The sequence below is a fragment of the Colias croceus genome, chromosome 12 (genome assembly GCF_905220415.1).
Source record: "Colias croceus chromosome 12, ilColCroc2.1".
In the NCBI taxonomy this organism is placed as follows: Eukaryota; Metazoa; Arthropoda; class Insecta; order Lepidoptera; family Pieridae; genus Colias; species Colias croceus.
The window spans coordinates 4,466,708-4,602,297 of record NC_059548.1 but is presented as its reverse complement, the minus strand read 5'-3'; the positions used below and the strand labels follow the sequence as shown (position 1 = coordinate 4,602,297).

The 135,590-nt window shown below is 31.1% G+C and overlaps 4 protein-coding genes across 9 annotated transcripts in view; 1 reads left to right on the top strand and 3 right to left on the bottom strand.

The window, feature by feature from the left end:
- The first annotated feature begins 22,676 nt into the window (after positions 1–22,676).
- LOC123696164 lies at positions 22,677–27,784 on the top strand. 2 transcript variants are annotated; one of them, XM_045642218.1, is made up of 3 exons: positions 22,677–25,036; positions 25,547–26,185; positions 26,219–27,784. In XM_045642218.1, exons 1-3 carry the CDS (start codon positions 22,994–22,996, stop codon positions 27,566–27,568), a joined length of 4,032 nt encoding a protein of 1,343 aa, XP_045498174.1. In that variant the 5' UTR covers positions 22,677–22,993; the 3' UTR covers positions 27,569–27,784. The 2 variants fall into 2 exon arrangements, with proteins under 2 accessions (XP_045498174.1, XP_045498173.1); XM_045642217.1 differs by having other exon boundaries at positions 25,547–27,784.
- Positions 27,785–39,337: 11,553 nt separating this feature from the next.
- Positions 39,338–110,609, bottom strand: LOC123696165. 3 transcript variants are annotated; one of them, XM_045642219.1, is made up of 10 exons: positions 110,361–110,609; positions 78,859–78,969; positions 75,520–75,652; positions 73,206–73,351; positions 59,423–59,514; positions 59,075–59,212; positions 58,253–58,330; positions 58,039–58,059; positions 41,651–41,838; positions 39,338–41,455 (listed from the first exon to the last, which is right to left on the bottom strand). In XM_045642219.1, exons 2-10 carry the CDS (start codon positions 78,932–78,934, stop codon positions 41,242–41,244), a joined length of 1,086 nt encoding a protein of 361 aa, XP_045498175.1. In that variant the 5' UTR covers positions 78,935–78,969; positions 110,361–110,609; the 3' UTR covers positions 39,338–41,241. The 3 variants fall into 3 exon arrangements, with proteins under 3 accessions (XP_045498175.1, XP_045498176.1, XP_045498177.1); XM_045642220.1 differs by having other exon boundaries at positions 73,206–73,345; XM_045642221.1 differs by lacking the exon at positions 58,039–58,059.
- A 3,990-nt stretch (positions 110,610–114,599) lies between these two features.
- Positions 114,600–128,150, bottom strand: LOC123696420 (alpha-amylase 1-like). 3 transcript variants are annotated; one of them, XM_045642577.1, is made up of 10 exons: positions 127,867–128,150; positions 125,518–125,696; positions 122,934–123,085; positions 121,925–122,105; positions 120,923–121,038; positions 119,518–119,754; positions 118,280–118,550; positions 116,881–117,081; positions 114,996–115,157; positions 114,600–114,698 (listed from the first exon to the last, which is right to left on the bottom strand). In XM_045642577.1, the coding sequence occupies exons 1-10, from the start codon at positions 127,868–127,870 to the stop codon at positions 114,687–114,689; spliced, it is 1,515 nt and encodes a 504-aa protein (XP_045498533.1). In that variant the 5' UTR covers positions 127,871–128,150; the 3' UTR covers positions 114,600–114,686. The 3 variants fall into 3 exon arrangements, with proteins under 3 accessions (XP_045498533.1, XP_045498535.1, XP_045498534.1); XM_045642579.1 differs by lacking the exon at positions 127,867–128,150 and adding an exon at positions 127,216–127,231; XM_045642578.1 differs by lacking the exon at positions 127,867–128,150 and adding an exon at positions 126,670–126,688.
- A 5,386-nt stretch (positions 128,151–133,536) lies between these two features.
- LOC123696443 (F-box/LRR-repeat protein 4) overlaps positions 133,537–135,590 on the bottom strand; it is a 16,967-nt gene continuing 14,913 nt past the window's right edge. Inside the window, exons 12-13 of the mRNA XM_045642600.1 lie at positions 134,950–135,019; positions 133,537–134,293 (exon numbers count right to left, since the gene is read on the bottom strand). Of these exons, the coding sequence (XP_045498556.1) occupies positions 134,183–134,293; positions 134,950–135,019 (181 nt within the window). The 3' untranslated portion in view covers positions 133,537–134,182. The remainder of the gene's footprint in view (positions 134,294–134,949; positions 135,020–135,590) is intronic.

Genomic DNA, 135,590 nt, shown 5'->3' with positions numbered 1-135,590 from the left:
CTCGATACAATATCCGTGGACGCTACAAATATGAAAGGATATGGTGTAGGTATTAAGTAATTTAAGAATGTCTAGTGGATATGTCCTTTATGTATATATAAATGATGGGAAAATATTTATATTCATGTGACGATGTTGTATGTAATGTATTCTGAACTTCTTTTCATCCTTTTGTTAAAAACTTACATCCCTAAATCATTATGCAAAACACATAATACATAATATGTATTCCGATTTAACGATGTATTTACAATGCTATTTTCAGAACACGTTATGCCATGATCAATACGAGTAGTATTTTATAATAGATTATATTTAATTTTATTCTTAATACTGTATTTGGCATGATAACATTTAACACTTTAATAGAAACAAAAGGGATTTATTGATGAGCGAAGGATGAGCGTAACCCAAGACAGAACGCGATGGCGTCGCACTGTAGTTGACATAATGTCCTGTGGCCCCCTCTGCCCCACATAGGGGGCCACAGGACATTAAGTCAAGTATTGATATGAAAATTTCTGGCTTGAAGGTAGTTTCAGCTCGATATAATTTCCGAACTGCATTGTTGTACTTAACATTGCTTTTTATGTATATAATGTGTGAAATGTGCCTGTATGAATAAACATAATATGACTATCACTAAGACTTTCAACCCATTTCTTCACAAATAATTATGGAGTGATTGAATAATCTAAATGTATTTTCGATGTTATACAATTAATAATGTTAAAGTATTTTTATAAAAGTGTATATAATGTAAGACGTTATACGGTTATTCTTCGATAAGAGTTTACTTATTATCATCTTAAACTTGCATCATTGCACATGAAATAAGTATTTTATTTCTGAAGAATAAGTCTCATATTAAAATTAGGAAATACTCCACAGTATATTTAAATATATTGGAATAATACAGACGAACAGGAATAAAATAATCAAAATATTATAATACTAGGTGCCTAGTATGGACATTTGCTCTAAATAATTTGAGATTATTAATATGAACTTTTGTATCATTATTTTAGTCCCAAAAGTAAACTTTTATCGAAATCAAATAACGACACCAGCCAATCTAGTCAATAAGAAACTGTAATATTTGTTACTTACTAATAGTCAAATGTTGTTCATTTAATTAATGCAATCTTCTTTTAACAGCACATTTTAATAATATTTTACGACTACACTTACTGTGCGATACATATAAGACTAGGAATAATATGTTTTTATTCTATACGCAAAAGGTTGTTTACAAGCATATGCATTCAATTCAGTTTGTTTTTAAAGGAATGTCTAATACCAAATTTAAGTGAGAATGGTTGTAGAAATGTGATATTCATTATTTTATGATCACCGAAGATATCTAGAATATTCCAAACAATATACTGTTATATTCTCGTTTCCATGGTAACGATATAATTAGGTATATTATAAGTCTTGTTATAAGTTCATAAAACCAAATCGTCATATTATCACAATTGTTAAGCTAACTATTGTTTAACGTTAACAAAACATTTATTCCTAGTCTGTTTAATAAATAAACCTCTATATTAAGTTAAGTAAATTCGTGGTATTTCTCAAGCTCAATATTAATTAATGTAACTTGTTTATTATATCTGAATGTGTAAATGTTATGTGTACTGGATGTATTGGTGTTTTTACTGGTACGTATCACTTTGCTATTTGTTGTAATTTAATTACGTGTTTTATAAATATATTGTGTAAATAAAATGTGACGAAAAATATAATTTGTTTTTCTTTCACCTAGTCCTTGATTACTATAATAGTACTACCACAGTTATACTGCGTCGGTATACAGGGTTAGTTTTCAATGACCGGCCAAATTTTTAGAAATGGTTCAGAATCGATAACATTTTAGATCTGATGAAAAAAAAGCGTTTTTTTTTAATTAGATTTCATTCCTGTCCGTCACTAAAAAGCGAACGTGTGGACATTACAAAAGCACAATTCAGTTCAACAACCTAGATAGGTAGAAGTTAGCACACACATAAGATACGCGCACGCACATAACAACACGTGCATTGATTCTGGCGGTGTTTACGATTTAGGAAATTTTTAAGATATTTTCGAATGAATACTATTATTTTTATTTTATTCGACAATAATTTTTCAAATGTACCTTTGGTTTAATATCTAATTCTTAATTTTAAATTTTGGGTGGTCATTGAAAACTAACCCTGTATAGGTAAGTTAGGGTGCTTTTCCACCAATATTGTGCAAGGGAAATTCATCACATTCCTCGCTACATAATATTATCCTCGCACATTATTGGTGGAAAATCACCCTTATTATTGGCACATTATTGGGCTGTTCACCAATTTCCAACAGGTATTTGTAACTATTATAAAACTACTACCTATTAAACAATATAGAACTATTTATACAGAGAACCATTAACTAATAAAATAGATATTATTAGTCTATAATATTATATTCTTCGTTCGTATTTGCAGGACTTCATACTTACTAAAATTTGTATCACACTAATTTACCTTCTAATATTGCACTTTGCGGATAAACATAAAATTGCTCTTTTTTAAATTTGCTGTAGTTGTACAAGAAGATACAGGATGACTTCATAAACAGCCCCAGGAAGGTTGAAAAGTTTCTTTCTTTTGGTACGAATCAGTACTGAAATTCAGCGAATTAAATTAAAGATACGAACGCTTCTACGGCTATGAAGTTGAAAGAAAATACTCGAAGAGATATAAAAATTAATTCAATTCGTCTGAAGCATTTTATATTGAGGCGGTCTTTCATGATTGAATAACTTATTTATGTATCTTTTTCTTTGCAATGCTTCAGGCTTAGTTGGATAGTATTAATATAGGTTATAATTTTAATTTGATTCCATTAATACTTGATCGATGGATTAATAATTGTATATTCAAAATAGATACAAGTTTTTCTTCCAGGACTCTATAATTATCAAATAGGGGTTTTAAAAATAATTGACCACGATTTCTCGATTACGGAGGAGTTTGTTTGAAAATACTGCGAAATAATAATTTTAAATTAAAATAAGTAAATTACAATATATAACAAGAGACTAATTACGATATAGTACGATAGTTACGGGATATAGATACATGGTTTAATGCATTGTAATTCATACAGAACAAATGTAGTTTGGCAAGAAATCCCATCACATTTGAGCTTTCACTACAATTGGAATATATAATGTTAATTACATACAGTTTACCCGACAATAACTCAGACGACAAAGGACTGGGTTCCAGGGATTATCTTAGATACGTTATAAATGTGTCTGTCTGTACCCTGATACCATCTGTCTGGATTTGTTGGAATTGACACCCATTTCTGGATATTTTATGATTTTGACTAAAGAGGTCTTTTAAATTTTATCATGTTTAGTAAGTCCGTATTCTATAGAATGTGTAGATTGAAGAAGACTGCTGCATATTTATTAGACGACTGTACTCAAAGGACTTATAGTATTATATGTAATAGCTTTCCGTCCGCGGCTTCGCCCGTTTTGTCTCAAACCTTATAAATTATATATCTACCTACTAAAACCTTCCTCTTAGATCTATCAAATAAAAACTGCATCAAATCCGTTGTGTAGTTTTAAAGATCTTAGCATACATACAAACAGACGCGAGAAGCGACTTTGTTTTATACTATGTAGTGATGTTTTTTAGCTTTGTTCAATTTATATTCACGACCTGAAACGTAAACGGTTTAAAGTAATAGGTTTTAGCTCGGCTTCATTGGATTTGTTGTCATTACAAGACTGACACACAAAATTATATTGTATTCTTTGGCCTAAATTATCTTTTTCTATACATATATCCTACTTATAAAGGTTGTGCATGTGCATATAGAATGTGCAAAACTAGATGTAAATGTGTTTGATTGTAATTTTATTGAGCTTTTGTCATTTTAAAACTAGAATACTTTTCCAATTCCAATATCTACATAGAAATCCATATGTAACTACTAGCTTACCGCCCGCGGCTTCGCCCGCTTTCTCTAAAACGATTTGAGATTTAATCTATCCTATCTCTCAAGTTGGATCGAACTGCACATGGTGTGCGAATTTTATTATAATAGGTTAAGTGGTTTAGGAGTCCATTGAGGACAAACATTGTGACACGAGATTTATATATATTAAGATATACAAACATATTATAGACAAATACACATGAGAATATACATACGCGAATAAAGTAATTCTATTAATAGGTACAGATATAGGTTCATAATCTAAATAGATACTTATTAGCCATACATAGGTACTGCATACGAATGCACAATACCATGACAAGTGATAACTGCGTTAAAAACAACCGACTTCAAACTTGCACTTGCAAAATTTACAAATACCTACAGACAAAAATGCTCATAAAATAAAAACTACTGGGCCTATCCGAATAAAATTTTTATGGGACCAATTCGACACTATCCCGCATCGAACAAAACAAGAATCACGTAAATCGGTGTAGAAACCTCGGAGTAATCGGTGTACATACATAAAAAAAAAAAACATACCGGCCGAATTGATAACCTCCTCCTTTTTTTTGAAGTCGGTTAAAAAGGTGCTAAAGATAAAAAATAACATCTATACTAATATTATAAAGCTGAAGAGTTTGTTTGTTTGTTTGTTTCAACGCGTTAATCTTAGGACCTACTGGTCCGATTTGAAAATTCTTCCGGCGTTAGATAGCCCATTTATAGAGGAAGGCTATAGGTTATATACCATCACGCTAAGACCAACAGGAGCGGAGCAATGCGGATGAAACCGCGGGAAACAGCTAGTGTAAAATATATTATAACATCAATGTAGGTACATGAATATAAAGATAAAAGCACACTTACGGCTGCACGCAAAGATGCATTGAATGGTCGTTAAATTCGCAGTCATAAAGCTATTGAAACTACATCATTTTCTACTCTAGGATAGTTCATAGGTTTAGAGGAGAATAAAATTCATTCGCGAAGTTGAAACTAAAAGAATCTGTGATATAATATTTGATAAGAACATTCGAGAGGTTTAATTTACTTCATAAAGTGTTTTATTATTTCATTTATTTATATTATTCTTTAAATATATGATAGAAATTGAATATAAAATATTTTCATCGTTTTGCAAAGTAAATATGAATATCAATTTAATTATAAAAAATATGCATTGCTTAATAATTGTTTTATAAAAAACGTACGTTACTAATACTTTTTTCATTTCCTTTTGATATATGAATAAAATAATTAATATCTCAATCTTCATAGATGTTTATTAAATATTCTATCTTGAAATTCTCTAACCATCAGCACCCCTGTCCCCTGTATGTACTTTCAAATTATTGAGACAGCGTGGAAATCTTTATAAATTTGGAGAAAATCTGTGCGATGTTAGTGATTTATCTACGTCAGAGTGTTTTCAGTGTGATTGATATAGCTTTAGAAAATTGTTTTGCTTGAAATTTGTTTCAATATTAGATTAAATGTGATATAAAAATATGTGGCTCAGTGTCTACGCCATCTAGAGGGGAGTCAAAAATTGGTCCTTGAATAAATCCGTCGGTTTTAAGTGGGTAAAAATCAAGTCGAAAGGAGACGGTTACATACAAACATACAGGTGAACCGTGAAGCTAATAAAAGCGTGATAATTAATTAAAAAGACTATTTTGTGAAAGATATATGAATAATTTATCAAATCAACCAGGCTGTGTTTCTAGACAATCAAAGTGTTTGATCTGATATTTAAAAAATCCAATAAATATTATTTTATAGCATTCCGAGATTTACTTATACTAGGCATGTGAAATGAAGGACTCTATGCGTAATAAAGTGGTACGAATTACTTCCAATTTCATTGAGACTGTTACTCACTATGTGAAAATTATTTCAACATACAAAAGAAAGAGTTGATAATTCATGTATTTTCTATTGAAAATTTTTACACAGATATCAATCCCAGGATGGAAATGGGGAGGATGGGAGTTTGGAGGATGAGTATGGGGAGGATTGGAATGGGGAGGATGGGAGTTTATATTTATCTACCTATCATTAAATGATTTAAAAATCATTTTACAAGTAATGCCACAGTAATTCCAAGAAGTACGTGTAATTTCTGGTATTTTCATTTGTAATTTCTGTGTAACAATAATAACAACACAGTTGGGTTCCTTTAAAATATAAGTATGTTTCTTTAGCATTAACACCTAATAACGGATGCGATATGATCCGATTTGATTCTGCACCCGTGTTGGAACAGAAGTTAAGATAATATAGGATACGCAATGCAATCAAATGCATGTGCCGGCATTTTTTTTATCGTTGATAGGGAAGCGCTTGACCACAATCTCGCCTGATGTTAAGCTGAGATGTGGTCTAAGATGGTACGCGCTTCCCTAGAAAGTAATTGTTCATTCTATGCTTGATTTTTTCTCGGCCAAGCCACGCCTACACTTCCAAAGCTGCCTTGCGAGGCTGCTCGCTCTGTGTGGACCTAGGTCCTAGTAGGCATTTAGTAGGCATTGTACATGCTATTTTGAGGTATTGAAATTCAAAATAGCATGTACAATGTACAGTGGGTAACGATGATAATAGGATACCCTGTTTATAGCACGATTTATTGTATGCACCATAAGGGCCAGTTATAAAAGTTATTGCGCTCAATGATTTGATGAGATCCCTCAGTTTTAATAGACGAAGCGGTAAAATATTTTATCGCCTATATCCTTTTGAAACAAATTCTTTCTAGGATTTATTATCTTTGAAGACTTCATATTGTATTTACCTTCATCAAAAATGTTTTTTTAAAGCATAAAGAATCTCTATTTGTAAATTTAATGAACAACATAATATTATCAATGCTTATATAACCATAGAAACCTATGTACGTTATGTACCTATGAATAATGTTTTGAAGAATCAATTTTAATAAATAAGGATTGATGATCATCATAGTTATATTTGACGAAATTATTATTTTAATTTCCATGATCATTATGATTTTTAGGTCAAGAACTGAGGTCATGCTCTCTTGTCTTCAAAGCGGTTCCTTGTATCGTTTTATTGATATTTTCACAAGATTTTTTAGCTTCATTATCTGCTTAAATTTATATAAAGTAAAACGGTTGAGGTTGACAAAACGTCTACATTAATATTGTATTAAAAACTTATGTTAGTGTATTTACTTATGTAATCTTCTAAAAAAAGACATAAACTTTGTTTTGCTTTACATTCTTAAAACTTCAGAAAAATTAATAATTGTACCAATTTTTGAACATAATATTATGTAGTAAAGATTTGTAAAGATATTATCTAGGTATTAAAGATAATCATCTAATCAGGTTAACTTATTTACAAGACGCCAAGGCGTACGACGTAACTTTAATTTAATAACAAATTGAACTAGATCAAAGATTACTTGGGTTAAAACTTTGAAAATTTGCTTTGACAAATATTCGCCTTGTCTTCTATACTGCGAGTTTTAGTATGATGACAAGCGAATACAGTTTACATAATATAAACCTCATTAGGCTGAATTTCAGGAATGGACATTAACCCAGAAAGTAAAAGTACTTCGGTGCCCATAAAATGATTAAAGATGTTTATTATTTGCTTTTTTAATGTAATTAAATATAACCAAGTTTACATTTTCAATAATTATAAAGTGAGAATTTTGAAAAAATAGGCCATGATTCATGCGAGCAAGGCAAGCAAACGCCTCGCATGAGTCATTTTATATGTTTGCAATAAAACACAAGAGAACTATTACCAGATCAAATTAAAACAATACGAGGATTATATCTTCAATATATTATTGAAATTCAATATTTTAAATTCATATTAAGGTTGTATTCCTTCAGCTTTCAGTTTAATGACATAGTAATGATTAAGTACGTTTTCAAGTTACTCGTATATACCTAGCATCAAAACAAGAATTTGTTTTGTGGGAATATGAAGATTAGTTGCCCATTAGTTTGCCCGAAATATACAATAGGGAAAATGTATGTAAAATATACAAACATTGTTTGTTTACACATTTTAAACAAGACTTAGCGAATTTTTAAAACTTCACGTTATCCACGAGTGCAGTCTAGAAACTAGTCTCAAGTCTCAGTGTTAACTTTAAACTCTATAGACGTAGTTATGCCTTTGTATCCCAGGAAATAAATCATACAACCCGGCTGCTCATTAAGATTCTTATTTCAAGGAGCTTTTTAATCCAACGAGTGAAGACTTTTCACACCTATTTTTCTTCCTAATTGAATTTCCCACGAGGGCTACAGATAAAAACGTCTTTGTTTTCTTTCACCTTCTTAACTTGCTCGTAAAGTATATAGGTTTACTAATTTGAAGTAACTCCGAGATATTCCAAGTGAAGTGCGTGTTTCGTTTACGTTAATTATGTCTGTTTTGGTCAGATATGTTTTTTATGATGCAGTTACGAGTTACGACGGTTTAATTATGTTGGTGTTTTATGCTGTATTTAAATAAAGGAAATCAAGGTTACATATTAACAGATAAATGTTTTTGTGGAAAATGGTGATTAAGTAACACCGAAACAATATCATTGTCTACAGATTCTGTTTTAGAATAATCCTGCATTTCTGTGTTGTTATTGTATTTATTTATTCCTTTCCAAATAATAAATACGTATTTTTACTAAAGTCAAACGTGGAGCTCAATTGTCAATTATCTTTTTCATATTATAAAACACATAATCATTTAATCTTACTTTAAATAATTTAAAGACGAACGATACTTACGTGTAGCTTAATTAGACGTAAAACGTTACCTCTTCAAAACATGTTTTTCCTTTATACGGTTGCCATAAAGCCACTTACGGTACAAATCCCTAAATTCCTTCAAAGGGCGCCCTTATCTCAACGTAATTACATATTTCTGAGTTTACAATCATACATTAGTTACGTTGCTGGAATAGCTACGTCGCTAACATTGCGGAACAAAACATTTATGTAATCGACTCCGAGTATTTTCATAATAGGGGTAGACTAATAAAGCTATGGAGTGTTTGTATGACGTACAAAATGGGGTATGTTGTTGTATAATTTTAAAAGAGACAGCTACTGCTATCATTATTTTTTAATAGAGTCGGTAATGTGATCAAAAGTCAACCTTATCTATATTAAAAAATTACTTGTATTAATTGGTCATGTAGCGAGGTCTACATTCAATGTAATTTAAATTAAAATTTATACTACCTACGAAAAACGACATAATCTTTATTCTTTATCCATACTAATATTATAAATGCGAAAGTAACTCTGTCTGTCTGTCTGTTACTCAATCACGCCTAAACTACTGAACCAATTTGCATGAAATTTGGTATGAAGATATTTTATATACCCGAGAAAGGACATAGGCTACTTTTTATCCCGGGAAAATGACGCAATCCCGGAAATCCCACGGGAACGGGAACTATGCGGGTTTTTCTTTGACTGTGCAGGCGAAGCCGCGGGCGGAAATCTAGTAAGTATATTATAATATGAGGAGACGAACCACGTGTATAAGTGAACAATCTATTATTCACGAAATATTATTTCACTCATTTAATACAACAACTGAATTAATCGCAATAATGCATTTGCCAATTTTTATGGAACTTTATTTCATAAAAATTGATTTTATTCTATTCATAGGAAAGTGTAACAGCAATATTTGTAAATGTCACACGTGGTATTTTCTTATATTGCGGAATAATATAATGCAAAATATGAAACAAAGGTGTTACACTACGTTTTGTGTAGGAAATGAGTACGCTCTTCCAAGATACGTTATAAGTAGGCCAAGATCTTTCGCATATCCGTTTTCTAGCGGTTTCTATGAAACAACCTCCAAGTAAAAACAGTCTTTTACTTTTATTTAACACTTTTTTACCATATTTCTGAAGAATTATTTTTATTTCTTAGACGATGTTACAAATGGAGGATAAAAATATTAAATGATACACACTTTTAATTACATTAATTCTCACACACAATTACATTAATTCTTATTGAATCTGTATCCCGCCATGGACAGAAAAGCCCGAGAAGATACACCAATAATCGACTGAAATTATTATAAATCTACAGGTTAAGTTTTCAATCAACAATGTAAAATTTAGTACCCTCTATTGTTTCAGTACTCTGTATGTCATATTAACCTTCACCTGCTTACACGATTCGTATATAACACTTTCCATATTTTTTGTCGCGAATTTCTTGAACTTATCAAATGAAATCTCATTATAATACTAAACTCATACATTTATTTGAATACGACCTAAGAATTACGTTTATGTTTGTTTTGACAATTTCATTACTGCTTTTTTTAATCTGCTATGTCGGCTTATTTATGGCTTGTTTGTATAATATTGGTATAATATTATAGAGCTTATAAAATCTAGTAGATAACTCTTTAAAATTAAAACTCATCCTTAAACCGACCGAAACGGCTTGATGTTTTTACATGTCATTAAAAAAATTCAGTGATGAGTCAATTTTTTCGCCTTCGATAATAACGAGAATCTTATGAAGATATCTAACAGCATAATTATTTTACTTCTTATCTTTATTTCGGAAATTAGATCCAAAATGAAGTTTAATCCCCAAATAATCCAACCCATAAATATATATTATATACAGCATAAAATAATTTATTTTCCACTTTAGCTCATTTCATAACAAAATATTAATTAAGCCCTACGTCAATCTTTTATGTTCGGAATGGTTTTGAAGTTCAATTATGTTTATTGAAATATCATAAATCGCGAATGAGATTCTAATGGTCGATACATTTACCAACTGTTTTGTTTTATTGGTTTTTTATTACAGGCTTTATCGAAAAGTAGTATTAATGTCGTTAAAAAGCCTGCGGAGAGCTCAATGAAGTTTTCTTATTCCGCAGTTATGAAACACGTGAAGGAAGTATTGTTATTACCAATAATAATTAAAATCTGTACTTTAATTAGTAATATCATATAGATGGTAATTAAGTACACCCTTGTATAGCTCTAAGTATTTACAATGCTCATTGTAACTTTCACTTTAAGGCTGAAACAGAACTTTCTTGCAGACTCGGCCTTAGCCGGTAGCCGGTAGTAAAGCCTTATTTCACATTTATTCTGATTTTTTAACCGACTTCAAAAAAAGGAGTAGGTTATCAATTCGGCCGGTATGTTTTTTTTATGTATGTACACCGATTAGGGGAGACCGGGGTTCGACGTTCCGATTTTAGAGTCGGAGGCAATTTAAAATATGTAATAGAAATGTTTATAATCAACGATTCCTATATAAAATGGTGCATAATTTATCCTTGTTTCAAATTGTAAACTTAAGTTCTTTGAAATAAGCATATATTATTGCTCAGGATATTTTTTTCTGAAAAAAGTCGACAAGGAACAACTCGCCCCAGAAAGGGGCGGGTTGTTCCTCAGCTGAGGTAAGTTGTTCCGCTTATCAACTCCAGTCCCTAATAATGTAGTATTAGTTGGAAAGGTATTATATAAACGAAATTAGGTATATGTAATTGAATATTTATTAGTTTTATTTAGAAAAGTACGAAATCTTAATGTTTTTTACAAACTTTTCAACAAAATTAAAAAATGTAATGAACATAACTGCAAACATAAAATAATAACAAGCATTAACTACCAGTTAATGGTGTATTACAACCTAATTAACAGATTTAAGAATAATAAACATTTTTAATATTACTCAATCAACTTTGACAACCGTTTGCTTGTCAAAAAAAAAAACAAAATTATTTATTTTAATGAAAACACAAAAATAACAAATTTTAACATTTCGAGTTATAGTTTCTTAATTCAGTCTTATAGCAATGACTTTACTGAGATCAATAATCTAAACTTATAACCTACTAAAAACAGATCCATATCAGTAACTTAAAAAAAATATTTAGAGTCGTCGTCAGAATTACAATTTTGACAAACATAAGAATGAACATCTTCGGATTTCAGACATTTTGTATGAGCCCAATTCTTACACATGACGCATTCAATCCATTGTTCACCTGGTCGTGAGTTGGAATATAAATCGCACCATATTAGACAATACCATTCCATGGTCTTTTCTTAACTATCACTTCCATGATTCTTCTTACAGTAGTTTCCTTTTCACATTTTCTTTACCATTTGCGGATTTTCTTGCCACTTTATAGTTTCGCTTGTTTTTACCAGTTACTTTATTCTTTCTGACTCTTTTTTCAACTTCATTCGTCTTTATTTTACTATCGCTCTTTACTTTTCTTGCTTTTTCTTCAGCCAAAGCATTATTTTCAGGCGTATCTATCAGTATACCGAGCTACCGTCTTAAGTTTACGATCGTCTTTAATAACGGCATCATCAGCCCGCTCAATTGAAACCTTTCCCCGTTCGGTTTTTCGTTTATAGTTTCTCATCCTTTAACAAAGTTTTAATTTTATTATTTACGTGTTCGTTACGGGGCAGGTTGTTCTGCGGAACAACTAGCCCCCCACCAGAGGAACTTGGAACCCCAAATTCCATTTTCTAAAGTAACATCCAATTATTATAGAACACGTTTGAAAAAGCCAAAAACGATATTAAAAAGTTAATCAGTATAGTTTGCTCGACAGATAATAGCAAATAACACACAAATAGCTAGAAAATTGATTGAAATAGACCAAAAAGTATGATGACGAAAAAATTTACTTACGTGATGTTTGAGTGTCACCAATCGACTACCACGCTAAAACGCGGGCAGACCGTCACTAAAATGACTGACGCAATAGCGCGATGATATGACGTTTCGCGATGCACTTCACACTTACTGCTACCTCTTTTCTTCGCGGAGCTATTTCAATCGGAACAACCTACCCCCGGCACTTTGAAGCCCGGCCTCCCCTACTCCGAGGTTTCTGAACCGATTTACGTGATTCTTTTTTTGTTCGATGCGGGATGGTGTCAAATTGGTCCCATAAAAATTGTATTCGGATAGGCCCAGTAGTTTTTATTTTATGGGCATTTTTGCAAGTGCAAGTTTGAAGTTGGTTGTTTTTAACGCAGTTAACACTTGTAATATCTTTATTCATCAGTGAAATGATTCTATATGAGTAAACGTTTGATTTCGAACTTTTAAATGGATAGGTACTTATAATAAAATATTGTATCTATTGTAATGTTATTGGTCAAATAAATTCTTGCTTCGATAAATCCGAGATGTAAATCTTAATATTGTAGTTTCAAATCCTTTGTCTTCATAATTCTTCCCTTTAACCTTTATTTGAATTACAATCGTTTATGAACGCGATTTTCCATACAACTTGTACACAATTTTGTTATTTATTTTATTGTTTTTATTGAGTCAATAAATTGCACTTAGGAAATGTATCTTGTATGATAAACCACTCCAGTTATCAACACAAATGAAAAACTGATCTCGCCAGTAACATGATTAAGCTTAAGAAAAATTGCAGCTGCGTTTTTCATCAGCAAAATCCAATTTGTCACCACGACAAAAACTTTCAGCTTTTTGTGGAGTGCAAAAATTTAATTTAATCGCGTCCAGTTTTACAATTTTCAACGGTACAGTGCTAACTATTCACAAAGTAATAACAGGGAAACGAAACTTTTAATTATTTCCTCCATTTGGTGTACACAATGAAATTCCTTTTAAATTGACTTCATGTTAGTGGTAAATGAACAATGAACATGAACTATGAATAAATAGGCAGGAAAAGTATTATGAAATGTATTGCTAGTAAGTATAATAATTGATTCATTTTGACTTAAATATAGATATTGATTGACTCTAATGGTTTAAGAAAAATATAAGGATTGATTTTGGGAATCTAATATTTTATAAAAATAACGTATATATGGTAGAGCTATGGTACCAATATTTATAAAAATATTGGTTAAATAAAGCAAATCATTTTTATATTGATAGAGATCAATGAATAAAATGTCATTATGAAACTAGATTTGACCTATTTTATTGTCTAGAAATATTTATATTTTAATTGAAAATATAATATTTGAAATAAGAGCGAAACATGATTTAATTATAATAATATTATACATTCATAGCTTACGCTTCAAGCAACACGCTGAATCTCGATGCTGAAACGAATTTCATTTAGAAGCAAATCCAATAATAGATAAATAAAATCATGTATATTTTTATTGCTTGTTTGATGTTTTTAATATTTGAAAAATATTATTTTGTATCTAGGCAGTCGAAAATATAAATAAATACTTTCATAAGAGGAAGACTTTTATTTATCTCTATACGATGTTAACATAATGATTCTTTATTTTCGATATTATCTAGAAGAGTAACTTTTACCTACCAATACTATTTTATTAGTCCCTGAATTTTCGTCACAGATAAATGTTTGAATCGAGGTTTAAACCCTATTAAAAGACCTTTAATATCAACATTATTTTTCCTACAATACTTCCACTAACCCTGTTAATATTTTTAACCATAAAATCCAACCAAATGCAAAAACTAGAAGTATTCTATTCTCATGAATGACATTAATTAACTATTCTAACGAGTCACTCGTCATAATTAAGCTCGTTATGGCCATTACTCGGCTATCCATGTTAAGAATTCATCAGTGTGACATAACGTACAGCTTTCTCTATTCATATCTGCTGGCGTCTGGCCAACAAAAGCCGTTAAGGGCCCATATCTAAAAAAGGGTGTATTATTAAACCACTATTTATTTTATAGAAAAATAATGAACAATTTTAGTGAAATAAGTACTTCATACATACAGAGTTAATATTTTTTTTAAGTAAAGTATTAACTCTGTATGTAACATACATTATTACTGCTACATATTTTATAGGTTCATAATTATACAAACATAGTAATAAGAAAGTAGGCGTCAAATTATTATTCGCTTAAGCACCGATTTTTCAATCCTTAGTTAAAACTTATTCATCGAATATCGTATTAAACAATCATTTTCAAAATGTGTTATTTGCCCACTTTTTGACAGTTTTTAGGTGACATCTGTATATTATTGTGTAATACTTTATTGGACGGATAAGATTTAACTTAACCAAGGATTGAAAAATCAGCCCTAAATAAAATATCTAAAAATTGTTAATCGGAAAAGGTCAGTTCACAAAATACTCGTTTTTAGAAACGTTTAAGTGAAGTTTCTAAAATTATGCACGAAATATTTATAGCTACGGTAAAGAGCATAGGTGAACAATTATTTCGTCATCAGTATGTAAGTAAATAAAAATATGTAAAAACAATGGCAATAATTTTAAGGATAAAATAGACAGATTTTTATTTAAAATCGGGGTCTCGTCAAGCTCTTGTTTCTATGTCAAGAGTAACCAAAGCATCCCTAACCTTCGGTATGGTTTGTATTGTACATTAAAACAAACGAAAAACTATGTTTTGCTTAAAATAACTGAATTTACATTAGAAAATGAACTGTAGAAAATAACCGGAGAACAATATTATAAAACGGTCTGACAGCATTGTAAGGTTGTGTATTAAAAACACTGGCAGGATTACCGATTACAATATGAATGTTATTGCGCTACTTAAATAAAACTAACTTTACCACTTTTTGTGAAAAGGTTTCTTTATCAACAAGTAAATAAAAAAATACCTAAAGAATTAATGTCTATATTTTATTAAATGGAAAAAATTCTGTATAAAACTCTTCCCGATCTGAACAACTTCATAAAATACGAACTCTTGATTTTTATCCCAGCCTGATACATTGTTTTGAGTTGGAAGCTTGTTTTATAAACAATTTTTCGAATGGACACGCCCCCATATATGCTTCTCTTTCCGATCCTATATCCCTTTCAACTTAAAGCCTCTCACACTAGCGCAACTAATCGAACGCACACATTCAGAAAACCATCCCTATGGAAGTTTCAGGAATTCGTATCGAATATCTTTGAGCCTCATGTTCTCCTGGTATTGAATGTTTTGGTTTAACAGATCATTCCCGTTCACAAATCTCTTTTTACCGACTCTATAAATTACCGTTCTTTTTGATTTTAATCTTACGGGGAATTGGCGCATTATTTAATATTTTAATACGTTTCGAAATGTACTAAACATGTGCGTTTTAAATGTACCAATACAGTTGTTTAGTTTTTAAACTCAATATATTTGCAGTATATTATTATTTTGTATGAAAATTATAAATTAAAAATATGTAAGTTCCAGTCTGTAGAATCTAAAATACTTCCCAACCGGTGGAATTTAAACAATGTGTTATAAAGAATCAAAAGCACTTTTTTTACAACTGCTTCTTAACGGAGTAGTAGGTATTTCTTACTCAGATTAGTTTTATTTATTAGCATAATATTGTGTGATTTGTTAAACGTTAAGAAATTCATTTTACTTATCGACGATACATCATTTAACTACCCCTTTGAGCGTCATGTTCGCCTGGTATCGAATGTTTTGGTTTAACAGGTCGTTCCTGTTCACAATGGTACCTTAGTACCACGAATGCTGATGGGTGTTCACTGTTCCTATCTACTGAGGTATTCTAAAAGTTTAAATGTTAAATAAGGTTCAAAGTGTATAGATTGAAACAAAAAGGTCAAAGTTAATTAAGAACCAAAATTATTCAAATACCTACAGTTATGACATTTATTTATTTTCCATGTTTTTATTTATTTTTTATTAGAAATGAGTTAAACAGAGAGCTGCAATTAATATTAGCAGTCAATAAAATAATTGCGAGATGGAGTAAGAATTCCTTCACCTTGAAAATCAATATTGTATAAATTTAATAATACAAAAAACCTCTAGTTTGGTGCAAGATTGCGTTGTGTAGATATTTTATATTATTTATGACATAATATGAACGATATTGTAGTACATAACTTACCTGTTAGAGAACAAATTGCTTATTCGAAGGCAAATACATTGACAGTTTACGGTAATATTGAATAAGTATTCTAGCGGTAAAGATTGTACAGAATATTATAATATGATTCATTTTGAATAAATTATAGTATATGGTAATAAATATTTTAGTTAAATTGGTCTAGCAACTTTATACACATTGTATTCAAAATTAAGTAGATTTAAATCTGCGTTGTCCGAATGTTTCATGAAACTGGGTATATTATTTACGACATTTAATAATCCATACTAATATTATAAATGCGAAAGTAACTCTGTCTGTCTGTCTGTCTGTTACTCAATCACGCCTAAACTACTGAGCTAATTTGCATGAAATTTGGTATGGAGATATTTTGATACCCGAGAAAGGACATAGGCTACTTTTTATTGCGAAATATGTACCACAGGCGAAGCCGGGGCGGACCGCTAGTAAATAATATGTACTACAGATTATTTGATTTAATATATTGTGTATTTACAAAAAATGATGAAAGTCGTGATATAGCACACACAAGTGCTTATAAAAAATAGGTTTATTAACTGTAATTATATACCTATCTACTGAAACAAAAATAATGAAAATACACACACTGAAATAAAACAAAAATCCAAATCAAAATTGAATATCAAAACTATAATAAAGAAAATTACTTTCTTTCCATTTTCTACCAGACTTGCGTTGATTTTTAAGTTTGCAAACGAAATCTCAACAAAACGAAATCAGCTGAAAAATACAATATTACATTAAAGCAATGCCCTGAGCGATAAAAACTAAACTAAAACAATTTTAAAAATCGTCGAAACAAACTTGGGTACGAAACGACTTTGTGCATAATGACATTGTTATCCCGAACACCGTCGTGGTTGCATTCTATTTGTGGATTTTCGAAAGATATGCAAATACTAAAATAATTCAAATAGTAAAATAGTTAAGATATAAATATGTACATGTAAGTTTTAATTATATTCATAAAATACTCTATTACTACTACAAGTTTATAATTTACTAGCTTTCCGACCGTGGCTTCACCCGCGTTTTCAAAGAAAAACCCGCAAAGTTCCCGTTTCCGTGAGATTTTCAGGATAAAATCTATTATTCTATGTGTCAATCTAAGTTACCCTCTATATGTGTGCTAAATTTCATTGTAATCGGTTCAGTAGTATTTGCGTGAAAGAGTCACAAACATACATACCTACACATGCACATACATCCATCCTCACAAACTTTCGCATGTATAATATTAGTAGGACAGGATGGGATAGGATATTCCATTGAGTCGTAAATTAAGCAACTTTTGTACTGAATGATATTATGAACGTTTTTATACACATGATTCCCGTTATAATAGTTGTAGCACAAAGAAACGTAATCTTTACATAGTTTCCAGTGTTTCCAGTAGAGCCGAATTCACACTCTTTGGCGTCAATTTCACTAACAGATATCAATTCGTATAAAAGTATGATATAAATAAAACATTATTCATTGAAATTATTTTGTATGTGACATAAAAAACGAAACACATTTTTCCTGACACGTCAGAAAGTTTCATCTCGTATATTGTAATGAAATACAATATGAATGATTCGTGCGAATTTTCCGCATTGACGCAGGTTTTTCTAAACAAACCCATGGGAAATTATACAAATTCCAACTGTTTATTTATATTATCTAATACATTTATATAGGTAAATAAATAAAATGTCTGTTAATAAAACAGATTTTTATTGAGTAGGTACCTACTTGAAAATATAGCTTAGTCGTAGAAGATAATATAATAATTATTAATCAACAAACTAAGACGAAAATCCGTAGGAAGTAGGAGGCTAAAAGCCTTCTTCATGCGTTCTTTATGCATCAAAATAAAATTCAACAAAATGTATCAATAGCAAGAATAAAATCCGGTGTGAGTTTTAAACAGTGTCTTTTATATTTGTTCAAAAACCTTAATAAATAAGAGTCACAAAAGTACGTTTATATTTTATATAAACAAAGAAATATTTCAAGCGTTTAGTACTCCTCAGTTAAGAGTGAAGATTGGACGTTTAGCTGCAAAGTGTCCTCTTTATCACTCTAGACGGAACTCACACAACAAGGATTACGGCAAACTAGTTTTGAACCACGGCTTTGTTTACTTAACAGTCCGTTTGTATAGGGTCGATGAGATCTTTAGCCAACTTGATTAAGATTAAGGCAATTATTTCAATTGAAAAGTATATAAAATTAAGATGTGATTAGTGTTTCACATTCAAACTTATGTTTTCTTTGATCTTTTAAATACATAATAAAACACAATATAAAAATAAGTATTTTACAAATGAGTATGTGTAAGTTTTACGTTTCAGAACTTAATGTAATATCGTATGAATAACTTTTATGGATATATTTTAAGTATATATAGTCTGTGAGAGGTAATGTAGTTAGTTTTCAACTTCATAAAGATGTTCAGGAATATGTTATACTTATAAAGCTTTGGATTAAACTCAATATGCTGTAAAGAAAAATAGCTGAGTCTTACAACAATGTTACTTAATATTATACTTTATTAAATTTTTCAATATTCCAAAGAAAAAAATGTAAGAATAGGTTAGATAATAACTAGATACCTAGTAAAATACGCCCTTTTTATATTTTATAAAGATTTGTATATTGTGATTTTTAGATGTAGGTATTGTTCAACGCAATAATGGCCAACCATTTTTGCGGACAGCGGGCAGTTTTATACTATGTAGCTGTTATTCTACAGCTACTAAATTAGGTATACGTCTATCTACCCTATCAGCATGATCAACAAACACCGCCTAAACAGCTCACCAGCGGGCGGTATTCAAAAGTCTCTTACGTTATCTATAGTCGAAAGCCTGGATATTATGTCACATGTCGCTATAGACAATGGCACCAGACGACAATGAGCGGGAGATCACGCCTCACGGTCAGGTTTCTAACATGCCATTGTAAGGAAAGTCTATTGTAGGTACTGTGTACTACACTACCCCGTTTGTAGGTGTAATGTTTGTAGGTTTTATATATGGACTATAATAAACACTCTCTGTTAGTCCAAATATGGCTATTTAGTCTCTTTTGAGTTAGAATGTAAATTTGAAATGCTTTTATTCGTATAGGTATTTGTTTGTACATATTCGGAGTATAAAAGAGATGTTTAAATATGCGCTGACCCTGAATACTGTTGTGTTTTAGTGTATTTTTAACAATACACAATTTTATATTCCATTCAATTATCAGTTCGTGTATGAAATAATAAAAACGACAAACTGTTTAAATTATCATTTAATAAGTTGATGACATAATATTTGATGGTAGGAATAGGAAATGAACATATTAATGTGGTTACAAACTAAGCTGAGGCGTTTAGTGCAATAATTTGAACCGTAGATTTCCAATTAAATAAATTGTATGGTAGCTAGGATAAATGTGTTACCAAATCAGACTCATCGCGTTTAAAATACACCTAGAATTTACTGGTTATAGTGGGTAATACTTGTGCCATTAATTAAAGTTATCGACTCCAATGTAACAATACTTTCTCCTATATAAAATGTAATTTCTAAAATGTAATACAAAAGAACTTCAGGAAATATATTAAATATTTAAATAAAAGGGAAAAAAGTAAGGCAAAGCGCTATAAATAATTGAAACAACTTGGCTAATTTATTATTCGCAGATAATATTCGAGTCGCGAATTTCTCTCAATGAATGGCAAAAACGTTTTACACTTACAATAGAACTATTTTAATGGTGGTATCATATTATAAATACTATAAGGACGTATTTGTGTGATGTGACTTAAACATTGTGCCTTAAAGTCTAAAGATGGTATTGTTCTACGTTTAAGGAAGACAAAACAAATCTTTAGAATACAATAATGCATCTCTAACTTAGGAACTGCTCGAAACAAACTGCTTTGTTTGTTCCTTCTATACGTTATAAATTGAATGGGAAATAAATAAAAAGACAAAATTCATAATTTAATAGATAGGGCCAAAAGGAAATAAAACATTTTTATGTAGTGAATACGTTAGAAGTAAAATGGATGTTATCACACTAATGTTTGTATATGATATAGTGATTTCAAATCGTGAGTTTCATTTAGGGCCGATGTTGACGCCTTGTGTGCAAATTATTAATTATACACACACACACAGGCTCGCGTGGGCTCATCGGCCGATCGCCCCTCCCGCCCCGCGCGCCTTATCCAGCGACCGGCACTCTCAGCTTCGCGGCTCGTGCGAACAGTCGAACACACGCATTAATAATTACAATTTGTTTGGACTTGTCTTTATGTAAATTGCCGAGCACAAATATAAACCTTGAACTACCATTACGCCTTCTTATTTCACCGGCGACGAAGCCACCAAAGCCGCAACCAGCCTCTTCATTTTGGAACTTACGAGACGGATATCAAATCAGCACCTATACAGAGGAAGGAATCGCGCACGTGGCAGCCGTTTCGCCGGTGAAGACATACCTACCTGCGGAGCTGAGAGTCACCATTGGAAGCATCGAACTCGCACCTACTTCAATGGGAAATTTGTGAGAACCGGGGAGGTGGCGTTATTGTGAGTTCGTTCCAATTTTTTCCATTAGGAATTTAATATTGAATCTTTCCGATTCATTTCAATTGAAACTCATTAAATATATCTCATTTTGCTTTTTACTTTCGCCTTTAGTGCGTATCTAAAAGCCTTACCAATTATTATTTGTTTCGTGCATTGATATATGCCGAAACTTCATTAAATCATTATCTACCAATTACATCGAGATTTAACTGCGGTTAATCTCATTTAGTTGTTTAGCCGTTGCGGTTAAACTCATTAAATATATCTCATTTTGCTTTTTACTTTCGCCTTTAGTGCGTATCTAAAAGCCTTACCAATTATTATTTGTTTCGTGCATTGATATATGCCGAAACTTCATTAAATCATTATCTACCAATTACATCGAGATTTAACTGCGGTTAATCTCATTTAAATAACATTAAATTAAAAACATTACCTAAAGATTATTTCTTTTCTTTCTCATTAATTTATAAAATTAATTGCAGCATTTTATTGCTATAAAATCTCATAAAATCATTTTCTAGTTCTCAGATTGTGTCATCTGTACATTAACTGTTAAAAACATAATTCATTAGAAACTAATTATAATTTATTGCTTTCGTCTTACAGTTGATCCATTGTGAATCACGCGCAGCGCAACGTGACTTGCATTCAGGTGGTTACGCGGCGGTAACCGATCCCTATTATACCGAATCACCCTCACTTCATATTCACAAATATAAGTATTCTCGTTTATTCATTTCATAATTATTTTACTGTTCTGTGTTTTTTGTGATTGATTAGTGTCAGAGTTGTGTGCTTTAGCTAAACTAATAGTTCAGGTAAATTAATATTTCTATCGTAAGTAGGTCAACTATTAAATTAAATACGAAATGGATATTTCAGCTTTAAAAAAACAACGTGGTACATGTAAACAGAAATTAACAAATTTTAAAAAGTTTTTAGATCCTCTCGATGAGTGTAAATCATTAACTAGACTTCAAGCAAGTGAACTTAGTGTTCGTTTGTCAAGATTCGAAGAACTTTATACCGAATTTGATAATATTCAAACTAATATAGAACAATTATGTGATTCTTCAGACGATGAACGCGAGGAGTTCGAGAGCAAGTATTTTAGCACTTTCGCGGTTGCCAAGGAGGCGCTGGCGCGGAGCGGCGACAGCGCCCCAAGGGACGTCGACTTATCGGTCTCAGGTTCTAGTTCTGTGCACGGAGGTAGGCCAAACCTTAAACTTCCTACTATCCACTTACCTAGCTTTTCGGGTCGGTATCAGGACTGGCTTGAATTTCATGACACATTTAGTTCACTCATACACTCAGATGAATCAATTAACGAAATTACAAAATTTCATTACCTACGCGCATCTCTAAAAGATAGTGCAGCTTTGATTATTCGAGCGCTAGATTTTTCAGCTGATAATTATAGTATTGCTTGGGATCTACTCTGTGATCGCTACAACAATAAGCGACTTCTTGTCAATAATCACATTCAGTCAATTTTTAATATCGAAACATTAACTAAGGAATCATCCAAGGGTATGCGTAATATTATCGATAATGTAAATAGAAATCTTAGAGCACTAAAGACACTGAATTTACCTACTGAACACTGGGATGCACTTATCATCCACATTTTGTCGAATAAATTAGATTCAGTTACAAGTCGGGAATGGGAAACGTACCGCAACACATTTAAAGACTTACCTACGCTTGAAAATCTTCTTACATTTCTTAAAAACCGGTCTGATTTACTAGAAACAATGGAGGAAGCCAGCGCTAAACGCCGGCACAGCGACGTCACGCATAATCGTCAGAAATCATTAGTTGTCAATTCTTTATCTCCTCCTACTACGAATAATAAACCACAATATGCTTGTCCGTTATGCAAGCAGAATCATCCAATATACCGTTGTCAGAAATTCAAGTCACTTTCATTAGAACACAGAATGCAAAAAGCTAAAGGCTTAAAATTATGTTTAAATTGTTTGCGTCAAGGGCACAATGCCAACGCATGTAAATTCGAATCTTGCCGTTTTTGTAACAATAGACTGAACAGCTTATTACATAAACACTTACCTTCGGATGCGACGTCCTCAGCTCCCGATCAAAATGTTGTTCTATGCGCGGCGCCGCCGCTGGCGCAGCCCACGCAGATGCAACCTGAAACAGAAAAACCTAAAAATTATAATACAGAAGACAATATCGTCTTATCAGCAATTCATAATAATTGTGTCTTACTGTCCACTGCTTTAATCCAAGTGCAGGATAGGCATGGCCACAAACACACAGTGCGAGCCTTATTAGACAATGGTAGCACATCAAGCTTCATTACCGAGAATTTATTAACTAAACTTGACTTACCGACCGTTTCGACTTCGTCATTAGTTGAAGGGTTGAATTCCCAATCATCACAATTAACTAAACGATGTGAAGTTGTCATATCGTCGCTTATCAACTCATACACGCAGAATATTAATTGTTTTGTAGTGCCGCGAATTACTCAAAACTTACCCACTGCGTATATTAACTATAAATTATTAAATATACCAGAAAACATTACTTTAGCTGATCCTACATTCAATGTGCCGTCTCAAGTAGACATGCTGCTTGGAGCGGACATATTTTGGAGTGTTTTATGCTCAAAAAATATATATTTAGGTAAAAATATGCCCACATTAAGCCAGACCACGCTTGGTTGGTTAATATCAGGTCTAGTTCAGATACCTAATAATTTAAATACAGTCCACTGCAATCATATTACTTTGTCTCATGATAATCAACTTCACGATCTTGTTTCACAATTTTTTGAGCATGAAACTGTACCTACTCATAAACAAATATCAAAAGAAGAAAAAGAATGTGAAGAACATTTTTCGAAAAATACATCACGGCTGCCTGACGGGCGGTTTGTTGTGACCATACCTTTGAAAGAATCTCCCATCAAACTGGGTGAATCATACGAGCGAGCTTTGTCTAGATTTTTATCATTAGAGCGTAGATTTAGTAAAGACCCGGTATTCAAGGAACAATATTGTAAATTTATTAAAGAATATATCACCTTAAATCACATGTACGAAAATAAAAATCCTGAAAAAGATATATACACTTACCTGTTGCCGCATCACGGTGTTTGTCGTGAAACCAGTTTATCTACCAAATTACGCGTCGTATTTGATGCCTCTGCAGTCACGACCTCTGGTCTGTCATTTAACAATATACAAAATATCGGTCCAACTGTACAAGATGACCTCTATAGTATTTTAGTTAGAATGCGCCAACATAAATTCATTGCCACTGCAGACGTGGAAAAAATGTACCGCATGATCTATGTTCACGAAGATCAGCATCAGTTGCAACAAATATTATGGCGGTTTGAGCCTTATGAACAAATAAAACAATATAAGTTAAAAACAGTAACATACGGTACGGCATCCGCGCCTTACCTTGCGACTAGATGTTTAAAACAACTCGGTTTAGAATGTCCCGATAAAGTTATTTCTGAAATTATTCAACGCGATTTTTATGTTGATGACCTCATAACTGGAGCATCATCCGAAAAAGAATTACTACAAATCTGTAAGGGAGTCATAAAGCAGTTACAATCAGGTCAATTTCATTTAAGAAAGTGGTATTCAAACTGTCCTCATATCATTAACGAAATCGTTAATGAAAGTGTAAATGACGAATTACTTAACTTGAGTAACAACGAATATTCAAAAACATTGGGTCTCCTTTGGTCGTGCAAAGAAGACAAGTTAATGTTCGCAGTAAATATAAAAGAAAACAAACTCGTTAGTAAGCGTACTATTTTATCGATCATGTCACAAATCTTTGACCCATTAGGCATAATTAACCCATGCATACTTAACGCAAAAACTATCTTGCAAAAACTGTGGTCTTTAAAAATTACATGGGATGAGAACGTTCCTGCAGATATTGCAAGCTGTTGGCAAAAATTCATTGATTCTTTACTATATATCAACCATATACGCGTTCCGAGATGCATTGTTTGCGATGACTCAGCGATCATTGAGCTCCATTCATTCAGTGACGCATCGAGTTATGCGTATTCGGCTTGTGTTTACGTTAAATCCGTTTCTTACAATAATAACGTTTCTGTTCACTTATTGACAGCGAAAAGTCGAGTCGCTCCATTGAAACAGACAACTGTACCGCGGCTGGAATTGTGCGGAGCACTTCTCGCTGCAAAATTAGTAGATAAAGTAAAATCATCGCTTAGATTACACATAAATAATTGTATTTATTGGTGTGATTCAACTATTGTGCTTGGTTGGATAAAATCTTCAAAAACTCATTTATTAAAGCCGTTTGTTTTTAATAGAATTCAAGAGATTCTTGACAGAAGCGAGTCATCTGCCTGGCGTTACGTACCCACCAGCGTTAACCCCGCCGATATAGGCTCACGAGGGCTAGACGCTAAACAATTAGAAACTTGTGCATTATGGTGGACTGGGCCAGCATTCCTGGCGCAAGATGACTCATCATGGCCAACCCAACCAACAAGCTATAAGCAATCTGAATTACCAGAATTTAAGGTTCAATGTAACTTGTCGACTACTCAATTAGATCATATCACATATTATTCAAATTTATTTAAACAATTCTCTAGTTTCAACCGATTACAACGTATTGTGGCTTACGTTCAAAGGTTCATTCATAATTATTGTAATAGGAAAAATAAGCGTAGTGGTCACCTAACAATCCATGAACTCAATTCTGCTCTAAGCGCACTTTGCAGATTCGCACAGCGTGAACATTTTTCACAAGAATATACGTTATTGAAAAATAATAAAAATTTACCTATTAAAAATTCATTATGCAATTTAAATCCATTCTTTAACAAAGCTGACGAACTTATGCGAGTGGGAGGTAGACTTAATAACTCTTTTTATGATTTTGACACAAAACACCCCATATTGCTTTCATCAAAGCATCACCTCGCAGAACTCATATTCAGACAATATCACATTTGGCTTATGCACGCTGGTCCACAGTTGCTTTTGGCTACCTTGCGTCACAAATTTTGGGTTATTGGGGGCAGAAACTTGGCTCGCAAAACAGTTCAAAGATGTATTAAATGTTGCCGTTTCTCGGGAAGGATTATACAACCAATCATGGGCAATCTTCCCGAACAGCGCTTGCATGCTGAGTTTCCGTTCACCAACACTGCTGTTGACTACGCCGGGCCGGTCATGATACTGAACCGTAAGGGAAGAGGAAGTAGAACTATGAAATCTTATCTTTGCATATTTGTGTGTTTAGCCGTCAAGGCCGTGCACATAGAACTTGTGACCGATCTGAGCAGTGAGTCATATTTAGCTGCATTAAATAGATTTATTGCTCGTAGGGGCAAACCAACAAACATTTTTTCTGATAATGGAACAAATTTTGTAGGCGCATGTAACGAATTATCTAAATTCCTTAAACAGAATTCTGATACTATTAAATCACAAACATCGAACATGTCAATTAACTTTAGATTTTCACCAGCTTATAGTCCACATTTTAACGGATTAGCTGAGGGTTCGGTTAAATCATTTAAACACCACTTGAAGCGAGTAGTAGGTTGTACTAATTTAACTTATGAAGAAATGAATACGGTTCTTGTACAGATTGAGGCGATCTTGAACTCAAGACCCCTCACCCCTATTTCTTCAGATCCATCGGATCTTACAGCTCTCACACCATCGCATTTTTTAATTGGACGAACAATAACATTTCTGCCTACTCCTCAGGTCAAGGAAACTACTGCTGTGCACACTCTTTCCCGATATATGAGAACACAGCAACTGAAAACCCATTTCTGGAATAGATTTCATAAAGAATACATTACAGAACTTCAAAAACGACAGAAATGGCGCAAAGATGGAGGACAGCTCAAACTTGGAGAAATGGTCGTAGTAAAAGATGAGCGACTGCATCCCAACCAGTGGCTTCTGGGACGAGTGACTCGCCTCCACCCCGGCTCCGACGGCGTGACCCGCGTGGCTGACGTCCTCACCTCTTCAGGGATACAACGACGGGCCTTTAACCGACTGTGTCCCCTACCCATCGAAGATCAGAACTCCGTTCCTGGGCCGGCAACATGTTGACGCCTTGTGTGCAAATTATTAATTATACACACACACACAGGCTCGCGTGGGCTCATCGGCCGATCGCCCCTCCCGCCCCGCGCGCCTTATCCAGCGACCGGCACTCTCAGCTTCGCGGCTCGTGCGAACAGTCGAACACACGCATTAATAATTACAATTTGTTTGGACTTGTCTTTATGTAAATTGCCGAGCACAAATATAAACCTTGAACTACCATTACGCCTTCTTATTTCACCGGCGACGAAGCCACCAAAGCCGCAACCAGCCTCTTCAGCCGACTTTTCAATCCTTGGTTAAAATTTATCCGTCCAATAAAGTGGTACACACACATTTTAAAATGTCACCTGTAAACTGACCTACGTATCCGAATACAGACAATTAGAATACATTTTGAAATGGTAGTTTAATACGTTTTTCTATGAATAAGTTTTAACCAAGGATTGAAAAATCAACCCTTATTAAACAAAATAATAATCTACGATTTTACAAACAATATAACTCCGTATAAATCATACTGAAGAGGTTCGATTTCACATTGAGAGGTGTACCTAAGCTGTATAGTAAAAAAAATCCAATTTTAAACATAGCAATTAATATGTCAATATTAACAAATGTTCAATAGAACTGTAACCACAAACATTACCAAGAAATAATTATTTTGAACTTAAAAATATGAACACATTATTTTATATGCATAGCTTTTAAATGACTTTGCTTAACAAAAAGCAATTTTGACTATTATTAAGTTTTGATGACTTTGGCTGTAGTTAGAGTTAAAATGTCACATACCAAATATCAAAGCTATTAGTTAATTATAACCCACTACCATGACGTCATATTACATCATAATTTTACAAACAATACTTTTTAATAACAGAGAAGTTCTTCGAAGTCTTTTTTTTTTTCTTAATTATACTATCAATTATTAGGGTTACTTCTATGCACTTCTATGCAAACAATTATTAGGTTTTTCTTAAAATTCCAACATTCATTTCAATTAATTAAATTACTATAGAAACAGGAGAAAACATTTCTCTTATTTTTAGAAATACGGATTACCATTTTGTGATTAATTTCCAATATAATCAACTACTTATAGGACAACAATATCCTAATTACTATTTGACCCAAGAGGCCTATTAGTTGGGTTATACATCCTGTCATTATAAATAACTGTGACCCGCGTCTCCTGTATTCAGTATCCACAACTATGTTCTGAATCAAGTAATCACTAAATATCTCAAGCCATTTATAATAAAAACTAGCTTATGCCCGCAGCTTTAGCTGCGTAGAAAAGATTAATTTTCATGGTACAAACTTTCGTCACCTATTTTATCCCCTTGGTGGTAGAATTGATCAAAGTTCTTTCTTAGCGGATGCCTACGTCCTACTGTAGCCCTAACATCTAACTCTATCTAACTGCTTGCCAAATTTCAGCCCGATCCGTCGAGTTTGGGCTTAGCGTTGATAGCTCAATATGTCAGTCAGTCACTACCTTTGAGTTATATATTAAGATGACTCTATTAAAAACTTGATAAATAAATATGTAGAATAAAAAACTAATCAAATCCTTTTTAATTAAGTATGTTAGAGTAGATCATCTTCATCTTCAGACATAACAATAAAAAGGCTATTAATCTCACAGCATATAAAATAGTCAATGGATACAGAAATAGTTCTTGACATGTCGTTCCACGCTCCATATGTGTTGGGCAAATGGATTTTGAGTTGTTTGTCCTTCTATTGTAGAATGGTATTAAATGTCAAGACTAGGGGTGAACTTTAAACTAAGATCTGTATATTTGAAATAATAATATGCAGAATAATTATTTGTGCATAAACATTATTGCCATTCCATAGTATAATTTGTAATAACAAGGAATAAAAGTAATTTTAATAGATTGTTTAATAATATGGGTACTCAAGACAACACTTATATATTCAAACTCAAGATTTATGTAACTAGTGTGGGCGTCAAATGAATGTAACTAAGAGTGGCCGTTGAACATAACAAAAAATCCGAGTTCAGCCGTTATTCGAGTTTCAGTAAAAATAACAAGTGATAACTGCGTTAAAAACGACCGACTTCAAACTTGCACTTGCAAAATTTACAAATACCTACAGACACCTACAGTTAAAAATAATTTTATAACAAAATAAAATATGAATTACAGGTGAATAAATCATACTTTTAATACATAATATTTAATTTTACTGTATCAAACCAATCTAAACATGAGTGTTCAGACATCTCAAAAAAAAAAATAACACATACATGAAATAAAAACCAAAACAATATCTTAAACCAAAAGAACACATACTGACACGAAATAAAAAGGTCGCTTTATATTTCATGAGGTTGCGTGTAAATAGATAAAACTTCACATAAAGGGAACAGCAAAGATTGTATGAAATGATACTCGTAATGTGGCAGCCCTGACACATGAATAATTCAAACGCCTCAGTCCGGTGATCTAGTGACGTGCTCAGCATCCGTATGACGCCATGTTTGCATCTATCGCGTTTCAATCATTTAAATAAAGCCAATAAATATCGCAAGTAACTTGACCATTGTAAAGGTAAGACAAGGTTTATAAAATTTGGGCAGAGTATACAAGGCGAGAGATAGGCGTTTGTTTAAAATACAATATTCTATTTTCATTATATTATGACCTGCTTATTTTCAATAAGTTACAATAGAATAAATAAAAAGCCAGCCAAAGGGTAAAATGGGACCGTGTTTTTGCTCATTGTGTCGCCAGTCTGACTCACACTTGACCGATTTTATTTTTATATTATTGTATACAATGAAGGCATAAAAACTCACATAACATATATAATATAACAAAATAAGGAAACAGTATATTATATCCACAACATTTTATTGCATCGGGTGTTAAATGAATTGCCTTGGTAATTTACTAATCTATACATATAATAAATCTGTAGAAGGGTCAATTCTGTACATTGAAAATATTGAAAAAATAACTAGCAGGGGGTGTTACTGGATCGATACCAAACCCAAATATGTGATTAAAAAAATTTTTGTCTGTCTGTCTGTCTGTCTGTCTGTCTGTATGTGAAGACATCACGTGAAAACCACCGGTTCGATTTCGATGAAACTTGGTATAATTATACCTTATTATCCTGGGCGTAAAATAGGATACTTTTTATCCTGGAAAAATACGTAGAAAAAAAATTAATCTCAATTTTTCAGTTATCCATAGACGTTGTTCTGTAGTAGGTACCGCGAACACACGTTGCGTATTATTATAGACCTAGCCGTATTTGGGTCCAATAGATATTTATAAGATGTCATTGTCCGAGTTACTCAAAATGGAGAAATAAACCATCCACGCAAAGACCGACATCCGCGCGGACGGAGTCGCGGGCGGAAGCTAGTCTATAATATAAAAATGAATCCCAAAATGTGTTGGTATTTGGTAAGCGCATAACTTGAGAACGGCTTAACCGATTTCGTTAATTCTTTTTTTTATAATATTCCTTGAAGTACGAGGATTGTTTTTATGTAGAGAAAACGTGAATATGTACCACGGGCGAAGCCGGGGCGGACCGCTAGTAATAATTAAAAGTTAGGACAGAAATAGCTGATAATAATTTTAATACATCCTTTAAAATAGTACTAATATATCTATACCACTAATCAACTATACTACTAATCAACATTTATAAAATCCCGTTTTAGAAATAATAAATTGAAGGCAATAAACTGATTATAGAAAATGAAACCTCATAAATTAAATGGTGTGTTAAGCGCAAAGCATTTTCTGGTATTAGCTATGCAAATTCAAGCAAACACGTGCAAGGAAGTAATAATTTAAGACAGTGAACACAAAGATTAATCGATAGTGTAAATGATTTCATAGTAAACTGTGCTGAGAATGGTTTATATTAGTTCTTGTATTGTTTTATAACTTTCTCAATATCTCTTTGATAACAATACATATTCGTATTGCGTTGGTTAAACCATGATTTATTTAATTTTATTTTTACAAGGTACCTTACAGCTAATCATACTATATCAGCTAAATAATAGAACATTACACAATCATATACGCCAATTACAAGGTACAACAACAACAATTATTTTAAATATAATTAGAAAGTCTCAGAATGGGTGAATGTTTGAGATAATTATTCGATTTTCATTAGCAATATTAATTATTATACCACACCAAAGAATATCGCTATAATATAAATCTCAATATCTTGTTTTCACCTTGACTGTATATAGAGTCATTTCAATTTTAAAAGTATTTCTTTATAGCGTCTCTACATAACATGTCGTAGCATAATTCGTAGCAACGTAGACTGCATTAAGCTACGACGCTACGAGATGAATTCTATAATATTAACAACGTAGGTGAGAAAGTACTTCATTATTATTCGTACTCATACTTCGCAACGTTTTATGAGAGCGTATATTTTGTGTTTTTATTATGTAGGTAGTTGTTGCTTATATAAATGATCGTGTACGTAAAGGCATAAATATAATTTCATTACAGATGAAAGTGAGTTTCTTATAACATTTTACGAGTATTATTGTGAAAAAAATATTATACTTTGCATTGTATTTCCTAAGTAGATAGATAATCCTTAATACAATGAGAAAAAAAATATTTTTGAAGTGAAACTTCTTTATCAGGGTTGGAAAAAAATTTCGTGTAACATTTTTTCGTCACGCGTGACATTTTTCCGGTACGCGCCATCTTTTTCTTATCCCTACCACCCGTGATTTGACGTATTTCTGTAAAGTTGCATATAGTAAATTATTTTTTTGAAAAATAAGGTCATAAAGAAGTTTCACTTCTTACGTGTGTACACGCACACATTTTTTTATTATTACTTCAAAAAATACATTACTTACTTTAATTTATTTATTTAAACATACCTTAAATTATATATTGCACTCCTTACATAATCCGAGTTTAATAAAAATCTCAAGTGGTATAGGGTAATAAAGGTAGAACCAAAGTGCTAGGTCCAGAAAGCGGTTAATTGCCTCCAGTAAAATGTACTATAACTGCTTTATGTGTCATTTTGGTAACGATCCTTAAGTATTGCCATAAAAATATTTTTAGATATTTATTGTGCTTGATAACGAGTGCTTGGAGTAATGTAATAAAGATTGGGAAATTATCGAGAGCTGAATTTTAAAGAATATTTAAGAATAAATTCTTACAATAATGTTTTATGTACCTACTATTGGAGTACTCTAGGAGTGTTTTTATTATACAAAGAATGTTAATATTATATTGACTATAAAATAAAATTAATAAAAATTAACTCAAAATGTCTGTTTAAATAATATGATTATTACGAAACGATTCCTCTTTGTGCATGCATGTACATAAATTTTTACATTTATATAATACTAGAGGTCCGACCCGGCTTCGCCCGTGATACATATTTCGCAATAAAAGGTAGCCTATGTCCTTTCTCGGGTATCAAAATATCTCCACATCAAATTTCATGCAAATTGGTTCAGTAGTTTAGGCGTGATTGAGTAACAGACAGACAGACAGAGTTACTTTCGCATTTATAATATTAGTATGGATGTATCGCACACCACGCTAATAAAATTATTTGACATTTACTCTGTTAAATAAAAAGTATTATTTGCAGATTTTTTATTTTAATTAAAGTAGATTAACTACTTACTAGTAAGCTAGTTTTATTCTGGAAATTTTCAGACTTGCTTCAATATGAAATACGTATATTGTATCTCGATATTTACAGCATAAAGTTCAAATTTTTGCTCACAAAATCCAAGTTTTATGTTGTCGAAAATATCCTTTCCTAAATATAAAAGTGAATTTCACTTCACTCCGAAACATTCGACTTTTTATGCACTACATGAAAGTTGATTTATTTACGAAATTCAAACAACACGTAAAATATAGTGTTGTAAAAATTGGCTAATTCTTTTCTAGAGACAATTTATTTATTATTCTATACCGTTAACCCTGAGCTTTAGGTTAAAAGGGGATGTTATATGGATCGAACACATTCAATTGCAGGTATTGTGTTTAATGTTTTCCATTATCCTTTAATTTCCTTGCCAATGTTAGCCTTTATGGCCTATAATATATCCTTGGAATGGTTTGTACGATCCTCTATTTGTAATTACTTGTAGAATATAATATTAGATTGTTCCATGTTTACTATACAGGGTGTCCCACTGTTGGTATACTAAGCTCAAAGGAGGTTATAGTTCTGCATACGCTGAGTACGTAAAAAATACTTATAAAATTCCAGACGCATTTTTTTTTCTTTCTTAGTTTAGCCTGGACATAGACACAAACAAAGCCAAAAATACTAAAAACTATATTTTAGGCTTCGATATCGATTGTAGATCATGCCTCAAGTATTCTTTAAAAAAATGTTCTATGTCTAGTTTTGACTTTCCTACGATTTTATTCTATAGGTAAAGATTAATTTAGATCAATTTTATAAAAAGGCAAAGGGCATTACTCTATGACATTTCCAATAGTTAATGATGCGTTGTTATTGTTATGGTCGAGCAAAAGGTCTTAATTCGTTTATTTATTTACATAGAATAGAAAGATACTATCATTAAGGGCCAAGTACAAAGTTCAGTAATTTTTTATCGATGTGACATTTACACTGAACTAACGTTGAAAATATTGAAATTTTATAGTTATTAGAAATAAATTTTTATAGTGTTGTACTATTATTATAGTAGTATTATTGCGTTGCCTGTAAGAGATTGCCTCCATTGATAGGACTATATCATACGCTTTGTCATTAAAAATTGAATTTATTTTTTTCACTCAATCAATTTTCAACAATATCTTGAAAGTATTTGATTTTACGCAACTATGATTATACATCAATAAATTAAAGATTTTTATATTATAAAGCGAGCCACACAAAGTGTGCGAAACATCGAGATACTAATATTATGAATAAATCGCGTTTAAAATCCGTTAAAATCTTTAATTTCCCAATTACTTGGAGTTAAAATTGAAAAATATATAGATGTTACTTTTACATATTATATTGTTACATTGATACAAACACAACTAGCGTGGTCGAGCGTACATTTTAAATTGCTATCGTGTAATTTCTAAAGGTAAAAGGGTGATCATTATAGTCATATTTCTATAAAAAATGGAATTTTAAATGAAGGGAAAGGTATCGCTTGTAAATAAAATGAACACGATTAATATTTGTACAATTAATGACGTTGAAGGCTTGTGCAAGAAAACGGGTTCGATTCTCGCCTCATGATCGAATTTTATATTATTTTCCAAATTGTTCTGACAAATAATTAAATAAAGATTAAAATAATTTTAATTATAAAATTACGTTTTTGTCTACAGGTTGTTCGTTCGTCGTTCAGATTAATTATTAATGATTTTGTACATACCTTTTGTAAGCCTTTTACGAGAATTGGAGATTAGTATGGGTTAAATTACTGGTATGAATTTTATCATATTTCATACTGATTATTATACCCAATATTAATTATAATTATACCATTGAATAGCAGAGGTGGCTCAGTGGTGAGACCTTAGACTTCGAATCGATAAGTCCGTGGTTCGAGAACAGGCGAGCGCGCAGGAAATAAATTGATTTTTCAATTTATCTGCGCATATTGTAACATCACCACTGCTTAAACGGTGAAGGAAAACATCGTGAGGAAACCGACATGTCGAAGAATTAAAAAGTTCGACGACATGTGTCATCCGCCAACACGCACTTGGCCAGCGTGGTGGATCATGGCCTGTACCCTCATAGGAGGCCCGTGTCCCAGCAGTGGGAACGTATATGGGCTGATGATGATGATGATTATACCCAAAACATTATGTACGGTGTTTCCAATTTTTTTATTAACTACGCAAAAAGGAAAAAAATATATTTTTTTATAGTAACCTCAAGCATCTATAATAAACTTCTGTATCTCTACAACGGCTGACTTGATTTTAATAGCACATATTTTAATCGAAGTAAGAAGAACGAAGACTACATTTATTTGTGAATGATATGTATTATTATGTTTCCAAGTTGTCATATTGTTAGTTCGTAGATTTTTAATATATTGAACACGGGATTTCTATGTAGTATTTGAAGCATTAATAATCTTTATCTTTTAGTTTACTTTACCAACAACTTATGGAGTCATATTCGTTTAAGTGAATTTATACTCTACATTATACAGAACACCTACATCGCGTAAACGTCTTAAACACTACAAATAAATTACAAAACCAAGACAAGATTGATTTACCACTCCTTTTTCGGCTGTAAGATTTAAGTCTACGAAGATGTCAAACTAAATCGAACTAAACCACCCACAAGTATACTCTATCTTGATTTTACAGAATATTTACAATGTTATATTGTGTTTATCTACCATCGCGAGTATGCTAATGAACTATTGTAATTTCAAACATTTATAGTGGAATATCAAAGGCCAAGGCTTCGTGCCTTGTTGGTTAAACTACGATTTGATTTAATATTACAACGAAGCGATATAATACGTCTATCTTCATTTTTAGGGTTCCGTAGCCAAAATGGCAAAAACGGAACCCTTATAGTTTCGTCATGTCCGTCTGTCCGTCTGTCCGTCTGTCCGTCTGTCACAGCCGATTTACTCGGAAACTATAAGTACTACAGTGATGAAATTTGATGGGAATATGTGTTGTATGAACCGCTACAAAAATATGACACTAAATAGTAAAAAAAAGAATTGGGGGTGGGGCCCCCCATACATGTAACTGAGGGATGAAATTTTTTTTTTCGATGTACATACCCGTGTGGGGTATCAATGGAAAGGTCTTTTAAAATGATATAAAGTTTTCTAAAAAACATTTTTCTTAAAGTGAACTGTTTTTGAGATATCAGCTCTCAAAGTCGTAAAAAGTATGTCCCCCCCCCTCTATTTTTATAACTACGGGGTATAAAATTCTAAAAAAAATAGAGGTGATGCATGCTAATTAACTCTTTCAACGATTTTTGGTTTGATCAAAGTATCTCTTATAGTTTTTGAGATAGGTTGATTTAACTGTAATTTATTATATTTGCTGCTACGGAACCCTTTGTGCGCGAGCCCGACTCGCACTTGGCCGGTTTTTCATGTTTAAATAAGGTTTTTTTTTACCGTAAAATTTGCTTCTTTATATTCATTACAACAGCTACACCAATCAAAAAGTTTTGGCAGAAATTTGTACCAATTTTAAACAAACATGAAATAGGATAGTTCGTTTTGGTGTCTATAATATTCAAGGCTATGATTTGGCTTGTTTACAAGAGACTTTTCCGATAAAACTCTTGATATTACTTTATTTAAGAAAAAATATCAATAAAGGATTTATGCTTTATACAGTGAACCGAATATAATATTGATCGGAAACCCTAAAAGCTCTGAACAGTCATTAAAACTAAAATTATTTTTAAACTTTCTCTTGTATTATGATATCCTAAGGCTGATAAATGCAGGTACCTAACTGATTGAATTTATGCATCGTTATATAATCACAAAATGTACTTAATTATCGTCGTTGTATTAAGATCAAAAAGAAATGTGAATGTAATAATGTTTATAGACATTAATCACAATTTAACTAACATATTGTGTACTTACCAAGCTCATAATATGAAAACAATCGAACGTTTAGCAAAATTTATAGGTATCTCAAAAGCCAATAATTTCACAGGCAATAAATACGAACATAAATATTTATTGAGGATTTATAGGCACGTAGATATGCGGCACCTCTCCGGCGAGCTATGATTTATGATGCAGCATAAAATCTCTGCTTTTTGAAGACACAATATAGGTGACAGTTTGGTTAAACATTTTTGTGTATATTTAATTGAAACATTTATTATTATAAGTCTGAAGCTTTGAAGTAATATATAAAACGAGTTATGGCTATTTACTTGTCCTCTGAATATCTGAATGTATTTTATGACATTTGAGTTTCAGTCAAGAGATATCATTGTTTCTATGAATATGTGAAATTACTAAAAAAATACACTTTTATTTAGTACGGTTTGAAAGCAGCATATATTTTTAGTATCACTGCATAATATAAGTGTTATTAAATTAAAAGCGCTTTTATAAGAAGTCTAAAAGGCTTAAGAAATTAATAAAGAGAATTTAAGTTTTACGGCAAATATTACGGAAAACATTACATATTAATGAACTAGCTTCCGCCCGCGACTCCGTCCGCGCGGATTTCGGTCTTCGCGTGGATGGTTTATTTCTCCATTTTGAGTAACTCTGACAATGCCATGCATGCCATGCCTTTTAAATATCTATTGGACCCAAATACGGCTAGACCTATAATCATACGCAACGTGTGTTCGCGGTTCTACAGAACAACGTCTATGGATAAAGCTGAAAAATTAAGATAAATTTTTTTCTACGCATTTTTCCAGGATAAAAAGTATCCTATTTTACGCCCAGGATAATACCAAGTTTCATCGAACCAAATAATTATACCAAGTTTCATCGAAATCGAACCGTTAGTTTTCACGTGATGCCTTCACATACAGACAGACAGACAGACAGACAAAAATTTTTTTAATCACATATTTGGGTTTGGTATCGATCCAGTAACATCCCCTGGTATTTATTTTTTCAATATTTTCAATGTACAGAATTGACCCTTCTACAGATTTATTATATGTATAGATTAAAATATCCATAAACCATTTAACTGCAAAACTTTACACGTAACATCTTTTATTCATACAAAACGTCCATATTCTGAGCAATATTGTATTCACCAAAACCACACTGTAATATTGACTCGGTTTACCATACGATATCGAAAATGAGTTGTATTATAGGAACATTCCGTTATGACCGACTTTATTTCCGAACAGGAAATTTGTGGTCTGTCCATTCTATAGGCGGTTGGACGTCGTCATTTGCACGTAGATTAGTAAAATATGAAGATGATAATCGCCTTTTGATCGAATAAAATAGCTTCATGGAAATATTTTTATCTTTTTAATATGAATTTAGGTTTGTAACATATATTTCAATTAATAAAGAATGCTGAATTGGTAGAGCCCGTAGAGCCATTCTCGAGTTTTACGCTTAGCAACATTTGGTATTTCATTTTTTTTATTCATGTCTGAAGTAAAATGAATAATATTCTTTATTTAATATAATATTTACTTTCTAATGTTAATTTTAACGTGCACATTAAATAATTATGTACGTTGATTGCTCTATTTCATTATTTCTTTCTCATACCTACTATCTTACACAAACCAAACACTGTCTAACTCATTTTCATTTCATTATAATACTTTTATACCGAAAAAAGCTACAATATATTTTCACAATAACCGTCCCCAATTACTCATACTACGTAGTAGCTGTTCACACATTCGTCACAATAGAAAACATTTCGAATCGAAGGCTGAAAAACAATCAATACCGATAAACTATTAACGGACTAATAAAACATACGTACAGGAAAGCCTATTGGCTACAAATAGTCGAACAAATACGTTAAAAGGCCAAACTTGAATGTTTAACTATGTTATAATGGAAAACTCTTTCTGCCGTTTCAAATTTTAACGATTACAACGTTTTACGAATATTTGTATGTAGAGGTTGTTTGTTGTATGTAGGGCTTACATTTATTTATTGATATATGTCTTAAATTTTAATTTCTGGTATGTGCCAAACTAAAGAGATCAATGTAGTGTAAAAGTTTTACATATTATTATAGGGATTAGGGAGTAAATAAAATGCAATAATAATTTTCGAATATTTTATTTCATCGTGATAGTAAATAGACGTCGTATGTAAATAATAATATTACAATTAATTTCGAATTAGGTATTTTACAATAGCTATGAGCATAAGTGTAGATATGTACACTAGATACCTATAGATACGAAATAAACGCACAATCTATGTTGTAAAAGCTACGTACACTCTTTTCTTAACCTAAAATAAATGTATGGAGTTGTTAATTATAACAGACATCCTCAAAGATCTTTAGTAAGTACCAAAATTAAGGTAAGTACTTACATTATACCAATCCAGTCAAATATTAGAAACCCTCACATTTATGACACGGAGATAGTAATGTTAAGATTGGCACAAGATAACATCTACTATACATCGAGAAATCTAGTTGTATATTAATTGATTAAATAAACGATACATTAATATATTGTTACAATAGAGTTTATTACAATTTAGGTTTCCAATTTGTAGCCTACATAAGACACACTTTATACACATTACGCCAATATAAACCAAACTATGATCTAAAAGTAAAAAATATTATAGTTAGAGCTTTAAACAAAACATAATATCTATTGCTAAGTTTACTACAGACATATACAAACTATATATATTTATAGATAAATATAATAGCCACACTAAAAATGCCATTAGACCGAACTATTCACACGATTCTCCAATAATACGAGATATTCAATTAATTTTATGAATTCAAGATAAAAAGAAATCTAGAATATTAAATAGTACCAGATAATAAAAGTCCAGTAAATAAAAAAGACGTCTCAACACAACTTCTAAATTGAAGTGATCGAAACAAAGGAAGTATGACTGAAGTATAAATGTGCAAGTACACGAATTACTAAATTCGCGTTGTCTAAAAATAGTGGAGGGAATAATAAGTCTTAAATTTAAAAAGTGGTACCTATTGTTTAATATATTATCAGGTAAATTTCGTTCCATTTTGGTTAAACGTTACCTTTCCTACCCATCCATCTGGTCCCTAAACACCAGTACCGATTCATTGATTTGAAATATTTATAATTATGCTACTTAAAATTATACATACAGTATTGTTAGAGCCATAGTCTCACCTTCAGAGAAGTATACTACAAGACTTTAATTGACTTTATAATAATTTATTCCAAATGGATATTTACTTATGCTTCTCGCTAGAAAAAAGGATATTTCGATGGTTATTTCCTAACGCCTGTAAACCTTACGATCTAAAACACCTTGTGTGCAGATAATACATAATACATTGGACCAAAGTTCAACCTTCAAATCATCAATCCTATTCTACTAAGGTATATGACTTTATATTGATAGACAGATAAATTCTTAAAGACGAGTGATATAATCTTGGATTACAGCATATAAAATATCTTATCTAATGTCTAAGTAATCAAATTAAATGCATATAATATTTCTAAATTGGTAAAAAACCCTACACAGCAAATTCAAATTATACACATTAAGTAATAAAATTATGTTTTAATTTTACAAGAATGACGATATTTATTAGTGGCACTGTGAAATATTTATTAAATGAATTTATTGTGCACTTCTTACATCCTAATAAAGTGAATTTAAAACTTTGATTATCCATTCTTATAATCTAAATTGTATGTAGAGTAATAAAAGTTACAGATACTTGAAAAAACACACTGCTTAACTATGGTCCCGTAGCAAGACACACATTTTAGTCCACAAGCGAAAGTTCATTTTGCAAACAAAATGTTCTAGAACACCGTTCAAATATTAATAAGAAACCACTGCATAGTCTTATATAGCCGTCGTTCAGTGCCATGACGATGTCCTATTCAAACGGAATAGGGCTTTGTGCGGGACTAGGCCATGTCGGCCTCATTTTCTCCAGCACATATTTAAGCTGGAAGTTTGTTTGGAAATGCTACAGATACTCATCTATCTGATCGTAGTCTTCATCTGGAGGGGACGGGCCTGACACTGACAGAATAGGTAGGCCAAAATGCTTTACGGTTTCAACACTACCGCTGTCGTCCGACTTTCCTTCTTCGCTTATCGTTTCTTCTCTAGGTGCTTTCGCTTTGCACAGTCTTTCTGATGAATCACTCATACTTGTAAGAGGTATATTGTCGGCAGATCTATAACAAAGTAAATTATGTGATTATTTAAACATTTCGCCCTAAAATTAAAATTAAGAGGAAGCTTATACTAGATATATTTCATCATCAGAGGTGCTTTCTAAAAATCATTAATTGCTTTATTTTCAAAGCAACAATCTAGAGTCTAGACCACGTATTAATACATAATATAGGTAGTTTTATTATAACATATACCTTGCTTTCCTACACAGCTTCGATTGCGAGCCGTGTCGGCGCAGAAACTCGCCGGGATCAAAGGCGCCAAAGCCGGATGGTTCCGCGGAAAAGAAGATGGCGGAATTCACACGTGGCCGGTTGCAGCGCGCCAACAGACGCTCTTCACACTCCAGGCTTTGTGTGTGCGTGTGTGACCACCGCATGTGCTAGGGAGAGAAAGGAATGAGATGAGAATGACGTCACAAGACTATGGAACTATTTTTACGTTAGTTTAATGTTTGCGTCAAATCAAGTGAGTGAACTAATACAATATTTAGCATTTCTATTCTCTTAACGACTCACATTGCTTTAATTGTTACAGAGTTAATACGTTTTTTTAACTACAAAGATTAAGCCATAAGGTATATTTTTTTGTATATGTGTATAAATAATACATTCAAAAATGCTTGAATTTATGGAACAATGAGTTTTGTGTGATTTTCAAAATAAAATACGTGTTCAGTTTTCAATACAAACTGATATATAACACCAAATTATCTACATAAAAGAATGACTTACTGACTTACGGATTTTCATAATATGATAATGTTTGAACCATGAAGATGGTAGTGCACATTTATGAGGATGCAATAAAACCCAAACCAGTGACTTCAGATTCTGTGTAAACAAACATTGTGCAAAAATCGTATTAGCCAAATAAAGCCAAACTTTGTTATAATTATCTTGTAATATACACAATATAGTCGAATGAATATTATTGTTCCTTAAGCTTTCGTAAATAAGCCTTGGGTTAGATAGAATTGTTCACACAATATATAAGTTTGGAACAAGTTGCAAAATTATCACCAAAACTTTACAATATGGCGGTCATGCATCGTTAACATCGTAATCGTTAAGGATTTAAGTTTGTGTCTTATGCGCTATAAATTTTATTTATAGTTTAAGCACTTAGGGAGTATTTCTTATATTTAAGATATTTTTAAAAGTAAATTCAACGTTGTCCAACATACAAATATACTGAAAATATATTATTTTTCTTGACGTAAATAAAGCTAGATATTTTAAAACAGAGAAATGTATAGAATTTATTAGGTACTTAGTTTTTAATTTACCTATGTTCTTAGTGTTTAGAAGATATTACAAGCTATGATATAACTCAGCTGTATTACGAATTCAATTTCCTTCACATTAAGATATAATTTACAATACAAGTTTGAATCAACACGTTTAATAATTGAAATAATTACGCTCGACAGATGTTTTAAGGTCTTTGTAATCACACGACATTTGATGAATAAATTATTAGTATATTTGGCTTCGTACCTTCGTACTACGCAGTCAAATGATAGGAAAACAACCTCCAAATTTAATCTTGAATAATACCTATTGTTTGAAGGTAATTGAAATACGAAATTACTCAAATAAATGAAATGGCTGGATTAATGATTAATTAAGACAATTTTGGCAATTTGGATTTCATTCATATCCTGTATTGGAAACAATAATATTATTTTGTCGCAAAAATGATTGAGGGTTAATGAAGTAAATAAAAATACAGGTGTTATTGACAGATATTTTCTTCTTCTTCCTGTGTTAATAATTATAGTAAACTTTATTAAATTTACCTACAATCTACATACCCTCATGAAAATTGACTTTAATTTTACATGCATTAAATATTTATACAAGGAATTTACTTTGAGTAAATAAGGATAAGTAGTCATAAAAATTGTGCCCAAACAGGACATGTGTACATTTACTAATCTCAGCTGAAAACTCCTAATATCCAACGTTTTATGGCTAATATTAGACCTTGGACGGTGCTATTAGCCAAATAGGCTAGGCTTTGACCCATAGAACATTAAATTCACATATAATCCACTAACAGCTGTCTACAAATTACAACATGACGTAATATTTCATTTACAAATAGTTTTATATGGAAAACGTTGATGAAGGTGACATTCTACAATTATTTAAAAGTTATATAACGTTTTATTTTATGCTACAGAAGTTATGAGCTTTATTTTTCACGTCTGTTACTAAAACTGCTACTATTTTTTATAGATACAATTTAAAGCTGATATCCAATATTAGACAATTTTTAAAGTCGTATTGTGCAACAAGGAAGTGTTCAAACTAGCTTTAATCTCTTTAAATTGCGTCATAAATACTTAGAAAAAACTAACGAAGGTCTTGCATGTAAATTTAATTTACTGCGACAAAAGTATGATACATAGCGCTAAATGCATTTTCCACTTAACGCTAACTACGATGCATAATTACGTTTTGCACGCCACACTTTTAACATACCTACTTTTAAAAGTCAGCGATTAATTTTAAACCATCTGTGTAGTCAATAAAGTTTTCTATTTGCTCATACGGATCGGAATTCGGAACTAATAGTTATTCCAAATTGAACTGTGGTTTCTTTTTTTAATATTATGCTTTTCTATAATTAACCCTTTTCGTTCTGTTTTAATACGGATATATGAATGAAAATTATTTATAACCACTCTCAAAAACAAAGAAATATACTTTAATTATACTTTCTGTGAGATCATTGGTAACAAAAGAAAAACATGGATTTCACGATTGTTAATGGATTGAAGGTAATAATCGACGACATAAAAGAAATAGATTGAATCAATTCATTATAGTCTCATGGTCGGTAATCATAGGTATACGTCTGATAAAGTTAAAAAACTTTCCAATGAGACTTACAAAATATGTTCCTATAACACCTTACCACAACACATAAAAGTAAATATCGCATTTAAAACGTGCCAAAAAGTTCGATGTGCTACAAAACTTCCATTAGTGAGTATCATAAATAACAATCACAGTTCCAAACTTTCAAAGGTGCGTGCCGGAGATCACGCGATGCCGCGTCTCAGTCTATCAACCGCAGATACAACCCTGTGCAAAAAACGTGTTTGAGCGTGCGTGATAGCATTGGCACAGTCACTAGTAAGCGAGTTTGAGCTTACTTGGTGATCGCAACCGGCGCACCGGCATTTGCAGAGGGGACAAGCCCGCGGCCTAGCGCGGGCAGGGCTCCGCTAGCTGCCCTGGTTATGGTCATCGGGCGCCGCGTGTAGCAGTGCAAACTGGCAGCCGCAGTCGCGCGCGCTCCGACGAGGGTATTGGAAGCAACGGTCCAGGAGACAGCACACGTCCTGCGCACCACACCACTTGAGCAACGCATTAATTTAGAATCTGCACCAATTTTTTTGAACAGCCGCGTTTGCACTGCATTATTTTTATTCAGATAACGATGGTGATTTATGATTGATGTGATCTGGTTGCGTCAATGTACGATATATGAGTTTTATGAGCGTAATGGATAAGTGACCCAATAATAATAAGTGCCTGATAATTTGGATCATCTGGATAGTAAATCAGACCTTCCATCGGTATATCAATTTGGTTTAGATAGCCCGTGTGTCATAACAGTAAATATCAAAATACGGGACGTAAATTTATGTGTTTGTTTTGTTTTGTATTTTAGTAACTGAAATACGAATCTGAAATCTGTCAGATTTTGATCAAATTAATGTCCCTGCAATTCCATAATAATTTACAATTTATTAATCAAATCTTTTATGAACCTGAGAAATGTGATGACCTTAACAATGACTAAGATGATGACGTGTATGTTTATCATGAAAAACGATAAATATAGGATCGTTGAAAATTACGGTGTTTATCTACCTAATTTAGAGCTTAGAGTACACTTCCAAACCAATAGACAGGTTTCTTATCCTACTATAATAGCCTCAATTAATTGCTTAATCTTATTTATATATTTTAATCCAGTCACGACGGATTAAGTATGGGTACGTACCTACCTAATTAACGACTTATAAAAATCTGCACACGATAATAACAAAGATCGATACCATAATAAAAAATAACTTCAAAATAACTATAGCAGTAATAATAAAAATTTTCAAATTATTATATAAACTAGCTAACATATTCAAAGCTGTAATAATACATCAATAAAATATATATTGACGTCAGAAGTACCTGAGTTAATCACAATGTATAATAATCACATTTTATCTAATACTATAGATAACAGCCACTTATGGCATGACATGTCGCTAAAAGCTTTTCGATATTACAATTTCCTATAGTTGACAGTTTATACGTACAAACTAACGAAACTTAATAATTATATAGACATGATAAATAAAGACAAGCGACTAAAAGGTAAGCCTAAGTAAGCCCTTGTTATCCGGGACTACGAAATTCTCAATTGAATAAATCCATACTTAGAGACTGTACTGTACCTATAATATTATAGTACTATAGTATGGTATCAGGTTAAGTGTTTACGTATAGTTTTTTTGTATGTTACTATTTTTAATGATTTTCGATCATTATTTTTCCGTCATTATTCCAGTCGTTATTTTTAATGAGCCAACTTCATTTTCGCGCATAACGTTATAGAAATAGTAAAAAGCTTATTTATTATTCCACGTGTAATGAAGTACACTTGCACATCACTAAATTAAGAATGTCGTCGTTCTTACAACTTATAAGCATCCCAAAGTAGCAAACATACTTTCTATTATAGTATCAATAAATATTTAACCAATAAAATAAATCGCTAACATCACAAAGACGCAATACTCAATACCATATTACTTAATATTAAATCAACATTAACAGCAAAGTAAACAATGGATATATCGAGCGAAATGTTCATAATTTCGGTAAAGCCTTGATTGAAAATACTACAAATGAATATGTGATGCTTAACTATAGATTACACTGATAATGAATGGATGGCGTGTGGATGCACATACACGTAATCATTTAATAATTTACTCATATTTTAGTTATAGATGTGCCTACATACTCGATTCTTATATACATAAAGTATTTGTTCTATATGTATCTCTTCACATGGGCAGAACTGGACAAAATTTAAATGAAACCAATCGGTAAAACCTTTCTAAAGAAAAAGAATCATCAAAATAGGTATACCCAGTCGAATGTTTTGAGGTAACAAACAAAAATACAGTTGACTTTAGAACCTCCTTTTTTGAAGTCGTTTGAAAAGTATAACGAATAAGAATAGTATAACGTAATTTTAGAGGATTGAATAAGTTACAATTTAATCAACGAAAGGAAATTTACCATAAAAAATTGCGAATGGAGAGATAACTCTGTTCATTAGAACGCTAAATTAGATTTATCGTTCCAACCCTCGCGACATGAGAAATGTTTTAGTTTTTTACATTCGTTTGTATGGATTTTAAAAGTTACTTATAAAAATAAAGAAACAAATTTTTCCGCTCATTAAGCTTATTTTTACGTTCCTTTTAATAAATAAATTAAATAAAAAAGATGTCTAGATTATGTACTCATAATCATCTAATATTTATAAAATTAGCCAACTTCTACCTTCCATATTAAATGTTTTAAGCGAGATCCATTTTAAACGTAAAAGTTAAAATAGCAACGAGTGAATAAAGGAAGTAATCTGTCTATTATATTTAATGAACGTAAATGAGAGCTCAAGCAGAGGAACAATTTTTGGTAAGATATTATGTTACTTTATTAGAGGAAATGCGTCTGTACGTTATGACTTATGATAGAGAAAATGTTATTATGTTGTTACACTTCATAGAAAGTGTGCTCGCGTTTTAAGGTAGGTTTGAATGTATTGAAAATGTGCAATTATCATCAACCAACGTTAAATTAATCTTGATAATAGAATATAATTACATACAATCAATATTAAAGACAAATGCTAATCGAATACCGATTATATGTCTTAGTTAAAATTTATCCGTCCAATAAAGTATTACACGAAAATTTTAAAATGTTACCTGTAACTGTCATTTACGGACGATTAGAATACATTTTTGAAATGGTAGTTTAATACGTTATTCGATGAATAAGTTTTAACCAAGGATTGAAAAATCAGCCCTTAATATCGTAATGTATGCGCCTTTAGTATAAAAATCATAACATTAGTTGACATTTTGTTGGTTAAAGGTACAAGTCCGAGATGGGCCGCAGACCGCAAACTGCAACAGCAAACTGCAAGCGACACCACTTGTTTCTATGAACATCTATGAAATTGATTCTAAGCGCGGCGACACTGCTGCCTGCAGACGCAACGCGCAGCGATTCATAGATGTTCATAGAAACAAGTGTTGTCGCTTGCAGTTTGCTGTTGCAGTTTGCGGTCTGCGGCCCGTCTCGGACTTGTACCTTGAAGCTGCTCTATGAAACAGGATTACCTGTCATTTAACGTAAAGATTACCTACTAAAGGTTAGAAAAGCCTTGTAAATTAGTTAATTTTATTGTGGAGCAGCAATAAAATAAATTTAAGAAAATATTTTTAGCTGTCTATTGAAATAACAGTCACGCAATAAAAGGTACCGACGTACTTCATCACAAAAAAGTTCTTCGTATAATTCCTTCGAACTTTAATTTGCAATGTTATTTGTTATCCACAGACGAACAAATACATGGGGATTTGAATTGTAAGTTAATAAGAATACAATTTTTTATAAATAGCAGTTTATGTCGTTATCGTAATCATAATAGTCTAAAAACCCGGGTTGGTATCTAGTTAACTTTTAAGACGCACGAAACTTACTTAAAAATTAGGTTTTTCCATAAGAATCTATCTTCCTTCATGTACTGTAAACAACAATGAAATTTCCAAGACTAGTGCACTAGCAACACAATTGAATTTAAAAAATATTTATCTTTCACTTCCCCTTAACAATACACGTTGTATTACGTTGCAAGAGAATTAACAGACCATCTATAGCGTCTCCCTCAGCCAGACCGTTGATAATAATCTTGATAGTGAAAGCCTGAGACATAATCTAGTTAGCTTGACATAATCAAAGAGACGCAGTCCGATTGAATCTTGTGATAATCGAGGTAAAATGATTACATGATAATGGAGCGTGCAACCAACTTATCTTGAGCGGGAAAAATGTTTCCTGATTATATTATGGGTTGGTGGCGTTATATTACGAGTAAGTTTAGAAGTGACAAAGACAATTAAACAAAACAGTTATGTAGCAAGAGTAAGAGTAAAACCAAATCCAAAATAAATCAGATAGATATGAAAAAACTACTGAAATTATGACTGAAATGAACTTAATAATAAGCCATATTTATCTTCATATGATTGTTTTCTTTGTAAACGCTATAATAACCGTGTGGTCATGGCTTCGACCTTTATATATAGAGCCAAAGAAAAACGTAGGATTTTAAAAGCAAATTTATCTCAGAAATCGCAGTTAACCTGTAACAGGTGCTTTTTTCAAGTAAAAAGCTCGGTCTGCAAAAAAGGTTGAACACCTACTTGACATGAAATTGATCAGTGAAATGATATGAAATTATAATATTATATCTATTCTGTATACCTATTACCTATGTGAATGTATAACTAATATTGATATTTAACTTCTCATAATCATGTTGACTTTAAACTCGCTCTACCTCTAAACTATAATTTGATGTTAGAAAGCAAATTATTCCTACGGATTTAATATACATAAGGACGAACGTTGGAATAATGGTTATAGATTGAAATGAATAAAATGTAAGAAATCATAAGTTTCAGAATCGTATTTTTATTAAGCTCAGTTTGTAAAAAAATATATACTTACTAGTTTACCGCCCGCGGCTTCGCCCGCTTTCTCTAAAACGATTTGACATTTAAAGTACCTATCCTATCTCTCAAGTTGGATCGAACTGCACATGGTGTGCGAATTTTATTGTGGTTTAGAAGTCCATTGAGGACAAACATTGTGTCACAGATTTATATATATTAAGATTTCTATTCGATTATATTTGATTAGGCGATTCATTTGAATTCCACGATAATTATTGTGGATGTAGAATAGAGTGGAAGAAATTTTAAGATATTATCTAGTATTTATTTTATAGCTTGAATGTATTATGACTATGCCTACAGATTATAATAAATCAGCTTTATAAAAGGTAAAAGCTTGTGCCAACCCACGCTCTTGAAAATACATTTTTTCATAGCTATTCCTTAAAGTTCTATGTGATCTTAACTTTCATAGATTATTTATATAGACAAATAGCAAACAAATGAATTATAGTGTACTTTGTATTTAACAATTCAGAACGACTTATACCATCTTATAGTATTCCTGTCTTTGACGTTAGATTTTTAACATAAAATATTACGGAATATTCAAAAGCCTTTATACTTCAATAATACATAAAATTTCAACATTCCGTTTTGTTTGTTGTGTAGTTTTCATTCTCAATAAAACGTTGTTCAAATATTATTTTAAAAGCGAGTGCTTTGCTGATATCATGAAACCCATTATCTGTATTACACAATATTTATTTAATAGAAAATATAACGTGTTTTTGTAACTTCAAGTACACAAAAGTTAATGATATCATTGTATAATTAAGATATTAAGGTTAGTCATTTCAAATATTAAATAACACTGAAATACGTTAATAATATGTTATCCGTAGACTTTATGTTTCAATGCATGGTTGAAATTAACTTTTATCAACAACCTTGTGAAAGTGTATTTATAAAAATAGATATTACAGATAGAAGAATGATAAAACCGTGTAGCGGGAGGTAAAAAGTAGTTTTTAGGTCAATTGATGTCACGCCTGATTACTAATCGAGACCATAAAAAAACTTATAAAACCGTCATCTTATTGGATGGAAATGGGGACAAATTAGCACTAAACATAGTTCATAGTATCACTACATATACTTTTATTATAAAGCTGAAGAATTTGTTTATTTGAACGCGTGAATATCAGGAATTACTGGTTCGATTTGAAAAATTATTGCGGTGTTAGATAGCCCATTCATCGAGGAAGGCTATAGGCTATTATATGGTCACGCTAAGAGCAATTAGCGGAGCAATGCGGATGAAACCGCGGGGCACAGCTAGTACAAACATAGCAAAACAGATTTACAGCTTATAACTTTACTTGAATATTTCAAAACCGACCCTCTTCGTGCCATCACTCGCTCGCGACTTCATTTTTATTTCACGTTTTATTTTCACTTTTTTACTTTTTTTTCTTTTGGTATAGGTAGTATAATGTTACATATTCTAAAACCTTACTTAGACACCCTTTTACGCTAAAAATGTCTAACTCAACGGAGACTATCGGACTTTATATTTGTATAAAAAATACCCAAAAATGTAGTGTATAAAGGTTTTTATGTATAAATTATCAACACAACATTAATATGTAAGCTCTATTATAGTGTTCGACGTCACGTGATCTAAACATCTGTTAATTGCTTGCAAAATGATGAGTCAATTTGCATCTCATTTGATGAGAGAGTACGTGTTTTGAATTTTATTATATACTAGCTGTGCCCCGCGATTTTACCCACAGTGCTCCGCTCCTGTCGGTCTTAGCGTGATGATATAATATAGCTTATAGCCTTCCTCGATAAATGGGCTATCTAATACCGAAATAATTTTTAACCCTTAATAGGGCAAAGGCCAATTGGTTACCACCTCAGTTTATTGACCATAAACCAAGGATCGTTTTATGCATGATTTCATAAATTCATCTTTTGGAAGGTGTAAATAGCGTATAAACTTTAATTAGACCTGGCAATAACGTAACTGAAAAAGTTTACAAACTACCAACAATTAAAAAAAAAAGTATCGAAAAAATTTGAAAATTGGAGGTATGTGGTTGCGTTAGTTATAATTTTGTTCTAATAAGATTCCGGTAAGTGGTTTTGTGATATTTGGTAGCATTATTGAATATGTTTAGCTGCATGACTGTTATAGTAATTTTTGAAATGAAGTTTGTACTATTCAGAAAATCATTGTAAACTCGGTGGTAAAACTTATACCATTGCCTGGTTACACCGACATAATATAGTATTTGGTGGTTATATAGTTACCATTACCCTTCTCGCAATTGCTATTTCAGAAAATGTCGAATACTAACATCAAGAAAAAGAAGCTTTCGGACACTGCAATCGAGAGAATTTTAGAAGGAAATCTCTCCGATATTGAAAGCAGTGACGAAAGTATCTCGGAAGAACCACTTTGGGGCACTAACAAAATTGGTCAGATAAGATTCCAAGGCATAGCATACCAAAGTGCTAACTGTAAATATACGCGTGTGGCTCGGAGTCTAATAGATGGATTCACATGCAAAAAAAGAACAACAAGTATTATTTTCAAGAATAAACAAGGTGGGAATTTCGGAGTACCCGCTGAAATCAGACGCTCTTCTGTACCACACTACCCAGAAAACCAGGAAAAATTTACTAGATGTCGATTATGTAGCACGAAAAGCATTCAAAAACGATCGTGAATTATTTGTTACATCTGCAAAGTAGCTTTATGTGCTACAGCATGCTTCAAAAGCTTTCATATTGCTCCAGAAGAAGAAGAAGCTAGGGACTGTAGCAGCTCTAGTTCTTGTACCTTGACGGGCTAAGGTCAAATAATTACCACCCAATTTTCGCGTACTTATGATTATATATTCTTAGATTTTCTTGAATACGATTAAAATAGGTCCTAATATACGAATAAATAATAACACAAAAGTTGTTTTTTTAATATTTTTTACCTCTGCCCTATTAAGGGTTAAAATAGGACCAGTAGTTTCTGAGATTAGCGCGTTCAAAGAAACATACTCTTAGGTAAACTTTATAATATTAGTACCTATAGATAACTGACTTGATACTATAGAACTAGTAGAATAAGTTTATTCCCTACTGGATAAACCCCTGTACATACAAACTAAATTTCACTATATTTTCTAATATAAATGCAAAGAGATAAAATGTAAACATCTTCGAATATTTCACTTTACATTGCCAATCCTTCACAACTACGAAACAGATGCGAAGAAATGAAATAAACCGAAATATTGGGTTAAAAGATAAAAAAAATATTTGGGTCTTAGTCAATACGCTGTAATAAAACATTCGCAGGCATGTTTAGGTGAAATCCTTTGGAAAATTTACGAAGTCCAACAAAAAATACGATACCATAAAATCCTCACTAATGGGTGTTGGGAACACGCTTGAATAGGCTTTCAGGTGGTAAAACGTACGTGTTTCTTTGATATAATATTATTGCTTTGTAACTCAGCTTAATAACGAGCTTGTTTTTTGAACTCAGTAAATTTGATACCTTTTTATAACAACAGAATTTAATATCAATATACGATGGAAATACAACGATAATAATGTCGATTTTGTTGTATCGTGTGTGATATATTGTAATTTACATTGAACATTCAACAATTAGCAACTAAGTATATTCTGTATCGATTCACTGTCAAAGGCGAAAGTCGTATATGACAAAGTTGGTCTATTAGAACATGCTCGCGCTCGGAATAACTAAAGCTGTCGATCTCTTGTAGGAATTTCCTTCAAAGTGACGGATCTCCCGTTCCATCCGACTTAACACACGTATAACTACTGCATAACTGTGTACCTATGTATCTTTGAAGTGATCACTCTTCTTATTCATTAAAATATTCAGATTTAAACAATTATCTCTATTTAGAGGATACTCTCCTTCTGAAAACTTATATGCCGATATGAACTTACCTACCACGTTTTATTTACTACATTATTTAAATTAAATCTTTTTTCAACTTTTAAAAAGCTATTATAGATTATTATATTTCATACAAAATGTGTGAATGAAAACAAATTAAATCGCGACTCTATCTTTCCAGTTTTTAAATTAAATGATTATTGTCAATAGACTGTCTTGCTCTCGTATAAAAATCTCTCTCTCTCGTTTCATTAAATACGCGCTTGCAATAACATTGATAGTCTTTAAGATTACAAGCAAGATAACATGATGCCATTTAGATAAATGTCATAGTTCGATCCGCTGGCCATATCCAATCAATGCTTTTCACTGCGGGCGAAATTGGGCCAATTTCGTTTCTAGTATCGTGACGATTGACATCGAGGGACGAATGAAACGAATGGAATTCTTTGTTAAACACAGTTATTCCCGGTTCATATAAACGGGCTATAGTATACATATGAAATCACATACCATAGTATAAAACAAAGTCGCTTTACGCCGTTTGTATAAAATAATAAATTTCACAATAGATTTTGATAGAGTTTTTTTAATAGATATAGTCATCAAAGAGGAAGGTTTAAGTAAATAATGTTAATCAAAGCAAGCGAAGCTGCGGGTGGAAAGCTAGTTATTAATAATACGAAAGTTTAATGAGTAGGTACGAGTTAAGATGCAAATAGTCGATACAAATAGAAGTGCTTTTTGTCGTAGCTCATGGTTGATAGGGAGGATCTAACTAAAGAATTGAAAAGTTTTCATATTAGAACCGATTATACTTTCCTACTATTCAACATTATTCTCGAACTTTTAATAGCCAATCAGGGGCCGTATTATGGGTCAATTTACGCCGTGAATTGACTGGAAAATTTATATAATACCATAATTAACCGTGGCTGGTTATTACGAGCATAGTATTATGAATTTGCCAGTCAGTTTAATTCACGGCGTAATCTGTCTGGAAATAAGACGGCTCCTGCTCAAGAAAATTTATTATTTTATTTTCATCACTTGACATCAATTTCATATAATGTTAGTGTCTGAAATTTTTCGCTACTATGAATATTAATTACTATCCTCAATAACCGCTCTTAAAAATAAGTCTTTTATATTGCTTACATTCTAAAATGCAATCCTTATGCGTATATTTTCTATGTAAGAAAGTCCTATCACCTACCCATAAAGGTAAGCGTCATTAATCAGAATAAGAGACTTTTAGACAGTCACCTTTTTAATTAAATCTCCTATAGTAAAAGCCCTTTTATAAAGCTTTATATTTGAGTGAAATGCCATAAATTACGACTACAAATTGATTTAGATAGACCATTATTTTTCTCATCATAGTTAATTTCGTTTATATGATCAGCTCAATTTATTTTTACCGTTTCATAGCTTAATGCTAAACTACATAGATTTATTATATATTCTACTATAACAGATGTTTCATGAGATGATGCATGTACATAAGAATGTGTTATTGTTTTAAAATTTGAATTAATAAGGAAAGCAGTCTGTGGAGCATGAAAAATGAGTTTTGTATGTTGAGGACAGATTATCTATTCATTATGTACTATGAAACTGATGAAAATCAAACAGTGAACTGTTGCTAAAAGGTCTAACGCAAATAGGATAAAAACATTATGAATGTCAAATTCACTTTGGGAAGACCTTAAAAATACAGTTTGTTTTATGATTTAATGTGTACTGTGATGTGTACATTAATTTAAATATGAAATGATGAAACTTGAAATTGACAGAAACGAGTTCAGTTGTTTTACATAATAGGTCCAAAGAAAATCACATCAGATCCCCACGTGACTAGAGTATAAAACTACGGGATACACTAACAATTTGAACTTAACACAATTTTTATATTTTAGTATTCATTGTACGCATCAGAGTGGTTACCGTGAAAATGGATTTTCGTTTTATGTTTTCGATCTCTGTTTTAGTGCCCCATAAGATTATGTAGAATATTGCCAGTTAACGTTCATTGCTTTTCATACGGACAGTTACTTTGAATCTGCTTTATGTATAGCCGTAAAGTGCATAAAAATAAGTGTTCGAGTCACATAAATTTAACAGCTTCGAACTTTATGGGGGCGTACTCTTTACGAAAAATCTCGTTTGAATTAACTGATTCGTAATATGTTAGTTTCTTATGTGTATTCTAAAATACTCATGACATAGAGCACAATTTGAGAAGTGATTTTGAAGTAATTTAAATTTTGAATTATTGAAGTGAAACTTCTTTATCGGGGTTGGAAAAAAATTTAGTGTAACATTTTTTCGTTACGCGTGACATTTTTCCGTTTCGCGCCATCTTTTTCTTATCCCTACCACGCGTGATTCGACGTATTTCTGTAAAGTTGCATATTATATCAATTTTTTTTAAAGTAAGGTCATAAAGAAGCTTCACTTCTTACGTGTGTAAACTAGTACACGCACACATTTTTATTATTAAGTTTATACTTACGTACATAAATAAGAACGGAATAAAGAGCTTATGAGAATAAAAATCAAGGCTATATTATTGCAATTAGAATAAACAAAAGGTACTTACTAGATATTATGAAAATGAGTCAGTTACTTCTTATCTCTATCAAATTTCAAAATACAGTTTATATAAAGACTAGTTTTCCACCCGTGGTTTCGCCCGCGCAGTCAAATAAAAACCCGCATAGTTCCCGTTCCCGTGGGATTTCCGGGATAAAACCTATCCTATGTCCCGGGGTAAAAAGTAGCCTATGTCCTTTCTCGGGTATCAAAATATCTCTATACCACATTTCATTCAAATTGGTTCGGTAGTTAAGGCGTGATTGAGATAGACAGACAGAGTTACTTTCACATTTATAATATTAGTATGGGTTTTAGGCAATAAGTAAAAACACGAATTTACTCTTGAAACGCTAAACATATAATTGGAAAATTTATGCACATTTTGATGAATTCCACGGATTTGAAGTTCTAAAGTTTTAAATATCATTATTTTGATTATTTGCATTTTAACATGTAAATGAAAAGTATTCGTCGAAAATTCTGAGAAATTCTCAGAATTTATTTCGTATCATATAATGAAGAAAATTATTAATGAACGCCCGTAACTTCCTTTGCGTTAAATGATAATTATTATTCATGATTAAAGTGTATTTTCTCCTATATTGCATAGTCATATTATAAAAGGTAAGGCAATTTATAGCGAATTCAAAAATTAGCTTTACCAAATACGCAAAAATTTTAAAACGATCTACCTACTAAAGAAGTGTGTGAGTTTTTGAACGTTCTTCTATAAACGAGGATATGTTTTGGCCTATAAACAAAAGTACATTATCTATCTCTACTTTCGATATTGAAATTAAACAATTATAAAAATTGTATACACAAGCCAATTCAAAGTATACCAATCCAAACATAGCATATTTGTTAATGAAACAGCATATTTGTTTAACAACACAAACTGTTGGCAACCTCTTAAAAGTTTTATAGATAGATTAATTACCGAAAAATGGGATTCACGTGACAAATTCCAATAATTAATGATCAGACATTGGCAGCCTTTGAGAACTTCTAACTACCAACTTGAAGTAACTTATAATTAATGGAGTCATCGATTTTGCCGTTCATTAGCAAGTTTTATTTCACTTGATTATAATATGTGTGTGAAAATATGAGAACACAACTTTAAAGATCAAAGCTAAATTGTAATCCTATTAAATTTCATATAAATTTATGTCGTAAAAGGGTTGGTAAAATAACAACATAATTTTGTCAATTTCAGATTAATTGGATTCTATTTCAATTAAAACAGTATGTCTGTTTTTGACATTTGTTGATCACGCATTAATGGAACTAATTTGAAACTAGTAAAGTTAAATCTCAAAAAGTCGATAAACCGTTTTAAAGTGAAAACCGAATTTAACTTCGTTTTAGGTACTTAAAATATTATGTGTATCTATTATTTTCTATTATTAATAATAGAATGAAATCAAAACTTTTATATCACTTAACAATACATTTTGGAACGTAGCAATAATGTCTTCAGTTCAAATATATACGGCAAACAATAAAACCATCATCCGTACGTTGAAACGTATTAAGTTTTACTGCCCTAGAACAACTTTGTGGTAGTGCAATATGGTATGAAATAAAATGCGGTTAAGAGCTCACTTTATCACGACGTTAAAATGCTGACACAGGGCTCTTAGGAGTGCAATTGAAGATCATGTATTATGTCTCGTAAAACTTAGTGGTAACATTCTGTTTTAATAGCTCCTCATTTCGTTAATAAAATTTAATTTGTAAATATTAATTTAAAATTCAACAAAACAACACACCGTATCCGGAATAAACCACACCTATTTATTAAAATAACAGCGCATTTATTAAACGGGCTCAACCACAAACAGACCTGTGAAATTAATTTCAGGTGGTCAGTTCACGAGAATTCGTTCCTACTGTAGATTAAAGACCGATAACTGCACGAACAAAGGTCAGATAAACACGAGGCAAACATCTCTACAATACCGGCTATTGTTTGGTTAATAGCGAAAACGAAAACAGTTCTAAATATACAATCGTGAGCTGCAGGATTTTCATGACCTTCATAACATAGCAGTGCTGCAATGCGGTTAGCTGGAATCACGCTAGCTTTGTCTTACACTGCAATCTGAGAGTCACTGCCTTGGAACGTCACGACGGTAAAAGAAAAGGAAATACATAATTCGACTGACGGTTGTTTAAATGTTTGTGACAGGTACTATCTAGACTAAAGCGAGTGAATAATGAGCATGTTTTATTTGGTGATAAGCAATTGTAAAATATCTTACATCTGTATGATTCCTAAGCTCCTAACGCATAGAAAGAAAAAAAGATAGCTTAGTAATCTTAAAATACAGAACGAGGAACGAGCAAGTTTAGTGGAAGAATAAGCTGTTATCACTAAAATAGCACTTAAGATTAAAGGAATAAAATAGATTGATTTAAAATATAATAATATAGATAAAAATGAAATCACTGATGTGAATACGATGGTGCATTTACCGAACAGGCAGATGTAGCCGAATGAGCTCCACACGTGCCGCCTGCAGTAGCCGCAGCCAAAGCACTGCTTCCTGGTACCTATTTAAAGAAATCATAGCATCAACATAAACATTCCTTGAAAATGTAACTAATCATTGAAGTATCGAATATCAACTAATTCAATATGGAATTACTAATCTCATGTAGTTTGTTGAACATACACTACATTCGTAGACTACAAATATTGTCTACATCGAATTACATGTTATGGATATAGCAAATGTAAATATTGAGCCTACGATTATAATGGAATGTTAGTTCGAGCAGGAAATCTAAATTTAAGCCGTGGAAGGGCCTAATAGATATTTACGTACCTACATAGTTTTATAGATTAGTCATACTACATCTAAGGCTAGATAACAATGTTAGTTCCAGGTCTATTAGTTCATTCAATACGTTACAAGAAGAAAATTATTTGTCGCTAAAGATCAAGTATTTCATACATGTTATTGTATTTGTTATTGGATTGAAGGCGTTAAGGGATGAACAACGGAGAGAGGCAAAGCAATTTTGAAAAATAAACACACACCATATCTTTATCCTATGGCGTAGAATTGGAAGAACATTCTTGAACCTGTCAAAACGTTAGGACTATGGAATATGTTATCTGTAATTCCTTCGCTGCATGTTTTAAGAATTTTATTTAATTTGTAAACAAATTTAAGCAAACTATGGCTATTTGCTTGAGCTAGAATCTAAATGGGATTATATTTAAGATTTCTGTATAACATTTAATTCACAATGAGCTTAAACATTTATCTATATATTAAGACTACGGCGTACCTTCAACTGTTCTTGTTTGTAGTCTGGCTGGTACGGGAGTAGCATTCGTATTTTTCCCCAGCGATTGAAGAAAAGTGTAATAGCGCCAATCCATATGATTAGCACTAATACTACTAACCCGATCTCCACGCCTCTGATCTAAATTCAAATGAATATTCACATTAATTCAATCCGTTATATCATTTTTCGCTATCACACCCTTTCACGCTCCAGAAATCTTACCGTAATTAATCCAACCCCATTAAATTGCAAATCGTGACATGCAAATTAAATCTTTTACTGAAATATTAGCGTAGAATTTTTTTCTAGTGTAGACTGTTTTGTGTATAAAAATCAGGGTATATTTACCGTAGGGAATGTGGGCGATGGTTCGGGTGGAGACACGGAGGAGCGGGGTAGCTCGAGCCCCCCGTCCTGCTGAGGCGACGTACGCGGGGGCTCTGTACAGACACGATATCGGCATTAGTTGCTAATGCTCCACTATTTTCTTAGTAATTGTGACAATTTTGCAAGGTGTCGAATTGAAGCGGTCGGAACATTGCCACGTGGCAATTCGTGTGATATTTATTATAGCGTACGTTATCATAAGGGTCGTAGTGACATGATGATAATATTAATGCTGCACTATCTATAAAATGTTTGTCGTGATATGAATAATTTGTTTTTGAACTATCTATACACTGGACTTTTGCATTACCCAGACTTTTAAAATAATAAACCGTCAAGCGCATTATGTGAATATGTAGGTAAGTATTATATTAACATTAAAAAACTTTTACACACAAATATAATAATATACAGTAGATTAAGTAAATTTGTACGAAATTAGCTTTTACTTTACCTCATGCTATTTTAGTTTGAGTTTAAATGGACTAAGAATGAATATTTAATTTTCCGTAACGTAGACCGTAGATATTAATTTCACAAAATTCCTAATTTATATATAGGATATAAAAATGTATATTTCAGATAATTTTGTCCCAACTTAATACATTCGATATACTTATCGTGTTGATGTTTTACATTTTTTAAATGATGTCGTCATGTAACCATGTACGTTTAGGAAACATGTTGCAAATAATTACTATGTTAATATTATCGACATTTTGCGAGTTGTAATGTGCGAAATGGAATAGTGTCACATTGTTATTAGTATGTAAATTACTCTCATGATAGTATTTGTGTTCAATTACTCGTAACGTTTAGATATAACTCAATAATTCCCTTATGCATTTAGTTGCAAATCAAGGAAACTACAACGAGACTAAAATGATCTAGAGTATCCTTTCTACATAAAAACGTAGTAATCTATATCTATATAATAATAAAGGTGTTGCTAAGCTAAGCTAGTTTTAAGGTTTTTTTAAGGAGGTTCTTTTGGAGTGAAAACCCAAAAGGGAGTAATAGGGCAAAACAATTTCGTTTGGGCCAACAAAATTTTAATAGATTAAGATAAAAACTAGTTTTCCGATATAATTATATCTACAAAAAGAACCAAGACCATAGAAATCTAAATAGTTTGGAAAATCCAAAAGTGCACGCCTCATAATCTCATCCTTTACAATAAAATTGATTATTTATAAAGAGTACGTGACTATAAATATAAAAATGAAATAAAATAAAACATTTGGAAAAGTAAAGAAAGCGGTACCGTAATAATTGAGCTATTTTTCTTGTGGCCCCACCTAGATGTGAAACTGCGCAGGTTTAAGGGACTGACTACCAACTTATTTTTTTAAACCTTGGCTTATAGTATAAAGAATCGAGTTTATAATGGTGAATTTTGAGTACACTATAAAAAAAAAAAAGTCGATATTTTTTTTGTTTATTTAATAACAATTAAACCACATCGAATCAGACCCTGAAAAATGAAAGGGTTCTATTCCTGAGCATACTCAAGCGTAAGAGAGACTCGAAAAAGACTCGATTAGTAAAGTATTTCGGTCGCTATCGTGTTAACAAGAAAAAGGATCCGCACATACAGACACACGGACGTCCAAGACAGAACTTTTTTAAACTGTTTTTTAACTAGTTTAAATAACAAAAATGACATCAAAAATATCATGAACGTTAAAAATAGTGTTTTTTCTTAATATGTGTGTGTATGTATTATCTTACAAGTGCAATGTATGATACATAAAGACATTTTAAGTTTGAAAAATCAGATGTTTTGCGCGAAGTGACAGTAGTACCCACCTCAACGCTTCGCTTATGAGGCGTGCAATAATATTATTTAGAGTTGTATAAGTACGAACAACCAAGACTTTCACTCTTTTGATAGAATACCGTTATTAAGTTATTTCCTTGAATTAATTTTGAGATGCAAGATCAATTTTATAAATTCCTAAACAACAATAGCGGGAAAGCTCAAGAATGCAATTTAAGTGCGGTATTAATGACTTTAGTAATAGCATCGTTGTTGCTAATGGGCGTATATTAAGGGACTTACCGATACTCACAGACTGTAAGAGATAAAACATTGTTACTGTACTAGGTACCTATTATGTGGATTGTGGATATTTAGGTACTTCGTTTATATAACAAGAATTAATCCATATATACCTATTTAAAACCAAGTCTGCATTTTTCTGATTTATTCGAAACCCTAATAACACAAAGTTATTTATATATATTCATATTTATATATTATATTCACCGTTAAAAATCCTATTTTCGTGTACCCACTATCACTCTCACGACTGAGATGTTTAGGCATTCAGGCATGCCAATGGAATATACATACATACTACATACGTCATACATACGCTCTTAAAACATAACCCTCCTGTTGTTGCCATCGGGTAAAAACTGTATTAATTTAATGGATCATAATATAATGAAATATTTAATTAATAACTGAAAATTATATTCAGTTCAGTTGTTTTACGAATATTTAACGTTCCACAAATTAAATTTTGCTTTAATAAATTTATTTGTACGCTTTAACAGGAAACGTTACAAATTGAATTATAAATACATTTGCTAGCAATTTTGTTTTTAGGATTGCGTACCGAAAGGGTAAAAAAACTCTATTACTGAGAATTCGTTGTCTGTCTGTTTGTATCCAAGCTGTATCTCATAAAGCGTGATAGCTAGAAAGCTGAAATTTTCACAAATGATGTAAGTAATTCTGTTGCCGCTTTAACAACAAATAATTAAAAATAATATAATTATAATATTAAGGGGGTCCCCATAGTACGGAACCCTTCGTGCGCGAGTCTGACTCTTGGTCGGTTTTATTAATCTTTTTAGTCACTTTGAGCATTACGAACGGACGAGGCGAAGTCAACCCATTTAAATATAAACAACAAAATAAAATTTAATTTAAAAATTTCCCCGTCAACCGTATTCGAGGAAAGAGCGCTAATTAGCGAGTACTTTCTGTGGCCAGACACAATCACAACTTTGTAATATTAAATTACGTACGTTTTTGTTTATAAAATGCGAATCACTTTTATCCTATTTTTATTTAACTATTCTACAAGTAGTCGTAAGTGAGTATTCTGTGATAATGTAAATTGGATCAAATCAAACATTTGTTAGAAATATTAGTTACCTATATTATAACAATACAATAGATAGTTTCTATCAAACACGTGGTAAATGCGCAACTAAACTATTGCAATAATAGTTGGGATAATTTTAGACATAGACTTATATAATATTAATTACTATTATTTGCTATGCCTATGACAATCGGTAAATATTATACACATCCACCTGCTCATTGAACCGGAATAATTTGTCGATAACAAACAATTTTGTACCTCGAATCGGCATAGCTGTTCATGACATTCCAATTATCTTGCAAAGGGACTATTACATTTTGTATTCGAAGTCGAAACACGCTTGTAAGTACCTTGTTAACGATTATGAGTATTCTTCAAATTTCTGTCTAAAATTTAAGAAGTACGTACGTTAACTTCAAAACTGAAATATATAATGGGTATAATTAGGAGGTTGCATATCCCTTTAAGTGGTGTATTTTGTTCTAAAATTCTCGTTGCTTTATATTTTCATAAGCAGGATTTATTATTCGTCATTTTGCCGAAGGAGTGTGTTTAGCAAATATCCTAGTTATACGATATAAGATATAAAATTATTGTAAGCAAGATTATAATTATTTTAATAAGTAACTACCTACTTATATGTACTAATTTTTAATTTTTCATCTAAAATCAATAACCTTCAATCAAACTCTTTGGTGACACAGACTGCGTAAGAAAAAAAAACAACGGCGTGAATTTCAAATTTGGAATTTGTTAAATGCGTCGAAAATTGTACCGCGTTTCAATCAAACTCTTTGGTGACACAGACTGCTTAAGAAAAAAATAATAATAGCGCGAATTTCAAATTTGGAATTTGTTAAATGCGTCGAAAATTGTACCGCGCTGAGTAACCGCAGATAAAAACGATTTTGTTTTTCGTATAGTGTTCCCAGTGATTATTGAATTTATGCTGCAACATTTATAGTGCATGAATAACGTGTATTTTCAGAGAATTCCTTAATCCGTGCATTCCTTACAATTCATAAAATCTAAAAGAGAGAACTTTTGATACGTGAAATAAAATATATTTTATGTTACTGCGTTTCAAAAGCTGGTTTCTTCACCATCCCGTTTTCCAGGTAGGTATGTAATTTTATTTATATTTTTATAAATAGAGCAGACTGTTAATTAATGTTTAAAACAATTTCAACATTTTTATATTTTGCTAGCTTTATCTTGCTTAAAAATGTAAATTAACATGAAAACTTAAGGCCTGAATCGGGTAGAATCCCCTTTTGATACCGAAAATTAACTCTAGTTATAACCGTTTTTCTTCTTAGATTCTTTATGTACATATCTAAAAAAAAATGTATACTATAGTTTCGAATATGATAAAGGGCATGGTTGTTTTAATTTGTTTATTTTACAATCAGGTTTTTTGGAAAAAAATCATGAACTGAGGTCGATTTTTGTACTTTAAACCAAAACGCTAAGTCAATATAATGTCAATTATTGTAGTGTTTTTACAGTGTGTTTATGAAATTAAAACACAGGGCATGGTTGTTTTAAATTTTGATTCAATATCCAAATATCTTTTTAAATAATTTTTATACGTACTTTTACTACGATAGATTCGCGCCGGTCCCCCGATTCCGCCTAGTAAATCGTCGCCAAGGTCGCTAGCCCCTATTAACGCCTTAAGCTAAGCATAATTTAAAAATGCAAGAATACAAGCAATTTTCCAGATCCATGATTTCCAGCAATTTTTCCCGACAAAATGATAAATTTACATTATTATGACTGCTGCTTATTCATTATGAATTTTAAGTTCTTTTACAGTGTTCCATGGCTTAACCGCAAAATTATAAAGTAAAATATTTTATAAGAGCGTTAAAAATGTAAGTTAACAAATATTTTCGAGAAAACAATTTTATACAATGCCTGCAATTTTATGTTTACATATATTTTTATTAACAACATACCTACCTATTGTAAACAAAACATAGTTTGCAATATCAAAAATGAATATATTATTATGTAAACGATCGTTTTATCGAAGATCTTATATCGAATATTATATGAGCATTTCTCTCTAGCACAAATACGTACAATTCCTTTAGCAACACGTAATTAAATCCGATGTACTCGCTAATACAGGAATAACACACCAAAAGTGCATCAGGAAGATCAGCCGCGGTAAATGAACTATCTGGCTGAGTGCCAGCTTTGTGAAATTTTAACACCGCAACGAGTAATTCTCGTATTACAAAGGGCATGATGAAGATAAACAGCTTTGTCTCGTGCCAAAGTATTCATTGTAGTCGATATGACCTGAATTTGTAGACCTTATTGTACTGGGTTTATTGCAATGCATTAAATTATTTATCGGTTCCTGATGAAAGCGGTTTATATTAACTTTATATGACTGAATGGTAGATATTAAATAATCATAAACGTATTTTATTTGACTAAGAGACTATATTAACAGGAAATAGCTGCGATTTGCATCTCATTTAGAACGCGGCTTCACAGTTGATTAATTGGGATAAAAAGGTTTTATCATGCAGTAACTAGGCTTTCATCTGACTGGTTAAACACGTATAGATTAGAATTTAGAGACATATGACTTTATATTTTGATTAGAATAATTTTTTAACACCTACTATTTTATTGAATAATGTGTAGATAATTTTGTATTAGTTGAACAATTTTTTTATTTAACTTTATTCGATAGATAGGTAAATTTGCCTACGTTAAAGGTAAGGTATATACAAATCTGACGTAAATCGTTCTCCCACAAACGCTACTTTGAACATTACTGCGCAATAACTAACAAATTCCTAGACCTTCCCATTAACAAAGGATACGCACTTGCAAACAGTTGTTCGTTAAAATAAACAGTCTAAACAGGGGAATTAGACTTGCCCCGTTTCGTGAATGTCTCCAAGGACTCAACACACGCACGGGTATCACGCAACAGGTGCATGGAATTATCATTACGACCTGTACAAGTGTCATTGACCTAGTTTTACTAATAAATTAAATACGTCATCATGCAAAGAACATTGAATGTGTAATGATGGGAATGGATGATCTTGAAATGCAATGTTAATAACTTGAGTATCAATGGGACTTAGCAGCGTAAGAAATTTAATCTCATGTCCCAGTGATATTAATAAACTTGAAAGTTACTAAGATACAACAGAATAACACACAGGACCATCACATATTATGCATTTAGCGGATGTACCTACCACCTACACAAGCCACAGGGGAAGCCGAGGGCTATTCATTTAACGAACATTAAGTTCGTTTCTAGTAATTAAAGTCCTATTATGTACTATTAATAAAACAGACGTACAATGTGACACATTCCTTAAAACATTAACTGTTTAATATTTGTTGTACAAAGTTTATATTGCGAACATTTCTTAGACGAAAACAGTCGTGAAAGTGATGTTTAGAAATGATTAATGACGGGGCTGTCGGGCTAAAATGTTTCATGTTGCTAAGTATAAAATATGTACAGAAGTCATATAAAATTGTTTGTGGAACTGCGAAAACAGTTTATAAATGTTGGGAATGAGATTTAAGTGTGTGTACCTATACTGTATATGATTTTTGGACTTATTAAATTTTAAAATGAATTAGTGCTCATTTTAAATTTATTTTTCGTATTTATGGGGATATAAACATTTGCATTGTGATGTTTGGATTCTTACCTAATAAAATCTGAAGTGGCTGGGTGTGGAAAAGTCTTATATGGATTGATATTTTAATATAATGAAAAACATTCATCTGTCATAAACTAAAAAAAATCCTGCTTTACAATTTTTCCAACATTTTTGTCACTGAAAATGATTTAATATTTAAGGTACTCTGAGAATTTCTAATGAGGCATAAGCCTTCAGTAATAAAAAAGAAAAAGCACTTTTATTGCCTAAGCGATTATTTTAACAAAACAATGAACGTTTGAAACCTTTTTTTGTCATAACTTTACTACCCTTATTACTAAAGATTGGATTACTAAAATTTCAGCAACAGAAATTAACGCTGATCCCTAAAAAGCCTACACCTAAAACTTTTGTATGGAGGAAAATCTGAAACTTCACGAGTATTTAATGTACCAGGAAAATAAGCTTAGACATTCAAGATAAATTACTGCTTCCGTTATAGAAAAATACCAACTGTGTAAAATTAACACAAATTAAACCCTCGTCTGTCGGAACACAGATCTGTGCCAAAAATTTTGTACCCGTAGTCTGTCGGGGCACAGATCTGTGCCAAATCACCGCCGGTTGGAAATTGGCTCATTGTAACGCAAATATAGTTCAAATCTGCATAAACGACTATTTAGTTGATAGCTTATGAATTACTGAATATTTAAAGTCCATCCAATAATAATTTGACCGATAAATATTCGAAATATAACAGTAATTAAGTCATACTTTAGTCGAGTAACTTTTAACTTTTAAAGTTTTACAAAATGTAAAATTTTGCGGAAAGTTGAAAAACAGTAATTATTTATTGGTCTTTTTATTATTATTGACTATATAACCTAATGTTTATGTGCCGAAATAATGAAAATTACCAACAATTATACCATAAATAATGGTTTCAAATATGTATCTATCACTTAACTGTACGTTGCTTAGTTTTTGACCCCTGTTAAATCATATTTTTTTTACATATTGTATTTGTTCTTTACATCATTTTACGAGAAATTTTATGAAGATTTTAATGATATAATTCAAAATTTGATACTGTGTTCCATTTTAGAGATATTTCGTTTTCAAATCAAAACCGACAATAATTTCCCCGTAAAATCCGCATACAGGATGTTCACAAATTCAACGTCACTATTTTTTAAATTTCGTCTTCAATTAAATTTTTCATTTTCATACAAAATAAAATGTACATGATAATATGTTTTGTTTATATTGAAAGGTATCGTTTTTGTGGTATTTATAATTGTCCTCAGGTTAAAAACGATATACATAATCAACTACAAAAATTATAGTCCGTAACCTGCTTACGAAAAAATTCCAGAGACACATTTTCTTTCTTAATTCTTTTAGTTTTAGTATATTATGGTTAAAAGTGTATATATGCTGGAAAAATAGTAAAAACACCTACAAACAACAATGAACAAGGGAACAATGGTTTTCACTATGACCTATATATAGGACAAAGTGATACCATGTAATTTGTGTAGGACAAACTCAAAAAGAAATTTAACACTTTAATTGTACAACATATTCTTACCTTCATACAAATACAACATATTATTATTTATTGGGGAACCTTAAGTTTCAGAAAAAATAAAAAGCCGGCCAAGTGCGAGTCGGACTCGCGCACCGAGGGCTTCGTACAAACTTATTTTTTTTATTATGCTGTAGGTATCTTTTAAATTGTAAATCTGAGTTTTAAATGTGAATATCAAGTTAATACACGTAGGCGTTCATATTAGTTGAAAGTTGAAATTATTAAGTACTTTTTTATTTGTAAATGGCAATTAAAAAATCATGTTCTTTGCAATTATTCTTATATCTGTTTTTATAAAACATTGCTTTTTACCAAATTTAAAGATTTTATGTACTTGGGAAGTACCCTGTCGGTTTTGATTGCCTTGCAAATGTCAAAATTTGCTAAAAATTGCAGTATTAACGGCTGCATCCCAAAGGGTTTGGTTTTTAAGGGTCCAGAACCCTAATAAGATTACGTCTGTCCATCCCATCTGCCCATCTGTCTGTCTGTCTGTCAAGAACCATTTTATAAGGAGCGCGTAATGTGACATTTAACTGAAATTTATATTGATTACTTGAGTCGATTGAAGCTGCGAAAAAATCAAACTTATAAACCAACGCAATCAAAAGATACAGCCGTTTATGCTGCAAATTTTCGCAAATTTCGACATTAGCAAGGGAATCGACACCTACAGGGTACTTCCCGTGTACGTAGAGTTTTGAAATTGGGGTAAAATAAGCTCTTATAGCGCAGGTTGAGGAATAATTTCGAAAATCATAAAATTTTAGAGTTACAACATAATAAAAAATTGGTTTGTTCGGAGCCCTCGGTGTGCGAGTTTTTTATTCTTATGTACTATATGTAGTACATTCGTAGGCAGAACGTTATAGATGTAGATCGCTGTCTGAAGACGATTATTTTTTTGCATTCATGACTTTAAATAGCCTTGGAACATTACAGATTTAATAAAACGAATTAAATGCATCATTTGCAGTACGCCTGAAAATATAAATCTATCCTCTCATTTTGTAAATGACTAGCGATAACAATTATTGTATTTTTGGTGTCAAAACTGCTTCTATTACCCAGAAGAAGAAAGCAATTTTTTTATTTGAAGATATCACATTGCTGTCTAAAACTACATAATCAATAATTACTTATTTGTTAGGTAACCCTAAATAAACTTCCACCTTGATATTTTAATTTTCATTTGAAGATAAAAATATCTAAGTAACTATTTGATAGGATTACCTTTTTCCGATTCGTAAGCATTTGAGTATCAATAAAAGAGAATTCAAATGGAACAACGATCCTTGTGGCAATGGAAGACAAGACACTCCAAGGCTTACTTTAACAATAGGACGTAACAGTATTTGAAATCAAGAAAATATAACTCTGTATACTTTGTCAAATGAACAGATAATAATACTTACACGATCAGTGGAAGGAATTTACAGCTTTTAATTCCTGATACCAGGATTCTTCATGAAATTCTACACATTACGTTTTATTTTATTCCAATCAAAATATTTTTAAGTTCCATGCCGTTTGTGTACTACGGACTTAGTAGTTAGGACTAAACTACTGAACCGATTTTAATACAATTTTACCGATTAGTTTATATCTTAATTACAATATGCTTGGAAATACTGCATGTATTGAAGTAAAATAAAAACTAGATTGGATAGCTTTCATCACTTTCCTGATCAAATTCAAGTGGAACCTCGTGGTAATAAATCGTCGTCTCAAGGCGGTCGTTGTGTTCGATATATTACAAGAAATAATGAACAGAAGTTCGTTCTGTTCGACGTTATTTGTGCTAAGTTGCAAATATTCCTATTAATTGGCCAATGTTGGCGTCAACATCACACATTACAACCACATGAGTATATAAATAGTACAGACACAAAGCTTCATAACAATTTTTTATAGTGCTATCAGTTAAATAAAATTTATTTAAGTACTTACCTATTATTTCAATCCGTTAGATGATTGATATTTTTTTAAGAATCTCTGTACTATTTATTTACTCATAAGCTAATTTAGCCCACGGACAAAATTATTTGAGTAACGCGTGGCTAAGTTATATGCATAAATAGGATTGGGAGCGTTAATTTTATTAAGGCATAACGTTCATTTTTTTAATAAAACAATAATATGATACGATTCTTTCTTCTATACAACTAGGGACATAATATAATGATTTTCATTTAGTATGTTTTCTGATTCCTATTATTTGTTGATTTTTAGAATGACAAGTACCTATAACATTTAGATGTATAATACCATTTATACGTAATTGTTTATTTATTCTGAATCTTTAAGTTTATTGATTTTTATCCTTTACATAAGCTGTATTTTATAAAAAATGTTTCAAACTCAAATTTCCGTAAATTTTTGATTTATAAATTAAATGTAACGGTTTATAATTAAGTTATGGTATAATTAAATGTAGATTTCACATTTGTACAGCTTAGACATTTTTCTGAATGGATACAGTGCCTTTCGATTTGTAGTTGGACAACATTTCATATTATACGATTACTAGCTTCCGCCCGCGACTCCGTCCGCACGGAAAAAATTAAGATTTTTTCTACGTATTTTTCCGGGATAAAAAGTATCCTATTTTACGCCCAGGATAATAAGGTATAATTATACCAAGTTTCATCGAAACCGAAACCTTAGTTTTCACGTGATGCCTTCACATACAGACAGACAGACAGACAATAATTTTTTTAATCACATATTTGGGCTTGGTATCGATCCAGTAACACCCCCTGCTATTTATATTTTCAATATTTTCAATGTACAGAATTGACCCTTCTACAGATTTATTATATGTATAGATAATAATTAAGAGCATGAAAGAAAAAATTCATAATGCTATTGTTACCACAAAAATATTTTCTTAAATGCAAATTTTAAGAGAAAATAAATTAGACATGTGGAGACGTTATACATACAGACGTTAGAACAAAGCCCACTATAAGAATAACGTCATTTAGGAATAAGACGATTTTTAAACATTAATAAAAACCTAAATATTTCCAAAAAGTAAAAATTACTGTTAGTTTTTATCTAGTTTTGATTAAAATAAAAATAAAAACAAGTAGCAAAAAATTTTGAAATGTTGTCATTTTGGAGCACCCTGTAAAGTCTGTATTTGTATGAACATGATTGGAGATCGCGCCCGCTTATGCTCATGCGTAAACGATGATATTCATAATCAACTTTCTCGAATTTTTATTAAATAAACCTATGTTTTTGTTATATTCACTCAAAACATTGTCTATTCTAGTATGAAAATACAAAAATAAAAATCTAAAATACCTTGATATTATTTTTTTATGAGTATTTTTCTTTACAATGTAACATTTATTCAAAATGTGTGGGAAAAAATGCTTCTAATAAGTAAAATAAGCATGCCAGGGAGTAAGTAAGGTAACTAATATAAAGTTTGGTTATCTAGTTAGCATCAAAATTTACAAGAGTCTCACAGGTTAAAGTTTATATCACCAATTTTAATATAAAAAAAAATCGGCAAAACAGCGCCGAAAGCTCGAATTTGCCCGACAGACAGCACCTTTTTGAGGCGGCGCGCCGCGACAGCTGAGGGGTTAATTTCCTTTTTTGAGGTTCAATAAAAACTTTTGTTGAATATAATAATACAACATTATATACAAGTTAATAAATTTTTTGTCGCCTTGATTGGGCTATTGTACTTCATTATTTGAGAAATTTTCATTTAAGTGACCTTTACGCCATTAAAGTATACCTTAATTAATTATAATTAAATGAAAAAGGACAATAATAATTATGTCAGACGGAATAAAATAAAGCGGGTTGGTAAAATAACATTTCCATTATTCAGTTTTCTTAACAATGTTAATGAATTAGTATGCTCTTTTAAAGGTGCAAAGGTTTTTATAATGTACCTACTAGCTTTCCGCCTGCGGCTTCGCCCGCGTTTTCAAAGAAAAACCCGCATAGTTCCCGTTCCCGTGGGATTTCCGGGATAAGACCTAGCCTATGTTACTCGTGGATAATGATCGTGGTGAAAGAATTTTTTTAATCGGTCCAGTAGTTTATGAGCCTGTTCATCACAATCAAACAAACAAACAAAGTTTTCCTCTTTATAATAATTCATTATTAGTATAGATTATCAGCTTGCTTCTTTAATAATTAATTGAAATAAAATATACAATTGCATAAGAAAAACCTTACTTAATAAAAATAACTGCGTTAAAAACAACCGACTTCAAAAACGGAAAAGTAAGAAATAAAAAAGATTTGATATTATTAATTACTACATATTATTTTTATGTGCTATTTACTAAAAAGGTTTGATGTCGGTGCATGGGCTTAATACTAAGTGCTTAGTGTTTGGCACCGACTTCAAACCTATTTAATAAATAGCACATAAAAATAATATGTAGTAATTAATAATATCAAATCTTTTTTATTTCTTACTTTTCCGTTTTTGAAGTCGGTTGTTTTTAACGCAGTTATTTTTATTTAATACTTTTTAGTGTATTTTTCAACACGAATCAAACGAGCCCAAACTCGATAAAGTTGAGTCAATATATTACTGAGTTCCTATGGCCACCTTCCGATTCCATCATCAGATCAGCTCCATGTCATGATAATGTTTCATCGCTATCCAATTTACATTCGTATACAAAATTTCAGCTCAATCGGTTACCGGGAAGTGAATCAAAGTTACTTGCTACATTGAAATTAAGTCATCGAGTACAGACAAAAATGCTCATAAAATAAAAACTACTAGGCCTAGCCGAATAAAATTTTTATGGGACCAATTCGACACCATCCCGCATCGAACAAAAAAAGAATCACGTAAATCGGTTCAGAAACCTCGGAGTAATCGGTGTACATACATAAAAAAAAAAATATACCGGCCGAATTGATAACCTCCTCCTTTTTTTTGAAGTCGGTTAAAAAAACTAGTTGCTACAGCATTTTGTACGTCTTTATGAAAGAAGACACTCATAAAATATTCATAGAATCACACGCTTGTCTAGTGTAAAATGAATAAAAATATCATTTCAGTTACATCTTTATTCGCACATTTACTTTGAAAGAGGATATGTAACACTATAAATTTATATTATCCACAATATTGTATTGGGCTTACGATATAAACTGTTCGACACTTAATTGTTTAATGTATATGTATTATTATTATATAAATACATATTCAAGAACGCTATAGAAATCTTTTCAAAAATACGAACGAAAAATATTCCAACATTCAAATTACATCTATAGCATTTAACTGCAAGTCACCCCTTCTAACCTCTCAATAAAGAAAAGCTCCAACAGCGAACAATTTCCGAGGTGTAACAAAATGTCTACGGAAAGCTACACAATTGACTCACCCAGCGTGCGGAAAACAATAGGCCGGCTTCTATACTTATGGCCTCCCCAGAGCGCGGCGACCGTCACTTGATACTGGGTGTCTGCCTCCAGCCCACTTAGGATTACTGCATCCGAGTTACCAGCCACTTCAAGCACCACTCTGTAACTAATCGACGATGAGTCAATTTCGTAATCAATTGAGTAAATTACAATGATGTTTCTTTCGAACGGGTGCAGATTGCAGATTTTCTTTATAAAGGGTGTCCTACACCCGTTCTAAACAAAATCTGTACTTGAAACTGCTATTCATGTTAAATATCTCTCTCTATTTCCTTCAATTAACTATTTCTATGTAGCGATCGTGTAAATTTGTTTAGCATTGTTTCTAAACAAATGCTAAACATAGATTCATTATGAAAACCTAACGTATAATTGGATAATCGTTTAAAAATAGCTTATTAAAAGCGTGCACGTGTTACAAATAGGAATATAATTTTATTTCAATAAGAAGCTATTTTAAATCTCTCGCTATAACACGTTTCGAGTTCAAAGCGTGTCCTTTCACTGAAAAGCACCTTTGATTCCTACTCTAGTTGTTTCATTTCTCTTTGCAAAAACAAAGTACGCCGTATAAATTTGTAAGGTTTCAACTGCTGTATGAGAAAATATCATATTTTCTGCTTTATATAGTTTGCTTGGATTTTCTACATGGTACAGAATTTGTTTTAACGTGAATTTATTTGCTTGACATTTTTGAAGATACAATAAAAAAAGTAAAGTTAAAGGTACCTAAAGTTGAATTGTGCCGAGAAATGAGTTTTAACTACCTAATAATTATATTTGCTAAAAAAAACTAATCTTGAATAGATTAACATAATATTAAGAACCATAAAACCACGAATTGATTATTATTCAAGCATAATGTTGTTACTTGTTCTACTTCCATTATCTAAAGCTCTGATAGATGCTAAACTTCAGCCTTTTGCTTGTAAATTAGCTTGAATATTTATTAGTTTGCTACAAAACCATTAAATATATAAAATAAATCTGTACTTCAATAAGTTTTGTATGAAATCCAAGTGTTAAAAGGCAAAGTTCTGTTTCAAAATTCGTCATGTATATGAGTGGAGTCAAAAAGTTAATGCTTTTCCATTATTTCATTAAAACATGGACAGCTGAAACGAAACAAGGGTTGCTTTAATGCATGTTAACATGGAATTATGTATTTTCTGAAAGCCCAGTCAATTAAAGTCACTAAAAATAAATATTTAAACGAGTTTGTACTGCTTTTTAGTGTGCTTTTCTTTTTGTATAAAGTCGACTGAATTAAAATTTGCTTAATATGTATTAATTTTAATCAAAAAATATAACGCAATTAAGTAATTTTCTTGACTAGTTTCGAAGACAAGTTAAAAATTGGACTATCTTTTCAAAAGTCAAACCTCAAAAAATAAGTAGAAGAAACAATTATCTTTACGCGATAATGGGCATTGAATGAATGCGTATGTTACGTCGCGGCTAGGAACTAGAACTAAATATCAATATTATGTAATACTAATTATGAGGACCTTATCATAATAATATTATCTACTACAAAAGATGAAGGTATAGGTTACTGCGTATTCCCCCTCTAGTTATTGAATTTTAATATATCAATAGATTGAAATTCAATAAATATTATTATTTAATAGTTTAACGGATGATAATCATATGATAAACACATGAACTACTTTAATGCAAATTAAATCACACATAACATGCATAAAACAACATGAAAATAATCCGCGCAATTATTCCATTCAAAATCCAAATGTCGATTACAATAAATTTTACTCGGTCGAAGTGGAACATAAAGCAATTATACGTTCATACATAAATGTATTAACGACTTGAGAACTTTAGCTGTAACAGAAGATTTATGTAACGCCCACCTGCACTCGAATTACGGTCAGAATAACATATGCATGGAATATCAAGCTACAATATAAAGTGTATAAATAAATTTTGTTGAAATTAAGAGTAAAAAAGAGTACTTTATCTCACACACAGATTTTATTCTTTCTTTTCTTTTCTGTTTTTGCATTGTATTCTTATTGTTTTTTTTTTTCCTGTTTCTGTATCTAATAGTGTTAAGGAAGAGCAGAACCTCCTGACACAAGCATTTGTTTGCTTACTAAACTAAAAATGCAGCAGTTTAGGATTTGTAACAAATTTAAAACGCTTTGCAAGAGATGCTTGTATGATATGCAAACATGCTACGATAACATGCTACAATACAACTGTACAATAAATAAGTAAATATACTGTAATTTACTCGTGATCAGTGCATCTTACCTAGCGTCAGAGGGCTTGTAAGTGACGTCATACTTTTCCACCAACTCTGCTGTAGTGGACCAAGACACTCGCACCGTCGTAGGGTTCAGAAAGGTCACAGTTATATTCTCAGGCACCCCTGGGCCCATCGAACCTATGAAAAATAAAATATTTAATATGTAATAGAATTACTGCACTTTCTTCACGCTTTATTTTTGTCGTATTTACGTAGAAATCAAGAGCACAACAAACACATTAATTTAAATATCTGTTAATAACTTCTGAATAAAATTATAAAAATATCTAGTCTATCGTTTCTTTAATTTAAAAAAATATACCATTACGAGTAGTACTAGCAATACCTACTTGTTATAACTTAATAGCAATGGAGTTAATAAAGTTATAAGAAACGAAGATTGCAAAAAAAATAACTAATAGAATTTATATTTTTGGTTTTATGGCATTCAAATGCTTTATAAATAAATTATAAATTTATATTTATACGCTTTATAAATTTATATATCTAATAGAGTTAAAATCATCTAATTAGAACGTAGAGAGTCTACGACTAACTCACTCAGTCTAAGACCGCAATGTTTGTACACATTTATTCTTTGAAGCATTATTGGAAAAATTTAATTTCGTGTACGTACACTCGTTTTGCCTAAGTATTAGGTAGATATTATAATAACATTAACTAGATAATATTATATTTTAACTATTTCAAACCGTGCAACAAATAAAATGTTAATCTACTTAGTAATTAATCTTAATCAGCTTTAAATGATCAGCATCAGGTTGGAAAAAGTATGTAATCGGACATCTTCAAGATGCTGATCCAAGAAACTACACAGAAAACTAACACAAAGTTCGTTAAAATTTTAATCAAGCTTAAGTTTAACTTAGCCATTAAACAAGTTTAATACTTTAAAACTTACGCCTTGAATAATGTTTTACAAAGGAGTAGCAAAGTTAGACGTAAAGATGACAATTTTTGAGATCTTAATTTAACTATTCAACAAGGATAATTGGCTGAACCAATACAGTCGTATTATTTTAAAATAAAAATGCGGTACAAATTCTACAATTAATATACATTATATTATTATACAGAGTGTCCCACTATTGGTATACTAAGCGCGAAGGGACTTGTAGTTCTGTATACACTGATCACGTAGAAAATACTTAAACAACAAAATAACATCAAAAAAAATTTGCTAAATTTTTCCTGAAAATCCATGTTTTCTTCTCTAGTTTCGCTCAGCCAGCATATACCGCTTCGCCAATGTGAGCATTTTGTCTATGAAAACATAATCTTAAACGATAAGTCACACACATGCTGGTAGAGAGTTTAAAGAATTCAAACATTTGAAAAAAAAAACTGCGTCTGGAATTTTATAAGTATTTTTTATGTACTCAGCGTATGCAAAACTATAACCTTCTTTGAGCTTAGTATACCAAAAGTGGGACATCCTGTATATTAATTATTTTACTTTTTTGTTTGTTTATAAAATATCTATACGTATTCTTTGTTCTTTTAATAAAATCTGTTTTGCAATAGAATCTCATGGGCAGTTCACATGTAAATGACTCCAAGGTTCAGGTACAAGAGGTTCCCCAATATGGTAAATAGTCGGTTACCCGTCCACGATATTGTTAATATTAAATATACAAATATGCCTTTGTTTTACGTTTACTATTCTAAAAGTGGAACATGTTGACATAACCTTTACTGTTTGCAAATGTACCTAGACCTAGGTTATGTAGGAGTGTCATTTAACAAAGTGTATTTTTAGCAGTGTTAACAAGTGATAGGAATATTTAAAGTACAAATAAAGGAAAATAATTATTTCTAACACAAAATAAGGACTTCGTATACGAGGTAGAACAATTAGTAAATCCAAATAAACTAACACGTTGATTTTCTATTTCCATCGTTAAATGAGAAGTACACTTGCAACACAAATATGGAATAACACTAAAAATAATGGGGTAAGGCTTGACAGCACGTGTCGTCACAACTAAGGATTAACAGCAACACATTTTTCATTTAACGTAGGTTTAATCGGATTTGTAATAATCCCGCTTAACTGTTTGCTTTGTTAATATTTATGTCACAATAAATTGATATAGCTCACAGCTGAACTTAGATATTTTAATCACGTTTTCAAATTTATTGAATTGGTGTAATTGAAATATGAATTATAACACTAGAAATCTCTGAGTCTTTCGAATATAATTCAAACTTGTTATATTATTTGAAACTATGCTAATTAAATTTTGTTGGAATGGGATTAAAATATTTTCTTTACCTAGAGATACCATTTCAGACTATATTATAATATAAATAAAATGTGCTCGGACTATTAACTCACCATTTCCACAAACTAATACCAGAAAATTCGTACAATGGCCACTCCATTTCTCCAGGAATTGTTTTATCGGTTTCTGTTAATTTTTTTTTTATATATTATGTTTGTAAAATCGAAATATGAATGCTATTTTTCTAAATATTGCTATGTGTCAAAATAACAATTTATCCATACTAATATTATAAATGCGAAAGTAACTCTGTCTGTCTGTCTGTTATTCAATCACGCCTAAACTACTGAACCAATTTGCATGAAATTTGGTATGGAGATATTTTGATACCCGATAAAGGACATAGGCTACCTTTTATTGCGAAATATGTACCACGGGCGAAGCCGGGGCGAACCGCTAGTTTACAATAAAAATATCTCACTTATTAGTTTTCACTATAATAGGTAACAGGTATTCACTTTTTATACATAATTCATGGAATATATATTTTACCTATTACTAATCTTACCCCAGTTATGTTTACCGTTCTACAACAACAATAATTAATATATTAAACATATTATAAGGCACAAGACCACACAACATAAGTTACAAAGCGTGGCTGTCGCTTCATTGTTCAGACCACTTCAATGCAGCTATTGAAAGGAATCAATAGATCGACACGATTTCTATGTAAATGAATATTCTGTGGAACACGATGATATGCTTTGTTCCACTGCAGTTTTTAATTCACTATAAAATGCTGGTATTAGTAAGACGTATTAGAAATTACCTAGATGAGACTATATTCCGTTTTATTTAAACAAAACAGTAATATTGCAATTGAAAGTAGTGAGAAATTAAATTTAAAATGCGTTGTAAGGTGCAAAATTATTGTTTTCAGTTTTTAAATCCAATAATGTAAAACTTACATTTAACAGACGTTATTTTTCAATGCATAGAATATACGTAGATACAAGCTGCTCGCCTTATTCATGACTAAATTATTGCATTTTCTATTGTTTATAAATATTATTTTGTTTACAGCAGTGTACCCACCAGCGTTTGCGTATCGAAGAAGGAAAGAGAACACAAGAGCGACGGCGGCGGTGTGCGCGAGCGGCGCTCGCCGCATGTCGCGCCCACGCGGCCGCTCATGCCATGCCGCTTCTGAGGACAAAATGACAATATCAATATATAATTATATAGTTGGTACTATAGAGAAGTATATTTTTATATGATAGAAGTAAATGGGCGTTTGGGTCGCCATGGTAAGGTAGTTTCACCGCCCGTCAACTACAGAGGCGCTTTCAAGAAAAGAGCGTATTTAGTTTGGTATTTTGGTAAAAGACCGGCAAAGCATATAAGCACTATAAATTTATAAAAAATAGAAAAAATTCGAGGCGGGACTCGAACCCACATCCTCTGACGCCAATGTGGGGCGGATGCTTGACCAACTCAGCCACTCGTGACGCCTCGTGATCGAATTTTTTCTATTCTTTATAATTTTATATTTATAAAGCATTTGAATGCCATAAAACCAAAAATATCAAATTCACCATAAGTACTAATCTAAAAACACTAACAATATTTATGGGCATCGATTACTTAAAATAAGGTGGCCAATCTGCACATTTGATTAATATACCGTGGATAATATTATAATAGATACTATACTAGGTAGGAGTATCACACGCACCGATCAATACATTTCGATCAATAGTAGGTACCTATTTTATTTTTTAATTAACATAGAAATAAGTTTTAATCACTAATGACTGCATAAATTTCCATTCCTTATCTAAATAGCAAACGCCTCTCCAGCCGTATCGAGCCGTGCCCTAAAAAATAGCACGCAGCGCCAAAAGCCCTTAAAATGTTTCATGTTTTATTTCATTATTGGTGTCGAAGTACTAGAAGCTTATTATTAGCTTATACTGTTATTAATATAGTTGTAATACACGTTCCGTCCGACATATTGAGTTTCTTATTAGATCGTCTAACTTTATTATTGTCTATAATCCGGGTACTAATTCTTATTGTGAATATTTAACTACCTATTAAGTATATTGATATTATTTATTTGTTATATTTTGACCTAAAAAGAAGCTTTGAATATAATTTAAATAGTCCTCGCATATTGATAAATCCAAAGAAAGACTAAAATAGATTATAAATTCATTCTCTTCGTCTTTCTCAAAAGTGTTATGATAAATAAAAATATTAACACGTCGCGTACAACTTTAAAACTTATATTTATAAAAAATAATAAAAATACCATACATGACGCATATTTGAACAGTCTTTATCGGAGCGTAGTTACTAAGTGAGCATCCATTATATAGCCCTTCCTCCATACATAAAAAGTATGTATTTTCATTAAAATTTCAGTACACTACACGTCAAAAGCAACGATGTAAACATTCAGTAACTACATAATATGGGAATACTAGTGGCTCTAAATACAAATAAAGCGCCGAATATACAAGCGTTGTTTAAACAAGACGAAGCGCTATTTATTTTATTTCGCGTTGTTGATCGTGGTTCTGTGAACTGTTCATAATTAAATGGTTTTTATATGCCATATGCAATAGTGTCTATTCAGTTCAAAGTACAATGTAGTAGTAACAGGTTAACATGTAATATTACCTACTTGAACAATTATGTACTAGCGAATTCATATACTTACTTAATAAAATTTTACAAACAAAGAACTGTATAAACGAACCAAATTTAACCTTAGTATGTCTAGTGAATACTTAATTTAGGTTCTTGTTAAATATAAAAAAATCTCACAGAATTTAGTAATTAGTAGGGTTCCAAAATGATCTACGTATAATTAATTAACTTACTAAAATACTAAGAATTTCAATTCAACCAGAACCCATTCATTTGAACAAGAAAAGTCATAGACATAATACAGAAAACAGACGATCATTTCGTAAAACTAACAATCCCTAAGGAGTAGTAAAACATTATTTAGCTCGCCACCTTTCATCTGAAATTCAGCACTCAATTACAATTCCAGATGGGAACTTCAAAAAACTTGGGTTCAAAAGCGGTAGTAACAGCATATTAATGACGCATCACAAGGCGTAAAGCCCTTTATAATGAGAGCGCTTGAAGTGTTCCGGATCCGTAGCCAGAGCTCGCCTTTATAGCGAAACTTTCATAAGTTTCCTTTTATTTGCTGTTACATTTAGCATTTTGTTTACCCAGATTTCGCATAAAACAATTCTTATGTATCGCTCGAGCGTGAATTGTACAAGAATGTTTGGTTTCTGATTTCACTATCGCGGCGTAGTGCGGAAAATTTTGGGAATTATTGAATGGTATGGCTTATTGTCGTCACAAATATTTGAGTATCGTTGATGCTATTGTGTTTATTTATTTTGTGTCGAACTAAATTGTATATATTATCAAAAAGCAACGTCATCAATTCATATAACGTTGGTGTAGAAAATTTATTAAACGTAAATTTCACATAAAATAAACAGCAATTAGCAAGTGAGCATTTCCTTTTCAAAGAAAATTCCTTAATTACATTATCTTTACTTCAAACACAGTAAATGTCCATTAAGCGACAGTTATTCATTACTGCTAATCTGTTCTCTAGAGGTCCTTATGAAAAAGGTACGATTGCTCAAAGTCACAAGTCCTTAAGTTCGTATTAAGACGATTTTGTTTCGCAATAAGCCTCTTAGACATAATGGCTCAAAGACTTACAAGATTTGTGTTCTTATTAATTACGCATGTCTAATGTGTTCAAGATAATAAGGTGTACATTTATACGTAATATGTTAATTATCAGGCATGAATATATTGCATTATTATAATTAAATTTTCGAATACAAAGAATAAAAAATCGCGTTCGTTTTTAGCCAAGGATTTAATTACAAGCATGACACTGTGTCTCTCATGTTCCTTTGTTCAACAGTTTATTAATTGTTACCCGTAAAATTTTCACCAAAAATTTCGCGTGACCAGCTGCTACGTTATTTTTTATTTTACGTTTTATAAATTAGTGTTAAAAGTTTTTTTTTTTTTTTGTGTAACGGAAATAAGATCAAAATTTTAAAATTTTAGCCTTATATAGTTTAATGATTTTCAATCTCTTTATGTATATTATATTACGTTTCACACTAGAGTTTAAACAATATCAAATCTGAAAACGGTCCAAATAGTTTCCTTGAGGTTTTATTATTTATCTTTTCGTTATAATGGCGACAGTTTCCCTTTATCTTGAAATAAATTAGACAACTTATCTAAAACATAATATAAATCTCATAAATATAATCTTAAGATTTATTGATTAAGTTATCATTATCAATATAAAACAGAAAACCGGTGTGACTAGTCTCATAAAATTTATGAAAAATGATAGTGAGATATTATTTGCTACTTACAACATATTTTATAAATTCTAGCTATAAAACAATATTCTTATCTGGTCCCTAAACTTTTATTACAATGATAAACCCGTATTATTCACGTCTGGAACCGCTCCCAACTTATGAAACTAAATGCACTTAGAGATAAGACCAAGTCATCCGACTCACAGGTCAATTTAAACGAATCGTCTGAATTTCGCTATTTATTTGACGAATAACTAGCTGCAGCTTAGGGCCGATTTTTCAATCCTTGGTTAAAACTTCGTCTAACTAAGTATTACACGATATACTTAAATGTCACCTGTAAACTGTCAAATACGGGCAATTAGAATACATTTTTGAAATGGTAGTTCAATACGTTCGATGAATAAATTTTGAACAAAGATTAAAAAATCAGTCCATATATAAATTTAATTTATTCTATTGTTGACCTTGGTTTCCGATACTGGTTATATTCAATTTAACATCAAATCATACAATATTATTATAAAACAATCGAACGTAATTATGAAAATAATTAATGAAAACATTCACAATTACATTGTGAATTTTCAATGCTTCACTTTATTACTTTTGCATGAGTTTATATGAAATACCATTTATTAATTTGCTTTAATTTTAATTTAAGATAATGAAGAAGCTCTTTCCGAAACGGTTGTAGTTCCATTCTATAATATATGAATTTCATTACAAATGAAAATGAATCAAACAGAAGAAGTAATATTTTGTTTTGTAAATAATTTCTATCAAACTTTGCCTTCGGCGTTTTGGGTAAACCATAGATTATTATGTAAACACAGTGATTTGAAAGCATTATGAAGCCCCACATGTATACAGAGAACCACTTATTGATTTTACTAGTCAACTTGTTAATATCATTAGGCACTTACAACCTTTCAGTTGCGAACCAATGCGATGTTTCTTCGAAGTTATAAATTAATATTATCTTGAATGAAATTCTCAGTAGACGTTCGTACCTCATTACGGTACTTGTTTATTGGAAATATATGTTATATTTGCATCAAAAAAGTTATGCTCTTTTACGCACATTAATATAATAACGTAATTAAATATTGTATTTCACTGAAAATACTGACTCTAAATTGAAATTTTCATCATAATTTTGAAGTGACCATCCTGAAAATTAAATATAAAATACATTTTATTGAATGTTTTAATAATTGGAAAAGTAGGTACCTATGGATGTTAATACCTACTTAATGAGCTTTCAAATATTAGAATACAGTGTCTCTACAACGGGATTAGCCATCATAGAATCTATATTTATTTTAAAGTTTTTTTCATATCACATTATTATATTAATTACTAGTTTCTAGTAAAACTGTTGGAGGTAAATAATTTTTTAACTTTTTATAAAAAAAATATGTACTTTATAAAACTGGAAGGGGTACAAAATGTAGAAACAAAATGGAAATGGCAAATTCACGACTTAATAATTAACTGTGTAAACTGCATAACGACGTTTGTTTTAAAATTTCTTTGCAAGGAACTTTTTATTCAAGAAATACTTAAACCGGTCAAGACAGAGGTCAAATTCCTCTTTATTGTATCACGCATTTAAATTTTTCTTCACTTCTGCTTTTTGATTATTTTTCGTCTGGGCTTTGGTTTTCGGAAATTGAAAACGTAAAATCCATTACGACGATTGAATAAAATGGTTTTTATCTGAGGTTCTGCATCTTTTTGAATGGAAACAGCCCTGTGTTCTCTTGGTTTAAGTAAATAATATATAGACGCATATTACGTCCGTTTCACTGATCGATTTTTTAATTCAAAATACGGTGAACTATAAAATCTATAAAATTTGTGTCACTTTATTTAATTTTTCGTCAAATGTAATAATTAAATTTATTGGGTTTTTATTAAACATACAATGCGAGACCACATAGTTGTACCTATTAATTATTAGGTACCTCACGAGTTAAAAGGTAATTTAATTTACTCAAGATATATATTGCAAACCCTATATAACTTAAATTAATATATCAATCACATTAGATCAAACATCTATATAGTTCGTCAACAAACGAAAACTAATTTCTTATTCAAACTTGACCTTCAAAACTTCCCACGAACTTTGCCCTCTGGACCGAATTAGTGGCATCAAGGAAGATCTTAATTAGTTTTCTAAATAAGAGACTTATTACTTTAGCAGTAAGTTTCACATTTATTTAATAGAAACTGTATTGGTTATTACAGTAGTTGTTATTTGTAGTAATTTTTATATACATTTGGATAATCAATTAGCAAAGGCACAAATTTCTTATTAAATACCAACTTTTAAAATAAATAAAGTAATAAGCTTTCTCATTTTCACACATAAACTTTATTAAATTATTAATTTTCCTTTTAATTGTTAAGTTAATAATGCTGACGGTTTTAGGCTATCTAGATTAATAAATATTTAAACTTTATAGCGCCAAGCAATGTGGCAACCCCGCGCGCCTAAAGGACTCGTCGACCGCCCGTTCGGTTTCGGGATACGACGTAGGTATTTAAAAGAGAAAGTTAGTTAGTTACAATCTCGCCAGCGTCCAGCCATGTCTCTGCGCTTTTAAAATTATTCATTGTAACGGTTTTGATCTGATCCTTGTAGTATTTTGTGTTTTTTAATATTATAATAAATGTTCTTTTATCAGTAATAGTGTATAATTCCAATAAACCCATTAACTAACGAACCCAAACTATAACTTGTTATTAACAAGTCACGCAAACTATAACAAAATTAAAACATTACTTGTAGGCTGAAATTTAATTATTCCAGGCATAACAGTACATACAAATGAATACCTCGCTCCCTCACCTATATAATCTTCTAATAAAATACTAGAAAGGTTATAATTGAATCAATAAGAGTAAAAGGAACACTTATAACGCAATGTCTCTATCACGTTCCATTCTTTGCTTTTAAATTGATTATTTAATGGAATGCTTTACAATATCCTTACAATACTCAAAGGGCAAATTGAGTTCTTACGATTATTGATTCCATTGAAATTCAAACAGTATGTGAAGCGAATCATTGAGTGAATGGGTGTGACAATAAAAGTCCCAGACGTCGAGATTTTTACGTAAACATAAAAGCCCGGTTTTGTATGGAATACTAACAATGTAAAGGATTTGGGAAATCTCATAAAAGATATAAGCCCACTTGGGATTGATTGTATCAAAATATAAATAGAGCATTTTGTATAATTTTCAATTGTAGAGAGAAGAAATATGGATACAATTTTAACACGGATTAGTGAATACCGTACAGGTATGAATCTTCCTAACTACACGTCTATAGTCTTCAGACTAGCGTATCGACATAGAAAATTTGTAATGGCGATTAGGATTATTGCCTTTCTTCAACAAGGTTCACTACATTATTAAACAATTCTGACTAAACAAGACTTCAATAAATTGCGGTTTAATAAAAGCTATTACTTATTGTAAACCCCATTTAATGAACTTCTCATAACAATACAAATTTCTAATAAATTCCAAATAACTATAAATCAGCTCGTTTTACGTTAGCATTGAAATATTCCACAATAAATAGGTTCATCGTACAGTTCCAAAGTTAATTAGGAATGGAACTCAACTTGGAACAAGTTTCACAATGTTGGTAGCATTTGTTCGAATACACTTTTCAATTAATCCTGCGTCACAGTCAGGTTACGGTTTGTGTTCGTCCTTTTTTGACATATAAATTATGAACATATTATATTCAACATACTGCTAAAACATAATAAGCGGTATTAAGTTTTTAATTAGTCATAAAAAGGGATGAATGAAACTCATTTGAATCTCATCCCTTGCATGATAAATTTAACTTGAAATGATTGAGTAACTTTTAGGGACATAAAATCTATGCTACCCAGCGGTAGGTGTAAGAATAGAACCATATCAATTTCAAGTCACTCTTGGAATATTTAAGAGATAAATTATAATGTGACGTCATTAAATGACAATTTTACGGAAAAACATGAACTCCGTATAAAGTATCAAGATGGAACTTCCTTCAGGACATTAATTGCTTAGCATGTGTAGGTCATACATCACGGTCTTTCAATTACAAGCTTCCCAGCACCCCGGGAATCCATCTATCTTAATTAAGGCTACTAAATTATCCTACGTTAATTCTGTTTATTCATTACACGGAAACTTAGTAGCGTACCAGTCAATACAGATAAAAAATCAAACTTTTTATACGGAGTTTAAAATACAAACGTAGATTTTTAGTACCTAATTTTGCAATATGTTTTGAATTTGGTAATATAATTCTTTCGAAGAGGTTAAAGTTGAAAACTTCGTTGAGTTTTTGTTAAAAAGAAAGCTTTTTCATAACTTTTCGCGTGTTCAGGTACCTACATAGAAACTTGAAAAGATTTGCAAACCGAATTAGATTTTAAAAAATACCTGAGTAATGTATTTATTAAAAAAAATTGCATTCATCATAATTTCTTTATGTTTTAAGTAATAAATTGTTGATACATATCTGTATTATGGCTAAAATACATATGCAACGACATAAAACTTCAATAGACAGAAACATAACCCTTAATTAATTATATCTTTGTACATTCTTCAAGTAGATTTACCTTTATAAAAAGGTATGTGTACTTACCCTACATAAAATATCATCATATAATAATAAACTGCAGCACAATGAACATACGAACATAATAGACATACCTAACACAAGTATATTTATTCAAATTAGTTGCTTAGGATTAATAACATAAGGGAGGAAAAGCAATCACAATATTTTATACAAGGCTTTCTTTGGGTCTTATTAGAATCCAGTAACAAGTACTGTATGGGGATAGAAAGATAATTTCGAACGGTCTATAAAGATTTTATTAAAGGAAAAGAATAAACTTCAATAATATGAAAATGCAACTTGACTATTTTACGAAATCTTTGTCGTAGAAACTCGTTTGAATCGAGCTTGTTTCTCATGGCATGATTTGAAAATTATAAAATATACCTAAAATCACCCAGGATTTCATAAGAACATGAAGAAAATATTTTCACCAGAAAAAATTTCATTAAAGTTAAAAAAAAATAGGTTTATATATATATTGCTATACAATATTGTTACCCTAACATGTCAAATCCATAGAAATATTATGTATTGCAAAATAAAATAGGAACGTGTGAAGGAAATTGTAATTGGAAACACATCACGTGGAAGCGAATTGTGTAAACATTCCTCAACTTGGATTGAGACCAAACAAAGCTTAAACCAGCCAATTTCGCAGGGCTGCCACGTTTTTTGAGCGAATGCTATAGAGAGAGCAAAAAACTTGGTTTTTTGTGTGTATATTTGTAACGTTTTACCTCCAACTAGAAAGCTACGACTTTACCGATTAACGTAGGCTCTATATATTATTATTTATAGTTGTCAGCATTTCTACAACTTAAGTGGTAAGGACTAAGGATATAATTTTAATTTAAAAAGATAGACTTACAGTAGATACAACCGATAATGTAAGTACAATATATAAGTATACAATATAGTACAATATCTACAACAAAATAGAAGATAACGAGAATATGATATAGATATACCTATTATACGACAAGAATACCAAAAATAGCTAATAGAAGAAAGTTTCTAGAGATATTTATTTAAAAAAAACAGGTTTTTGCATAAAAAAATTAAGAATGTTGTTTGATTATTGCTACAGCCCTATAAGAGCTTAGTGGACCGTTGAAACTAACAAAGTAGAGTCTGTACTGATAACCACCGGGTTAATAGATTCGTCAGTTTGTGTATATTTCAATTTAAATTTATTAAGCTTTTTAGATTTTCAGATTACTTCGCCTTTTTGGCGATGAAGACACATTACTTCAATATCAGTTCTTTTTCTTATGAACATTGACCGACAATTCTCATTAAGAAAAGATTCCTAATAAGTATACAAAAGTATACTTATGCTCAATACCTACGTTCACCGTCTATACTGATTCCAGTCTAAGTTTAGCTGTATTAATTTCCCACACAATATTACAATGATGTAGACTAATATTTTCTCATTCTTCTTTGGAAGATTGAGAAAATATTAGAACTTTCTTCTCGTACTGTCCATTTTATACAATAACCTTTATAATAAATCGCTCTATTTACGAAGAAAATCACACATTTATTTCAATAAATTATTTTTGTACTTACTACATTAAAATATCTTATAATGATAATAACATCACAAAGATATTAAATAAAGTCTGCACATATGTGCTGAACAAATAAAATAATATATAAAATAATAATATGTAAGTATACCTAACTATGTTTTACTAACTACGTCCTACAGAGTTAATTCAAACGCACCAAACTCAATAGAATAAGCAAATCATTGAGGCAATAACTCTGCAAACTCCAGCATACAGCTGACCCTCTGAGATAAACAAAGCCGACACTATCCAGCCAAATCCCGTCACGGTTGTGAGTGTAGGGAAAGCTTTATTTAAAATATGGATTCTGTCGACGACTGTCCAAGTAAATCCCTTTATATCTGAGAACGAATATATCGCAGGTAACCAAGTGTTGTATTTCATTTAAAAATACAAACTTACGGTGACATCATACGAAAAGAGAATTTTATGCTTTAGGTTATTTGAATTTTATGCTTGTTTTATTGCGATATAAATGTATAATATAATAACTTTCATTTATAAAAATATATGCTATGCTTTATCTTACCTTTTCTCTAAAACATTGTTAACTATAAATATCGACTTCGTGATCCTCCCTAACATGAAACACATATTGCAAGTAAAACATTAATCAATCCTCACATATTATATTCGAATATCGAAATACAATGACGATTAACCGAAATCAGGTCAAAAAGCTAATAATCCGCGTCTATTTCAACTGTAATCGATCGACTCCAACCCACTGCACTACATTGTGACTTGTGTGATGCCCTAAAAATAATAAAACATTCTAAGCCTGGCTTAATATCAAACATGCATTCGTCACGCGATTTCAAATCCATTACAGTATTTTTGGACCGACAGTAACTTTATGAGCGTAAAATTAAAATGTATAATTTACTTCTTGTTTTTAATGTGGCTCCGTCGAAATAAGTATTGTTAATTCATTTGCAATGCAATCATGAAAATTCAAAAGCTTGTAGAATATTGTAAATATGTTTGCTTTTCTGTAAAATGGACATTTAAATTTATATTTAAAAGTTCAAATGAAGTCATAATATTATCTTGCAGCAATATTTCTTCATCATATTTACATGCATCCAATACACAACATATCGAAGAATTCTTAGGAGACCAGACTTTCTCTGAGTCGATGTAAATCGTTCAAAGATTTCCAGCTCATGGTATTTGATATTGCAAAATATGGAAAAATGTCATTCAGTGTCCCCAGCGGAAGATACATAACATTTAGAATATAACTTTGCAATATATGAAGGATTTCATTGCGTTTACATATTATATCTTACGTCATAATAATTGAAATTTAAAGTCGCATCTTTCATAAGTTACGAGTAACTTGAGTAATTGAAGTAAAATTAGGTGCTATTCACGTACTCTTACTTTGTCAACTTTCATAGCGAGTAGTTACGATATTTTGTTGCATTTGTATAATGTACAATATTTTGTTAAAACCTAATTGTACTACACTCAGTAATTATAGTGTAGATATTTCGGTAGAGCTATTTAATAGACAACAACTTTTCCGGTTAAAAAAGGCAATTTGAATTTTAAAGTTTGTAATTGATTAATCGGTATCCCAGTTTTTTCTTCTTCCACATGCATAATATGATAATATTTATAAATTACCAAAGAATACATAGTACGTGAATTATCGTGCATCTGAATGTACCCTCATTAATTCAGATATCTAGTAAATCTACTGAATTGGAAACATAGAGGGGAATAATTTAAATCCTAATGTACCAGGTTATGGTTTACTCTGTGGGTTTACTATATAATAAATATAGTGTGACCTTGAGTGTGACGTAAGTCTGACGTTGCTTTTCCACTTCTTATTTAAACGGTTAAATGCCTACGTCACTAAGTTGGAGTAAAAATAAAATATTACGATTGTAAGTATATTTTTAGATCTAAGAAGTCTACAACTTGCAAAACTTAATGTACTTATTTCTGCTTATCGGTTATTTTTTATTACTTGCCTTTAATATTTTGTATATTTTTATCGTTATGAGGCAGGTAAGGGAAATAAGTACTTATATTTAAAACCATTCAATATTCTCACTATGATTTTTAAAAAACTAAACTACGTAAGTAACCAATATATAACGACACTAATCACTAATGTTCTTAAAATAATAATATTTTTGAACATTTATTGCTAGATGTTCATTATAAAATGAACATCTAAGCAACATTCCAATCTAGAAAAAACTAACACTCACAACTTACCATAGATTAGAAGAAAAGTATTAAAAGAAAAAAGAATAAATAAGCAACGACCAATTGACCCATATATTTTAAATCAATACTAAACAGTCAATCAGATCCCATATACCGTATTGGATCCTAATAATTAAAAAGTTACTGGAGCGTGAGTGAAGTGATTGATATTAAGTTGACGCTCTCAGTGTGAAACGAATTTATTAATTACACGTTGGTGGCAAATGAAGTTGACACAAACATATTGGAAAATTATTTGGCTAGCGGTTTCTTCATTATAAAGTTACTACATCAGTTTAGTTCTGAACTGAAATGGCAGTGCGGTATTCCTTTGCTTTGGTTTCGTGTAAAAGTGATTTCAGTAAAAAGGTATTTCACATGAGGTTAAATAATCTAGATACAATGTTATGTTATTATAAAGCATTCGATATTATGTAATGTATCACAAAATAATTAAGCAATGTACCTACATAAGTCAAACACATAATTTTTAACTACATCGTAATTTTTCTTACGCATTCTTCATTTTCGCACTTCTCTTTTTTATTCCAAAAGAATGTTCGCGGAAGAATTCCAACCAATAGCCGCAGCCCCCATCATTAAGGGCGCGTTTATATGACATGGAATGTTACCGCGCGGCGAAAGTACGGTGACTGCGCGGCCACGCCACTGCGAACCCGGACCATTTCCAGTTGAACGTAAAGTTCGCAGAGCGCGCAGCCACCGCGCGGCCGCCGCGCGGCCGCCGCGCAGTTAGTTACTCAAAATTAATTTCTACATTACGTCCTTGTTAATAAAACATAAATTTGCTATAACTGAACAGCCACCGCGCGGTGACCGCGCTCGTCGTCTAACTGCAGCCTTAAGCGGCTCGACGGAACACAGTGGGGTTTTGGTCGGTAAGAATCCGACATAACCCACGGCTCCTTCCTCGGGGGCCGTGGGTATCTTTGGAAGATTTCCCCACTTTAAAAAAAGTCATGATTTTTAACATTTTATCTGCGTAATAAAAGTTTAAAATGCATTATTATTATAAACTCTTGCCATTATATCTCTATCATAAAACTTGAGAGCTAATAAATGCTTAACTATATCATAAATATGATATTTGTGGTGAGGATAATATAATTTATGAGTTTTATAAGCTCATTATTGTTTTAAGCCTTCACCCATTTTATTGAGCTATTATCATATTAATATCGTATAAGTTAATAGGAATAAATTGCATGCCAGCAAAATTATTATAATAATGATCAAAATTGTTGCATATTTTAAGAACGTTTCCAATAAGCTACTATAAAATAATTTTTTCATTTACCTAGTTATGTCTTCATTTTAAAATTATTTATTTATTTTTAAGCTTACACTAATAATAATCTATAAATTAGACAGAGATTAACTAATTAACATTTCAGCAAAGGCGTAATATATTACTTGGTCTACACTACAGTAGGTAGTGTAGTGTAGTGCAGTAGGTAGGTTACGCGATTATTTTAATGTTAAATAAACCTTTTTTTTTCTAGATTTCAACTAAATTAACTATGATATAATATTATGTTAAAATGATATAGAATTTCATTCTAGCATTGAATACATAATTTGAAATAGGGACGTCGTAGAAAATTCTTACCGAAACTGCATTAAAATTATACTAGGTACCTACCTCAGAAATCCAGACACAATAGGATTACAAATTCCATTAAAGTACAATATGGTATTAAAGTAGCCTTGGTGTTTGAGATGAAGAAATATATATTATTAAAGGTACTGGACAAAACTATCAATTAAGATAAATTATATCACACATTTGTAGTAATAATGACTGTTCTGACAAATTATGAAGAACGCCGTGACAAAAATATTAATCAATGCAGCATTTGCGACATCGACATATTCAAATATGGCTCTTAAATTTATTATTTAATCAAAATAGCAATCTCTGTGATTAATCATCGATAATGTTCAATATTACACCGTAATAAACCATTGAGTTTACTTCGAAACGTTTACAAAAGATGAATTACTCGTAATTTAGATAATGCTCTTCATTACAGCCACTTTTGTTAACAAACCCACACAATTCCCGTTCAATCATTACACGAAATCAAACTGTAGAATTACAGAAACATAAATAACAGGCAGATAGCGATCGGACGCAAATACCATCGGCTCAAAGAAAACAAAGACTTGATGAACGGTTTATCGCAAGTTTATGTGGTTCGTTAAATGTATCCCGTATTTTAAAATGCCAGTACAGTTTGCAACAATTTAATTGATATCAAACGAATGAAGCTGAAACTTTTATGTAGCACACGAATTGAATATATTGGACAGTTGTTTGTAGAATTATCAATAAAAATATATCTTAATGCGTATGAATTCAATTTTGTTTATTTGAGTATGCGATCGTTTTAAATTGTATATAAAATGTAAGAGATACAAAAGTTTAGTGGTGTAATCTAAGTCTGGAAATATTTCGTCCATATCTGCCCCTAAGGAATTTCCTGGTGTCCCTTGTTCAAACAAGTTTGATGGAAACTCGTAGAACAAACACGGGACATTGGATTACAGACTTTCTCCATATTGTCTCAGCGAGGTGGTCGAAATCGGAAATATTTTCTCAATATATTCTGCAGAACATTATAATTTCTACATTAAAAGTATACGTTAAAAATTATCACATTTTACATATTTTCATATCTGTTAATGTCTTGTCTCTTGTTCTTTTCTAGTAGGAAACAACCATTTCCTTTGATACGAAGTCTAAGCAGGACAATAATAGAAAAAAAAGAATCACATAATTATTAACTCAATATGTATAACTATATTATAATTCAGTATTCTTCAACGAGATTATTACACATCCGCCAAGAATTTTGATGAAAGTTTGCACCATAAAAATGTAATTTGTCCACGCGGGCAAGAAAATACAATGATGTTAATTAAAAATCATATCACTCCACTTAAAGTGTATTGTTGGCAAATACAGTTAAGCGAAGTGTTACTAAAAACAAAGTTTCAGAGGTTAATTAGTCACTCAGAGAATGTAATCAGGTCTGAGTGAATCCTGAGGGGCAATTAACTTCACCCTCACGTTTGAGTGGCTGACCTGACGGAAGAAGGAATATCTTAGATTGTTATTTACAACAATATATTAGTATTAGATACACACTTGTATTGGTTTATTTTTATTGAGTCCGTTTTTGTAAAAAACATATTTGGAAGATTTGTAAAAACCACACTATCATTAGTATAAAATAATAGAGGCATAATATATTGTTATAAAATTGAATATATCTTACATAATATCTCGACACAGGAATTTTTGTTGTAGTTTTAAAAATGTAGTAAATTTCATATTTCGTTTATTTAAAATCGGAATTGAAACTACAATAAAGTTAAATGAGTTATTACATAAGTTAATTTTATTTAAATAAAAATTAAAACTTTACTCAGCCATTTTTTAATTATGCATCACAATGTGGACATAAATAAAAAAAGTTTATATCCAGTATCCAGAGTAATATATTTACCTTAGGGTCCAAACATTTCATTTGAAATGAAGGCATCGCTCGCTACCTTTTAATTTAAATATAACCTTACAGTCCTACCTTTACCTTTGAAAAATATTTGCGCACAAAGAACCCCGTCCATTGTGCCTACACTTTTGTTATTTCAATGAATTAGAAATATGTTTTATCATTTTCATATGTTATTAAAATTTACTAAGAAAACGTCTAAATAAAGACATGGAGGCGTCAATTATAACTGTAGACATTTTTAATGTAATATTATATTTTCCCGAAAACATGATAACTGGAAAATTTGACGAGATATATTTTGCTCACGTAAATATTTATTTACCTTAAGATGAAAAAGATTTGCTAAGGAATTCACTTTACTATATTTCGCAGACAACTGGTTAAATCAGCCGTTACTATAAATAATTATACCCCTACTCCCCTAGTTTATATTTATACATAACTTACAATTTGTTTTAATACTACAACGAAAACTAAAAAAAAACCTGTTCCCTCCATGCTGTACTAAATTTAAAAAAAAAATGTTCAAATTCGCATCGCCTGAAATACTTTTTCGTTTCAATCTAAATCAAAGGCAGTGACTGCATAAAACTGAAAGCCTCAAAGCCAACTTCGGTATGTAAAGAAGTTAACTGCTATTCATGTTTCGTGTAAACATTTAATAATTGCGCTGAGCATAAATTTAAATACATAACGTTAAATTTATCAAAGGAAAAGGTCACTCAGTTTTCGCAAACTCAAGCGTGCAAACGTCGCGTCGCGTCGGAAGGAATTCGAATTCTTGTCAATCATGGATAGTGATACCAAAGCAGCGATTAGAATTTGTCAAAGAAATAAATACTCAAACGTCATGAATAATAAAGAGACACGCGACGCACGATCGATAGATGTATACTTGAAAGGTAAAATTCCTACACATCGACACGTCTGCGAGGAATTACCGACTAATACGTATCGATTTTGTTCGGACAGAACAATTAATATAGAGGTAGTTTGTAGTATTGAGTACGTCGTAGTATTGGTCTATGGGATACACAATAAGAAACAATATTCATTACTGGAATGTATTCCATTGTAATAGTAGCGTTAGCTACTATTAAGTATTCTGTGGTTATAGTAATTTGTAGACATTCTCTTGGTTTTAGGGAACATAATAATTATTATTATTAGGAGTAGATTAATTGGTACCTACTTAAATTTTGTCAAATAGATATAGAGGCACGGCGAGGAATCATATGCCATAAAACAGTAAAAAATAAAAGTTAAAAAGGAACAGCTAAGTTTAATTCTGTGAAACTACGTAAAAGGCGTGGGTAAGTTTTTCATCACACTAATATAAATTATTAATTCTAACACATTTCCCCGTTCAAACCTACAAAGTTTACTCGTGGGAATTACGGCGATAATACGGACAAACTTTCTCTATGAAATATTTACAATATAATGCGGAGCAATAAGAAATCTGTATCTATACGAATAACATTATATAAATCCAAAAAGTTTGTTTGTTTAGTTGAACGCAATTATCTCAGGAACTATTTATCGAAAAAGGCTAAAGGATATAATCATCATGCTGAGTCTACTAGGAGCAGAGCAAAGCGGGTGAACCCACATGGCACAGTAAGAAATGTCCAATAACAAAAAGTTTGTATCGTTTGGTGTGTATGACAACGTACAAAAACATCACGTGCAGTTTAAATAGCAGTACAATAACAATACAGTTATACGTATTTATGACGAAAGCATTCGAATATCTCGTGGCGCATCATCACGGTAGAAGACACGTGAATCATAGCGGCTCAAAGGCTCAATATAATCAATATTGAGCTACGTCATCAAATCGTTGAGCACTGTTGATTTTACATTCTATCCTATTCCTACTATTATCCTATTATAAATGCGAAAGTTTGTGAGAATGGATGTATGTGGTATGTATGTTTGTTATTCTTTCACGCAAATACAACTGAACCGATTCCAATGAAATTTAGCACACATATAGAGGATAACTTGGATTAACACATAGGATGTGATAGGAGAGGTTTTATCCCGGAATTCCCACGTGAACGGGAACTATGCGGGTTTTTCTTCGAAAACGCGGGCGTAGCCGCGGGTGGAAAACTAGTGATCTATAATATCTACACTATAATGAACTGTATTTTTAGTGAAAGCTGAATGAAGGTTGAAGTAAAGTCTGTAACGGACATAATATATTATGTAACTATATAAAATCTATTATTGCTGTTAAAAAAACAATATATTAAGTGTAATTTATGAACTCCCACCAAATTAATGAATGCAGTGTTATTTTTATTAATATAAATAGAAATGTTGTCGAGATGAAACAGAATGCGACAGTCGTCGTTCTTTGATTCGATTGTTTTGAAATTTCCCAAGGAAATTACTAAGGAAACCGACCTATTTACGAATCGGTCAGGTCAACAAAGTTATGTTTCTTTGTAACTTCATAAGTAATAACATTTTTGCAGCAGGTACTATATCTTGTGACGTCATGAAACATATCATTTTTTGAACTACTGATTTCCTAGAAAATTTTCTTCTAATAGGTATTTAGATGTATCGTCAAAGTTGTTTGGAAAAGCTTATCTGAAAGAATTATTACCTGCCTGTTTAGTGGGCGTAGCCGTTGTCAAAGCACTATGTTATAAAGATTTCATTAAAATTAATGGCGTAGGTACTACAAAAATTAGCTATTATTTTACCCCTGGCTATGCTACAACTTTAAGTGTTAACGCAAAACTGTGCTTAAAAGGTCAAACTTTAATTATAAATATCAATTGAAATTATGAAACAGTAGTTTTATAACTCCTTTTTTTTGGAAAATCATTGTTTTAGTGATTTTTGATGTTTAATTCAATCATGGAATCAACTTGTCCCAGGTTAAGGTTTTTTATGGCTTATGTTGTTTCTAAGCTATTATTAGAACCCTTTACAGTTAACATCATTTGAGGGCGCAATACAATACAATCCCTTATATAATTTTCTCAAATCAACTACGCTATTCCATAAAAAAAAAGAATAAAAATATTATGAAATAGCGTAGTTATTTGCTCTATAATAATACCGAATAACATGTTATAATACTGACATAATACCAGTTATGTACGAATATGTCACAGCCAATCTCACACGTTTCTACATCTTGCTTGCATAACGAGCGGTTTCCCGATATTATAATAATATATGACTTTGATATTATTCACCAGAAAATGGGAGCAAACTTTAATGGAAATAAAAGAAATTATGAAGGAAAATAACCAAAGAATTCCTAAATAGTTCAATTTCTCAAGTAACTCAAAATGTAACAAGATATTATTTTTAATATATAAAACTCAAAGGTGACTGATATAGTGAACAATCAACGCACAGCCCACTGCCCAAACCACTGGACGTATAGGGCTGAAATTTGGCATGCAGGTAGATGTTAGGACGTAGGCATCCGCTAAGAAAGGATTTCCCGAAATTCTTGCGGGAACGGGGAAAAACGGGGATGCACGTACAAAGTCGTGGGCGGAAGCTAGTCTATCGATAAATGATATTCCCCGTTTTGTAAAATATTGATACGATTTTATCAAAAGTTATGAACAAGAGATAGTTGCATGTATAATAATATGTTGTGCCTGCATCTTGCTAGCTATCAGCTATCTTGGCATGAAACTTTGTAAATAAAATTCAATTTTTTGCAAGTTATGATAACTTTTAAACTGATTTTCAAACAAATTATTTTAGATAGTAAAATAATCATAATTTTTAAACATATAACTAAATATACTAAATTGATAGTCGATATACCTAAATTTTATTAAAATTGTTTTCAAGGTTTTCAATAATCAATACTAATCATTATTTTCAATTACCCTCAAAATATCCATTATATTTTAATACACTTTATGGCTTTTCATCAAACGTAGGCGCCATGTTCATTAATCTTGATTAAGTTGAGTAATTAGAAGATAAATTGTTCGATTTCACGCTTTAAACAGGGACAATAAATAAGGAAATTAATTACCTATATAATGACAATAGGTATTAAAAATACGATTTTCTTAAATTTCTATACACACATTAAAAGAAAACAGCTTTAACTTTAAATTATAAAATTCAGACTTTAATTACATAAACTTTCTTTCTTATACACATTAATTGCTCACCCACATTTTGTTTTACTTATTTCCTATACTGTAAAGGTTGCCTGGTAGAGATTGCTACCTAGCGATAAGGCCGCCCTTTGATTATTTTAAGTATGTATATTGTTACTGTACTGTTGCTTTTTTATTTCTATAGCAATAAAGGATATTCATTTATTCATTCACATTTGACACCCAAAGTCTCTCAGAAGATTTATCGAAATGAAATAGAAATAAAAAATAAACATATAATTTTATAAAGGTATCAGTATTGTGTTTATACCATTATTAAAAACATCAAACATTTTACCTATCAATAACGTTTAACTATTTAATAGATCGATTTTACAAATTAATGGTTCGGTCTACTGTTCTTCCAAGGACGAAAGTGCGTTAGCCAACGATTTTAGTAGGTGTATAACTTTTTATAATATAAGTAATTTATGTTAGATAGCGGTATTATTATTATAGAGGACAAAGGACTCTTGTATTATTCATATATTACCTATATAATGTTCTCACGGTTCGTTCTTCCTATATTCATTGTGTTATCATCAAATATCTCTCATATTGACATCACAAATATACAATCCTTAAGAATAAATAAAAATTTACTCTATCCCCTTAAATTATATATTTAATTTTCTTAGCATAATCAAAATGTCTCAAAAAAGACAAACAATATGAGATCCTTGTTTTAATTCCAACGTATTCTTTATTATGTTTTCATTATGAATTATAGGAATAACAGTATTTATTTCATTAAATGAATAACAAAATGCATAAGAACCGTTATTTTATTGAGTAGATAATAGATATCTCTAATATTTTGAAAATTGGATATTTTCTGCTTCATTTTGCAATAAATTTAAAAGGAAACTCCTTTAAAATAGTTAATCATTCATATAAATATATTCGTATAATGCTAAGAACAATCACATACTACTTTTCTGATTTTTATCCTTTTATCTTAAAATAAAAATACATTGGCTTTCACATTTATAAAAATCGACCATAAATGAAGTAATTCGGGTTAAAGTTACCTTGGACGTAACGATTCCCCTGTGAAAACTACAATCTTGTGGATTGTTAATAAATAAATAAGGAACATTCTCAATTGCGTTATAAAAATAACTCACTCTACAAAATAAATAGAAATAAAGTATTCTTTATTGAGTATAAAATAAAATTGGCTGCCAATAAATTCAAAACATTCCAAACGAAAAAATAGTAGTGTAGAAAAATAATGTAAAATAAAAACCTAGCCGTGAATCCGAAATGGACGTACATTTTACATGTTAAAAGTTCAGCCAGTATCAATTTAAAAGTTGGTTATTTCTGCGATACTCTCGAGGCTAAATCTGACTAGACTTCGTTATACTATTAGCATGTTAAGCGACAATTCTGTAGAATTCAGGTCAATGACGAAGAGTCAAACATACTACTAACTATACTTATACTTATAAGCTTGCTCTTAAATTCTCCTGTAGCAACTATTACTAGCTCGGTAGTCGGTTCCTACATCTTGATTCGAAGCTCAACTGACATATCTAGAACACGTCGCGTCAAAGTAAAAATACCCCTTCAGTTACTCAATTTAAAATAGCACAAACGTCAAATGTTACTCATCACAATTGTAACATCTAAATGAAAATATATTTCTATTAAGAACGCACAGGAAATGGATTTTTTAATCTTTTCATTTCAAAGGATGCTTAGAACTTTGCATTTCAAACGTTGATAATGATGTCTGATTAAAATTGAGCCCTATTATACTGAATAATGAAACAATTTTTTAAAGCCGGCTGAGAGGGGCTTAGGCACGTCAGTTTACGTATTACCTACTGGCGGAATTTTAAAATATTTTTTATTTTGTTTTTGAATAAAACTGAAACATTAAGGTAGGTATGTGTTATATCCTCCTTGCAATACGTCGTGTATTATATTAATCCGTCATTTCAAACATTTTTAGTGCAAGTTTTTCGATATAGCAGTACAAGTAGGTAGTCATCGCAGTCAATAAGTAGATAATATCATGTAATGCTCTAAGTGTATCAACTATTTATATTCAATATGTACGCAAATATATTTAGTTTGTGTACATATTAGAATGTTTAATGTGAACAAAGTCAATATTATACGTAGATGTTTACCTTATTATATTGAATAGAACAAACTTCTCGTAACAGCCACAGGCGAAGTGAATATCGTACAAATATCCAACGTCCTATCATTCCAAAAACTCAAGCGCCCTGAGTCGATAAATTTAGAATGTATTGATATTCGCACACTTTCCTTTATCATTCTTTATCATATCCCTAAGGAAACATTCCGTTCAAAAACTTAAAGAGTTTCTATAATACCCACCTTTCAGGCTTTCTTTATCGCTCCTTACTTTGACATTTAGCTTCCGCACGCATAAATTCTACTTCCGTGATGTAATAATTTAGTAGTGTAATTCTAATGTGGTCGTTATCCGAACGCGTAATGAATAAATCGGAAATTGTTTTTGTACATTTCAATTAGGACTTATTACGTCCAAAATTATTAAAAAAAATTAATTTGGAACAATTTTTTGTACTTTTAAAATAAAAGAAAATTTCTTTTTTAAGCAAACTCTCTGCGATCGCCAATGGAAACCGAAATTACGTCTTTAAAAATGGATCGTTTAATTAGCAAAACGTCAATCTAAAAGTTCTAGCATAATGATTTATGAATTTTCAAATCTATTTAGATTACAGAACGGGTTCTTTGTAAAACATTATTGCGAAATATTCTTTGTTGAAATATTTAAATGTTAAAGTTAAAAAGAACAATTGATAAATTAATTGGTTAAGCTTTCTATAGAATTTTCTAAGAGAATTTTATACATTGAGGGCTGATTTTTCAATTCTTAGTTAAAACTTAATCGTCGAATAACGTACGACACTACCATTTTAAAAATGTATTCTAATTGCCCGTATTTGAAAGCTTACAGGTGACATGTTAATCGTAACGTGTAATAATTAATATCTACTTTACGGGACGGATAAGTTTTAACCAAGGATAGAAAAATCGGCCCTTATTTTTGTATACTAGATAGGTACCAATACTTTCAATAAACAAAACAATTAGGTATTTTATATAATTTCAAATGCCTTCAAGTATAGGTACTTTTTATAATATTATTTTTCGATAATTAAATAGAAACTGCTGTCCATAACTGTATAGGTAGATAATATTTGAATCAGGGCTCGGAAACCGGTTTAAATTCTTAACCGGTTTCGGTCATTGACCCAAAACCGAAATTGATTTAGGTTAAAGGTTGCACTTTACCGGTTTTTACCGGTTTATGCGAAATACCGGTTTTTCATTAATATTGGTTTTGGTGGTGAAAATTAACCGGTTAAAACCAAGTTACATAAGGATTCTCGGCCCCCGCTACCCTCGCTCGACGGGCCTGGACGTTGCGAAGTCATTTAGTTACAAAATTCTTAATCGCACTCAAGTTCGCAATTTTAGTTTATATTTGAATTTTGAATTTGATACTAGATTTCCGCCCGCGGCTTCGCCCGCGTTTGCAAAGGAAAACCCGCATAGTTCCCGTTCCCGTGGGATTTCCGGGATAAAAACTATCCTATGTGTTAATCCAAGTTACCCTCTATATGTGTGTTAAACATCCATACATCTATACTTACAAACTATATTTTAGAATAGAATATATTAGATATATTAGATACTAGCTTCCGCCTGCGACTCCGTCCGCGCGGAAAAATTAAGAAAAATTAAGTTTTATTTTTTTTCTACGTATTTTTCCGGGATAAAAAGTATCCTATTTTATGCCCAGGATAATAAGGTATAATTATACCAAGTTTCATCGAAATCGAACCGTTAGTTTTCACGTGATGCCTGAACATACAGACAGACAGACAGACAGACAGACAAAAATTTTTTTAATCGCATATTTGGGCTTGTTATCGATCCAGTAACACCCCCTGCTATTTATTTTTTCAATATTTTCAATGTACAGAATTGACCCTTCTACAGATTTATTATATGTATAGACTAGCTTCCGCCCGCGACTCCGTCCGCGCGGAAAAATTAAGATTTATTTTTTTCTACGTATTTTTCCGGGATAAAAAGTATCCTATTTTATGCCCAGGATAATAAGGTATAATTATACCAAGTTTCATCGAAATCGAACCGTTAGTTTTCACGTGATGCCTGAACATACAGACAGACAAAAATTTTTTTAATCACATATTTGGGTTTGGTATCGATCCAGTAACACCCCCTGGTATTTATTTTTTCAATATTTTCAATGTACAGAATTGACCCTTCTACAGATTTATTATATGTATAGGTAGATATTAGATTCACTATATCTTGTGGCAAGCGTTAAAAAATGAGGCAAAAATAATAAAGGAATTAACCGGTTAATTTGGGTGTCAAAACCGTTTGTGCAGAAGTAACCGGTAACCTTAATCATTTGGGTTACTTATAAACAGTTCACTTGTTTAACCGGTAAATGAAGGAACGATATATTTACCGGTATATAATCTAAATTAACCGCTCTTTTCAAACCGGTTCCGAGCCCTGAATTTTGAATAAACACAAATCAGAGAAAACTTTCACCACAAATTGAAATCAAAACACATCATCGTATAGGATATTTTACAAACAAGTAACTACCCGATAGAGCGGTATGCACTAATAAACTAAATGCGCTAAATGGATAAGGGGTGGACACGCGATACCATACAATTCCTTAATCCCAGATTGAGTAACAAACGCTTAATCGTTGAAGCATAAACAGAATTACCGGGCTTCGGCCATCCATGTACCTATTAACAACTATTACTATGATTTACTTGCTACGTCAGAATCTATTTACTACGCTGACCCGAACTTCCTGTGCGGTACGGAAATTTGATATGGAACAGTTAGGAGTGATGGTTCAATATCTAAAATTTAGTTAAGGCTTTGTAGTGGACAATAGGATTCATTGTTTATCGATTTTATAAAACGTATCAATGACAATGTGCTCCGTGAAGTAGGTATTCTAACGTTGGTTTTCAGTAATAAAGTAAATCAATCGCCTAGAAATTTATAATTCCGTAGGTAGGTACTAGAGAAGTTTTAAAGCAAAATTTAATACCACTAAGAAACAAAAAATTATAAAGCACTTAAGCAAGTATGCGTTTTATGATAACGTTCATAAATTTTAAAGGTTTATAATAATTTAAATATATAATAAGGAACTATCACAGACCATAAATTGAATTAGAAAACGCAAATGTAGAGACCATGTATCACCTCTCGTGTCCTGATTAGTCACACTTTATTATAAACGTCGCATAATTCAAGCCCAATCTAACCTAACAGTGCAAATCAAATGTTCATAAAGGACTTAATTTGCAAATTCGAATGGCTAGTTACGCGTCCGATAACGAGGAAAACGACGTGTGCTTTTTGAAATGAAATACATTTTAACGGTTTTTAAACGCGATTTATTTATATTATTATTGGACCAGCGTGGCAGATGAGGGAGACTGAACATAATGCGCTGATGATGATGATGATGATGATGATGACGATGATGTCAAGCCACGTCCACACTGACCGAGCTGTTTCGCACAGCATTTGCTTCGCGAGGCTGTTCGCTCTGTGAAGACAGGTTGCATGGAAATATCAAGGAAGAATGTTAATGACCCGTTTCATATAACAAATCCTAGTGTAACAGAGTACTTGTACGATAGAAGGAACAGTAGGAAGTAAACGCAAAAAGTATCCAAAAACGTGTTGACATATAGGAAATATCACTCTTGTGAAGTTAAACAAATGCATGGTTTTCCAACGAATTGGTCACTTGCTTCGTCTAATTTTACATTTCTATGTTGAGTGGGAATATTCCTCTCGTTGACATTAAAATTTTCTGCCAAAGTCATTACATTATAATAGACCAATTGAAGGACAAATAATATAAAACAATACTTAGAATTTTTTTTTTTATTTAGAGCAATAACAGCAAGCAAGTATTGTGCCATATTACAAAAACTTGTCAATCCGTCTCATTACTCATCATCGTATTGATGTCAAGTTAATTATTATTTTATTTGCTTTTGCTCGCGTTTCAACGCGGGACCTATATTTTTCTACATGCGTGTCGATAAACATGATTGGCCAATTACAATACAGCAATTCGATTGTCATATGGAAAGTCTTCCTAAACGAAATTTGTTTTTACAAAAATAATCGTCCAATCATTTTATTCATGTTATCGATGCTTCCGGTTGAGTTGTTTTATTTAACAATTTGTTCATACGTTTTTAAGAAAATACATCATCGAAGAAGAACGTGCAGAGTTGAAGACAGATAAACAAAAAGTTTTCTCATTAATAATGATAATATTGAATTTGATATTTTTGGTTTAATGGCATTCAAATGCTTTATAAATATAGATTTATAAAGAATATGAAAAATTCGATCACGAGGCGGGACTCGAACCCATATCCTTTCGCGCCAAACCGGGGCGGATGCCTGACCAATTCAGCCACTCGTAACCCTATATATAATATTGATAATTTTTAGAGGAGAAATAGAAACAACACAGGAATAAACAAAAACATAAAACTTTACAATTTTATCTTAAAACTATTATTTGATATCAGTTATCACTACTAAGATGTTAATACTGATATTAAAGTACCTACCAATTCTTAATATTATTTAACAACCTCGTATATACTACACAAGAACTTAAAATCATCAACCCACGAAACTAAAACAAAGGTTTAGCCTACTACGTATATATAGTATATTCTATAGTATATACGTAGTATATTCTCTGTTAATAGTTTTAGGAAACTATCGATCCTCTAAACATTGGTTAGGATATAATAGCAGTTTCAATATTCAGCAAGCTTATCCTAACTTTGGCTACGTATTATCTACGACTTCTGAACTGTGTCCAGTAATGTTTATTTATTTATAGAACTACATGTCCAGCTGTTGCCAGTATATTCGCACTAAAAGACATTTTTTGTAGATCATTTTTAGTTGTATTTATAATAAATGTATTGCGTATTCTTTTCTCTTTATAAAACGCCCAATATTATGTCTATGATGGTATCGTCACGTTCGGAACAGTTAGTTTCAGTGGGAAAAAAACAGATGAACAAACTGAAATCGTAATAATTTTCTTTAACTCCAAAGGTTAGGTACATCTATACCAAATTTGTATTGTGTTGTTATAAATACTTATTTAATAATTAATTCTTATATATATACAAATGAATCCCAAAATGTGTTGGTAAGCGCATAACTTGAGAACGGCTGAACCGATTTCGATAATTCTTTTTTTATTATATTCCTTGAAGTACGAGGATGGTTCTTATGTAGAGAAAACGTAAATATGTACCACGGGCGAAGCCGGGGCGGACCGCTAGTATTAAATACATTTTTGTAAAAGTCATTTTTAAATCGTTCGATTAGAGAAAATTTCAGTGAAGATATTTATTTAAACTCAGTACATGTTTCATAAAATAAATACATAAATATATACAACCTATAAATATATACAACACACGACGATATCAAAACATTTTCAGTGTTACTTCATTACAATTTTCAGAAATAAATGTGGATTAAGAACTGACTCATCTATTTAAAAATTTATTCTATTCAATATACCCAGTATCTACTTAGAGACGGAAACTTTCAGAGGTCGATTTATATTCATTTTGTTGGAAAATAGTGAGGAAATGCAAATTATATGTTTTGCGTCCTTGCAATACGGGACAATGCCTGTCAATCGACGTTTGTCGCGTCTCTTGGTCGCGTCTCAACAACAATAGTGCTGCACTTACAATTTTTATTGAAAATTATTTGTAAAACAGAATTTTGTTTCTTTGTTTGATTTTGCAACATAGAAATGGTTAACGAAGGTTTAACTGGACTTTAATTCTCGTAATTTGTATAGCCATTTAACTGTCTCTAATTACATACATTTTTTACAAAATTTACGCTCATCTTAGACAATGTTTTAAAATTTAGGCCCTATACTTATAATAATAATTGTCTTTTTTACAATAATTATTTATTCACAGTTATATTTCAATTGTTAAACCCCAATAAAAATAGTTAAACGGTGCGAGATAGTGGATTCTACCTAGTGATTTAATATAAAACTGTTATTAAAATGCTATTTCGTTTAATAATTCAAGTTCAAGCGGAATTTATAATTAAAGTTCGAGTGGGTTTTCAAAAGAATTTGTCATTTACGCAAGTTTTTCAAGTTCCTGGCTCTTTTGATGTCTTTACTTATAAAATATTCCACATGATAGAGCTAAACTTAACGTAAATTCAAACGCAAATTTATTTATTTTTTTTGTAAACGCAAAATATTTATTAAACAAAGACGGGTCATAATGAACGACTTGTTATTTTCATATAGGTATCATTACAAACCCTTCAACATGAATGTTAGACCATACATGAGATAGACCATACAATAGTTATGAAATACCATACTTAGGGCTTATTTTTCAATCCCTGGTTAAAATTTATTCGTTGAATAACGTATTAAACTACCATTTCAAAAATGTATTCTAATTGTCTGTATTTGATAGTTTATAGGTGACATTTTAATATGTTCCTGTAGTACTTTATTGGACGGATAAATTTTAACCAAGGATTGTAAAATCGGCCCTAAATGGTATTTAAGGACAAACTCGTTGTAACCACCTTCCACGTGACCTAAAATTTCTAAAATAATAAAGAGAAAATATGTGTCACCAATTCAAATTAGAAATATATGTGAATAAAACTCAAAAAATGTGAATATGTAGGTATCTACTATATGATACGAAGAAATAATAAAGACGAGACAATGGAATGATCGTGAGCTTAAATCAACTAGTAATAGAATTTTAGTCAATCGGATTACCTTTGAATAAAATTATCGACGAGATATCTCGTAGATTGAATTGATATAATATTATAGCTCTATTCCATCTAATATTTATAAAAAAGTATTTCTAATCTATTGGCAACTTTACTAATACATGAATTTAAATTTTCCTGTTTTTATAAAAACCATTACAGAGGTTAGTTAGTCTAAATAATTATTATGATTAAATTGTAAAGAGGCAATAAACTTAAGACATATTAACTTCAAGCTAAATGAAACTTTGTATATTTTAGTAGAGCTAATTAATTATTTATTTTTATTGCCTTCAACTGAGAGGATTGTTACATTTTAATTGTCCCAAACATTGTAAGAGATAGTGTACAAAATTAAATACGGTATATTTAGTTTTATTTTAAGAATCGTCATAACATGGACATGAATATTAATATACTAGCTTCCACCCGCGACTCCGTCCGCGCGGAAAAATTAAGATTTATTTTTTTCTACGTATTTTTCCGGGATAAAAAGTATCCTATTTTATGCCCAGGATAATAAACTTACCAGGATAACGAACCGTTACTTTTCACGTGATGCCTGAACATACAGACAGACAGACAGACAGACAGACAAAAATTTTTTTAATCACATATTTAAGTTTGCTATCGATCCAGTAACACTATTATTCTATCTATGCTATTTATTTTTTCAATATTTTCAATGTACAGAATTGACCCTTCTACAGATTTATTATATGTATAGATTTTTAAGTTTATGAAGAAAATATTCATAGCTCGATGAAGGTAGACTAGATTTTATACCCGTGAAAGTACATAAATTTAACTAGTGTTTTGTCGTGACAAACTCTCATTTCTTTTTGGTTGTAAAGCTTGTCTATACAACCTATACAGTATTTAGCGTTTCAGTACATTGACGTAATTAATTTTCAAGGTCTTTGGCAGGCGTATGAAAATTACATAATTTATTACTTTTATTACCACGTTCGTCTTCCAATTACGTTTAATTTCTGTTATTTTGTTGTCATAAAACTTATCCTGATAGAGCAGTAAAAGAGAATAATTTTAAAGGTCGATTTCAATTATCTGTATGATTTTACTGTTCGTTTTGTGAGTCAAACTAAAAAATGAGCGCGGAATTAATAAGTAGCAACATAATGTATAAAAATCATCTCTTTAGTGTATGGAACATTTTCGTGTTAATATTCCCTGTCAACATAGCTTTATTTCCAAAGCAAGTATCAAAGTTAAGTATTCTAAAAGGTTCTTTGATAGACTGCACTATAATATTAAATCCCGTCTTGTTTGAATATGCATTAAACCCACTTGTGTTCGCGAAGCTTCTCCATTTCACGACTGCACTATTTTATAGTGAATAATTAAATTTTATTCGTTATTTAGAGAAACAACATTTTAAAGAAAACTTTCAGTAACTAGACGCAAATAAGTCTGTAAATTAATTAAATGTACACAAATTAGCGTATCTTATTTTTTTTTTGTTTTTATTAAACCTCAATGCAATTTATATTCAGTTAATACAAATCGTCTGAAAATAGTATATTTTCCATAAGTAGATACAAAATTTGAGTTTTCGCTCCTAAAGCCAAAAGTTCTGCATAATTTGATTTCCAATCTTTAAAGGATAATATGTTAGGTACATTTACACCCTTCACATATATGCATTATGCTCATAAAAATATACATAATGGTTACTATAATTAATCATTTTTGTACATAGAGGCGTTCTAAATTAGCTACAGTTATCTATATGTCACACCCTAGGTTTTAATGAATTTTTTTTCAAGAAACTCGCGGCTACTACATTTGCCATACACTTATCTTAATTAGACCTTGGCACAATTTCGCTTTTTTACATATTTCTTACAGTTTTATAATTTATAATTTAAAATTCAAACTACCTATCTATATTCGACAGAAAAAATTGCGCTCTAGTTCTAAAAAGATTATAAAATTCGTTATTCGTACCTTATAAACCTAATCTTTAACTGTAATTTTCCGAAATTTGGCTTTCAGGAAATTTTAAATAAAACATACCTACATATTGACAAAGCTTATAAACGGCAGAGGACTCTATTTCTTCTATAATATTATAACCAAATTTACAAATGATTAGACAGGATAGACGACATAGAGCTAGCCATCGCAGCATACGCACATAATATACAGATGCCACAGTAATTGTATAGAAGGGATATAATATTTATTTTGATCTTTTACAGCATTACTCTTGTATACACCTCTTGCAGTCTTAAAATAAAGATATACAACTGGTTAATTATAAGTCCAGAGCTTACTCTATTGTTTGAATAATCTTCTTTTTGCTCACAATAATTTATTTGTTTGAATTCATAATATTATAATGGAAGCATACAAAATATAAAATGATAAGGTGTGCTTTTGACAATTTTTTTTTTATTTGTTTATCATATTATAAAGTTTACTGATATGTTTTTTAGTGATGTTTCTTTCCTACGCAAACCTATTTCAGCTTCACTAGTGTGGGTCTTGATGGTCTTGGATAAGAAATAAAAGAATGCGCTACCTATATAATTCAAACAATAATTTATCTTTCTATCAACCAAATTTAAAATTACACGAATATCTGGCCAGCCGTTATTGCGTGAAAGATTTACACACCATCCACACGAATATTCTTGCTTTCACCTTTATAGAAGTCGTTTCAGTCTTATAAAATCTTTTACATGTATAACATCACATAATAGTAGATTAATAATGTTAATAGCGAGTTATTTTAATAAAATATATATCTACTTAATCTATTTTTAACTTCAGCCAGACGTATTGTACCTACCGTTGAAAGTTAAATATTCAATTTATTAGTAATAACATTTGTCAAAACATACGAACATGAAGGCAATTACTTAGCTAAGTAATTACATTCTGACATTTTTGTAATGACGACTCTACTCGCCTTATCATAGTTTATCATATTTGTACTTAAATACAATGTCGAACAGACACTATACCATTAATTCAGTTTTAACTTCGACGGGTATCAAAATTAGGGTAACTGAAATATTTCAAAAATAATTTAAATACTATGTAAACTTATTTAATTTTACATTATTAAAATTTGTAACAAAATTTCATAATGTTAAATATATAATAAACCTTTAATTACTTACCTGTCCAATGAATAAATTTCAGGACGCCAGCCCAACTATCTCCACTCGAGTACACTTCGAAAACTTATCAAGAATTAGTTCAAACTCACAAACACAATCTATTCTTCCATTAAAATCACTTAGAACTAATAAACATTATTCTATTGTCAATATCGAGTGGTTCAAAGGGAGGTTTGAGTAGGAAAAGCTAGATTAAACATCGATATTAAAAATTCACGGAGCCTCGAACGTCGTGACGCGTGCTCTATGTCGCGCATTCAGTCTTCAACTGAAGCTAATGGGCGGCTCCGTTGGGGTATATTCAAAGTTAACCCATAATAGCTTAGTTTTTATGATAGAAAATTGGAAAATTCACCCCGAGCAAACAGGTCAATTTAACACAGCGATGTATTATTATAGTTCTAATATAAGCCCATGTCTGATACAGTTTTACTGAATTTGTGAATTCAGAAGTGAACGACAATTATTTATTCATGCTTAAAAAAGTTTATTTTGTTACATTATTAGAGTAGGAAAAGAAAGTAGTTGTGGAGAAATATATTTCTTTATAGCTAGTGGGTGTAACAAAAATAGCTCTATTGTTTATGACATTTCATAACGAGGTTAGAAATGCTGTAACTTATTCATGGAAAGAAAACTTGTTCTAGTTATAGAATTTTAAATGGTCCTACCTACTCGCTCTACTCCTACAAAAAAATTACTCGCAAATTATATCGAATAAGGCGAATGTAATTAATAAACGAAAAAGCATTGTTTATGTTCATAAGCATAGATAATAATATCATGTATCCTGATTTCCAATAGCACCATTTCAAAATCTAATTACAAACAATAACTAATAATGAAAACCACAGATTTTCCTTTATTTTTAAATTTCAATATAAAAGAGTCTTCTAATAAGTAAGTAGGTAATTTGTAAATATAAATTGTATCGTTAATCAATCAATCTATGAAAAATTAGAGTTCAATGGAATCAATAAGTTCAATTATTCCTTAGTGCAGGAAAGCTCCCCGTATTGGGTCAAGGGGACATCTAATATTTAGATATGCTTTCCAACTAATTTTTAAACTACATTTCGTTTTGCTTTTATTATTTAACGCCTTTTTATGTTACTGGCCATTATATTGTAATGATTGTCTTGAGGACTAATAAAAATGTTCTGAAATAGAATAACAAGGCAGGATTTTTTATTTCCCCTAAGCTTTTTTTGTCTCTTACATGATAGGTACAATGTATGGACAACTTTGAAAGTTTACGCATTTTAAATTAAAATATCCTGTAGTCATTATAGAAGTATGTAAAATATGTGAAATATTAAACTTTTAAATTACGCAATTCAATTAATTACACAAACTGTAGAGATAATTATTCCTATATAAAAACTTTTAATCCTCTTGATAGAAGAGCCGCCTAATAACTCTATGAGTGTTTACTCATTTTTATGAATAACATATTATTGCCTATAACTTTAAAATATCAAATATAACTCTTTCCTATCATGAATATAAGTGAATCATCTGAAAAATAATACAAACTCACGAACAAACGAAGAAATATAGTGCGATATCCTATCCTTCTTATATTATTTATTATCTCATGTTTTATGTCTTCGACGGATAAACTAAATCTCTAGTAAATACCCTTAGAGTTCAATTTACATACATATCCATAATTGATTTCCATTTTATGCTAAATGGTATCCAATCAAAGCTAAAAATCCGATACAGTAACGATTTTATTGCTTGTTGAAGGGACACGTGTAGGCAGTTTTTAATTTTATTTTATCTACAGCGTTCAATGATTAATCCTTTCAAATCAAGGTTTAATGTTGAATTTTATTTATTCTGAACTGAAACTTCTGTTTGTCGAGAGTAAAATTTCGAGGTCGCGTCATGGGAATACCGTCACGGCATGGAGTAAAGCGACGATTTTGGTATGTTTGAATCTTGTAAAAGAAGTTTAACACGTGTGCTCGGCACTAATATTCTTTTTTTATAAATTCATGTCAACCAAAATATTATGCTAGACGCAAAATATGTATATAAAATATCGTCGTCATTTGTCGTTGAGACGTCCACTGCTGGACAAAGGCCTCCTTTAAATGTTTCTAGTAGAATAAAATATAAAACAAGAATAAGATCCCTGGCTTTACCTTTTTTTTCTTATTTTTAATGTACATAAAAGTAAAAAGTAACGAGTTTATTATTTTGAGCACGCACTTATACACGCACCTGTTTCAATGTGATAAAAATCTATACGGTTTCATCATCAATAAAAAAATGAATTAAAAAAATGATTTTTTAACTATTGTTACGATTCTCCTATTTTTATACCAATATAAAAATGGAATAAGGGATGCATATTTAAGACGTTTTACATAGGATTATGATGTTTTTTGTAAAAAAAACAAACACAATAGATAGCTGATAGAACCTTGTTTTTGCACTTTCAGACGAAGGTCGAACAAAAATGTTCCAAGTCAATCAACACCTTTATTTTTAGATAGAGCTCTTAGCAGTCTATAAACTAAAGTTTATAAACTGTAAGGAGTTTACGTAATTCTGTTTATAACTTGTCCAATTTACTGCTTGATATTGACGGGTATATTTCATTACGATTTATTACCTCTACCGAGCGAATTGTTTAAATAACATCAATTGTAGAATTAGACTTTACAATTAAATGAATGAATTCCATAGAAAGCTAAATAACATCTTGTAATTTAGATTTCTATGAATATTTCTAAGAACCCAACAAAGATCCTGACTTTCACAACATAAGGAAAAGTAACGGTGTAGCAATGTAGTGTGGCAATATAATAAATCTTGATTTATTTTTTACTTAGAAATAAAAATATTTTTTGATACATACGCTTTTATTAGATTCATTTTGCAATGCCTTACTAATAACATTTATAATTGCTAGACTAGATTTAGCTAAGATAGGGATATAAACTACAAAGAAAGTGGTTTAAACCTTTTGAAAAACATGTGATAGGTCATTCAACTATAACATAATGTAAGGTCAACATTACATTCTGTACATAACTATAGTTGCTCATCAAATTATTGTCTTGTCGGGTATTTTACATTTTATTTTTGTTTGGTCTATAGTACCTATACTCTATACATTCTTAAAAAATATATTATGTATGTTTCTCAGAAAATTCCAAGGTATGACTTGTCCCATTGAACCCTGATTTCAACTTTTTCGTCAGGTTAGAAATTATATTATGAAAATTATTTATGAAATATTATTATTATTAAATTATAAACTTTTAAAAATTGTTACAATTTAATTAACCTAATTGCATTATAAGAAAATTTATATCACTACTTGACAATTAACGCAGTTAAACCGTAGTAACTATTCATTAATCTATGATGAAACTCAAAAATTCGTCTCTACACGATGCGAGATTTTTTAACGTAAAACTTACGTAAAGATAATGACTTACTAAATAAATGAATAAATACTATATATAGATATGAATTTATTTATAACTTGGTCCATAAAACAAATATTTTGTTCATTTCAAGGCATTATTGATATCTCAAAATTGTGGAAAAGTGAATGAACAAAATAAAAATCGTTTATTTACATTAATGGCACGAAAAGTTCCGTTTCCAAATTTTTATTAGCTAATTGGATTGGACTTCAAGTCGACTCAGAATTCTTACTTCAATCAAAATTCGAAGAAAGTGCCCAAATTGGTTCGTTAATAAAAAGGCCGAGTAAATTAAATAAATCCACTTTTCCCGGACATATTTTTTACTAGCTGCTTCCCGCGGTTTCACCCCCGTGACTCCAGTCTTGTTGGCCGTAGCGTGATGATATATAGCCTATAGCCTTCCTCGATGAATTGGCTATCTGACACCGAAAGAATTTTTCGAATCGGACCAGTAGTTCCTGAGATTAGCGCGTTCAAACAAACAAAGACTTCAGCTTTATATAATATTAGCATAGATATAGATTTAATACGTTATCAATATTCAGTCTCTGATTTTTAATTTCATTTAAAGTTTTAATGAGGTCTTATCTTATTATTGACTTTGATATCTAAGTCTTTTAAGATACGTGCCAGATTACAGCATTAATTAATCTGTAATCTGTAAGCTAGTTAACATTATAAAATTCATAAAAATTTGATTATTTTTATTGAGCGAATGATATGCCTTGATATTTTAATAATTGTCCTATTTTGCAGGACTTCAAATTTAAGAATAAAACTCAGGAAATTTGTATCACAAATTTATTTTCTTTTTACATAAAAACACTTTTATCACTTCTCAGGCTCTCAGCAATCTTCATTACGCGTGTCAACCTTACAGTCTTGACTGAAACAAAAAAAAAGATGAATTAGTTTCATTGTTACAATGTTTTATATGAAAATGCAACACTCAACTCAATCAAACTTTTGATATTGGACGTAGGTACATTAATATATATCATTATCATTCTTATAAAATAAAACAGAAAATTTAAAAACATAACATAATATTATTAGTTTCTATTTAATATGAAATTCTTATTAACTGTAGGTAATTCGGACCTCTTTAGGGTACTTTTAAACATCTCCAACATTCAAAATATCTACTATTTTATAAATATTAATTATTATTAACTCAATTTACCTCATTGCCACGGTGGATAGCCAGAACCATGTCTTGTTCGTTAGCACCGATGTGAATTTGGGCGCGTCCATTGCCGTCGACCGTGATAGTTTTACCGGTGCAACCGTTGTTAACCTTTGCTCCTGAGATCACGTCGCAGTATCTACCGGCTGGCAGGCAAGTCTGAAACAAAATATAGTTTTTTAATTATTGAGCTATAAAAAAAATGTGTGCGTGTACTGATGTAGACACGTAAGAAGTGATGACCGTATTTTTCAAAAAATAATTTACTGTATGCAACTTTACAGAAATACGTCTAATCACGCGTGGTAGGGATAAGAAAAAGATGGCGCGTAACGGAAAAATGTCATGCGTAACGAAAAATTGTTACACTAATTAAGTAATTTTTTTCCAACCCCGATAAAGGAGATTCACTTTAAAAAGTAATATTAAAGTGTTGAATTAAAGACATCTTCTTCCTAAGGTTTAGGCAGAGAGGTGGTAGTAAAAATATAGGAACATAGAGCAGGATCTTATTTCGTAAACTGTAAATCAATATGTATAACAAGTTATAATGAAACGATATAATACATATTATGTCCTATAGCTGCTAATATTATAAATGCGAAAGTTTGTGAGGATGTGTGTGTATTTGTTACTCTTTCACGCAAATACTACTGGAGCGATTACAATGAAATTAAGCACACATATATAGGGGAACCTGGATTAACACATAGGATAAAATGAAATCCCACGGGAACGGTAACTATGCGGGTTTTTCTTTGAAAAAGCGGCGAAAATCGAGTTTACTTATAAAGTAATGTAACGTTTTACTTAACATTATATATTATTTATTTCAGATTTTGTATAAGTCACTTCAATACATTTATATTGAATTGAAAAATTCGTCAACACTTATTCGATCGGGAAAATCTAGTGAATTTTCGCGCGTTGAGTTTCACGAGCGATTCAATTCAACTACTCTACAAATCTAAGCGGACAATGCTGAAATTCCATTTCATTTTCAAATAAAAGTTACCAAAAGCAAAATGTAAACGTCATGATGATGAATGCTCTGGTCTTCATCAGTGGAGGACTATAATATACAGTATGATAGAGGAGTTAATACAATCATAATTATCTCGTAATAACTCACGAAAAAAATCAAGATCTACTTATTCGGAAATTTTATTATGTTTATTTATTTATTTTTGGTAATCCGACAGCTTTACGTGTAATAAGATGTTTACCCTAATCTTGCTCTGTCTCCTCACTTTACTAACGAATAATGTAGTTTACTTTTATTAAATAATTTGACATCAACAAGGTGAAAACCCATGGTATACATTATTATGATGTGACCTTTTCTTGGTCAAGTCTTTATATCATTCCTTGTATAACGAATATAATAATTATTTTTTCAAAATCTCACCCACAATAAGGAGCTACGAAAAATCCTGTAGACGTTTCCATTTGCAAACTAGTGCGGAATAAGAGCATAAAATTCCTTTTTCCTAAGACTTGTCCCTAACGTAAACCGCTGAGACGAATAGAATAATACAATTGCGTTTCATTTCTACCTCGTGGGGTATTATTTTACTCTCCTCGATATTTATTTAGTAAAAGTTATATCATTTATGTTGTGACCTTTTAAGAAATACGAGTTTTATGGTACTTGATTTAACAGATTACACATGACATAAATTAATTGTATTTAGATGGAACTTAATTGTACTTTTTTTAAAGGTAATATTTAAAAAATTGTAGAGATAGATTGGACTGTTGTTAATATTAAAAAACATATGATATTGAAGTATTGAACACACTATTAATCATTAAATTATAGTTTTTGTGTCTATGTTGTCTTCCCTAAAACGCCAAATTATGTATTATTTTATTAACAAACCTGCAAGCTCTGGTTCAAGTCGCGGTTCTCGTTGTTAAACGCGACGAAACCTTGTCCACCACGGCAGAAGGCAATCTGGTTGTTTCCATTATCCCACCAGTTGGAGAGCCCAGTGTTGCCGGCTACGTTCCTGAATGCTACCATCTGGTAGATCTGTCTCCAGCGATGTTCGCACACCCAGCCGTTGCCGCAGCTGTTATCCTGTAAGAAAGAATAAATATATACTTTATTGCATATATCCTGCAAATTTTGATACAATAAATAGATAGGTCATGTTCAAGTGCACACAAAATTTACATAGAAACACAGAAAGAACATAAAATATATAAACTAAACAACACATGAAATTATAGTATTCCGATCCTTGATAAGTGTGCAAAGTTTGATTAAAATCTGTCCATTTAAAGGGAGTCAAATTCGAGTGTAAGAGTTGGTTGCATACAAACATGTAGGTGCAAATGTCTGATAGAATAGGATATCTTACGGGTACTGCGAAAGACTGCATTATTTTTGTACAAATATTATTACAAAGCTACGTATTTTAAAATTTATTTCCTACTTAAAAAGCTGTTTAGATATATTATATTAATTAATTCAATTTTATTTTATGAATGGCAGTGCTGCGTTGCCTTATATTATTTTTGTATCGTAAGCAGACGGTAACTCCCGGTGTCAGTCCTGTGTCTGACACCTACGTCACAGGTCTCATTATATGCCTCTATTCTCATATTAATAACAATATTGAATAGAAATAATCTCTTTGATAACTATAATATAACGATCTAAATTTAATATGAATCATAAATTATTTATGTAGGTATTATATTTATTAAATCGAACGACTATGATGTATTATAATTTATAGCTAATCTGATTCTGGAAATTAATGTGAAAAGAAGTTTCGGGGAAAAGATATTTCTAGAACCTAGAAACCGTTTGTATTTGTCATCAAAGTATCGCGTTAATATCATTGTATTTTTTGTGAAGCGTTATATTGTTGCCTTTACCAAGAACTTGAGTAAACAAGCTATTAACAAGATGTTTATTTAAAGGCGAACTAAAGTGCTTTTGTTCGGTTTTTTCTTGTACACTAACAAGATTATTAACTGGCAATACACTTACCAAAAATAACTCTACTTGTTATATTATTATTTTTATAGTGTATACTTTTAGATACAGTTTATTTATTTAGACAAAGTACATCACGTAACTTAAAAAATTTTTTATTGCTTGATGTTAAAATGTTTTTCTATGTATATTTATATAATTTCAACACATAATTGTTTAATTTATGTTCCTTACAAACTATTAATCACATTGTACAAAAATTCTATGCCTATTTCATTACACACACAACTATGTGTATACAGAAATTTAAACAGATATTGAAAATACTTACAGAGTTGATGGTCGGCGAACGAATGTTTCCATTAGAATCCATTGGAGGTCCTGCTTCTGTGTCCGTAAAGTGGAAGCTGCTCATTAGCTGAGCGACACCATAAGGATGCGCCAACATGAAGGCAATCGCTCCCTTGTATTGCTTCGGGGTCTTGTGGGTAAGAATGTCACCACCAGCACCGTGACCACGTTGGTTGTCGTGGTTGTCAATGAAGGCGAGGGCATCGTTGGATGCTAAGAGCGACCAGCTTGGACCCCAGTTAGATAGCCATCTGAAATTTCAGGTTTTGTTAAGCTTGCTATGTACAGAAGTAGGTTAAAAGATGACTCAATCAATGTGAGCACAGGGGACTGACTATAACTTAAGACTAGTCTCCTACAGCTTACTTAGGTACTATTTATATTTTTAGTAGATAAATTATCATGAGAAAGCAGTGATTTTGCCGTTTAAAGACATGAAGACTATTTTGTTATGTTACATGATAAAAGTATAATGTATAAATTTTTGAATAATAATAACCTGTACTTCAAAGGCCTACACGAATGTATCACGAACATCTACGTAATAACTCTCCAGACATTTTAAAAACAGTTGTTATAAAATTGTGCTTCAAATACATATACTAAGCATATACTACACAAATAATATTAGTGGAGTATGTTATAAAGTAATACAATAATATTAACCACAGAGTTTTATTTATATTGTAAATTGAAAACAATTTATAAATAGAATGAAAACAATTGAAGGATTGGAATCTTTTGTTTCTATCTAATTGTATTTATTCTAAAAGTGTAAAGAAAGGGAATTGCTTTTGAGTATAATATTAATAAATCTATTAATAACACTCGGAAACATTGAATTCAGAGAAAACACAGACTCATTTGTAAGACTGAATTGAAAAATTGGATTTAATATCTTAAACTACAATGCTCTACGATTTTTCATTAGTTCTTCTATGTAACGATAATAAAATGGGAGTAAATCTACTTTTCTGTAATACGACATTTCACTGACCATTTTAAACAAATGTCATCAAACAGGGTCATTTTAAAAATTGTCCAACTTTTAAACTACCGTTCCCTACCTACTACGATTCTTATAAAGTTCATCCATTTAACAATTATCAAATCAATAATGCATGTCATTGAAAACTACAAAATTCCACTGTCAGTTCCCAAATCAAAACTGAAACTTATTCCTTAATATTTTTGTTTATTATAAAAGCAAAAACATACCTAAGTTGATTATGTCCCCTGAAAGCTCTGCTCAGTTCCATGCCGAATCTGAATTCAGTGACCGCCGCTAGGGGAGTGTACTCATTCCTGCTAATAGCTTCTCCGCCAAGATCAATTACTTCTTGGAAGATGTACGGGCGGGCTCCCTGGGGGAAGCCGTGGCTGGGGTTCAGGTTGTGTAGCCTGTCGTAGATGACGCGCAGGTCTCCGGGCCACATGTGTTTGGCTGCGTCGATTCTGCAGGAATAGGGAAGTTTTGGTAAAATTGTTGTAAAGTATAAAAAAGTTTATCGTTAATAATTATGATACTATTCAAGAACATCTTATAATGATGTGAAAAAATATCGGAACATGTAAAATTATTACAATGATGTGAAAAAAGTTTTATGTATTAGTATAAAGAAAAGCACATTATTTTTTTCCTATCCGCAACGTAAATATCTAAAACTTTTTAAATCCTCTCATATAAAATACTCATAAATCAGACAAATATAAACGAAAAGAATTAAAATTGAATGCTCTTTGCGGGAATTATTTCTAGGTATATTTTTTTTATCATGCACACAACTAGACACACTACGAACATTATTAATCTGAAATATATTTTATTTATAAATCTTTGTTGTTCTTGTGTGATTCTCTGTACGCAGTGTAATTAATTAGGGAATAACAAATTATAGGCTATAATATTTAAGTACCTATTTCGCCATTAAAGTAGCTATATAAATAATTTTATTGCACCATAATAAATCACAATAGGATCAGTATAAATAATTTTATTGCATCAGAATAAATAGCTCCAACACACCCGCCAATTATTAATAACAATCGACCGCTCATGTAACTGAACTATTTACGTCGCCTCTAGGCGTTAAAATGAAACGAAAATACTGCAGATTTAAAAGGTAAAATGTTTCATATAACAGTATGGGAAACAAAAAACAATAATAGTTGTTGTTGATTTCGTTTCAGCAATATTGAGTTAAAATTTTTAGTGAAAATTTTTTGTAATGGCCAATTTGATTCAACGATTTTTATCGAGAGATAACACTCACTTTTCAGGAGAAATCTAAACAAAAAACAAAATCTAAACTGTCGCTATTAAAACGACTTTGAGGTTCTTAATAAGGACTGAATATCTCATCTTATTGTAAATACTAAGATAATTAAAACATTTTTGTTCCAGATCATGCAAAGAGGTCGACCAGATCAAGATATCGAAGTATATAACAACTCAATTCATTTAAATGATATAATTTATGACGTTTAAACTGTTATACCATTCATTTTAATAATTCCTTTGGTAATCCAAATTACCTAACACATTGGATTGTCAATCTCAATTTCATAATACATTGTGGTCTACAAATAAAGCTCTAGTTCCATAAAACAGTATAGTTCTTACCTGAAACCAGCAACACCCATATCAATAAGACGGTTCATGAAACCGACAATCTGTCCCCGCACATATTCAGATCCTTGGTTCAAGTCCTTGAGACCAGACAGCTCGCAGTTACGTACCTTTAAATAATTAATTGATACTTAAAACTTCCATTAAATGATTAGAATTGTAGGATCTAGTTTTAGACTAGGGATCTTCTCAATTGTGGTATGGGTAATAGATTCAGTTCATGCGGACAAGAAGGTCAACTAGATGTCCCAAAAAGTTTAAATATTAAATGTATGGATTTGTAATTACCTACTTAATATTATGATACTCATTTTAAATAGATACGTCAGTAGATAACAATTGTACCTATGTGTTACAAATTGAATACGTGTGGTATTATGTATAATTTTATTAACAAATAGGGTCACCAAGCGAACAAACTATAGTATTCAGAAAAATGTAATTACTGAAGGTTGCATGCAATTATCAAACCGCGGAGTAATTACTGAGTCTCTCCACTCAGGTCATCTTTTTTTTTGCTAGGTAGAAAGAAACTTCTGGAAAATTCTTCATTTTAATGAGACACAATTTTCATTAATATTTAAATTAATTTTTTATATGCTTTATAATGCTGTTGAACCACTGATTATCCAGTTTCTACACAAAACTTTTCAATTGTATTAATATACAACATTCCTCCGAAAAATAAAACTTTTCATAATATGTTCTTGTTTTATTGTCCAGCAAACTACAAATATTTACAATGCCATCAATAAAAGAGTAGATTATACGCACCTACGACTTTATATTTCATAGTCATAATTGAAATCCTTTTTTTTAATTTCATATCCATACCGTCCTTACAACTGATATTATAAATGTAAAAGTTTGTTTGTTTGCATCCCTATCACATTGCAACAGAGCCATTTTATGATATTATGTTTGTGTTTAAAGATAGATCCTATCTATCTTCAAAAAAAATCCTGAGGGAAAGCTAACTCTATCATATGAACTTACTCTATCAGCACAGCAGGCGTAGTCATTTCCACCGATGACGCAGTGAGGCCAGTTGAAGTCGTTCCTGCCGTACGGCACACCAGGGTAATGCCAGTTGCCGAAGTTAGCAGTACTACCACCGGTACCAACGTTCTCGTTCCACGTTCCTGTCATGTGGTTGATGATGGCGTCTACGTAAATCCTGTTGGTATTATTATTATTAGATACAATTGATTCAGCGATTTATAGCTATAACACAATACAATAACAGAGAAGGAATATATTTTAGATTAAGAAGTACATGTAATACATGATCACTTAAGAAGTAATACATGGTAATTGGTAACCCAGGCCCCCGAGTCGAAGCTATGCGTCTTGAATAAGTTTAAACAAAACTTGTTTCGTGTGCGAATTTGATTCTACGGCACGTTTTGTTTTTCTAAGAAAAAATATGTAAGTTGCGTTCATGTTAAACAGTGTTAAATTTATTAATTTAATTATAATCAATAATAATCATAATTAATTCACCTCTAGCGAGAAATTCATAATAATCGGCTCAGAGTTCAGACTGATCTGCGTAATCCGATAATAATAATCAGTGATCAATGATCATATAGTTTTGAATATAACATTTCTAAATTGTATTTTACAGGAAGTTAAATTTATCGTATGAGCCCCACGATGACAGACGTTAGCAAAAATAGCTTTTAAATTTCCACACGACCTACTTTTCCCTGTGTTACTTTATTAAAAACTGGACGATACCGATCTTACCAATTAGCCCAGAAGTATAAATAGCGAGAGGCAATTTGGGAGAGAATTTATTCAATGAAACACTTTTTTCGTTGTACTAATGTTTAGCTTTGCAGACGCATTAAGCATTCTGTTAATTATTAACTGTGTGCCTAATGTGTCTTCACATAGCAGTTATAGTTTCTTATTTTCAAAGTTATATGTAATATACAGTAAAAATTATTACTTTTTCAGACGTCTTAACTTTAGGAAGACCTTTAACTGTGTTGCTCCTTACCTAACACCGGCGTTATTACAGCGACGGACCATGTTTATGAATTGTTGCTCATTGCCAGACCGTGTGACCAGACGGTATGAAATGGGCTGGTAGCGTTCCCACCATGGGCGGTTCCTAGACCAAATCACCAAGTTTTCATTTGGGGGAGAGATCTGTGAATAATAAATTAAATTAACTGTGGCAATTGTTTTTTGTTATAAAATTTAACAAAAGTAGGCACACAAATCAAGTATTATAGAGTATGGATAGGTAAAAACATAAACTTTTAATGTTTTAAATTAGTTACGACAATCTTATCTAAATTATTTTTTTCGATTTTAAAATAATTTATATTAATATGATCTCTGGCTCATTGGATTTGGATAAAAAAAATGTTTTGCACCCAGGTGGAACCATATTGTAACAATATCTATTATGTAAAAGACGAATAAAGTAAATACTTATACAAAAGTACTCCAAAATAAGGCGATTATTCTCTAATCAAATGACCTTATCGATACTAAGAAAATCGAATAAAAATCTATGTCTGTAGTATTTCACCCACAAAATCAGATTAACAGATATAATTTGGAACTTCGAGATAAATTAGGGACAGTGACATATTAATGTGGAAAACTCATTAGACACTTTTATTGGAGTTTTATTTACTCTTACTTTTAATTATAAACATGTATCTATTCTAAATAATAATGAATAACAATATGTAAAAATTATGAATTCTTTTTCTGGCTGTGTACAATACGATGTAAAAATACAATAAAAAGAGATCTATCTATATGCAAATCTATTTTCAAATCTATTCAAACGCCGTAAAGCCAATACACACTGACCCTCACAAAAAAATCAATCGCTACCATAACATTGTTAATACAAGTAAAAAATATCTCATCATATTTCCATGGAAAATATACCAAACATTACAAGACGAAACGACGTACGTATAACACTAATTAATAGTTAAATTCTATTCGTAATTTGAAGAACTTGAGTCGGTGTTAAGCTTAAGAAATACGGTTGAATAATTAATTGACTTAAGAAGATTTCGGCTTGAGATTAATTCACGCCGTAAACAATAAACTTTTCTCGCTAAACAAACATTACCTATAAAACAAGTTCTTATTTTGAATTTGATAAACTCAAATATTAATCAACTGTAATGATCGATCGGTCTTTTAAATTATACTTATTTAACAAGATATACAAGTTCACGTATTTCTTAATTGAATATTCATTGCTCTACCTAGAGAAAATAAGTATTTTTCCACGTCATTTTTGTGAAACTAGGTATATTTAGTTCGTTAAAAAAATAAATACTCAATAAATAATTTACGTAGGACTTTACCAAGTGACAAGTTCAGATATTCATATATATACAAGTGATAACTGCGTTAAAAACAACCGACTTCAAACTTGCGCTTGCAACATTTACAAATACAGACAAAAATGCTCATAAAATAAAAACTATTAGGCCTATCCGAATAAAATTTTTATAGGACCATTTCAATACCATCTCGCATCGAACAAAAAAAGAATCACGTAAATCCGTTCAGAAACCTCGGAGTAATCGGTGTACATACATTAAAAAAAAACATACCGGCCGAATTGATAACCTCCTCCTTTTTTTGAAGTCGGTTAATAAATACAACCTATATTGCATAAACTTTTCTCATACCAGTCTTTAGTTACTCATTATAAGTAGGAAAATATATCTTTGATTGCCCGTCGTATTAAATTTCTAAACAAAGATGACGTTCAAACAGAGGGAAAGCTTTAGATTACCCGCGAAATAAGATTATGTTACGTGGGCATAATATTATAGTACTATAGTTATAATAATGTTAAATGCATTTCATATAAATTATTTTTATGAGAATTTCTTTCGAAAATTGTGATAGATAGTAGGTAATGTGTTAAAGCCACCCGTGAAAATAATTTCAGATTTTGATTGTTTATTAAACATTTTTTAACTTATCTAATCTCCAAAATGTAGGGAAACGAAAAGTACTTACTAATTTATATCGCGTCAAATTATCTAGATAGTACAAATTATTGATAAATAATAAATATGCGGATGTGTCTAAATAAAGATTCGAAATGGCTGATAGAGTGGACTATACTAAATAATTTATGTACCAATTAGCAGATATCGGAGATGATTATAATATTTTAGAAGAAAGGAATGAAAGGAGATTGGTATTACTAACAATGTAAAATTAACTTGAAAATTGTTTTAAATTATTTACAATTATTATTCTACATATTTTTAGATTTATTTCGATTTGGATATCAGATTATTTTGGTATTTTAAGGTATACCAATTCACTTAAAGCGTAACTCGTGTTATATTTGCTAACTTAATTCTTAATCAATTCAAATCAAACTAAGTACCTACTTCAGTAATTTCCTAAAAAAATAATAATAAATGAACATGCAACTGCAGATTTGTAGCGCTTTTCTCCATTCGTAGCACATTATTTTTATAGATACCACCGAAAATTTTCAACAAGGGAACAAAATTACAAAATTGACTTAAAATAGTTACAAATTAGAACAAAAAATAACACATTTACAAATTAGGACAAACCTGGATACCACCGAAGCCGCGTGGACCGAGGAACCTCTCGCACTCAGCAGCAATGTCGTCCCACTTCCACTCGAAGAGGTGGACCATGGTCGTCCTGCCAGATGCAAAGTGCGGGTTCTTGTATGCCAGCACCGCTGTCGCGGCAGAGAGCAGGAGGATGTAGCGAAACATCCTGGCAACTGGAAGAAAAAATAAATGAGAAAAAGTTTTAAAGGGTTAGGTATATTTTAGACGACTCTACTTGTATTATAAACGATAGTAATTGACAAAAAATGTTAAAACGTTGCATTTAGACGACTCTACGTCTTGTAAATTATTATACATAATAATATGGTATAAACTATAAAGTATAAAGTAGAAATATTGTAAAAATGATCCTTTATCAGATCCTCTCTCTTGTTTGTGTTTTTTTTTTGCTAGAACCGTGGAATTGAAACTTGGAGTAAATACCTAAATTTAAAATAAATTCTTGAATTCAGAGGATGGTATCTCATGAATACAAGTCTAAAGAATGGTTAGTTAAAGTTCATGCAGTTCTATAATGATGTTGATGGCTGACTTTGCAAACTTTCTTTCCATATATATAAGTAGATATTATTCGAAATAATAAATGAAGGAGGAATAAAAAAAAAAACAAATCAAGGTTAATAAAACATTAATAAATAGTTAAGGCTTTCATAAAATAGTAAGAGCTTTTGAACGTAGTGTAATATTAAAGTTTACGTTTTATGACCTCGTTAAAAGAGTATTTTATATTTTCAGTAGGTATGTTAATAAGCAATTCTTATTTATGCAAACGTAAAGCGATAAATTTTAATCGTATTCCGATTTATAATGAAATAAATATATCAACAAATAAATTATACATTCCTACCCTCTAGAGTCTAGGTGGATTGATTTGTAAGCCATTACATGCGGTACCTACGTTTGGCACGCAACGTATATATTTATATTTGTACATTTAAGAAAAAAGCAATTAAACAATTCAAAATTTTATTTTGACTTTCGTTAAAAACATACTCTTTAAGACCAATGTCATAAAATTTCATCCGGTAGTAAATGTTTCACACCAAAGATAAAGAAGAAGAAGAAAATATTCACAGAAGCAGAGAATAAGACGTAATAAAGATAAATAAAAAATGTAAATCTTACCTTTACACTACCCTACGTGTTTTTAAAATAATTAAGAATTATCTGAGGCCTCCTGCTGAGATATTCCTTATATAGTCAATGTATCGAATTAATCTGTTTACGATAATTAAAAAGATAATATACTGTATTATCTTTGCAGCGTATAATCCGACATATTTGATTAACTACCCTATAAACAACAATAATGCTAGCAAATCAGAGGTCAATGAATCATAATACCATTTTTTGGGTTAAACTATTAAACCTATATACATAATGTAGCTTTCTTGGGTTTATTACATTTCTTAGTGTTTCCCTCAATTAAATTAATAAAATAATCAGGTTGACATACTCATAAAAGATTGAACATGAGACTTTTCCGAATATGTATAATGTGTACTTACTTAAAGAAAAATATGATAGGTATTTAAAAAAATGAGCTTTGTTTTAGTAGATAAATATAATTGAATCATCATTGATAATATTATAATAATACCTTACAAGTATACTGCAAAAAGGATTAATTTTCAATACAGAGAAAATTGTGAGATTAAACTAAATACCTACTGTTAACGTCACTGATTATAAATAAATAATTAACACTTTTATCCCATTACATAATATTTTATTGCAAAAACATCAGATTGGAGGGCACTCAACAACAATCAACAAATCAATAATAAAAACAAGTTATATATTATAGCTTAAATTTATTATACGTTTGGAAGATAGCTGATGTGTTATTACTTATTAGGTTCAATTAAAATATATACCAACTTACAAACTTATGTGCGTCTATGTCTACACTAATATTATAAAGAGGAAAACTTTGTTTGTTTGTTTGTTTGTTTGATTGTAATGAATAGGCTCATAAACTACTGGACCGATTTTAAAAATTATTTCACCATTCGAAAGCTACATTATCCACGAGTAACATAGGCTAGGTTTTATCCCGGAAATCCCACGGGAACGGGAACTATGCGGGTTTTTCTTTGAAAACGCGGGCGAAGCCGCAGGCGGAAAGCTAGTAATTTATATAATCGTACATAATATTATAATATGCAACGCAACTGCAGGATAGGTACTTATTTATAGCCACATAGTTTACACAGTACAAAATATAAGAAAGTATATACAGAAATACAAAAGATCTAGCTATCATTATCTAATATAGCTTTCTCTATTTTACATAATTGTATAGAAAAATGACATACTTACCCATTTTATACTATGTCACTCGGTACTTGCATAAGGAACTATTCATAACAACTCCATTATCGCAGCTGTTGTATATACTTACAGCTATATTTTGTGACTCAATACAAGTCTATCCGTAAACAATAATTATAGAATATCAAAACACGTTAATATTGCACGAAGTACATACTATTATGGCTACTTGCTGGAGTTTACTTCAGCTAATTGCGTATATATCTTTACAATTGAAATTTGCAAGGCATAACTATCTTTTGAACTTAAGTACAAAGCATTGTTCGTCACGATATGAAACTGTTTATAATCACAAAGGAGGAATAGTCAAATACAAGACGATAATATCAATCATTCTTTTACAATAATATATAATTACTTGAACAAACAACTCGATTATAAAGTCTGAACATTGTTCAATCATGTCTACGGTTTCTAAATTGAGTCTTACAAATCTTTGAACGCCTTAATCTCTGTTGAACAAGTGATGGATTAAATCTTCAAAGACACTTCATTTAAACGCAGCGCGAATGAAATGAACAAGTTGATAAATGTCTATGGTACTCAGTTCATAAAGAAAGGAAGATATTTCCACAAATTTTAGTAGCACATCATTTAAATGGTCTACAAGGCAGACTCTCCTTTTTAATTTCATGTGGATTTTGTTAATTAACGTGACAAAACAGCATATTCACATAAGATATCAATAAATAATTTTATTGTGTGTGTGTGTGCGAAAGGGCAAAGGACAAAGTAGAAAATACCAAAACAAAAACAAAAAGTTTTTAGTTTAAAAGCAACATGTGTCGTGATCATTCGAACGGCCCGTTAGCTAATCTTTCGTCATATAGGTATATTACCATTAAATTTTAAACAAATCACTGAACTAAAAACGTTTGGGTATTTACTATTTAGGTAGTTAGGTAGTGGCTAGCTGAGCCCATTTATTTTTTGTCAAAACGTGTTTAAGTAGACAACAAAATAACAAGGTTGTCGGGTACAAAGTTTATCTTTCCAAATTGATTGAACATGATTCGAAGATTTTGGTGCAAGTCACTTTTAAATCACTTAACTAAAGACCCTTCAGTGTCTTTATTTTCTCAATTTTTCACAGTCCTCGTAAAATGTTCTTTTATTACGTGATAAGAATATCTAAGTTTTTACTGCGAACTGTGGATCTTGTAGTACGAATATTTGGCATTCAATAATGCTTGTAAAATGATGAATTTAAGCGATTACTTAGGTACCCATTCAAAAAAATCGAAGCGATATAATTTTATAGATTTACAATTACTAAGGTGTTTTTTCTGAGATTATTCATTTTAAACATAGTTACTAACATACAAAAATATGCTTAAGCCTTATTTTTCTTTAATATCAGATTAGGTACCAAAGGTAGTTGAAATGTAGAGTCTTGCCGAATCCATAGTAGGAACTTATTTGTACATTTGTTATTGATTTGTCTAAATCAATCATAAAATAATAATTACTTCATTCATATACATTGGATATCCTGGTTTAATATTAAAAATTGAGTACAATGAGATAGATAAATTGCTAAAATAATAAAATAAATCATAACAATTTTTGTATGCACATGCGTCGATAAAAGATAATACGATTAATTATTGGGCTTGGCCAGATAATTAAATGCAAATCTCCAGTATGTTCTGTTGCTGTGGAATTAAAAAGTACTTATAATATGGTACTTATAAATACGGTTATCATTTTTTGGTCCAATCTCGCTAAATCACCTGATGTTATTTTTAAAAGTAATTAATCCCAAATCCGTAGATAATATAAAATTTTATCGGAATCCTACTTTTTGGCATGTGTCGTCTGTTATATAACGGTGCATTTACATCAAAGCGAATTCTCATTTTAACCCCACTTAGCCAAATTATTTTAGTGTAAACAGACGTGGAATGGTTTTTGTTCTCATTCGTTGTTCTTAGTGCGATCGAAAAGATTCCATGCAATGTTCTAATACTGATCAACACTGAATACGAGTTTTCGTTTACACTAAAAGATCGCAAAAGAATGCTCTTGCTCTAGCTCTAGCTCTATGTTCGTTTGATGTAAATGCACCGTTATATTGTAAAATCGTTAGATTTTAATCTAGCTCGCGAGTCGCAAGATTGTTATCTGTCTACAAATTGTGATTCGTAATTTGCTTTAGTTTTGTTCGATTATAATACGAGTACAATTATTTAGTTATCCATGTAAGTCTATGTTTCTTCTCTCAAACGTCAGGCGCAAATTGATCTTATTCTATTCTAGTTCCATGTAGTTAAAAAAAAACAAATCAATATATAATTATATTTTACTGGAAAACAATGCATTAAATTACAAGCAGTACGTACGAATCACAATTCACAAAATTGAGTTTATAGTGACATGGAGATTGTAGGTATAGTTCATGTCAATGTATAGTCTCTTTAAGTTTTCTTTTTGCCACAAAAGGCAGGCTTCTATAATATTTTTTCGTCTGTGTTTTTAGCATATTATTTAAACTAATTCTAAATATAAAATCTGTATATTATTTAGACACCTAAGTACTGTTACAATTTGTTAACCCATTGAGCCCCGAGCAGCCCGATCGGTCCACGACACAATAGATTTTCTATTGTGTCTGTGATTCCGGGGGCTGAGTTAAGGAACATTAGGACAGGATGAAAAAAAACACAAATTTATATTTTAAAAGTATATTAAATAAAATACAATCTTAAAACATTACTATCGCATCTTAAGCTATGACTAACACCATACATTGAAGTAAATTGCACCTCGTCTGTGACTTATTATTATATTATGCACACTTATATAAAATTAACAATTACTTTATTTTCGAAGTAAAATAATAATCCATATAAAACATCTATTTTATAATTAAATTTGCAGATAAATTTTAATTAAAACCTACTTAACTTACACATCCATTTTTTTAACATAGAAAATAAACTTTTTAAAGTCACTCCAGTGACTTTGAATTTGGATGGAATATTTTGAAAAATGTGATGGAGGATAACTGTTATAAAAGTTATACACATTTTTGTATATAGTAATATTATGAGAGTTTATTTCAATATGGTAATGAATGAAGAAATTAAGCAAGCATCAATGAAAAATGTTTCAAAAATAAACGAAAACAAACTTTGCATAGCTGAAAATCTTTGCAGAATTATTCTATAAAATTATTAAAACCATTTCTAATGATTCATAAGGAAGGTTCCAAATCACACTTTTCAATATAAATTTGCAAGAAAACAAAAATAAATTATTTTAAACGTAATTACTCCAAATACACTATAATTATACAAATACGTAAAATAATATTTATGTTTTTGTTATAGCTATTCTATATGGAATACAAAACTAATATTTGAAAATAAAAAAAAATAACTCCTCTTTTTTATAAAATTGACAATAGACAGTCTTTTTTTTACAAAAATCTTACATAACTTGCAGTGTGTTTGCTTTTAAGTATTTCTAATTCTAATCAAACATATTATATTTTATAAAAATATCTTAGAAATTTAACATGAATTAGAAATACAGAGCGAAATATTTCCTAACTCTATTTAATACAATACATATTATATATATTTATTGTATCGTGACAAACAATTGACACAAATTCTAGTATTACATTACATTTAAATTATAAATTACGTAAAATTCCCGTATTATGTTATGAATTATCATTATTTTTAGATACTAAAAAAATATCAGTCATTCTTTATAATTCTATATATTAAATTGACATAGATAGTGAAGACTAGGTTTAAAAAAAGATCATTGCAATATATAAAGTAAAGTACTCACGTACCTGCAGCAGGGGCAATATTGGTATTGCACCCTTAATTGGCTCTTTAATTGTGATGTGTATAGGCAAGCAGGGGCAATTTAGAGAACAGCTGAAATTGTTCCAACTAATGTGCAACAGAGATTGTTCTAATATTGCCCCTGATGTAGGTACGTGAGTAGCCGGCTTGAGGCAGTAATTTTTGGTGTAAAGCTGAAAATGTATGAAGTAGATAATATAAATATCACCACTTAGTTTTAATCTATAGCTGTGAAATTGTAAGATAGCAATGTTAATAGAATATTAATACTTTTATTGTGATTCAGATCTAATGATAAATATATATCTTTAGATCTAAATATCTATGAAATCTAGTAGATATTATTCTTTTATAGTAGGCGAGTGTTATGCATTTAGAAATAAAGGACTTTGAACAGATTTTAAAGGTAATTTTTAGTTATAAATATATGAAAGTGATTGACTCAATATCATCGCCTTGGTTTGTTGACATGTTGCATATATGAACTAAAAACTTGGAAATTTACATCAAGAACTCGTTCATAGTAACTTTCTGAATGAATAGATATTTGTAAATTCAAAATTGAAACCTTGAAAGGGCGAAAAGCGGTGTGCGAAAAAAAATTTTTGATTGAGGTACTTATTTTCAAGTAAATCTGATACTTGAAAATATTACAGCGTTCAAAGTAAATAGCTAGTAATTTATAAAAGTCACATAACCACATTCTATCGAAACCTCTGAGAAATGAATCGCGTTTAAAACCTTTAGAATATCATTAATTTCTTAATAATTTTATGTAATCTTCTTCTTATATATAAAAATGAATCGCAAAATGTGTTGGTAAGCGCATAACTCGAGAAAGGCTGAACCGATTTCGATAATTCTTTTTTTATTAAGTATATTCCTTGAAGTACGAGGATGGTTTTTATGTAGAGAAAACGTAAATATGTACCACGGGCCGGGTGGTACATATTTACGTAAGCCGGGGCGGACCGCTAGTTCATAATAAATAATGTATATGATTATTTTGCGTTATTTTTATAACAATTAATCACATATCTTTTATTTCGTTTGAAAAACAAAGATACGCATATCTCGGTGGTAAGTTAATTAATAAGTTTAGGAGGTATCTTTGTGATAATAATATGATATAGCGATTAGACTGTAGGTGTAGATTCTTTAAGTTGTGATACAGGTATTAAATACCTATATATATAGATAAGTCATGGGAAGCATGACCAATACAAAAATAGAATACATTATAATGCTGTAGATTCAATATCTTTAATCATTAAATTATATAATTATATACTAATAATAAACACCTTGTGAACAGATTTTCAATAGCTGATATTTCTGCTTTTTACACGTATAGCTCCATCAATGTTTTTTAAAACGAAAAAATCGTCAATGTAACAGCAATAATAATTGATATACGAATTGAATACAATACATATTTTTTACTAAGTGCAATAATATGATATATTGACATTTAGATAAGGCTTAAAATAAATCAAGATAAGGAAACATACTACATAATATATAATATTATATGAGTAATTAATTATCTTATGTAACAGTCTGTTGTAGAATTGTTATAATTACCAATGTCCGTCTCTGTTACTTCAAAGTCGCTTTCTCTGTCCCTATTATCCTATGTCCCTTTGTATGCTTAAATCTTTAAAACTACGCAACGGATTTTGATGCGGTTTCTTTTAATACATAGTGATTCAATAGGAAGGTTTTTAAACAAAAACGACGTGTGGCACTCGGGGACTGCCGCGGTAAAGCTATTGCATGCTATGCCTTCAAGCCACACCTCCGCCCGTCGGAGTGGGGAGCGTGAGGTTTTTTCGTTACGGAATTTCTCGATTCGGTCCACGCGCTCAAGGCCCGCGGTAGAAGCTATGAAATAGCTTAATAATAATAAATTTAAAATAAAAAGCAAGAGTTTTACCTACTTAACGTTTTGGTTTGCTTCTAAACATTTTTAAATATAATCTAATGTTTTTTTTTTGTATGTAGGATCATGAGATTCTCTTTAATTTTGAAATGTTTTCAATCAGTCTTATTATTCTGACGTATTCGAATACTACAGATTAAAGCTTTTGTTTTAGAACTTTTGCTCTTTCTCCATGTTTATCATTACTTGTTATGTGAACTATCGTTTAAGAAATGAGATGTTGCGTTCATCCAAGGTATTATATGGATACTGAAGCCAAATATCTAACAAAAATATATAATGGCCAAAAAATGGTCCTTTTGCCAGTATTTTATAGTAACTAATGCATGCATATGCATTTTAAAACGTTTATCCAAATGTCAAAATTGTATACATTAACATACTGGCATTGAACATTTTTAACAATGCTCTTTGCGCGTTTTCTTTCCAGAATTAATTAGTCATAAATACAACAAAAAATACATCTCTCAATAAAAAAACAAAACAAATTAAAAATGCCACATAGAATCTGGCAAAGAAAAAAAATTCAATATTTAAATTATTCTAGGCTCGGCGCAAGGAACAGTGGATTCGGAGCTGCACTTAGATTGGCCGATTGGAATGACCTTTTAATACTAACGTGAGGGTATTGGCGACGCCATTCGAGTACCTGAAAAGATGTTCAAAATAAATAAAGTAGAAAACACTTTAATACCTAAATTTAACAGCATGAAGTTAGTTCTAGGTGGTATGAAAATTGATAACCATGTTCAAGTTTTATATTCTAAGTAGTATTTTTTCCATACGACATAGAAGTATAACTTTTAACGCGTGTACATAAGTACACACACTCTTATTTGTAGCAGCTTTTATCTCAAAAATAGATATAATTTAGGCATATATCACACGATGTATTTCAAACGCACATACAGCGCGAATTTCAAAAACGTAGAGCTGTTTTTTGCGTTTCTATAGATTCAAACACGCATAAAACGCGATCTGTACGTGCGTGTGAACCGCTACATCTGCGCGTATACGCACCGCTTACGTGCGTTTCAAATACGCCGTGTGCCAGAAACCTTATTGTTTTGATTACCGACATTACAAACAGTGATATAATAGTAAAAAAGTGGTGATAAACTTGGTGAATTAGATCAATATTTATTGTAGAATAATCAATGAAATGCAAAAGCATAAATTCAAATAAAAATCAATTCAAATGAATAAATTCGAGCTAAGAATTTAAAGAAAAATAAAAAATAAACCCTTAAAATATAACCAACGCAAATTCAATTTGCTGATCACTCAAAAATTTAAGCCCATTACCTGAGCTTCTTGAATCTGATCACAGAAGCTGACATCGAGAAGCCGCAGCTCTCTGCACTCAGCCAATATACTGCAAACGAGAAAATAATATATATTTCAAATTGTACCATTTTTTAATTTATACAAGCGGACACAATAAATAGATAAATGCAACTTTAGCAACTCTTGATTCCCCACAACCCCACGGAAAATCACCCTGACACAGTATGTGAAAACTTGTTTGCTATTGAGAAGGGAAACCGCAGAACTGTATCCTTGTCCCTACCCATTCCAGACCTTTTCTTTATTAGTAATCCTTACATTATTTCGAAAGCCGGTAATCCACTTGTAGAGGCATAAGGTCTGCAAACGTGTTTTGTACCGCTGCTTACCCCCGGGCACTTCCATGCGTGACATATAAGATACTAGCTTACCACCCGCAGCTTCGCCCGCGCAGTCAAAGAAAAACCCGCATAGTTCCCGTTCCCTTGGGATTTCCGGGATAAAACCTGTCCTATTTTCCGGGGTAAAAAGTAGCCTATGTCCTTTCTCGGGTATCAAAATATCTGTATACCACATTTCATGCAAATTGGTTCAGTAGTTAAGGCGTGATTGAGTAACAGACAGACAGAGTTACTTTCGCATTTATAATATTAGTATGG

What these genes read in the sequence shown, in the direction of transcription:
- LOC123696165 (XM_045642219.1), bottom strand. Translation starts at nt 78,934, where the DNA reads ATGCGGCGAGCGCCGCTCGCGCACACCGCCGCCGTCGCTCTTGTGTTC. An exon ending in ACAAACAAGAACAGTTGAAG is followed by an intron (nt 58,331 to 59,074) that starts GTACGCCGTAGT and finishes TTCTTTAAATAG; the next exon opens with GTACCAGGAAGCAGTGCTTT. An exon ending in AAGCTGTGTAGGAAAGCAAG is followed by an intron (nt 41,456 to 41,650) that starts GTATATGTTATA and finishes ACTTTGTTATAG; the next exon opens with ATCTGCCGACAATATACCTC.
- LOC123696420 (XM_045642577.1), bottom strand. An exon ending in TGTAATAACGCCGGTGTTAG is followed by an intron (nt 122,106 to 122,933) that starts GTAAGGAGCAAC and finishes TAATACCAACAG; the next exon opens with GATTTACGTAGACGCCATCA. An exon ending in AGGGGACATAATCAACTTAG is followed by an intron (nt 118,551 to 119,517) that starts GTATGTTTTTGC and finishes CTGAAATTTCAG; the next exon opens with ATGGCTATCTAACTGGGGTC.
- LOC123696164 (XM_045642217.1), top strand. Translation starts at nt 22,994, where the DNA reads ATGCGTAATATTATCGATAATGTAAATAGAAATCTTAGAGCACTAAAG. An exon ending in AATTACTACAAATCTGTAAG is followed by an intron (nt 25,037 to 25,546) that starts GGAGTCATAAAG and finishes GTTTACGTTAAA; the next exon opens with TCCGTTTCTTACAATAATAA.